Source organism: Podarcis tiliguerta, assembly GCF_965153285.1.
Source record: "Podarcis tiliguerta genome assembly, chromosome: 3".
Classification (NCBI taxonomy): Eukaryota; Metazoa; Chordata; class Lepidosauria; order Squamata; family Lacertidae; genus Podarcis; species Podarcis tiliguerta.
The window spans coordinates 99,549,814-99,693,992 of record NC_139536.1 but is presented as its reverse complement, the minus strand read 5'-3'; the positions used below and the strand labels follow the sequence as shown (position 1 = coordinate 99,693,992).

The following is a 144,179-nucleotide window of genomic DNA, read 5'->3' as shown; positions in this document are numbered from 1 at the left end:
TTTTTAAAAAACTTCATGAGCACATGCAAAACTTACTTGGACTAGAAAGAGGTTGATCCGCCTATCCTTGGCCAAATGTCTTACAGAAAAATATCTACATATGCACACCTCATTTCCCCAATATTAAACTCATTTCCCTGCATTCTTACATCAGTTTTAAGTTTTTAAAATACAAAAAAAATCCTCATTAAAATCCATCATCACTTTAGTGTGACATACTCCTAATATGTGCATGTTTGTGTGCAATTTTGCCTAATATACCCACATTCGCAAGCCACCATTCCCAATTTAGTGAAAGTCCAATTCTATCACTTTAACCAGCTTTAATTTTAATTGTATTGTATTCCTTATTCACAGCTTCGAGACGATTCTAATTAAGCAGTATCTCAATTGCCCAAATAAATGAATGATACATTTTGTATGTTGTTTTCATGATCTTATGTATTTTTATACACAATTTACCTTAGTGTGTGCATTTCTGTACATACTACTCAGCTAGAGAACTGCATTGCAAAATTCAGAGAACTGAAAATTTCAAAGGATGTCTGTGTTTCAGTTCATGTATTTTTATTTTTATTTTGAAAGTGTGAATTAGGTAGATTAATGTTTAAGTGTGCACTGAGTTGACTTTCTTACAATATACTGCAGTATTATGTTCTTTATTACATATACATTGGGGACGCGGGTGGCACAGTGGTCTAAACCACTGAGCCTTGGGCTTGCCGATCAAAAGGTTGGCAGTTCGAATCCCCATGATGGAGCGAGCTCCCATTGCTCGGTCCCAGCTCCTGTCAACCTAGCAGTTCGAAAGCAGGCCAAAAAGTGCAAGTAGATTAATAGGTACCGCTCCGGTGGGAAGGTAAACTGTGTTTCCATGCGCTGCTCTGGTTTCAGTGTTCCGTTGTGCCAGAAGCGGCTTAGTCATGCTGGCCACATGACCCGGAAAAACTGTCTGCAGACAAACGTCAGCTCCCTCAGCCAGTAAAGTGAGATGAGCGCCGCAACACCAGAGTCGTTTGCGACTGGACTTAACTGTCAGGGGTCCCTTTACCTTTAAAAGTAAAGGTACCCCTGCCCGTATGGGCCAGTCTTGCCAGACTCTAGGGTTGTGCGCTCATCTCATTTTATAGGCCAGGAGCCAGCTCTGTCCGCAGACACTTCCGGGTCACGTGGCCAGCATGACAAGCTTCATCTGGCGAGCCAGCGCAGCACACGGAACGCCGTTTACCTTCCCGCTGGTAAGCGGTCCCTATTTATCTACTTGCACCCGAGGGTGCTTTCGAACTGCTAGGTGGGCAGGAACTGGGACAGAATGATGGGAGCACACCCCACCACGGGGATTCGAACCGCCGACCATGCGATCGGCAAGTCCTAGGCGCTGAGGTTCTACCCACAGCGCCACCCGCGTCCCTTTCCCCATTACCTTTACCTATACATTATAAACAATTCCTCTAAAGAATTTACGATCGAGGCAACCCGTGTAGAGTTTGATCCGAGGCAGCTTTGCACTGTAAATGTAGGTTGAATTGTGAACCAGGATGTGTGATGGTTCAGCCGTCACTGCTTCTTCACCCCTAAAAAAATATTTCTGGCAATGGAATATGGTCGTTTTGTTTTTTTGGCTATTTTTAAAGGAAACCTTGGGGTTTAAAAAGCAAAGGCTTAATAAGTCTTCAAGTTTTAGCACTATATAAAAGGAAAGGTTTTACATCTCTATTAAACAGTCACAGTTTAGTTTGGAGGGGGAAAGTCTGTTCCTCCGGGCTGACTTTTCACTCGCAAAGGTGTGGCTGGCTTTTGGTCTCCTGGTTTTAATCTCTTCATCCGTTCCACCTGTTTTGTTTGCAGTGCCACCAAGATACACAAAATGTTGGACCTTTCCGACTTCAATTACAAGAAAGAAAAGAAAAGACAGAAAGAGCAGTTGTTGGCGCTTCTTGAGATTTGATCTTTCTTATGCCTGCAGAGTTTATTTTTTTTCTTCCTCCCAGTGTTGATTCTCAACTTTATTAACTGTGCACCTCCTAGATAATTTGTTTTGGCTTGCGCATCTCTGCGGAAATGGGGCAGCAAACTTATGTCATCTGTAAGCTCAATGTCTCCTCATTAAAGAGGAGATTCCTGTGGGGTCCCACCCCACCCATCTTGCAGTGTTATACAAGTTGCTATCGTAAACCCAAACCATTTCCCCGAGATTTGAAGCTGTAGAGCTTAGTAGTGAATCCCAGTAGAGAAGCCAAGGTTTATCGGAAAATGATGTTATCCTGGAACAAATAGATTTAGAGGTCACTTCCGAGTCCCAAAATAAAAGCTGTTACCTTGATGACAGTCTTCCCTCCCTTGCTTCAAATGTGCTGAGGGTTCCAGTCCAATTCCTATTGGACAGGTGTCCAGCACACGAAGGTCACCAGCTGGAAATGACTACACTTTCCCTATAAAAGTAGGTGGTTATTGCTAGCACAGCATAAAAAAGGCTGCTATAAAGTCCTCCTAGTTACCACAGCAGCTGTTATACAAACTCTGAATTCTGTTTGTTAAAAGAAAATTGTGCCCAGATGCTTGTGGTAAAAGTTTATGGCCTGTATTCTGCCTCCTGCCTCCAACTCCCATAGATTTCAATAGAAATGATGTAGATCCTTTTAAAATCCATTTTTTCAGTCCCTGGAGTGAAACAGGGAAGGCACAACAATATATTCTGAGGAGGCACAAGGTGATAATGGGTATCTGCAATGTGCCAAATCCAAAACAAGATGCTCTTGTGCATTTATTGGGCCATTAAGGGTTACAGTCCTGACAGTAAACTTTTCGGTTATATAGATTTAGGTGCTCGGAATGGAAATAAACATGAATGTTACAGGCTTGTAACAAGAGTTTCTTCAAGGCTTTCGTTTACTGTAAGAGTTCAATGGCAGTGTCAAGGAAGAAGAAGAAGAAGAAGAACTAAAAGACTCCCCTCTGTGCTGCAAATTCTAGGATTATTCATATTTTTCTTAGAGGCGTTCACACATTACGTTTAGTTGAGCTGTATGCTTGCACAGTAATTCACGTGTAATGTTCAGTGAGTGTACAATTTGTATACTATGTACACAGATAGTTGAACTGTACGCTTGTGTAATGTACAATGAGTGTACAGACCACATACCTGTGTACACAAAAGCTGAGCTGTACAAATTGGCAAGTGCATGCTCTGTTACACAAGCACTTGTGGAGGCAGCTTGTGCCTGTGTTCAGTGTTATTCACGAGCAAACCTTTTGTTAATTCCCGTTTTCACAACCCTGGAAATGCTTGTGAAAAAGTGCACCTTCTTGAGTCATCCGATATGTTTTGAGTGAAAGAAAGAGCAAGAGAAGGTCTTCTGATCAACAGGGCATTGGTGTGAAGACCCTGACTCATATGTTCTTTGAAGAACATGGTGGAATGCTGTGGTGACAGCGGCCTGGTCATCCTCTGTACAAGCATTACCTCTAAAAATATATGATCTGGGACTTGCTTGCCTTAAAAACCTCAACAGGAATGTGGGTGGCACTGTGGTCTAAACCATTGAGCCTCTTGGGCTTGCCAATCAGAAGGTCAGCAGTTCGAATCCCTGCAATGGGGTGAGCTCCCGTTGCTGTCCTAGCTGCCAGCCTAGCAGTTTGAAAGCACGCCAGTGCAAGTAGTTAAACAGGTACCTATGCAATGGGAAGGTAAACGGCATTTCTGTGTGCTCTGGTTTCTGTCACGGTGTTCCGTTGCACCAGAAGCGGTTTAGTCATGCTGGCCACATGACCCAGAAAGCTGTCTGTGGACAACGCCGACTCTCTCGGCCTGAAAGCAAGATAAGCGCTGCAACCCCATAGTTGCCTTTGACTGGACTAAACCATCCAGGGGTCCTTTACCTTTTACCTTTTACTCATTGGAACCTATACAGTGGTACCTCGGGTTAAGAACTTAATTCATTCTGGAGGTCTGTTCTTAACCTGAAACTGTTCTTAACCCGAAGCACCACTTTAGCTAATGGGGCCTCCTGCTGCCGCTGCACCGCTGCTGCATGATTTCTGTTATCATCCTGAAGCAAAGTTCTTAACTCGAGGTAATATTTCTGGGTTAGCGGAGTCTGTAACCTGAAGCGTATGTAACCTGAGGTACCACTGTACTGGGATTCCGCCATTGACAATTAATGCCACTGTCGCAAAATCACTCAATACTTGCAGCTGCCAACACTTCTATCCTATCTGAACTGAGTGTAACTATTATCATAGCGGTCCACAAATGGTCCTTTCATGACCCCACACCCTGTGATCTCTTGAAGCTTTTCAGTGAATCCATTTGGATCCCTCTCATTCTGATCCGAGGCTGCTCTCTTGGTGACTTTGTACCATTTGGCTTCCTCTGCAAAACCCGTTCGTGCTGCAGTTGAACCCAGCTCTTCAATAAGCCTCTCTTTCCCTTCTCCCTTTTTGTGTCGTGTGTAAATCTGTGGCCAATGACAGTCTTGGTATATGTAAGCTGCTCTAGGAGTCTTTCGGCTGAAGTGCAGGTTACAAAATGCTACGACTAAATCGGTATCCTATGATTGATCATTTTGAATTATGGTGCTGGAGGAGACTCTTGAGAGTCCCATGGATTGCAAGAAGATCAAACCTATCCATTCTGAAGGAAATCAGCCCTGAGTGCTCACTGGAAAGACAGAAGCTGAGGCTCCAATACTTTGGCCAGCTCATGAGAAGAGAAGACTCCCTGAAAAAGACCCTGATGTTGGGAAAGATGGAAGGCACAAGGAGAAGAGGTTGACAGAGGATGAGATGGTTGGATGGTGTTCTTGAAGCTACAACCATGAGTCTGACCAAACTGCGGGAGGCAGTGGAAGACAGGAGTGCCTGGTGTGCTCTGGTCCATGGGGTCATGAAGAGTCGGACACGACTAAACAACAACAACATGATTGATCAAAAGTTCCAATCCTATTAAAGGAATTGCTGAGCAGCCTTTACATGTTGGCTGCATCCCACCAGCTACTTAATGGGACGTTCTTGTGCTTTAAACAACTTAGGGCTGTGGCTATCAAGGGCTCTAAGATATCTTAAGTGGCTTAGGGCACTTGTGGATTGCCTTGTTGTAAATCACTTATTATTGTATTGCGGCAAAAATGTATTAGGGGATTGCCTGCCTCCGTCCAACTAACTATATATGAGATCTCAGGGGGGAAATGTTGTTACGATTCCAGTACTTCTCCCTGCAAGATCTAGCAGCCTGATTTATATTATTATTATGATTAATTCTTGCTGCGTTAGCTTCTCCCAGTTAGTTTCTCCAAGGAAAGAACGAACAGCAATTCTGAATAATGGCTATTTGTGTAACAGTTCGAAAAGCTGCTTTACATTTGACTTCCATCCAACACATTTCTTGGGATCTTATTTCTCCCATCCCCCCCCCCATTCCATCCCAAAGATCAATGTTTTCCAAGCTATCAAAATCAATTCCAGCTGAAAAGTTGCTAGGTCTCATGTTGTTAGTATTATGAATCAGTGGACCTTCTGTCTCTATTGTCATTGAAGGGGGGGGGGGGAAGATGGATTTTCTCCAGAACGGAGACCGCAAACCAGAAGCGAGTATGTATGAATCACTGTGGTTTACACTCACTTAGGAATTAAATTATTTCTAGTTCTTTCAGTGTTAGCAAATCAGCAGCTTGCTTTTCAGCCTTCCATCCACTAGTAACTGCTTGATTGGAACCAGCTAAGCCTAGTACAAAACCCCACCGGGAGAGCCCTGTGTTGCAGATAAACAACTTTACAGCACTTTTCCCTCTGACCTTTCTGTAGGTTTCACCACAGTTTCAGACTGGGGTAATATCCCTTGGATGATAAGTACTTCCTTCTCTCTCTCTCTCTCTCTCTCTCTCTCTCTCTCTCTCTCTCTCTCTCGGGGTTAGCTGTTTGGAAATACTGTACACTTCAGAACGGAGAGTTAGCAAGGAATATTTAAGAAAGTACACAGCTTCTTTTCGAGTCTCACTGAACATAATACAGTTGAATGGGTAAGAATATTCAGGATTGTACCATAAACAGTGATTGGGTCAAGGTGATATTCATGTCTGAGTAGACACTTGAACCCTGGTCTCTCCCAAGTCCCAGTCTGATGCTCTAGCCACTACAATAGGTAAAGGTAAAGGGACCCCTGACCATTAGGTCCAGTCGTGACTGACTTTGGGGTTGCGGCACTCATCTTGCTTTATTGGCCAAGGGAGTCAGCATACAGCTTCCAGGTCATGTGGTCAGCATGACTAAGCTGCTTCTGGCGAACCAGAGCAGTGCATGGAAACGCCATTTACCTTCCCGCTGGAGTGGTACCTATTCATCTACTTGTGCTTTGACGTGCTTTCAAACTGCTAGGTTGGCAGGAGCAGGGACCGAGCAACGGGAACTCACCCCATCGCGAGGATTCGAACCGCCAACCTTCTGATCGGCAAGTCCTAGGCTCTGTGGTTTAACCCACAGTGCCACCCGCATCCATACAATACAATACAATACAATACAATACAATACAATACAATATAATACAATGACTTAAAAAATAAATATCTAGCTGGCTAGATTGGCTATGGATTTAAAAGATAAATAAATTTATTTAATTTTCAGATTTTGAAATTTACAAACAGTTGTCAAACTACCAAAACAAAAAGAGAATTCCATAAATTCCCATGGACTTCCCTCGTCCTCTTTGTGGGTCCTTATGTTAACTTTTTCCCTCCTGCATCTTCTAGCTTAATCTAGTTCTATTAGATCTCCATTACAGCCATAGTCCAACATTCAACTACAAGTATCATTCCAATCCTACTAATAATTTTAATTGATTACAATGATTTTTAAGATAAATTATATATTATCCCCATTCCTTATTAAAAATTTGGTCTTCCTGATTCCTAATTCTTCCAGTCATTTTTGCCATTTCAGCATAGTCTATCAATTGAATCTGCCATTCTTCTCTGGTAGGGACTGTGTCTTTTTTCCATCTCTGGGCAAGTAACATCCCGGCAACAGTGGTCACATACATAAATAGTCTCTACTGGCCCCTTGGTATTTCAGCACTTAGAATTCCTATGAGAAAAGCTTCAGGGTTTTTTGGGTTTTTTTAAAAAAGAAAATGTTATTTTAAACATTTTTTTCAGTTTATTATATATCATTTCCCAAAGTTCTTTTACTACTTTGCAGGTCCACCACATGTGATAAAAGGTGCCTTCTTTTTCCTTATATTTCCAGCATGCTTTATATATTTTAGCTAATTTACTAGGGGTTAGGTACCAGTGATACATCACTTTCAAATAATTTTCTTTGAGCGTAACATCCTGCAAACTTTAAATCCCAGTTCCGAAACCTCTCCCATGCTGCAAGTTGTATATTATGTCCAAAGTCCCTCGCCCAGTGAACTGTTCGTCTTTCGTATGCCATTCTAATATTAGTTTATGCATTTTTGAAAGCAATTTAGTCTTTTTTTCTAACAGCTCTTTTTCAAATTTAGAGGTTTCATTAGAAAAGCCTTTGGCTATGGATGAATAAGGGCAATGGAAAAGCTTCCATTTCCCCTAGTTGCTCTCTTAAAGCTGTCAAGTTTTGGCAGTTTTGGCATCAACCTCATTCAGTAGGACAAAAAGGTAAAGGACCCCTGGACAGTTATGTTCAGTCAAAGGTAACTATGGGGTGCAGCACTCATCTCGCTTTCAGGCCAAGGGAGCCGGTGTTTGTCCACAGACAGTTTTCTGGGTCATGTGGCCAGCATGACTAAACCGCTTCTGGCGCAACAGGACACCGTGATGGAAACCAGAGCACATGGAAATGCTGTTTACCTTCCCACTGCAGCGGTACCTATTTATCTACTTGCACTGGTGTGCTTTCGAACTGCTAGGTTGGCAGGAGCTGGGACAGAGCAATGGGAGCTCACCCTGTCACAGGGATTCAAACTGCTGACCTTGTGATTGGCAAGCCGAAGAGGCTCAGTGGTTTAGACCACAGTGCCACCCGCAAGTAGGACAAGATGTGGTGGCGACCAGACACGTTTTTTCCGCTATCAAATTGGAAGTTGGCAAACAGGTCACTCATGTCCTATTATACCCTGAATACAGGCAAGGGTGAACCTACTGTGTGAATGAGGTGGGGGATGGGAGTGGATGTGGGACCCAGAAGAAGAAGAGGAGGAGGAGGAGTTTGGATTTGATATCCCGCTTTATCACTACCTGAAGGAGTCTCAAAGCAGCTAACTTTCTCCTTTCTCTTCCTCCCCCACAACAAACACTCTGTGAGGTGAGTGGGGCTGAGAGACTTCAAAGAAGTGTGACTGGCCCAAGGTCACCCAGCAGCTGCATGTGGAGGAGCGGAGACGTGAACCTGGTTCACTAGATCACGAGTTTACCGCTCTTAACCACTACACCACACTGGCTCTCTTCAAGAGCTGTCACACATGCAGTGGCGTAGCGTGGGTTGTCAGCACCCGGGGCAAGGCAAGTAATTTGCGCCCCCTAACCCGGGGCAAGGCAAGTAATTTGCGCCCCCCGCTGCACTGTCCCTCCCCCAGATAGTCCCTCGCTCTCTCTCCGCACCGCACCGCACGCCTGGCACCCTCCCCTCCACAGTGGGCGGCGATCCGGCGGCTCGGATCGGATTCACACAGCCAGCACTGCAGTGAGAGAGAGTGAGTGAGCCAGGTAGGGGCAGAGAGCTGCGAGTGCGAGCGCCCCCCCCCGATGTTGCGCCCGGTGCGGCCGGCCCCCCCTGCACCCCCCACACTACGCCACTGCACACATGGATCCGCCTTTGGGTATGAGTGGATCCTTGAATATTATACTCAGTCACTTGTGGGAGGGAGGGGAGAGAGTGGCTTTGGAATTGGTTCTGTATATTGTGTAAAATTGGATGTGTTGATTGCACACTAGCTGCCATACTCGCTTTTCAGTATGACCTGGAGTAGCTGAGGAGCTCAAGCAGTTGTTGTAAGGAAGTCGAAGATCTTGTCATCTCATTCAGCAAAGTTATTAACTTACTGCCCTTTGGGAGGGAAAGAGGTGGGGGTTACGAACACTAAAGCAGGCCTATTTTTAGAGAGAGATCCCTCCTGACTTCAATAAATCATACTCTAGTTTAATTACAAGTCCATTACCAGGAGGCCACAGCGCTGTGGAAGTTAATTGTTCAGTAATAAATAAAGAGAGCTTGCGTTCCTCTTGCCGCTACATTTGACAGTGTCTGAAGAAAAACAAAATGGTTCTTTGGGACTCCTTCTCTGTTGTCCGTTTTCGGTTTTTAGCCTCCTTTGTTTTAGACCTGGAAGGGGTGGGGTGGGGGTCAGGGGTGTAGGAGAAGAGAAATGGTTAACTCATCAGGCTCCCTCTCAGGTGAACGTCACAGTTGGTGGTGGGATGAATGGACCAGCCAGGCTCCATCTGATGGCAAAGGCAAACAGCTGCAAAATGTACAACCCTTTCATAACAGTGGATGGGCAGCTAACGGCTCCTTCTTGTGAAGTTACAGTGCGATGACACGTCAACCTTGACGTTGCTTGTGCTTTCCTGTCCATCTGGAGTTCCTGATATACTGGGGTGATGGGGAGAGGAGAAAATTGGTGTAGTGTCATAATCAAAGTGCTTCTTTGTGTTTAGATCAGTGTTTCCCAACCTGGGGGCCATACGGCACCCTGGGGGCCCTGGGATATTCCAAGGGGGGCACAGGTGAAAAATCATGTAAATGGGGTGGGGCACAGCCATTTTATGATTGGGGTAATATCAACTGGATTTTGCTTCCAAATTCTCTGTTTAGAACTATAGTGAAGAACTGGTATCCTTTTAGCACTCCCTAAGAATACACCTCCTTTCCCAGGATTTTGGGAGAAATGGGCTTGGTAAGACCATCTGTAATCGATTAGGTCCATCTGTTTTACTGGTATGGTGTGATTTTTAATTATAATTTTAATGATATATTGAATTGTATTGCTTTATTGTATATGTTGTAAACCACCCACGGGTCTTAACTGATAAAGAGTGGCTTAGAGATGGTGTTAATAATAGTAATAATAATAATGCCATTAATAATAAAAAAAGTTGACTGGGTATATATCACGTTTTCATTAGTAGTGTTGCCAACAGGTCATATGTGGGCATAAACCTGGTGTAGTGAGACATGATTCATCCTACGACCTCTAGACTAATCAATTGGAGGGAGGTTTCTAATATCTGACACGATCATGTCTCCCACTGCTCACATATTTATGAATTCATCCTAGGTGGGAAGATATTTTGTTCTCTGCTAAATCTGACAGGGAATTGCCAGGTATACTTACTCTAAAACTAAGGCATCATCTAAAAATCTCTCCCCATCTCACACTTTTCCATGTGAGTCATTGAGTGAGGCAGATAGTTAAGTTGGAGTGGTGCTTCATTTCTGAAAGTACACTTTCTAGACTTGTGGTGATGATGATGATAATGATGACGACAACAACAACAACACCACAACAAAACAGCAAACCTTAAAAACTTCCATAAACAGGGCTGCCTTCAGATGTCTTCTAAAAGTCAGATAGTTGTTTATTTTCTGGACATCTGATGGGAGGGCATTCCACAGGGTGGGTGCCACTACCGAGAAGGCCCTCTGCCTGGTTCCCTGTAACCTTGCTTCTCACAGTGAGGGAACCGCCAGAAGGCTCTCAGAGCTGGACCTCAGTGTCCAGGCAGAATGATGGGGGTGAAGATGCTCCTTCAGGTATACTGGGCCGAGGCCGTTTAGGGCTTTAAAAGTCAGCACCAACACTTTGAATTGTGCTCGGAAACGTACTGGACTTGTACAAGCAAGATGGAACTTGCTTCCGCACAGTCTGGAGTATGAGATCCTAACAGGTTTTGACAAGGCAAAGATAAACAGAATTGTAGATTTCCCAAAAGCCTGAGCTTCAAAACCTGTACCTCAAATATACTGAGTAACATTATTTACCAGCATAAGCCCTCTGGTCAATAAGGGTTGGGTCACAGCTGCAAAGTATCAAGCAGTATGCTGAATATTCATATAAACCCTCTCCAGGCATTCAAGCCCCATACAATGAGGGGGAGAGCAGGGATGAGACTCCTGTCTCTCCTGCCAAGTTCCTGTTGCCAGCTTCATTGCTTTCCACATGTCGGGAATAGAACTTCTGTAGCAGAGATTCTTTTGAACTTCTGTTGGCTTCCCATTCAGTCTAGAACCCAGGAAGATCATGAATCTAAATCTCGCAGGGAGCCTAGATGAGTACATTGGGGTCCCCTGTGGAAGCAGTTCCCTTCTCAACACATGGAAGATGATGGTGACCATGTGTCCAAGAGGAGAACATCCGAAGATGGCTATATTTGAATGATAACCAGGCAGAAAGTGGAGAAGACATATCCAAAAAAGGTCACAAACCAGTTGCCTAGGTCAATGTTATCATTTCTGAATGGTTTGCTGTAGGGGAAATAAGCAGTGCTGCATGGTAGAACCCAGAATCAGGGCACTGTATATCTTAACGGTGGTCATTCAGTGGTTGATTGCGTTCTCCATTGTGAAGTCTTTGATTTTAATCGGATCATTGTGTGCACATATGGATATTCCTGGTGGCCTAACCAATGAATGTAATTAAAAGAAATGATGGGCTTTCACTTTAAGCAAACATCTGGTTTTACTTGAAACAAGATGACTTAGCTGTTTCAGAAACATACTTGTAACCCCGGATTCACATTTTCATCTTAAAATATATATTTTCTCTGTTCGAGCAGCATGCTAATGTAAACACTATATATAACTGACAACCCAAATTTTTAGAAATATTTGGTGCTCTGGGCATTAGTGAGACCACAAGAATTATTACATTTTTGATTTGATCTCTGTAAATCAGTTTCAACAGTCACTCTGATTTAAACAATTATTCTGATTTATATTCCGAGAGCTATAATTTGTAGAGAATGTAACCATGCGAGTATATATATATATATATATATATATATATGTATGTATATAGTCTTGGCAACTTGGGTTTGTTGTGATGTCATTGCTTTAGAGTTAATGGAAATACTGAGGGAATAGAAGGAAAATAAGCCCCTCTCTTTGAAGTGTGTTTTGCAAAATTTCCTTCTATATCCCCATAAAGTATATGCTAGCTCATACATTCTGCTGGGTCTCTGATGTCTGAAATAGCATATGGCAGAAGAGCTTCTCCCGTCCTTCACACAGATAGCCTACGGCAGCCCACCACATTCTGGTTTCCTCCAAATGCTGGGGACCTGCTACTCCCAACAGCTCCAGCAAGCATGACCAATGGCCAGGGTAGTGGGACTTGGGATCCAAAACATATGGAGGGCACCTGCTTGGGGAAAAGCTGGGCTGCAGTGTGAACTGGTCCTTCTCTGTGAGTTCTTGACACATGTTTTGCAGGAGATACTCGGGTTCAATCCTTGCCATGAGGGTCATGGTTCAATCCCAGGCTCTGATCTAAAATCATTGTTTTACTAAGGACTCGAAACCTCTCATAGACTTTTGGTATGAAAAAGGAAATGAAACAGTGATATATGGATTTGGGGATTGAATAATATGTTGGCTTATAGAAAGTGGTTTTGTTGGGTGTTATGTTGGAGTGGATGAAGTGACTACAGTGGTACCTCGGGTTACAGACTCCGCTAACCCAGAAATAGTACCTCGGGTTAAGAACTTTGCTTCAGGATGAGAACAGAAATTGTGCAGCAGCTGCGCAGTGGCAGCAGGAGGCCCCATTAGCTAAAGTGGTGCCTCAAGTTAAGAACAGTTTCGGGTTAAGAACGGACCTCCGGAACGAATTAAGTACTTAACCCGAGGTACCACTGTATTGTTTTCTATTCTCGCTTTTAAGTTGTTTTCTTTCTTCTTATCTTTTTCTCTCTTTTTCTCTCCTTTTCCCCCTCCTCTTTTCCTTTTCCTCAGCTAGTCTGCTGTCAGCAGCCCCCGGCTGGTTGCCCAGGCAAATATAAAGACAGGGGAAAGTTTCTTACAGCCCTTTTTTATTTCAAACATTACACAGAGAAGCTATAGAACCCAGCTTCTTGGATAATGTCATTGTCCCAAGTGAATCTCCAACCCTCATCCACTGGTGGAGGAGGGGGAGTGTGGTGAGGGCGGTACGCCCCAGGTGTCATCCCTGAGAGGGGGTGACATCACCGTGCCACCCCCCCCGGGATGCTTGCCGCTTGCGGTGCTCCCCTGGGACGCTCGCCATGGGCAACGCCCCCACGGGTGGCTAGCCCTGCTCCCAGATGCACATCATGTGTGCCGCTCCGGGTACCAGAGTAACTAGCTCCACCTCTGCCCCTGTCTCTCCCACTTCCTCATTCGTCATCCTCATCATCTCCTCTATGGGTGCCACTAAGTGCCCTCTGCCTTTGAGCTCTTTGCTCTCCTACTTTTAATGCTCACCAGGTTCTGGGAGATGGTGGGTCTGGAATGCTTTCTAATGACAATGTGTCAGCCAGCTGCTGCTCTGACTCTTACACAATTTCCCAGCTTTCCCCCTCATCTGTGACCTCCCGCAATCCCCTGCTGTAAATATATACTCCTCCCTGGAAGGGTCAAGATGGGGAGGCGATCTCCACCCCTCCTCCTCCTCTGCCCAGCCCCTGATATCTGCTGCCCCCAATGTCACAAGTCTTGAAATACATTTCAACTACCATCCTGATTGGCTCTTTACATGGAATGGGGATAGGACGCCATCTTGCCTTCACCACAAGCAGTGAAATGCCTTGAGCTGGCCATGGTGAGGAGAAGAATGACTGGGGCAGATCATAGGAGCCAACTGCTAGGGGCTGAGGTCACTTTTCCACCCCAGTAAAATATCTGAAGGGGCCTGGCCCCCCAAAGTTGATGAGCACTGTGATTCAAATGTTGTGCATGCACCACATCTTGTGATCAATAATGTTGGGCGAGGCTTACCTGCCCCCCACCCAATATTTTATTCAAGTTGGCACCCCAGGGCAGATTTTGAAGTACCATAACATCGTGTGAAGTGCCATTTCTGTTTAATTATCATTTGCTGATGTTTAGAGAGTTAATTTTATTGTGTATTATTATATTCTCATAGATGACTGAATATTTTCTTTATTTGATATAAGTTGTTCTATTTTAAAGTTACCGTATTTTTCGCTCTATAAGACGCACCAGACCACAAGACGCACCTAGTTTTTGGAGGAGGAAAACAAGAAAAAAAATATTCTGAATCTCAGAAGCCAGAACAGCAAGAGGGATCGCTGTGCAGTGAAAGCAGCAATCCCTCTTGCTGTTTTGGCTTCTGGGATAGCTGCGCAGCCTACATTCGCTCCATAAGACGCACACACATTTCCCCTTACTTTTTAGGAGGGAAAAAGTGAGTCTTATAGAGCAAAAAATACGGTATGTTTTATTATGACTTTTTGTATTAGATCGGATTATTATATGGCGTGTGTTCTTTGCTGTGTATTTTCTTGCTGTAAAACACCTTTTCTATAGTAATATAGAAAGGTAGTAAACAAATTAAAGGTGATTTTTTTATTATTATTAAGAGAGAGAGAGAGAGAGAGAGAGAAAGATCTTCACTACCATAGGGGCAAAGGCGATTTGGAGTTCTTGTGTCGTGAGCTGTGTCTGTGTAAGAATGAAAGAAACATTTTAGCACTGATAGAAAGATTTCCTCACTTAGCACTTTTACAGTCTTATCAGTTAAGAACATTTGTTTGTATAACGCTCCTTTTTAAGAGTCAAGAATTCTTTTGTCTTTATCTCTGCAAAGCTAGATTCCCAGCAATGACATATATGCACCGCCCTCAGATATCCCAAGATGGGGAAAATGTCATTTATCAGCGGCAGAAGAAAGAATGGAACTTTCACCATCGGAACGCTATCTAAACTAGTTTACTGTGAGATCCGAGGGAGGACAAGTGTGTTTTATTAAACTGCTAGTTCTCCTGCACTTCATCACATCTGCTTTCTTAAAAAAAAATAAAAGAGAAAGAAACAAAATAAATGCAAAGTTATTAAGAGAAGCCCTTCATTATGAAAAGCATACGCAACTGCTATATACAATAGAATGAAAAACAGTGAAGAAAAATCTATTCATATGGAAGCCATCTATCTGCATACACCTAGATAGGGTACTTGGGGATTTCCAGTGCTATTGAAAAGGTTATCCCTAGTACAATATATTAAAAATATGCCTTATGTGATTTAGGGATTTGAAGCAACGCTTCAAGATTTTCGGAGAGAGAGGGAGGGAGGCAGATTTGAGTCCATGCTGGAAATGTGGAATTTTTTTGCGTACTTTGCCAGACAACTGAAAAGAAGAGAATATAGGTTTTTGTGTGTGTGTGAATTTATTTCCATGTAAAACTACAAATAAGTTTGCTTGCTAAATCCAATTTCTTATAATGCCTCTCCCACATTTACCCTCTGAAGGATAAATTCAAAAGTTGTCCTTATGCCAAAAATGTGCTTGACCTGACAAAGACATCTATGCAGAGTGTTTTATGGCTACCGGGGGATATTTTATTGATGCAGCTTCAGATTTATGGTATTAGGGTGCAACCTTGTGTGATTCATAAGGCACAGAATATCCTAATGTGACCAGTATTCATATATGGGCAGCTGCAACTGTGGTGGCTGGTCTCATTTCTCTCTCTCTCTCTTTCTCCGATCTGTTTATCACATATAACAGATCACCCCAGTCCAGACAACTGGACAAAGTATTTCTTAAAAATATTAGAATTGTTGAGTTGGAAGGGAACATGAGGGTCATCTAGTCCAACCCCCTGCAATGCAGGAATCTTTTGCCAAATGTGGGGCTCGAACCCACGTTCCTAGATTAAGAGTCTCAGGCTCTAACAACGGTGCACAAAGTGATATTCCCCATTTGGAATATCATGGATTATCTGACTGAGACTTCATACACATACCCCGTGTATTGGGTACTACTTATGCTGCCTAATTCCCAGTTTGAGTGTGTGTATGGCAAAGAACGCGGGACGCGGGTGGTGCTGTGTGTTAAACCACAGAGCCTAGGACTTGCCGATCAGAAGGTTGGCAGTTCAAATCCCCGCAACGGGGTGAGCTCCCGTTGCTCAGTCCCAGCTCCTGCCCACCTAGCAGTTTGAAAGCATGTCAAAGTGCAAGTAGAGAAATAGGTACTGCTTTGGCGGGAAGGTAAACAGCGTTTCCGTGCGCTGCTCTGGTTCTCCAGAAGCGGCTTAGTCATGCTGGCCACATGTCCCGGAAGCTGTACGCTGGCTCCCTCAGCCAATAAAGCGAGATGAGTGCCGCAACCCCAGAGTCGGTCACGACTAGACCTAATGGTCAGGGGTCCCTTTACCTTTACCTTTATGGCAAAGAAGGAAAATGGAACTTGAGTCAAAAGCAAGTTCATTTAAATATCCAATGATAACACTGCTCATCTTCATCTAAAATAGCCAACCAGTCTATTGTAGGTACAGCCGTACCTTGGTTTTCAAACAGCTTAGTTCTCAAACGTTTGGCTTCCAAACGCCGCCAACCTGGAAGTGAGTGTTCTGGTTAGCAAACTATTTTTGGAAGCCGAACATCTGATGGGGCTTCTGCGGCTTCTGATTGGCTGTAGCTTCCTGCAGCCAATCAGAAGCCACGCTTTGGTTTCTGAACTTTTTGGAAGTCGAACGGACTTCCGGAACAGATTCCGTTTGACCTCCAAGGTACGACTGTATTTAACAACCACTCAAATTGCACGTACCATTTCGATTAATCCTCCAACTCTCCCCCCCCCATTTGAGAAATAAAACCCCTTAGTTTGTGAACTGGCAACTGTTTCAGTTCCACCTGCAGAAGTAAATGAGCAAAACTTTAATCGGACATGACCTCAGCTTGAGCTATATATCACGCTCTTTCAGCTGTAGTCAATATTTTTACAAATCTCTACAGTTGCATCCATATTTTTGATTCATTCACAAGATTTTCTCCAAAAAGACGCCAGTCACCTTTCTTTCTTGCTACGATAAATAAAATTAATGTTCAGGCATTAGGTAAAGCTACAGTACAGTCGCTGGTTCCTCTTCTGGGATGGTTGCTTTTGCAGTTGGTGAAAGAAATGAGGTTGAAATGAAAGCTGCCTCTGTAGGCATGTTACAAGTGATTTTAACGCTCGCGTTGAAGCTGAATCAGCCCCACTTCCATGTTTGCAGTTCCAAGGTCTTCTGCAGGTGAGCCTTTCAAACAGAAGCTCACAAAAGTCTTTGCAGAAATCAGAACTGAGAAAGGGGAGAAGTGGCAGATAGGTTAACAGAGGACAATAAAGCTTTCATACAAAGACGCGAGTGCTGAAATGATGTAGAGTAGCTTAGAAAAGCATTAGCAAGTATATGGAAGCAGTTTGTCAAAATTATGTCTGATTATAAGAGTAAGAACAGGCCTTCTCTGTTCGCTAATTTATAGAACTCAAGGTCAGAGGTATCTGCTGAACACAGCCATGGCTTGCTTAGTTTCTACATTGCACTGTATGTCAATCTCTGAAAGCAGAGAAGGCTGGAGAGAGAGAAAAGGGTTGATCTATAAGTCCTTAAGAATCATGTGACATTAGGGAGGGAGGAGAAATTTGATTTAGTTTTCATTTTAAGGCAAACCAACCTAATTCACACTTTCTGAAACAATGCCAGAACTGAAAAACAGCCATCCTTCTGAAGCTACACTTCTCTGAATTCTGCAATGAAGTTATTAAGCTCCATAATGTGTACATGAGTTTGACTAAACTGCGGGAGGCAGTGGAAGACAGGAGTGCCTGGCGTGCTCTGGTCCATGGGGTCATGAAGAATCGGACACGACTAAACAACAACAACAATATATATACAGTGGTACCTCGCAAGACGAATGCCTCGCAAGACGAAAAACTCGCAAGACGAAAGAGTTTTTCGTTTTTTGAGTTGCTTCGCAAGACGAATTTCCCTATGGGCTTGCTTCGCAAGACAAAAACGTCTTGCAAGTTTGTTTCCTTTTTCTTAAAACCATTAATACCCAGGGTGCATTGCTTGAAGAGGTGCAGTTGCGACTTGACTTCGAGGAGCAGTACACTTTGTACAGTACACTTTGGTGATTTTTAAATGCTTTTCTGTCATGTTTAGAAACTTAAATTATTGTTCCTTCAATTTTTGAAATGCTCTTTACAGTATGTGTGACTTTAAAGAGCACTTAATAAACTCTTTTTGTACCAAATTTGGCTTTGTTTGGACTTTTTTTGACCATAGGGACGCATTAATTGATTTTCAATGCATTCCTATGGGAAACCGTGCTTCGCAAGACGAAAAATTCGCAAGACGAAAAAACTCGCAGAATGAATTAATTTCGTCTTGGGAGGCACCACTGTATATATATATATTCTTTTCTTTTGCAGCATATCTCCCTGAATGATGGGTGAAGTGAAAATTGGGATAGCTCAGTCAGTAGAGCATGAGATTCTTAATCTCAGGGTCATGAATTTGAGCCCCACGTTGAGCAAAAGATTCCTGCATTGCAGGGGGCTGAATGACCCTCATGGTTCCTTCCAGCTCTACAATTTGGATTCTATGATCAAGAGAATATTCCAATATTGCATGAACTGTGTGCGCGCGTCTCTGTGTGAGATATTTCACTGGTCCATTGAAGCAGGGTCTCCTAGGGGCTAAAATATCTGACCACTCATTAGGTGGACTAAGGCAGCTGCCTTGGACTGTAGAATCCCACTTGCCCACCCCTGCCGCTGCCAGAGAAGCAAGGAAAAGTGGTGATGGCTTCTGGCGAGATCTCATGGAACTCTCATTAAATCTTGCTGTTGCCACTGCTTCTCCGCACTACTGTGGTGGAGAAGCACCCTCTTCATCCCCCCACCCCTCCCCACTGAAGAAGCAAGCAGAAGTGGCTGTGGCTTCCGCATTCTGTTGAGATCTCAGAAGCTTCTCATCAGACGTTGCCAGAACCTAGAGGCTGCAGCTGGGCGACCCTGGTAAGCAAGGCTTAGGTAGAGGGGCAATGGTGGAGGTGAGTTGGATGCCTGAGGAGAAGGAGCATCTTCCTGTTTCACCTCAACTTATTATAGTCAGCATGACCTTGACAGAAAGAGATAACAGAACCAGTTTAAGCCAGCTGTACTCAGCTTCTCTGAAGGAATAATCCAAACATTATGAACCTTCTGCTTGCTTCTAGGCAGAATAGAAACTTGCGTGTCAGCTAGAAACTTCCAGTTTCTTTCACACAGAGAAGCTTCCAGAACCCTCTTGAATTAATTAGAATGGGAAAGAAGAAGACGAAGAAGAGTTTGGATTTGATATCCCGCTTTATCACTACCCTAAGGAGTCTCAAAGCGGCTAACATTCTCCTTTCCCTTCCTCCCCCACAACAAACACTCTGTGAGGTGAGTGAGGCTGAGAGACTTCAGAGAAGTGTGACTAGCCCAAGGTCACCCAGCAGCTGCATGTGGAGGAGCATGGAAGCGAACCCAGTTTCACCAGATTACGAGTCCACCGCTCTTAACCACTACACCACACTGGCTCTTCACACGTCCAATCAATACTTTCTGTACCAAGAAATGCAAACTGACACCTTATGTCTGAAGAAGTGGGAGATAAGTTTTGAGGACAGTAGGTGAGCCTAGCCCAGCCTTGCACAACATGGTGTCCCCCTCTAAAATCCCCAATATATCTGGTGGGTACCACATTAGGGGAGGCTGGCTGATCCTATCACCTCTCCCCACATCACCGATGTGACCATGCAGAAAAGCTAATGGCTGACTGCTCTGTAACATGTTCCAATTCCATTTGCCTACTCTGGAGGGAATGATGTCAAATGCCATGGAACTGTATATTCCTGTTTCTATACTTTGCTTCCTTTGATAATCTGTTTCCCCACTTGTCAGGCTGGGAATCTTACGTATTGGATGTCACCTCTGAAACAGTCCAAACAAACCATTTGGAGCGATGCTGTAAGAGGAAGACTCTTTCAACAAAGCTGCGCCAAACGGCCTGAAGTTCATCTTTCTCTGTAAATAAAGTTGCGAACGAGATGTCTCAGGGAAGTGCTTAGCTCAGAAAGAGAGCACCAAAAATCATACTAATGTAAGCATTTTAGCAAATGTGCTTTTCTTTAAACAAACAAAAAAATGAGATAAAAAATAAGATAACATTCCAGAAATGCTTCTGATCCCTGCCTATACCTCAGTTTCATTCAAATTCCTAGGGAGTACGCCCTCTCTGGTCATAGCAAAGGACATAACTGCTTTACATCTATATAACAGGTATGCTACAGGTGCACACTGTGGTCCAGGTGAAAGATCTGCTCCACATATTTTCTATGTATAGCACCAGAACCTCTGCCAAGAGAACTTTCTTTGATGAGTATCCTAGATTGTCTTACTGTTTATTATGTGCTTGGATAAAAAGCTTTTTCGGAACTTTTTTTTAATATGTGTGTAGATTCCACCTAGGAATGGGATTATATCCTAAGTCAACAGAGGTTATTGTTGCAAGGGAGAAAAAAAGGGGGAAAAGAGAATATTCTTAAGTGCTGCTTGAAGTTTTGGATTACTCTGAAACCAGTATTTAAATCCCTAAATGGAGTGGGTATTTCTCATCCCATAAGCAAGCAAATACTCTGAAGTATCCTTATATTTTACTTAACTCCTGCCGCACAAAATCATGCAGAGTATACAGAATCTGTTACATGCAAAACTTAGAAAAATGTATTCTTTGACAGGCCTAGCTACACTGAAGAAGTAGCCATTGTTCAGTAAAATGCTTTGTGGTCAAGTCTACAAAATATAAGGTAAAGGTAAAGGGACCCCTGACCGTTAGGTCCAGTCGTGGCTGACTCTGGAGTTGCGGCGCTCATCCCGCTTTATTGGCCAAGGGAGCCGGTGTACATCTTCTGGGTCATGTGGCCAGTATGACTAAGCTGCTTCTGGAGAACCAGAGCAGCACACGGAAACGCCGTTTACCTTCCTGCCGGAGAGCTACCTATTTATCTACTTGCACTTGACGTCCTTTTGAACTGCTAGGTGGGCAGGAGCAGGGACCGAGCAACGGGAGCTCACCCCATCATGGGGATTCGAACCGCTGACCTTCTGATCAGCAAGTCCTAGGCTCTGTGGTTTAACCCACAGCGCCACCCGCATCCCATCCGCAAAATATGCAGGTATCTAATAGATTTCTGGTAAATATTTGTTCAATTCAATTCTGCTTGCTGGTTTGGGATACTTTTGTTCTGGCCATTCTTTCTGAAAAGTAGTTTCCACGGTTCTCTCAATATTTTAATTTTGAGTTTGGAATATGTATAATTTGTTTGATCCCATACATTTTAAGGCTTTTTTTTTTTAAAGGAATTTGCTGGCTCAGAATCCCATAAGAATATGAGACAAGGCCTACTGGCTCTTCTATTTCGGCATCCTGTTTTCACAGTGGCCAATAGGATGCCCGTGGGAAGTGCAGAAGCAAATTATTTTGAATGCAGTTTCTTTTCTCATTAATTGACAGGGAAGGGCAGGAAAAATTCAAAAGAAATATTTGGCGCACTATTAATTTCCTTCTCCTTCCTCTGCAGTTAAAGAGGGGATGGCGAGAAGTCGATTACATGAATTCCTGATTTTCTTCCAAGATGCTGGAAGGTGGAAATCTACTTGGTTAGAAACACAGTACAGTTGTACCTTGGATGTCAAATGCCTTGGAATTCAGACGTTTTGGCTCCCAAATGCCGCAAATCCAGAAGTAATTGTTCTGGTTTGAGAACGTACTTTTGGAACCAACCTGAACGTTCGAAGGAGCTTCCACGACTTCTGATTGGCTGCTTCCTGCAGCCAACCAGAAGCCACAATTTGGTTTTTAAATGTTTTGGAAGTTGAACAGACTTCCGGAATGGATTCTGTTCGACTTCTAAGGTACGACTGTACATTTCATTTCTCTCCCTCTGCTCCTTATAATAAAACCCCCAATGAGACAAATGACTTTTTGTATTTTGGTAAGTGAACCCAAGTAAAAGATAGATGATGTGAACCCAGTGTATTGTTATGTTCAACTTGTTGATGTTTAGTCATTTAGTCATGTCCAACTCTTCATGACCCCATGGACCAAAGCACGCCAGGCACTCCTGTCCTCCACTGCCTTCCGGAGTTTTGTCAAATTCATGTTGGTTGCTTCTATAACACTGTCCAACCATCTCGTCCTCTCTCGTCCCCTTCTCCTTGTGCCCTCCATCTTTTCCTGCATCAGGGTCTTTTCCAGGGAGTCTTCTCTTCTCATGAGGTGGCCAAAGTATTGAAGCCTCAGCTTCAGCATCTGTCCTTCCAGTGAGCACTCAGAGCTGATTTCCTTCAGAATGGATAAGTTTGATCTTCTTGCAGTCCATGGGACTCTCAAGAGTCTCCTCCAGCACCATAATTCAGAAGCATCAATTTTTGGGCGATCAGCCTTCTTTATGGTCCAGCTCTCACTTCCATACATCACTACTGGGAAAACCATAGCTTTAACTATACAGACCTTTGTTGGCAAGGTGATGTCTCTGCTTTTTAAGATGCTGTGTAGGTTTGTCATTGCTTTTCTCCCAAGAAGCAGGCGTCTTTTAATTTTGTGGCTGCTGTCACCATCTGCAGTGATCATGGAGCCCAAGAAAGTAAAATATCTCACTGCCTCCATTTCATATGATTATATAAATGACCCCTTGATTTGTTGGGCAAAGTTGACACTGAACGAGTCACATTCTGCTGTTTCCTCTCTCTCTCTCTCTCTCTCTCTCTCTCTCTCGTTTTTCTTTCTTTTTTGTATCACTCTTCCTGCTCAGGCCCTGACAATTTAGCCTCAAATGTTGACACATCAAGAGAATGAGGCTGGGAAAATGCCTTTCCCACCAAAATCAAGCCACAAATTGCAAAATCAACAGTGAGCCATTTCAAAGCTATTAATTCTGCCATGGCAGTATTCAGACTTAACATCCTCTGATCCGAGGTACCGAGATAATATATTCCCCTGTACAACAAGAAAAACCTGCAGTGTCCAAAAGAATTAGCCTTCTCTCCAAGCTGCAACAATTATGTGAAATATTTCCCTTGCCAAGTACAAGGAGAGCAATTCTTTTAATATCACACCGGCTGCCGTACGTCATTTTAAATAGAAATGTCAGGTGGAAGTTCACCTTGCCTGTTTTGTTCACTAAGAATCTGGGGATTGATTACTTAACCCAATCTGTATAACTCTTCCCTCAAGAAGGTATTGAGGTGTAGTGGTAAGAGTGCTGGAGCTGGGAGGACCTGGGAGACCAGGGTCAAATCTTTATTCAGCCTTGTACCCCTCTCCACCAGCTCCCCACGACTCACTCTGGGCCCTCCCCTTCCATTAATAGGAAGCTGCTGTAAACTCTGTCAGACCACTGATCCATCTAATTCAGTCTTGTCTATGTTATCTGGCAGTGCTTCTCCAGGATTTTAGACAAGGGTCTCTCCCAGTCCTCTGGAGTTACCAGGGACTCAACTTGGGGTGTTCCTCATGCAATGCAGATTAGATATCCCTGAGCTATGGTCCATCCCTGTCTCTTAAGTTAGATTAGGCCCAATTCATGAAGAATGTAACATAGACCCTCCACGTGTCCCAAATTTTTCAGGGACAGTCCTGGATTTACAGAAGCCGTCCCAGTTTCTGATTTGATCCCAGAATGTCCCGCTTTCCCCTAGAAAGTCTCTATTTTCATCTGAGAAATGTTGAGGGCTTGGTCGGACGTCCTTATTTTCATTGGAGAAATGTTGGAGGGTATGGTAACATGAATTCATTTTGCTCAGAGTGGGTCCACAGTGGGAATCAATACCAAGCAATAGTGCTATTTTTCTAGAAAAAGAGGTGCCAGAGCTCCCCTTTGTTCTCTTAGAATGGCAATTGTGCCCACCTGAGAGGTGCCAGAGCTGAGCTCTGGTTGAAAAAAAAAAAGCCCTGCCAAGCAAGGGCTTATTTAAATTATTTTTAAAATGACTTAGCTCTTCTTCAAAAGCAAACTTTTCAAATGCCCAGCAAACTGCTAGAATTTACACAACAGAGACGTCAAACGGACTTCATCAGCAAGTAGCACGCCGTTTTGTTGGGCCGATGCCTAATTACTCTTCAAGCTTTGTTCCTTCGCAGGGATTTCTCTCCAAAAGTCTTTAAACAGCAATCTGTTAGTCTTGGCAACCTTCGGTCCGGAGTGTAATATTCATCAGGATCTTTCTTTTTCAGTTTCAAAGGCAATACTTACATATAATGATTTTGCTGAGAAACCAAACAGAAAATGTGTATTGTGGTGCTGAAAACACATTTCGTGGAGTTGTTACAGGCTTCTTGGAAGAAGGCCCTTCGTTTAATGAGTCTTTCTGCATTTGTGTGTGTGTGCTTGTATTTCTTCCCTTCAAGTTTTTATTAAGCTCTGCAGGGCTCGATACCCCAGAGGATGCTCTGAGGAAAGTTAGGCTGGGCTGAAACTGTGGTGCCTTCTTTTTTGTTCTTTCTTTCTTTCATTTTTTTTACACCTGGTGAATTTCCACGATTCCTTCATGCTTAGCAGTGCGGCATGGAAACCTACTGTGAGGGATCAAATGATCTGTTTTCTTTTCCCTTGAGGTGAACCACATTTTGCTTGTGTGAGAAAGCAAACGTTCCTAACTAGACCAGAAAGCTGCCTACTGCTTTGGAGAGGCTTCGAACAGGCATTGATATAAACTGCTGACCTTTCTTGATGGGCCTCCTTGCGGTCATGAATGGCACCCCCACCGCCCGCCTGCCCCCTCAGCCCGTCTGTTTTAGACATGTGTTTATTAGTCATGTCAATGAAGTTTTGCTTTAACTGTGTTAAAACCCTCCTGAGCTGATTATTCTATGAAACCTTATATCCCCCAAAAGTAGAAGATTCCATGCCCAGCCTTGTGAAATGGCAACAGTGGGAACTCTAATCGCATTGGCCTTGAGGGCTATGCTGGTGTCATCACTCCAAAGTCCAGCAAAGCTAAAGGATCAGGCACTGTGGTCAAGTATCATGGAAGACTGTGCAGGAGAAGTTTAATCTTTCGGCAGAGAATATTCTTTTGAACTATATACCTATTGTGTGGAAATTAACAACGGGACAATGGAAATGGATTCTATGCTCCTAACAGTGGCCAAGAGACTTATACCGAAGTATTGGAAGAATAAAGATGTGATACATACCCTTTAATCAATGGACCGACAATACGACAACAATATTCACAACTTATGAACAGACTGCTTACAGGCGTAGACTTTGTTTGGATAAATATGACAATATTTTGAATGGGTTTATACAGAACGTAGTAGGCTATTAACATCTATATATGTATTAGGATAATAACACTATATCAATGTATTTAAGAATGTATGGGAGTACAGTGGTACCTCTGGTTACGAATTTAATTCGTTTCCGAGGTCTGTTCTTAACCTGAAACCATTCTTAACCTGAGGTACCACTTTAGCTAATGGGGTTTCCTGCTGCCGCCGCACCACCGGCGCATGATTTCTGTTCTCATCCTGAGGTAAAGTTCTTAACCCGAGGTACTACTTCCAGGTTAGCGGAGTCTGTAACTCGAAGTGTTTGTAACCCGAGGTGTTTGTAACCCGGGGTTCCACTGTATAGTACATTGATTTTTTCTTTCTTATACACTCCCCTTGTGATTAATATAATTCTAAACACTGGAATTGCTTGAGCAATATGGAACTAAGGGGCATCTGGCCCTTGAGCCATCTATTATTATCTTCTTGTATATTTGAATGTAACATATCACATTAAAAAGCTGCTGCCTCTCTAGTTCCATCATATATGTATTGGATTAATGCATCCTCTGACTCAAGGGTCAGGGACCTTAGTCTAGGGCCATGTGCAGCCCTGCAGACTCTCTAGGACTTTGGCTTGCCCATGCGACTTCCCCAGGCCACACACTGGAGCAGGCTCTGCCCCATAAACTGCTCCAGTTTTTGTCTGGCTAGAATTCATCCTTGAACCGTGAGAATGCTTCCTGCTTTCCTAAATGGACAGGTGTGTATGTAGAAACCTCTGCCTTTTGTGTGATGGGAATACAGCTTACCATACAAAGTTCTGGTGTTGAGCTAAGGAGCTCAAATTGTATATATGACTGACACGCTTCTTTGGAAATTTAACCAATGTCCAGACTTTCAGATTCAAAAACTTACCTTGCAGAAACTTAGAGATGAATTAAAGCTTAATATTTACAGTCACACACTCATCCAATCATGGGCTGACAGCCTCTTCTTCTAACTTCCAAACAACTGTATTTTCCTCTCTTCCCAGAGCTCAGCCCTCAGCCTTCTGTATCTCAATCAGGCAGTGCCTTGCAGCTCCTATGAGAGTTTTCTGCTTTTACCTTCTCCTGTAGCTTTGCTCTCTTTCTTTCAAGAAGCGCAACAACACTCTACTCAACTTAGCAGTGTTCACAGTGGATTCTAAAACAGAGCCCTCTTGCTCCACATAAAATGGAGTCTTTCCTTCACTGGATACCTCCCATGTGATCAACGTTAGCCAATCACATGAAAGGTGTTATGTACTGAAGTTCTCACCCTGGGCCAGCAGGGGGATACTGTAGATAGTTATGCAAATAAGGGATCAAAAGTGACGTTCAGTGATTGGATAGTTTTAGAAAGTTGTTACAGTAACGTTGTACTGGAGTTCTATATAAGCAGGCTGACTGAACCCTTCAGTTCAGTTCTGTCCTGGTCTGTGAATAAACAAGAGCTGTTTTATGAATCGCTGTGTCGTCTGATAGGTTCACCCACAACTTAACAAAAACTACTGTAGAACTCTCTAGAATTCAGTTACCAACCAATCAAATGTAAAGACATAGCAATGCATGCAAGCATTTACAATATCGGTGAATTAAATTACTGTACTTAACAATATCTACCCACCATTTGCTTGGACCTGGGAAGTTTGTCCACATGGAAATGTAGTCCTTGAAATGAAAAATGTCCCCCCCCCTTTTTTTATTATTATTTAGTAACACCTACATTAATTGGACTAAGCTCAAAGAATTATTATTATTTGGCCAGGATACCCTGTTATAATTCGTATGAAAAGGGATACAGAACACCAAAGGGAACATGGATTGTATCCACGATGACACTTTTAGTTGTGAAAGTGTCATGATGTTGCACAAAATATTTAGAGCTTGCTGTGGTAAATATTCTGGCTCGGTATCAGGGAGAATGGCACTCGAATTTAGCTAAATCACCTCCAGAATCATTGAATGGTTTTGTTTGTTTGTTTGTTAATGCCACCAATAAGGGTGCCTCTGCTGTAAAATTATGAGCACATGAGTCATCAAGATTTTCACTCTGCTCTGCTATTTCTCTAACGGCCCATTAAAGAATGGAAAAACAACATGGTTTGTGTAAGCATAAAGCAGCCGAACTCTCAGAGTGGGGACACTGAAAACCAAACTGAAATGAATCATCGGCCTTGTATGGAAGCTTATAAAAACTCAGTTGTTCCCTGGGGTTCAGTAGGCTCATTTGAAAACTACTGACTAGCATTTCTCAACTGATGACAACATATGGTAAAGATGCAGAGGGTATCCACTTTAAAGCCTGGCTGGCTCTCTTGTGTCTTGCCAGGTCTTGTAAAAGCAAGCCCTCTGTCATGAATAAGGGGATTCCTCGACAGATTTCAGAGGACCATAAGCAGTGGGTTGGTTAAAAACTGCCTCAGTCAGCAAGGGACAGCTTCCCTCTGTACTTGAAAGCATGACAGGGTCCCAATGTAGCCCCCCCCTCTTTTGGTTAACAAAACAAAACTCCACTACCTTTCTTCATAATTTACGAGGTATTTTTTGGAACGTATTTTGAAGCTCGAGAATGAGAAGAGGAGAGAGGAAGAACAAATGTATTTACATAACTTTTGGTGGCCACTAATGGTCATTAGTTTGAAGAAATAAAACCAGGGGATTGTGGATGCGCTTGTTTCAAAACAGGGAACTGGGATTTGTGAGATGCAATGCATTCTTTATGGCTAGCTAGAATGTTCTTGTTGTTTAGTCGTTTAGTCGTGTCTGACTCTTCGTGACCCCATGGACCAGAGCACGCCAGACACTCCTGTCTTCCACTGCCTCCCGCAGTTTGGTCAAACTCATGCTGGTAGCTTCAAGAACACTGTCCAACCATCTCGTCCTCTGTCGTCCCCTTCTCCTTGTGCCCTCAATCTTTCCCAACATCAGGGTCTTTTCCAGGGAGTCTTCTCTTCTCATGAGGTGGCCAAAGTATTGGAGCCTCCAGCTTCAAGATCTGTCCTTCCAGTGAGCACTCAGGGCTTCAGAATGGATCAGTTTGATCTTCTTGCAGTCCATGGGACTCTCAAGAGTCTCCTCCAACACCATAATTCAAAAGCATCAATTCTTTGGCAATCAGCTAGAATAGTCATCAATAAACCCCTACTTTCTTTTCATATCCCTCCCCCAAACCGACATCTTCCACAAAGCCTTCTACTTACCTTGTCATTTATCTATTTATTTATGAACAAACATTTATATACAGTCGTACCTTGGAAGTTGAATGGAATCCATTCCGGAAGTCTGCTTGACTTGCAAAACGTTCAGAAACCAAGGCGCAGCTTCTGATTGGCTGCAGGAAGCTCTAGCAGCCAATCGGAAGCCACATCGGATGTTTGGGTTCCAAAGAACGTTCACAAACCAGCTCACTTATGGGGTTTGCGGCATTCGGGAGCCAAAACATTCAACTCACAAGGCATTCGGGATCCAAGGTATGACTGTACCACCTTTCTTTCTCAAAAGAGTCATGCTAGCCAACAGCAGGAGAGATTGGAAGGATTCCAACTCTCATTCATTGGGGCATTCTGGGAATCTACATATGTCCCTCCCCGCCCCCCTCCAGTGCAGCCATGCTAGGGCTGGATTTAAGTTTGATGAGGCCGAAACTACTGAAGGTAATGGGGCCCTTTATATGTCCAGCTGTCCTTTGTCAACAACAAATTGTCACTGGTTTTGGTGTTGAATATATGCTATATGGTAACTTATGGACCTAAGTAGATCTATAGATCTAAAGCCATTTGCACATGTTGCCACGCAACCAGTCCATGCAGAATGTAGGCACCCTATATATAGAAATGAGCAAACCAGTGATATTTTAGGGAGCCAGCTAGCAGGCGGGGCCCATTACTTACATCATAGGAACCCACACAACACAAAACACTATTGCTGTATGTAGGTTTTACAGTGGTGCCCCGCAAGACGAATGCCTCTCAAGATGGAAAACCCGCTAGATGAAAGGGTTTTCCGTTTTCAGAGGTGCTTCGCAGGACGAATTTCTCTATGGGCTTGCTTCGCAAGACGAAAATGTCTTGCGATTCTTGAGATTTTTTTTTGCTCCCCACCACCTTTTTCTAAGCCGCTAATAGCCTTTTAGCAGCTAATCCGCTAATCCCTTAAGCCTTTAATAGCCGCTAATAGCCGCTAAACCGCTAATAGCGCTAATCCGCTAAGCCACTAATAGGGTTGCTTCGCAAGACGAAAAAACCGCTAGACGAAGACACTCGCGGAATGAATTAATTTCGTCTTGCGAGGCACCACTGCATTTTATTTGTTTTTTTATGTTATGTTTTGGAAATGTACATCCAGTTTTTTCCCCTTTAAATTTTTTTGGGGCCCCCAAGAGATTGAGGCCCTAAGCTACAGCTTGTTTAGCTTATATGTAAATCCGGCACTGATTCACAGTGATGCCGCATTCTCGTACAAGTCAGTGGGCTCCCACAAGAGCTGACAAATGCTGCCACGTGAATGAGCTGGCTCTCACGAGAGTGTGGCACCAAAAAGCACATGCTTTGATTTCCATCAGAGGAATGTTGGAGCATATGGGATTGCTGAAAAGCATGTTGAATACCTGCCAAATTCCCTGCGGTTCCTGGCTTCATAAGAAGCTCCTGCATATGGTGGCCATGCAGCCAAATTGTTCGTAGTCCTCAGGAATCAATGGAAGACTACTCAGAAACTATTTATTTATATTTAAATTTGAACTCACGCGATGACAGGTGAGAAGACAACTAAACAGAGGATCTTTGCAAGTGAGACATTCCAGACCCAAATCCAAGTATGGAAAGTATGCTTGCGAGCGCAGGCTATTGGACATAAAGATCGGTTCATTCCTCGCTTCCATATGGCTGGGTTTCTGTTATGGAAGTGTTCAGAAGTGTTGTTTATGGACGTTGCACAACCATTAATGCCAACAAAAATAATGTTAACTAATCTGGCCCAAACAGCATTTAGCAAGATCCAAACCAATACATTATGCACACATACACTAATAACAAAACTCAAATTGTTTTAGAAATGGCATCAGGAGAACATTAGCCAATTTTGATCCTAATAATTATTTGCTTCCTGAGCTCAAATCTATTCAATATGCGTTTTTGCAAGAATAAATATTTGTTCTGCTAATTGTTCTCCAGTTCTCATGGTTATTTTTAAAGGACGGAAAAGCTATGCTGGGCCAGCAGCTATCCCAGAGAGAGAGAGAGAGAGAGAGAGAGAGATCTGGTTGTGTGAGGTTGTTGTTGTTGTTTTTACTTTAATCATCCTAAAGTATTTGAAGAAATTAGTTTATCCAGTACTTCTGTTTTCTATCCAGATTTCAGTTGTCTGTATTTTTGTATACCATTATAAGCTACTTTTCAAGTAAAACTTTGCCAGACTAAACCCAGTTTTTCCTCCTAGGACTTTCCATTCACCCCCCCCCCCCCCCCAATATATTGTAGGCCACCTCAGAAATATTCATAAAACGTGGATTCCGGCAAAGTTAAGCTAGGTAGCTATTTCTAGGACTCTTGTATTATTTGGTATCTTATGAAGAAATTACCATCCCATCATGTCAGTTCTATGGAAATTATCTGCCTCTTTGGGTTACGGGTGAGGGGAAGGATTCAAACAGATAAAGGATATACATGGATTAAGTGCTTAAAAATAGATTTTTTTAAAGCAAACATAGATGATAGATGATAGATAGATAGATAGATAGATAGATAGATGATAGATAGATGATAGATAGATAGATTGATAGAGATAGATAGATAGATGATAGATAGATAGATTGATAGAGATAGATAGATAGATGATAGATAGATAGATGATAGATAGATAGATAGATAGATAGATAGATAGATAGATGATAGATAGATAGATAGATAGATAGATGATGATAGATAGATAGATAGATAGATAGATGATGATAGATAGATAGATAGATAGATAGATAGATAGATAGATGATAGATAGATTGATAGAGATAGATAGATAGATAGATAGATAGATGATAGATAGATAGATAGATGATAGATAGATAGATAGATAGATAGATGATAGATAGATAGATGATAGGATATAAATATATAGATGGGGCGGGGGTTCAGGTTTGGTTTAAGGACTCTTGCTGAAATTATAATTCCATTTGACTACAGTAACTGTCGTTTAAGACAGTTTGAGTTAAGACTTTGAGTACCTAGGAATTCTCCACTTAAAATCCCGATTCAGCTTAATTGTGCTATCTCTTTTCTGCTAAGCCTTTCATGGATTTGCTCTGCAGGGTAGAAGAATATAATACTGTTCCATTGCTATATTATGAAGGGAGCAATCATCTAATTATCCTGAAGGCTCCAAGGAATGCCTGTCAGAACCAAACTAGATAGATGGAAGCGGTCACTCCAGATTTAAGAAAGAAAACCCATTTATCTGGAAGGGTCTATAGTAGAAATCCACTTCTTTTCTGGACGCAAAATTTAGCTTTAATCTGATCCTGCAACGCAGAACCCAATTTTACCTCCTCCCCCTGATATGTATACCTGTATACCAGTATACCTGAAGGAGCGTCTCCACCCCCATCATTGAGCCCAGACACTGAGGTCTAGCTCTGAGGGCCTTCTGGCGGTTCCCTCGCTGCGGGAAGCAAGGTTACAGGGAACTAGTCAGAGGGCCTTCTTGGTAGTGGCGTCTGCCCTGTGGAACGCCCTCCCATCAGATGTCAAGGAAATAAACAACTATCTGACTTTTAGAAGACATCTGAAGGCAGCCCTGTTTAGGGAAGTTTTTAAGGTTTGCTGTTTTATTGTGTTGTTGTTGTTGTTGTTGTTGTTGTTGTTATCATTGCCACAAGTCAAGAAAGTATACTTTCAGAAATGAAAAACCACTCTAGTCCCTGTTTAGGGAAGTTTTCAAAGCTCAATGTTTTACCGTGTTTTTAATATTCTTTTGGGAGCTGCCCATAGTGGCTGGGGAAACCCAACCAGATGGGCAGGGTATAAATAGTAAATTATTGTATTATTATTATACGTTCACCTTTGTCTCTTTGCTTTGTATACTTCTCCTCTTTTCAACAAATAAACCTATTAACAAACAGAAAGCTAGGGTGTTCCTAGCCCAATTCCTGAACTATAGAGCTATGCACTATTTTGTCAACACAATTCTACATATCTGCCAATGTTCAGTACTGTAGAAAAGGCCCCCAAACTCACATAATAAAGAGAGTAGATGTATGGATCCCCATTTTCAGATGACAAATATTGGAAGAACCAAATTATGTTTCAACTTGGGATTTCTCTTGGCTGGGATCCTAGGCGCTTTCATCCTGGTTTTCTGCTGCATGTTTGCCTCCTGTTTTATGTGCTAATTTTCCTCCATGAGATATCTTCTAAGGAGACATTTCCACCCATGACAAAGCTTCACTGACAGTTCTAAAAGGTTTTATTTTTTTGCTTTTGTTTTAGAAAATGTATTATAAAGTTACACATAACTGAATCCATGCAGATCAAGAAAGCAGTGCGTAAGTTCAAAGGGGTTTATTTCTAGACAATTTCCGGGATTTAATTCTACTATAAAACACACACACACACGCAAATCTGTTGTAAGGAAGAGGACAGAGAATCGAAAGATGCATCCAAGTCGCTATCTGGAAAGCGTGACTGTCGTTCTTCCACCCATTTTAACAAATGATGTGTAATTTCTCCCACAGGTCTGTTGCCACAAATCTTGGGTGCTCCCAAACAGCTGGGATTTGAGAATACAATGCAACCTTGACCGCATTCCACTGAAGCAATGCTCAGTTGCTTGGAGAATCCATTGGTGAATTCCTTAAGTCTCATTAATCACTTAAGGAGTGACACGGCAGGGGAGGCCTTTACTTTTCTCTTTCTCATTTGTCCTTAATATTCCCTGTTTATTACAAAATCCCTTCCTTTTACAAAAGTGATAATGTAGCTGTTTTCCAATACAGCTTTATCTCTTTTCACTCCCTTTAGGAGACAGCCCATGTGTGAGAAGTGGGAACAAAATGGATGAACATGGACCGCAGGGTAGATGTGCTCAGGAAACCCTTCAGAGTGCAGAACACCTGATGGACATGCATCACAATAAAATCTTCTTGCAAAACCTGCCCACCTTACATTTAAAAATACATTTAATGTAGTTTTAATCTTTGTTGGAAGCCGCCCAGAGTGGCTGGGGAAACCCAGCCAGATAGGCGTGGTACAAATAAATTATTATTGTTATTGTTGTTATTGTTATTATCCCTTCCCTTGATTTGCCTGAGAGAGGGGTTAAAAACCCTTTCATTTACTATTCAGGGCCTGCAGCAGCTGAGACAGAGCATTTGTGTTGACTGGCAATGGAAACCTTTGTTCCATATGCTAGTTAATGTTGTGTATGTTCTCCTTGCCTTGTCATCATTGGAACACCACATTCTTCATCTTTCACTTTGTCTGCTGTCCTGAAGCAGCAGGAAAACTCCTGTAAGGATCTTCGAATGCACAAATAGTGAACATTCAGGGTTAGCAACTCTGAGGCCACACACTCAGCATTTCTCTGAGGGGAATGGTGTTCTGGTGAGGGAAATGGTGGCCTTCATCGGTGGTCGCCATTTCCCATCCACTGCGTGACATAACATCATGTCAAAACATTGAGGGTTTCCTGAAGAAGAAAAATGGTGACTGACCACTAGTTAGAGCCAACATTTCTTTTATGTACTGAGCTGAATAGGATACAAAATGCAGCAGTCTGATTGGTACTAGAACAATAGGATTCAGAATGCAGCAGTCTGATTGGTCCTAGAACAATAGGATCCAGAATGCAGCAGTCTGATTGGTCCACAGGAGCCACCCAATCCAGCTCCAGGTGGAAGTGAATCCGCAACCTGATTGGCCTACAGGAGAATCCCGGAATTAGCCAATCACTTGGGGGCCCATTGTGTAAATAATGTATATAAAGCAGACATTCTAGGGGAACTTCCATTCCTCCTCACCACTATGAGCTGAATAAAGAGCATGAAATCCACTCTTGACTCCTAGTATACTTCAATTTCCTTACACACACTCACAATTTTGAGCTGCAAAATCCTGCACTATATAGTATTGTTTCTCTAAGGGGAGTTCAGGGGAAAGAAAATGGTGGACATCTCCACTTCATACACCCTGAAAATCCACCAAAAATGTCTTTGCAGGGGATTTAGTACATAGCTTTAGTACATTATTTCTACATAACGATGCTTTCCCAACATGTGAATGGCAGAATGGGAGGAAAAGGGCCAATTGTTGGCTTCATAGCTGTCAACTTTTCCCTTTTCTTGCGAGGAATCCTATTCAGAACAAGGGGGTTTCCCTTAAAAAAAGGGAAACGTTGACAGCTATGGTTGGTTTGCAGCTTATCAAGGAAGGAGCTGTTTCCTGATGTTTGAGCAGCCCCTCCACCCAAAATGGGCCATCTCTAATTTTAAAATAGAGAGAAGAGTTTGCTTACCGCAGGCTGCCTTCTTTCTCTCCAGACCTCCCTTCAGAGAGTTCTCAGGCTCCCTCAATGCCCATAATCGCACAAAGCAGGCAAATGTGAGGCCAGAGGTTTTTTCCTTCAGTGCTTCTCTGCTGGATCCAGCTCATGCCCTTTTGTGGTCTTACAACACAGCAACATTCTTCAAAGTGCAGACATTCCTTTGAGCTTCCTATCCAGCGGTGGCACACCAAGAATGTGGAATTGCATTGGGGCCAAGCATGTGAACGTAAATCTGCACATGCATATTTGTTGATTGCATACTGTGGCGGTATGCCAGCAAATAATCGCCAGGCACACTCTGTTTGGCAAGATGATCAGAAGTGAGTGGGAAAGGCTGGGAAGGAAGTCTGGAGATAAAGGTGTTAGCACCCTATTTCCTTGAGGGAACAGCTGTTACATATTTTTTATCATCTCTCATGTTGTTTCATCTGGTGCAGGTTATTAGAATTATTAAAGCTTTTTTTACTGGGTTTTTTTAATTGGCTCTTGGCTATAAATTTATAAATATTTCTGAATAGTAGAGAGCTGACCTGCATTTCCCCCACAAAATAAAGGCAACTATACTTGTGTAAATACATAAATATAAAAAATTAAGAGGCTTCTGGACCCATAGCTAATCTTACTGTGAAATATGGCGTGCATCAGCAACCTCGATGTGAGAATGGTCAAATAAATGTTAAGCAGAACAAAGCTGTGATAACTGAGGGTCATTTGTTGTTGTTGTTTAGTCTTGTCCGACTCTTCGTGACCTCATGGACCAGAGCATGCCAGGCACTCCTGTCTTCCACTGCCTCCTGCAGTTTGGTCAAACTCATGTTAGTAGCTTCGAGAGCACTGTCCAACCATTAGAAGACATCTGAAGGCAGCTCTGTTTAGGAAAGCTTTTAATGTTTAATAGGTTATTGTATTTTAGTGTTCTGTTGGAAGCCGCCCAGAGTGGCAGGGGAAACCCAGCCAGATGGGCAGGGTATAAATAAGTTGTTGTTGTTGTTGTTGTTGTTGTTTCTTCTCATGAGGTGGCCAAAGTATTGGAGCCTCAGCTTCAGGATCTGTCCTTCCAGTGAGCACTCAGGGCTGATTTCCTTCAGAATGGAGAGGTTTGATCTTCTCAAGTCTCCTCCAGCACCACAATTCAAAAGCATCAATTCTTTGGTGATCAGCCTTCTTTATGGTCCAGCTCTCACTTTCATACATCACTACTGGGAAAACCATAGCTTTAACTATACGGACTTTTGTCGGCAAGGTGAAACAACTGAGGGTCATTACGTAGAGAGAAATTCGGCTGACATGGAAAGTGCTCTTTACCTCACAAAGCTGTCACACAATCAAAGGAAACTTAATATTGTGGATCCTCATTTGGGAGTATGTCCTACTGAAGACAGAGAGTTATTTCCAGGTAAACACCCACTGTTATTGGTAAGAATCACAGAGTTGTAAAGATAGAAGGGACTATGAGGGTCATCTAGTCAAAACCCTTCCATTCAGTGGACAAGACAATCCTGTCACCTGCCCTTTGGAATGTACTTTTGCTAACCAGGCCTTTGGCTTTTTAAGCAATCTATGGCCTTTTAAATGTGTTTGTGGGAGGGGTTATTTTTGTTCTTACTAGGAGATGTATTTTAAGTTTTCATTTTGTATATTTATGCTGTAAACCACACTGTGATCTTCAGGTGAAGGGCAGTATATAAATTATTATTATTATTATTATTATTATTATTATTATTAGTCTCTTCTGTTTTGTTTCTGGCACCTACAATTCCAACAAGTAGAGATCTTTCCCAGTCTGCATCTGTATTGGAATTGTTTTGAAGATGTTTATATAGGTTTATTGGTGTTTGCTGTCCTGGACTCTTTTGGGACGAAGGGAGCGATAGAAATTCAATAAATAAATGTTTTGCAGCCTCTGGTACAGCTCTCACAGGTTGAATTCTCAGGAGGGGGTGGGAGAGAGAATGGGCCTATATTTCTCGCCTTCGGCTCTGCTCCTGAGATTTTGCCATCGAGATGCCAGATGTGAGAATACTTATGCTACATGAACACAAATTCACTTGGGAATTAGGAAATAAGATCACTCAATAATTTAAGCAGAACTCGTCAAGTGGTCAACTGCTGTTTTTAGGTTATGGCAAGAATACAGTTTTTTCAGGGTGTTATTAAATGATACATTGCCTTTATGAATCATGGAGACAAAAACACAGATTCCTTCACGAACAAGAATTTGAAGACTGAGTATTAACAGAATCATGAAACGTCAACAGACGCATTCCTCCAGCAAGAAATGGCTGCAAGTTTGTACCACTGAGCAATGGATCCAACCCTCCTCTCAGTTAGCACTGTGAAACCGATAGATGATAGATAGATAGATAGATAGATAGATAGATAGATAGATAGATAGATAGTTTAACTGAAACATATGTAATTTCTGGGTCACTTATTGGCAGAAGTAGGGACAATCATGCCTCACAACTGGAAGGTTTTCATGGAATGGCATTACAGTGGTACCTCTGGTTACGTACTTAATTAGTTCCGGAGGTCTGTTCTTAACCTGAAACTGTTTTTAACCTGAAGCACCACTTTAACTAATGGGGCCTCCCGCTGCCACCACGTGATTTCTGTTCTCATCCTGAAGCAAAGTTCTTAACCCGAGGTACTATTTCGGGGTTAGCGGAGTCTGTAACCTGAAGCGTATGCAACCTGAAGCGTATGTAACCCGAGGTACCACTGTAGATCTGTGGTATCTGAGAGTGCGGCAGGCTGCTCTTTTGGGAAATTATCGCAAAAAGTGAGGGCAGTAAAAGGACGCTTTTGAATCAGTTTGATTTCTGTTTATTAACTTTGCTAATGCAGTAGAACATGATTGTTTCCACTGTGAGCACAGGCTTGCCTTTGGATAGACTAACTGTTTTTTTGCTGCTCTTTGCCATCTTATGCACCAAAGAAAGAAAGAAAGAAAGAAAGAAAGATGGACTAATCCTTTTTTAAAAAAGCAGTACTGCTGTGTTGATCTGTGAGATAATGCATTTTTACTTCTCTAGGCACTTACTTTCCGTTTACTTACAACTCATCAGAGATGTAAAATGGTGATGCCTGTGCTGCTGTTGCTTCGTGAACCAGGGAAGGGGTTGGGGGGAAGTTTTCTCTTTTTGTTTGTGGTTTTGTTGAAATCATTGACCCCTATGAAATCAGTGGGGCTTAAGTGAGCTGAACTCCAACTAAAAATTCCATGTTTTTCTTTCAATTTTTTTAAAAATGCATGTTTTTGTTTAATGCTTTTGCTTGTTTGTTTCATATTTCTGCTTCCCCCACCTTTTTTAACAAAAAGAGGGCAGGTACAGGGACATAGTGTGGGTAGGCGGGGGGGGGGGCTATAACCCCAGGCACATGATTTTCAGGGGGTGCAAACCAGGCACCCCCATGCAGGGATCCCTGTCCTGTCCTGCCTGCCACCCGGGATCTCTGGACCCTGGAGTCTGTTCTGTCCTTGCTGCCATGTCCTTGGCCCCTTTACTGAATATCTGCCCAGCCGGCTGGCTGGGTTCCCATGCAAAGATGGGCAGGCAACATAGTGTGGCCCCATGAACCCTCCTTGCCCTGTGCCCGCCCAGTGGCATTGATGGTGAGGGCTGGGCTGGTAGAAAATGTTTTTTTTCACCCTCCATGCCCTGGGTGCAGGCAAATGCTGCAACGCCCCTTGGCAGTTGATCTAGAACTTTATATAAAAGATTTTGGACTTAGATTACACTCTAACATGCCTCTGTACACAAGTAACTTGCGACAGATGCTACAGTTGAAACCGGCATCTTGTAGACCCTGAATGAAGCTTAGTTACAGACTGGGTTGCACTGGCAGAGTCACTAGGGGGTTCTAGGAAGCCCACAAATGAATTGTCAAGCCAACGTCTTATTACCCCAATTATGTCAATTGCATCTTCTTTCAGGACCAATTTGAAGAGGTGAAAGCATCATGCAGGTGGATTGGAAGGCATGTCCCAAGTAGCAAGAGAAGAATGGACCAAGTTGTTTGAGGGAGTAGGACACCTTTGGGCAGCTGAATGTACTGGGTCTGGAGGGGCAAAAGTTGTGGGTAGGATATGAGAGCAGAGAGACAGGGCAAGAGTAAAAAGTCATGCAAAGTTTTTGCATTATTGGAAGACATTGAAGGAATGGTTCAAGTTCTGTCCTACTAGAATGCTCTCATGAGCCAATCTATGTATATTGAATTCCCTATTTTAATACCTGATGTCTCGAGGCACTTCTTGGCTGCATGGTGGCAAGGAACAAAAACTAAATTTGTATTTATAATTCTAACATGGTCAGCTCAAATGTATGTGAATCATTTTCATTTGGGGCAGTACCATTGTTATCATGATATTGTTAATAGTTTGTGGCCTGGAACTCTTGAAATCTTGCACCACTTGGGAGATGGGGGGCATACAACTATCTGTCATCTATCATCTATCTATCTATCTATCATCTATCTATCTATCATCTCTAATGATCTATCATCTATCTATCTATCTATCTATCTATCTATCTATCTATCCATCTATCTATCTATCTATCTATCATCTATCTATCATCTATCTATCTATCTATCTATCTATCTATCTATCTATCTATCATCTATCTATCATCTATCTATCTATCTATCTATCATCTATCTATCATCTATCTATCATCTATCTATCATCTATCTATATCTATCTATCTATCTATCATCTATCTATCTATCTATCATCTATCTATCTATATCTATCATCATCTATCTATCATCCATCTATGTTTTGACTCTCTAAGTAGCAATGAATGGGCTTTAAAACACACAGACATTATTATAGATTTTTTCTTGTCATTATTTCTATGGGCTGCACAATGATGTGTGAAATGTGAAGTGAAAATGCTGCCAATATGTGGAGAGAGATTATTAAACTGGTGGAGTGTAAGAGGGATAAGTTAAATTGGGATGATAAGAAGCACAAAATTCTGAGGTTGTCAATCACTAAGTATTAATGCAGCAAGAAGCTGGAGAATAATATTCCTGTGATAAAAGTTTAGTAAAATAATTATGTACAAAGAATTATGATGGGTACGCTGTGTGTAGTGTATTTTTTGTAGGTGTGTGTAAATTATTATCATTGTAAAATAATTTATCAATTCATCATTATTATTTTGATGTGGTTTTTGTTCTGAAAATGATTCATTTAAGTCAATGCCAAAGCCACCAGTAGGGGAAAAGGATTTGCCCTGATAATTTATTAGTAGTAGTTTTGTGGACACCCAGTGGCAGTCATCCCCCCTCAAGCTCTCTTCTCTTCCTTACTGTTTATGCACTAATGTTATTTCTCACACATTTATTGTGTTACTTTCCTTAATTTGATACCATGCTGTTTCCCAGTGGGATGCCATTCAAACGTTATATCAGTGATCTCAGAGCTGAACTCCCAATGGTTTCTTTTACAAATGGCTCCTAACAGATGTGTGGCACACTTTATTAACTTAAGTACCCATTAGTTGAAAATTTCATTAGTTTGGGGGGAAAGGGGATCAGTTTCATCAATAGACCTGGTATGGGTAGATTCTTTGTGTCAACCTGACCCATATCAAAATGGATTATTGTTGTAAGTGAGACAAGTGACCTAATGTTCTGCCTATTATGCACACATGATCTATAACCTTTTAAAATACTAGTGTGGGAAAACCGCACACTTCAGTGAATCCCCAAACCATAGATTCTTAACAGGTGGCAGTTCCTCACTTAGCAACATTTGTTAGAGGTTGTCCGTGTGTGTGTGTGTGTGTGTATGAATTATCAGGGGTACAGTTTCCAACTAGGTAACCAAGGGGAAATCAGAGCAGAGAATGAGAACGAGACAATGAGCAGCATAACACACATTTTAATGAGCTCAGAACGGCCCCCAGTGGAACTTTGTGCATAGTGCCACCATCTGACTGCCTAGAAGCATTTCACCTGAGAGCTTTCGTTCCCATCGAGGAGGGTCCCTTATGTATACCGTTACTTAGAGCAATAGCAGAACATTTGGAAAAGCTGTGTAGGACATGTCACATCACTGGCATTGTCAAGGGTCACAGTTTGTAAGCTTCAGGTAATGCAAACTGCAGTGTGGACCACCTGAAGGGTTGCCAGGATCACATGGCATTGGGACACTGGTATCTGCACCACTTTCTTCCAGGCTTAACTCAGTGCTGATGATGACCAACAGCCTCTAGTCCCACCTCAACTTTTTAAGATCAATGAGGAATGCCCTCTTCAGCTTACTATCTGTGTGCCAAGTCAGAACACCAAGGCTGCAGAGAGGCCTCTCTTGATTCTCTTCTTTTTTAGATTTGCCCGGACCCAGACCTTCTGGAAGCAGTGAAAGCCCATGACTATTGAGCTGCTCATCAAAGTGTAGGCCTCACAATTGGTTTTGTATATGTAAACCGTTTCAAGCGGGTGAGAAGGACGGGCTGCCTCCTACCCAACAGAGTCACAGACTCTTCACTGACCCTAGCCAAAGCATCCTGTGAGCAAAACCCCATAAACAAAATGGAGAAACCATGATGAGATGGAGTTGATAGGGCTATTCTTGAAATTCTTTGGTTCCTCTGCCAAAGGTTTAGCTTCCAATAATGAGAATCGTTTTCCAAAGATGGGAGTCATCTCTGACAGACTTAGAACACACTTGCAAAATCCCTTTGTAACGAGCCCAAAAAGTCTCCCAGGAAAAGAGAATGAAAAGAATATGATTCAAAGAAAACGAAACAGAACAAACCTCCTTTCATAAATTAACAAGGTAAGGGGAAAAGAAATACAAAAGCTAGCAGAGTGAACTGTTTAATTAAAGGATACATATACACAACTTTTCTACTGACATTGCAAAACAAGTTTGTTCTGAGAAAAGCAAGAAGGGAACGGGAAAGGGTGGGAATCCTATTAGCCTGATCTCTGATATGTACAGTGTGTTCTAATGGCTAAATATAAAACCAAATAAATTATTAGGCCCAAATATTTTGCTTTCAGAAATTTCAGAATTTTCAAACTCAGGAATATTCACAGGAGGCCTTCCTGCGGGGTTGCCCAGAGAGGGCTCCTGCACTTTCAACAGCTGAGCAGCAAGAGAGTGCTCATTGTGGAAATACTGCCTCTAATGAATTTTGCCTATTTAAGTAGTACTGGCAGAGTAAAAACAGTGGGACACCAGCCTGCTTCAGAACAAGGAGCTGACAACCTCAGTTTAAGCTGAAGATTGCCTGAAACAATGGTGGGCCTTGGATTGAACCAAAAATAAAATATTCAACAATTAAAATAGAAATATAAAAATAATGGTTCTACAAACCAGAAAATACTAACACGGTTGACGGAAAAAAGGGAAACTGTTGACAAGTACAGTGCTTGACCCTTGACTGGTTAGAGGACTATTTAGGGCACAAAAGAAACTTAATGTTTAACTTTGTAGACAGATCAATTTTATTCACTGATGATGCCTTTGTTTCGTTTTATGGAGAATGCACATTCCAACCCAACACGTAGGCTTCTGCCTACTTTCCTCCTGTTACTTGCCTGATTAAAATTTATTTATAGTTCACATTCTTAAGCTGGGTTCTTAGGCTGACTTTTTCATCACATGCTACTTCTTGTTCCATTGGGTTCTCATCTTCCATTGAAGCAATTTTCAAAACGTTTTGCTCAATGTGGGTTCTGGCCCTGTTCCACCTGAAGCCTCTAAAAAGGCTTCCATTAAAAAATACTGGATTATGACCTATGACCTAAAAGAAAACTGGTTTCAATGAAAGGACACTAAAATGTCACAAAGAATTAATTTATTGGCTTTTGAAAAGCATTAGACTAACCCACAAATTATTCCGTTTTCATTTACAAATGCCAAATTCAAACAAATAGCTTTCTGATGTTCCAAGAGCAATGATTGCCGCTGGCTTTGAATATGGCGTGGTAAAAGCTTGCACTACATTTCTTTTTCTTTGTCCGTTCAAGATTGCAAGCGCTTCTGTACATTTTCCTTGATCTGTTGCATGGTCAGTTGCCCAGCGCTGATCTGCTGATCAATGAAATATTGCAGATCTTCCCATTTCCTGGAGCTTTGTTCGACACCTTGCTGAATCAGTTCCCGCGTTATTTCCAGTTTCTTTCTCATATCTTCCTCACTGAGCTGGCTCATCTGATAAATGGTTGGCAAGTCAAATGGTTTTGGGATGTCTATCCTGAGCTCTCCTTGGCGGACAACGACATAGGGCCTCAGTGTGTCAGCTGTCGCTTGTTCAAACTGATCCAGAAGCTGTTGGAGGTACCGGAGGAATGCAGTATAGTTTTCTATTGTCAGGTCTATCAGGGTCTTAGTGTTAGCGATAAGCCTTGCATAGGAATCAGACAGGTGCTCGTATGCCTCATTTACCTTTGCCTTGACTTTTTGGTTTTGTTCTGCAGCACTCTTCTTAGCAGCTTCCGACCAATATAGAATCTTGTCGTGAGCCGACTTGGAGAATTCAGTTTCATAGTTCTCCAAAAAATCTTTCACTTGATCTGTCAGGTGTGCAACCATGTCAGAAGCCCCACTGATCCATTTGGCATGCCATTCTACCACATCATTGATCAGACCCTTCAGCCAAGCCAACACCTTCTCTTCCACTTCGTAATATTTGACAGACCACCCAACAATGCTTGGGTCAAAATATTCCTCCCGCAGGGCTTTGATGCTTTGCAGCAAACGCTCTATCTCCACGGAACTAACCTGCAAAGTCTGCTGGATAAACTTTCCAACCTGCTGAGCGAAGTATCCTATATTGTTTGCTAACTCATTGAGTCCTTGCCCGATCTTGACCGAGAGTTGTCTTGCCTGGGCTTTTAAATGTTCATAGTTTTGGGCTTTCAAATTTGCAATCAGATCTTCTGCTGCTTTGAAAACTTGCTGAGTGACTTCCTTGAGCTCTCTTAGATATTGTGTGAAGTCAATCTTTTCAAGGGCAAGAAACAGGTTACTGACTCTATTTCTAACATGTGTTAGAAAGACCTTAATTTCATCAAGTATGTCACGAACTTTGAGGGTCTGGCCGGAAATTGGAATTTTAACCTCTAGTTCATTCGCATATGCATTCAGGTCATCAAAATATTCCTGCATTTTTGTGATGCAGAGCTCTATGGTGTTTGCTAACTTCTCAGTGGCCATCACATAAAGTTCTTCACCAGTGTGCTCTCCGTCTACTCCTGGCACCTGGAATTTTGTTACCTTCAAGAATTCTATGGCAGAATCAATAAGACGCTTCACCCTTTTATGGTATTCTGCGATTATATTCATGGTGGCTTCAAAAAACTGGGCTCTGATTTGGTCATAGTCCATCTGGTTGGCTTGATCTGCAGCTTGGTGGTACAGCTTCTTGGCTTTCTTCCTCAAGATTTCATATTCCCCAGTGACCTGGTTACTTATGCCATGCAGCCCCTGTTCCAGTTCGTTGATAGTGCTTAAAGTACCTCTGTAAGCCGTGTCAGCATTATGTTTCAGGTTGTCCTTCAGCTTCAAGGTGGCAGTGTTGATCTCAATACCCATATGCTCATGGTGGTACTTGTTAACACAGTTGTACAAAGCACCGGCTATTTTAGGCACCTTCTCTTTTAAGCCTTCAAGTAGGTCTATGGCAGCATCCTCTTTCCAGTTGGCTTTGACTTGAATCAGTTCAGGATTTCGGAATGATATCTCGCCTTTAAAGACATCGACGACTTCCTGAGGGTTAGACTGCAAATGCAAAACACATTTTTAGGAACTGTCACTCACCCACTACTTTGCTAAGAAAAGCCCAAGACAAGTCTTCCACTAATAGACTTATTTTGCACCAATGTTTATCATATCTGTGGTTATGGCTTGTGTCTGTTTGCTGTGCCCTTCCTAAATTATTAAAAAAAATTTTTTGAAGTTTTTATTAATTTTCCAAAGATTTTTAAAACACCAACACACAAACAAACACACAAACATACATCCTATTTAAATCTTGGTAACATTATTTAGTGACTTCCTCAAATCCCCTTGGTTGAATTTCATTATATATCATTTTAACAGTTTTCCAAACTCAATTTTCTCAGAAAATTTAACTTAGTCACTTGACATCTTTCATTCTTTCAGATTTGTCTTTAAACATCTTAAATTCTTCCCTAACACACTTAAATCCTAAGCCTATTTAAATTATTAAATAATTTTAGTCAACCCAAGGACACTAAAATATGGGAAATAAAAAGTAACATGAAACAAAAATTTGGCAGAATATGACCCGGTGCATAGATATAGCTTCTTTTTGCAGTAATCATTTATAATTTAAAAATCCAATGGCCAATTATCAGGGATGGTGGGAGCTGTAGTCCAACAATTTGGGGGAGGGGCAACAGGTAGAAGAAGCCTGCATTCGGCTAACATCTACAAATAAAAGTGGCCTTAGAAAAACACATCTTAGTCTTCCCCTCATGGTACTGCTAGAAGTCTGGCGACATACTCAAATTCTGAAAAACTCAGTTTACGCTGAGGAGGCGAAAGAGGTAAGCAGAGCAACTATGCTGTGGCAAATGGAAAGATAGACCCCAGAAGTGGCATTTCCCTTTGTCACAGAGCATCCTGTTCTCACCACACCTCTGTTCCTGGTGTGAACCAGTCCAACTCAGTTAACAGGGACCTCACAATACAGGACTGTCACAACAAAACTTGACTTCTGCCTCTTCTGCCTTCAAACCCATCTATCATAAAGATGGGCACTGTGCCAGTAGTAAGTTCATGATCCTTCAAGCAAGAGCACACTGCCTAATTCTGGCCATGCTTACCAGAGTTTGGTAGAAAACCTCGCCCTTGAAAGTATCCGTATCCAGACTGATGAGAGAGCTAAGAGTTCCAGCTGAAGATGAGGATATTGAGGTAGCAACTCTTGCGGTCTGTTCATGGAAACGCACTTGAACATCAGTGAAGGTTGGGCTGGTGACATCCAGAGATATCGTGTAGTCAGTGGTTCTAAAGCAGGCAGAATCAATCAGAGAAAAGGTAATTATTAATTGAGATTAATTTAAAAATACAGTTGATTTTAAATGAATGTCTATCTCAGAAGACTTAGAATCATAGAATTGTAGACTGGGAAGGGAAGCTGAGGATCCCATCCAGGGCTTTTTAAAAGAACAACAACTGGAGCTCAGCTCTGGCACCTCTCAGGTGGGTGTCATTGCCAAGTTCATGGTGACCTCCAGCATCTATTTTCTAGAAAAATAGCACTGGGCTCCTCTAATCCAACTCCCTGCCCGTGGCGTAGCGTGGGGGGTGCAGGGGGGGCCGGCCGCACTGGGTGCAACATCTGGGGATTAGGGTTAGGGGGCGCAAATCCACGGGTTAGGGGGCACAAATTACTTGCCTTGCCCCGGGTGCTGACAATCCACGCTACGCCACTGCTCCCTGCAGGAATATGCAGCTGTCCCATACGGGGATTGAACCTGCAACCTTGTCATGATTCGGGTCATGTTCTTACCAACTGAGCTATCCAGGCACTCATTTGTTTATTATAAATATTTCTCCCCTGCCCTTCACAAAATCTCAAATGCACAGTTAGAAGCACCATATTGGCTTTGCTGCTGGTGTGGTTGCCAACTCCCCACTCTCCCTCCCAGCAAGCAGGAGGAAACCCAGCTGCTAGGAAACTAGTGAAATGATTCTGCCCCACTTTGGAATAAAGTCTCATATCTGGTGATGGAATCCACAAAAAGACCTTGCGTGATAGGCAATTTTGTCAAACACAGAGTAAACCCACCGAATAAGACTGAATACGACTTGGGCTGCATTATCGACAACTATATGAAACACATAAAGAAGACAGCAAGAAAGGATTCAGTTATACAGGATCTAGGTTTCAAACAGAAGTGATCGAAGGGAAAGTGAAATTACTGAAGGCCGCATACAGCATATTATTAGAATGGGAGACGAAAGATGAAAAGGTACAATCAGTTATGATTAAATGGGCACAAGATGTAGGGCACAACATTATGATGGAAGATTGGGAAAAATTATGGAAAACTGATTTAACGTTTACAGATTGTTCCCTATTGAAGGAGAATTACATGATGATGTACAGATGGTACACAACACCAGTGCAGTCAGGGAAAATGTACAAAACTAGTTCAAATATATGTTGGAAGTGTGAGGAAAAGGAGGGGACATTTTATCATATGTGGTGGGATTGTAAGGTAATAAAATTTTGGGATATGATATACAATGAATTGAAGAAAATGTTCCATTTAACATTTGTTTAAAAACCTGAGGCATTTTTGTTGGGGATTGTAGGGAAAGACCTGCCAAAAAAGTTGGAAAACATCTTCATGTATGCGACAACAGCTGTGAGAGCTCTGGCAGCACAAGGATGGAAGACTGAAGAAACCCCACCTAAAGAATCATGGCAAGAAAAATTGACGGACTATGCAGACCTGGCAAAACTGACATATAAGCTACGGGACAAGGATAACTGTGACTTTAAGGATGAATGGGAACTCTTTACAAAGTATCTGAAGATGCAACAAAGCGAACTGGACTCCTTGGCAGAAAACAGCAGTCTCAGAGAAACCAAAGACTGGAACTGAGGGAAGTTGGGGGGTGGGGGCGGGCAGGTTTTATGTGGGAGGAGGGGAGGGAGGAAAAATGGGGGGGGGGACAAGGATGATATGTTTTTGGATAATATGTCATGTTTTAATTTTGAATAAAAAAACTTTAAAAAAAGAAGACTGAATATGACTTAGTTGACTATCACCTCCTGTTTTCAAATCTCAAAGTAGAGCAGATGGCACCTTCAGACATGTTTCTTTGGATGGCCTTCCCTCCCTTCTCCCATTTTGTGGGGAGAGAGGGTTGTTAGGAGCACACTAAGTGAAAGGACAACATTTAGCACACATTTTATAATGGCCATAGCTCATTGAATTGGGATTCCCTATAGAGTGTGCGGTTTAGGTTGACAAAAACAAGTCCTTACCCATTTTCTAGTACAGTGAGACGCTGTTTATATTCTGCACTCAGGTCACGATGCACAAAGTTGCTGTTTCCTTCGATGTTGTTACCTTTGTAGATCCACACACCTATGAAGCAAAGGTTCCCCACAGGTGAAATTATAGCTAATGTAAATGGAGCCTGCATTGAAAGTCTAGGGCTGAGATGATGTGTACTCAACATCTCACTTTTCCATTAGATAATAAACTGCTGCACTGAATGCAGAAGTTTTTTTGTCATTGGTTTCTACATTTTACAGGATCTGCTGCAGCTATTATAAAGAGATGGTCTACTGCACAAACCCATCTGTAAACTAGGGGCTCATCTATTGGTGTTGTTTAATGGGGATAGAAAGCTTCCCATACCTCCACCTGTTGTCCATATGAGGTGCTCCTCAGAATCATGGCATTCCCACACTTTTTCCTCTCCATAGAGGATCCTTTTTGGAGTATCTCCATACCAGAGATACTCCAAAAGGGAGAGGGCATAAGAAAATGTGTTTTGAGGGAGGGGAAAGTGCAAAAGGCAGTGACTCGGAGGAGAACAATAGATATTCCTGGTTCAAAAGTCCCTCTGTGAATCAAAATCTTCCTCTAGCCTTAAACTACCTAGTTGACCTTTCATATTTAGTCCCTGGCCACCTCCATCAGCAATATGTGATTACATAATAATGTTAGCCTGCCTTATGGGACAGTTGAAAAGATTACTGAAAAATATTCGTGAAGCTCTTTTAAAATTGAAGTATAATTCCTATTACTTCAGATACTGCCTTATTTCAGATTCCTAGCACACTCTTTCATTTTCCTTCCACAATGTAGCTCTTTTATTTCATTCTTTTGGTATCGTATGTACCTTTTGACTCAGGTACAGTGGTTTTGATATGAAGATAAGTAAATGGGAAGAAGTTTATGGAAGGAAAGTGGCCTGACTACTAAAAGCTGCCTGTGTTCCCTGAAAAGCATCCTCAAAGGTTCAGGCAGCAACTTCTGAACAGTATGGAAGGAGGGGTGAGGCACCTTCCATTCACAGGTTGTTGTTGTTGTTGTTTTGAGGGAATGCAGGTGGCTGGAGAGGATAGGACACACTTCCCTTGCAAAGAACTTCACTCAGGATCCAAGACACCTAAAACTTATATAAATATATATATATAATATCTTACCTTTTAGATCATAGGCCAGGAACTGCAGTGGTGAATATGCAGTAAAATCAATGGAATGGTTGAAAGAGTCTTTATTGTTCTTGAAATCTGTTTTCCAGGTGGTACTGTACAATGGTGAAGCAGCTTTGAAAGAAACACCTAAAGCTCCAAAAGTGGGGATGTAGATTCCAGCAGGGAAGGAGATTTTAATGGCTGGGATTTCAATCTGCTGTTCAGGAATAGTAATTGTAGGCAACTCAAAGTCAGCTATCTTCTTGGCTGCAGCGCTGAAGTCCACAAAGATTTTACCTAGAGAAAGGGTCTTTGGAAGAGTATATTCAGATACAGTTAATAGCTTCTCAGGTATAGTCACCTCAAAGTAGGGAATTTTATATTCTTTCAAGCTGGTCACTACATCGTACTGAGGAAATTGAATTTTTGGAAGTGATGGAAATCCAATGTGGAATGGCGTGGTGGTCAGTCTTTGGGGGATTTTGATATCCTGTAAGTTAATTTCAGGAATTGTGAATGTAAATCCATCCGTCAGCTGGTTGACATTTATGGGGATAAAGTACCCATCTTCATTTTTTGTGTATACGAAGGATGTTGACAAATTTAAGTATTGCCTTTCTCGAGGACTAGTGGTGTCATCTAATTTCAAGATCTGCCATAAGCTCTTGTCATAAACTGGCAGCACAAGGCCTCTGAGGAAAGCTACATGACCTCCCAAAGAATTGGACAGGTCAAAATGAGCTTCTGTGTTGTCATTTGATAACTGCAAGTGATGTCCAAGGAAGAGGGAGAGGGTTTGGCCTTCGATCTTCCACTCAATCTTCTGATTCTCACTGTTGGTGGCAATGGAAAAGTCTTGATTAACTGAAGTCTCACCGAAGAAATTATTTGGTTGGCTAGCTTGTACCTGAAGATGCACTGACATACTTCCAGGCTCTACTTCTAAAGTCACTTTGCAGTTCTGATGTCCTTCAGTTCTTACAATTGGATAATATTTCCAATGATTTTCTCCATTGTGGTCCCATAGTGCATAAAGACGACGAGTGGATGCTTCAATGGCAACATTTTCTTTTGTGTCAAACTTCCAAATTCCATCAATGTCAGAGCTGGTCTCAAATTTGACTGAGGAACGAGCACCTTTAGCATTTAGGTAGGCATCTGCTTCATGAACCAACTTTCCAGAAAATGGTCTTCTCTTGTGAAGCTCTCCGTTGATGAAAGCATTGGTTGAAGTATCTACAGATATATAAGATACAATGCTTTCCAAGGTGGCCTTGTGGACAATTGCTCCTTCAGCAGTGGCACCACGAGTGTCAAGAGCGTAGTTTAGATTAATAGCTGAGGAAATGACTGGCTTTGATTTAGCATTTCCCTTAAGCTCCTGCCTAAAATTCATGTTCAAGCCTGGCATGCTGCTTTTTGCTGTGGTAATCACTGAAGCTTCTATGTTTCTCCTGGTGAGACTGATGGTGCTGTCGTGGTTTCCCACTATGAATTTGTTGTTCAGGGATAATGCAGTCGCTAGCTTCAACCCTCTTTTCCTTGTGAGGCTGGTTGTTCCGTCCAATTTATATTGCAGGGCATCAATCACAGAAATGGAGGATGAACTCAAGCGAGCAATGATATCAGATTGGTTAAAAAGGCCAGCATTTGTGTTCAGGGTAATCACACTAGATTTGAATGAAAATTCATAGGTAATATTTCCCATGGCTGGAATGTAGATTCTGTTTAAAGGCGAGTGTGCTCGATAGCTGGGAAGCTTAAGAGTCTGCAGACCTTGGGGAACATGAAGGACTGGTAACTCCAACGATGGAAGGACCAATGTATAGGATGGCACTGAAAACCCAACAAGTGGGACAGTGAAACTTGGAGTGCTCATTTCTTTAGGGATCACATAGCCAAAAGCTGGGAGCTCAGCAGTAAAAGGAGATACCTCAATGTTGACCACTGGAACAGTGTACCCTGGAATCCTGAATGTCTGTGGGACTTTGTTAACTGAAGTCTCTATTTTGTACTTGTCAAACCTGGTCTTGGCTTGGTTATAGGACTCGGTCAGGAATGCTAAGGTGTTGTCTCTACCTTTCTCAAAGTGCCTGTTGAAGGTTGCAATGTACTGATTCAGGGCTCGATGTACTCCATCCAAAGGAATTTGAAACGAGTGCATATTTTTGTTCTTCTTGTACTGAGCTTTCAGGTTTAAATCAAATGATTGCTTTGTAGTCTTCAGTAAATTCTTCAGCCCTGAGTCCTCCCACAGAGAGTATCCTTGCATGGGGGGTGTCTTGATGCCCATGATAGATTGTTCAGGAAACGAGAGGGGATTTTTTAGGAACTCCAAGTTAGCATCACCATTCATGGACACAGAAGCTTCAATACTTTCTTCGTTGTTACCAGCAGACATGTTATGGACATATCTGTATTGATTAAATCTGCCCTCAGCTGCCCAGCTGACTTGTTGAGTGGAGGGACTCAGTGCCAGGATATAATTATTTACGAGCTCAATTTTGCCGACTATTTTCATTGGGAAGCTAACTTTTACATTCATGTTATTATTTGTTGATGTGCTCAGTTCAAAGGGCTGCACCAAGAAGTTCACATCATTATTTATAGTCCCAGATATGCGTCCGTTCAACTTAGCATTGTGTGTGCCCCTCAGTTCTGTTTTGAGCTCTGCAAGATTCCCTGTGCCTTGCACATTTAAGTCACTGCGTCCCAGCTGTGGAGATTCTACTACAGATTGAACTTCAAGCCTTGCAGAACTTGGTAGATTATATTCATATGCCAGTCTTTGGTCAACTCTCAAGTACTTATCATTGATCTTGTTTTGTGCTACGAATGAAGCTACAGATCCCCCTAAACCGAAGCTGACACTTGATTCATGGGTTCCTTCACCAGAGTAATCAAAGGCTGTCCATTTCCAGTCTCCTCTGCCAATGGAAGTAGCTGATATGCGTCCTGCTTCTAGTGCTGTTTTTATTTCATTACTTAATTCTGCTTGGCTGCTGAAATTTGGAATATATAGCCTGTGCCTGTAGGTTGTCCTGCTCTCTATGGAAATCTTCTTTTGGAGGCTGCCTGTTAATTGGTTGTACAGATCTATAGAGTTACGCTCAGTATGGAATTTTGCTGTAGTTTCTGCATTTCCCCGAACAGAAGTCCCCAAAAATGTTATTTCACCTGCATGAATAGCATCAATGTACATGTTAGAGAACTTCAGGTTGTCTCTTACGATTAACTGCTGCATCTCAGGAGCTGAGAGACTTGTATCTGCAGTCATTTCAAAAGCAAGGCAGTTGATTTTGGATGTTGCTACTGCTGAAATAGACCCCAAAAATTCTGGGCTGTGGGCAAAAGCTGTTGTGTTCTTAAAAGCACCATTAGTAGTCAACGTGAAGAAGGGAGAGGTTACTTTGAAAGCGCCAGACAATGTTCCAAATGTAGGGACCATCACAGAGTGTGGAATGCGGGGCAGCTGGAATTCTGGAATTTGGATCTCTGGGAACTGGAACTCATTCAAATTTAGTTTTGGGATCAGTAATTCAGGTATTTGGAGTTCAGGGAAATTCATTTCTGGGAAAGAATAGTCAGAAAAATACATATCTTTCATCTTTATATTTTGGAAATACACATCAGCAGTTGGCAGCTGAAAGTCACTCGACATGATCTGGTCAATCGTCTTCACAATCTTCAGCTTGATGTCATTCAAATCAATTGTATAAGATGGCACCTTGAATGTATTTAGAATGGTGAACTCAGGAGTAGTAAATCTGACTGGAATTCTGATTTCTTTCAATTTCTTGAGGTTTACCTGATAAGATGGGACACGCAGGTCAGTTAGTGGAATAAGGAAATCTGGGGTTTGAAAGGTGGCTTCCCGCAAGACCCGGAGACTGACTTCAAAAGCTGGTATGTTGATTATGCCTGCTCTGATCTCAGGAACGTTGAAGCCAGTTTCAACAAAGTGGTTGAAACTGTCAGCCATAGTTTTTACATTGTATTGCTCAGCTAAAAGGGTAATCTTTTTTGAAACAGTTTTCCATTGTTCATCTAGGAAGGTGATTATGGTGCTGTAGAGCTGGCTGACCTTCTCAAGGTATCCCCGGATTTCTAATGGGATATCCATTTGATAAATTCTCTCACGTGCATCTTCCAGGTACTCACAAGCTTTACTTTTCAGTTCACTTAATGCTGTTGAGCTTAGGAGATCACTAAGCCAGTTAACGATGATGGCAAGTCTAGTGTCTTTTAGTTTCTGTATGTTCTGAGCAACCACAGCAGCAACATCTTTGATGTATTGTTTTGTAGCTTCCATTTTCTGAGGTAGCTCCAAGGCTTTGATTTCATCATTGATTTTCTGTGTTGTTTCCCGGATTTTTTTGTTTGTTTCATCTACAAATTTGTTGTAATCAAATGACTTCAGCTTCTTGATAACAAAATCAAGAAAGTTGTTGACTTCATCCACCAGATTTGTGTAATCAAATGATTGGAGCTGCCTAACAGCATCATCAATGAATTTCAGTACTTGGTTGAAGAATGATTTTATGTCAATTTTTTTCAGAGACAGGGTTAATTTCTGGATTGTTTCTCCAATTTTCTGTTGGTTATACAACTCAACTATTTTGTCCATTAGAAATTTGACCTGCTGATCAACTCTATAGTTCACAATAAGTTCATGCATTTTGTTCCGAAGTATATTGATCTTCTCTGTCACTTCATAGTCCTCCATATAATTTAGAAGAAGATCTTTAATTTGCTCCAGAATTTGATTAAGTTTTTGAATGGGAAAGGACACATTCAGTGTCTCTATAAGTGTTCTAATATCAATTGCCTCCACTTGCTGCTTCAAACTCTCTGCAATGCGTTGGGCATCTATATTCTGTATCTGTTTCTTCAGTTGATCTAGTTTTTCTTGCACTCGAGCTTTGATTTTGTACTCAGCATCCATATTTTGAACCCAAGCAGCAGCACTGCTTCCTATCTGGTTAAAGTCATACTGAGAGATGGCAGATTGCAGTTGATGAATAGTGTCAATCATTTTTTTACTGATTTCATATTGCCTGTCTATAACTTTCATTTTTTCAATAATCTGCTCAATAAGTTGCACAACAGCTGCCTTTAAGTCATAATTGCTCCTTATATACTTTTCAGTTTCAACCAGGAAAACCTGCAGTTTAGACAAAGCTGCCTGGAGATTAGTTTTGGCATTTTCCAAAGCAAGTTCAAGGTCATCCACTGTTATGCTGTAATCCTTCACAAATGCATCCAGTGTCTCTTTCAGGTTGTTCACTTTGCTTTCCAGATCAAACGTCTTCACATAGTTATTAACCTGCTGGGGGATTTTATCTAATGCTGCCCTATATTTTCTCACAACCTGATCTATATTTACACCCTTCAGGTTCTTCTGAATAGATTTGAGTACAGCTAAGATGGACTGCCTCATTTGCTCATAGCAAGCTGGTAGCTTTTCCAAGAAGGGCAGATTGATGACATGCATGTTCTCATTCTTATCATACTTCACAGAAAGAGCAAGACCAAACTCTTGAGTCTGGGCTACATTTTCCCTTAAATCCAAAACATCAATTAAATTGACTCTCCCCCGGTTTGTGAATGGTATAGTTATAGGAAAGTCCAGTACAGAAAGGTCTGCTAAGGTTTTTCCATCCAGCTCCACCCCAATAGTTTCTGCATCATTAAAAGCACTAAAATCTTGAGTGTACACATTATTGTTCAGCTGGCTCTTCATCTTCCATGTACTTCTTTGCTCAGATGGCGTAAAAAGAGCAGTGACCTTGTTCTCCAGTAATGTCTTGTATCTTTTCTCAGAATCGAAGTTGTGGCCAGTGGATCCCCGATAATCATGAGAAAGTGAGAAAGCAAGGGGTTCTACTTTTAGCAGGAATTTGCTGTACAGCTGTCCTGACTGCTCTCCCAAGATTGAGAGTCTCCCATCCCCATTTGTATGCATGTCAACGGTGACAGTAAATGGGGCTGCAACGGATCGTATTGCATTGGAAAAGGTTAGGGATTTTGAGTCACAGTTTGTGTTGATGACGACCGACGAAGAGAGACCTGCAACGTCCAAGTTAACTCTGTGGGTGAGAGCTGCACCTCGAATGCTCGCTACTGTGTCGGTCTTAACATGCGCCACCAGATCTGCATAGGTAAAGGTATAGGCATGCTTCACTTCATCGCCGCTGTAGGCACCTTTCACATTGCCATCCAGATTAACCTTCAGGGGCTCAAGTTGTAACCGTGCGTTGTTGTTTAGATCAGCACTGCCGAATTTCAAGTCGTTGTTCACGTTGGCTGTGAGAGAATAGGGTTGCAGCTGGAAGTCCAAGTGGTGTTTGTGCGACTTGCCCAGACTGATGGTGTGGTCTAAATTGGAAGCGTAAGTCAAAGACAAGCCCACAATGTTCAGGTCATGAGTGTTTTCCAGCTTCATTCCTTTGTATGACCCGATCAAGCTGTTTGCAAACCTCAGTCCCCCCTTGTTCACTCTGAAGGTTAAGGTGTTCTTGCTGTCTGCATCCAAAACGCTGCCTTGATATACACTTGTAAGCACGATTTCTGTGGGAGCCACTCTTCCATCCAAATCAAATTTTGCATTGTGTTTCCCAAAGTGTCCTCCTGTGTTGATCTTCACGGAAGCCCCAGAGACACCAATCCGGGCATTCATTTCGTTCTCCAGTTTCAATGGATTAAACTGCAGGTTTGTTGTTGCAGTGCTTGCCAGGCCATCAAGGTTAACACCTAATGTAGACTTGTGCTCAGCTTTGAGTCTTTCCCCTTTCCCAGACACGTGGCTAATCAGCTCGACACCTTGGCTGTTAACAGAGCTCGAAATCAGGGCATAGCATTGGTTTTCTGCGTAATTGGCCTGGTACTCGGAGCGAAGCGCAGCTCCCTTTCTGTCCACAGAGAAGTCAAACTTGTTGGCAACTGCAAAGCTTCTGTGGTTTCCAGCGGTCTCAGAGGAAAACTTCAGCTGGCTGTTTTCATACTTCAAGGAAGCGGTGTTAGTCAGAAAACCGTTCTGTACATTCGAGATGGACTTGACTGTCCATGGGCCACCTGTAAACCTGGCAGTCATCTGGTTAGTAGCCTGAAGCAAGGAAGAGTCAAACTTCAGATTGGATTCTCCTGCCCAAACGAGTTGGTTCACATCAAAGGTGCTTGACAGTGTGCCTGTGGTTTTAGCAAAGGCTGAAGCGACATTCAGTTGTCCTTCCACGTTTATGTTTTGAAGAAGCAAGTTGTTGCTCATTTTGGCATCTTCAGCATAAGACAGGGAAAACTGAGTACCCAGCGGGCTGGATGTTACCAGTGTGAGGGTCCTCCTGGCCACAGGAGTGGGTTCAAAATTGCCTGTTTCGCTATATTTAAAATTTGAATTAAGGAGTTTGTGTTGCAGTGAACTTTCATAATTACAAGCCATGTTGTTCCCATCAAAACTTGCTTCTCCCTGACCTGGGGTGGAGAGAGAAGAGAAAAGTACAATCAACTTTTTTGACTACTACTACAACAACAACAACTAAATAACTTGAGCTACTGTGCCTTGCTGGAATATACTTCACACCCTTCTACATTCATAGGTCCTGCAAGCCAAATTCAAGAAATATACACTACTGCATGTTTACCTAGAAGTTAAGTTCCACTTTGATGGAACTTACTTGGAAAGGTGTGTTGGATTGACTTGAATGGAACTTAAAGCCCACCATAGTTAAAAGCAAACATTTGGATTTTAGCCTGCAATCCTATGAAGACTTACATTAAAAGTAAGGTTTATTGAGCTCAGTTGGGTATAGCTTACTTCTGTACTAACATGTTTTGGATTATTCCATTGAAGCCTTTAAGACACAGATTATATGTGGGGTTTGTCAATTTAGCAACCAGACTGTCATTCAGTTTGCATTTAAGGTTTAACTAGGTTGTGGCTGTAGACACCACCAATGGAAGCAACGGTATAATTTACTGATGGAAGTAACTGTACAATTTACTTTCTCACCAGAGGTTTGTTTGGGGTTTTTTTTTTGCTTGGTTTGGTTTTTAGATAATGGAAGCTGATGATATAGAAATGCTTGTGCCTTTCAAATGGAGTCTCTTTTGCACTTTCATGAAAAGATTTTAATGTAAAGGAAGGGGAAAGGCCACAACTTGCAAACCCTCCCTTCCCCTCCTGTGTCATGGCCTAAGGGTACTGAAAGCTTTTGTTTTCATTTTACCTAATTACACTTTATATTGTATGCAAACTGATTGGTTTAGGAAAGTAAACCAAGTTCAAACTGTGGTTTCTTATCACAGCTTGTGGCCTTAAACCAGTGTTTCCCAAACTTGTGTCTCCAGTTCTTTTTGAACTACAACTCCCACCATCCCTAGCTAGCAACACCAGTGGTCAGCGATGATGGGAATTGTAGTAAAAAAACAAACAGCTGGAGATCCAAGTTTGGATAAACCATAGTTCTAGGTAAAGGTAAAGGGACCCCTGACCATTAGGTCCTGTCGTGGCCGACTCTGGGGTTGCGGTGCTCATCTCGCTTTATTGGCCAAGGGAGCTGGCGTACAGCTTCCGGGTCATGTGGCCAGCATGACTAAGCCACTTCTGACGAAACCAGAGCGGCGCACGGAAACGCCATTTACATTCCCGCTGCAGCGGTACTATTTATCTACTTGCACTTTGAGGTGCTTTCGAACTGCTAGGTTGGCAGGAGCAGGGACCGAGCAACGGGAGCTCACCCTGTCGTGGGGATTCGAACCGCCGACCTTCTGATCGGCAAGCCCTAAGCTCAGTGGTTTAACCCACAGTGCCACTCGCGTCCCTAAACCATAGTTCTAGGTTTGTACATAATAAATCACAGTCAGTTGAAAACAGAAGCAAAAGTTTCTGATCTTTTTGCAGCTGGACAGAAGCTCCTGAGACCAAAACTCATCTATGGAATATTAAGCTGTGGTTTAGTATCAGAACTCAGCCATTAAGTAGCCTTGGGTGTGACATCTCAGCCTCAGTTCCCCAGCTGAATAACATTGACCCGTTTCTCTCAACATTGTTCTAAAGGCTGCGGACAACATTGCAAAACAAAACTGCTATGTGACTTTTGCATAGGATTTTTTCTTCATAGTGTTGCATGTTTAGTATAACACATTAGGTAGATTAATGCACATGGGAGAATATGATCAGGCTGCCATAATTCCTTGCATGAACTGTCACAATATTGAGTACGTCCCTCAATATATTCGTCCCTCAATATATTCACAAGGAGCCTTGTGAGCTTGAGCTTTATCAAACTCAAGAGGAGGCTTGGCCAAATATGAGTTATTAATGTTATCATATTAACTCTTGATGCACAGAGAAATGAGCCTGTGACATATTTCTAGTAAAAAGTATTGAACCGACAAGAAAACACAACACACGATTAATTACGTAATATGCTCATAATCTCCACCACCACCTCCGGAAGAGATTCTTACCTTGTACATTATATGAAAGTAGTTCCAGAACAGAGTCAGCTCTCACAAAGTAATTTGTTCTTAGGCTGTAGACATCCTTTGTGGTGTTCGCCAAGGAGTAGGAACCTGACCAGTTGTAGTAATTGCTGTACATATTGGAAGAGATCTCGAAAGTGCCCAGCAAAGGCACCCGAAGCGTGTATGACTCTGGGATGGTGAAACGAGGAAGCCTGTACTCTTGAGAAGCCATGTTTCCTCCCATTGACTGCATTGCCATTTGAGACATTTCCAGAATCTTAGGCACTCTCATGTCGTAGGATGACCTGCCACCAAACGGCAGCGGAATGGTAATGACAGTACTCTCTTTGTTCCAAATGTATTTGATCTGGCCATCACTGCAATAAAAAGTTACCCATAATTAAGATCCCACAAAGTCCACAAAATAACAAATGGTTGCACTTTGCCTAGGAAGCTGCCCTATTCTATTTTCTTCATCCACCCCTGTATCCCCTGTATTTTTATCCTGTAAACTGTCCTGAAATCTTTGGATGAAAGGTGGTACATAAATTTAACCAGAAGCTTTTTTTTACTATGAATTTTAGGTGCAGAGATATCAAAGAAGCAGAAACGATTATTCATGGATGCAGCAACAGCAGCACGGATACCAGTGGCCTGGTACTGGAAAGGAGATAAAGTCCCAACCACAGATGAATGGCTGATGAAGATGATGGACTACGCTGAAATGGCGAAAATGACCGGGAAAATCAGAAAGCAGGGAGAGAGGAGCTTTAATAAGGAATGGAAGAAACTGACAAATTACCTAAGAGAACACTGTAAACAATCTGAAAACTTTGGCGGGGTTTGAGTAATGCTTGTAATGTACTATAGACTTTGGTAAAAATGGATTATTTTAAGAAAAACAGAGAAAATATATGATGTAGTTGAAAAATATTGAAAATGGAAACCATGGAAGCATGGAGGTAAGTCCAAGGATTCGGGGGATCCTAAATGTTAATGATTATGTTTAATGTTTGAATTCAAATATGTAGTGTAAAACTGATTTTTTTAAAAAAATACAAACAAACAAACAAACAAACAAACAAACCAATACTCTCTGGGATCTCTGGCAGAGAGTCTTTCCTATAATGTCCTATCTGGGATGGAGTGGAGATGCTAGGGCTTGAACACGAGATAAAAAGCATGTTATCTGCCCTGAGCTATCGTCCCTTCCCAAATTCCAGACTGCACTCCCCTTGTATACTCCCCTTATACAAAATGTGCTAATTTTAGCAGAAAGCTGACAAGAGCGATCAAAGTGCAAGACAATGGGTGACCACTGTTTCAATATTTTTTTCTAGAAACATGGTTCTGATCCAGGCATTTGTCGTAAACTGCATATTGCACCAGTGTATCTTGTATAAGAACAATTTGCCCTTAGTAATGAGGCTCGGCTTCAAGGCCACAAAGGGTCCTTGTCAGCACCAAATAAGACATGTCATCTGTCACTTTACCTTTTCAAGAAAAGCTCCTCTGGGATGGCAAAAAGTTCCATGTTCTGAAAATTGAGCTCCTGGAGTCCGCTTAATTTATCCTGTAGATTTTTCGCATAAGGAACGTTCTTGGATGCCTGCTGTAACCAGGTATTGGATGCCTGCAAGATCAGAGTAAAATATCAAGCTACAAAGAGCCTTGTGATCAGAAAAGTTGAAATGAGCAAATAATAATAATAATAATAATAATAATAATAATAATAATAATAACAACTTTTATTTATACCCCTCCCTCCCTGGCCAGAGCCAGGCTCAGGGCAGATAACACCAGTAAAATCACAGTAAAAACATAATAGGTGGGAAAACCCAAATTTAAAATACAGGTTAAAATGCAATTTAAAATACAGCCTCATTTTAAAAGTAGCCCATAGATCAAAACCATAAGGGGAGGGAAACAGGACAACAGGGTCAGACTGAGTCCAAATCAAAGGCCAGGCGGAACAGCTCTGTCTTGCAGGCCCTGCGGAAAGATGTCAAGTCCTGCAGGGCCCTAGTCTCTTGTGACAGAGCGTTCCACCAAGTTGGGGCCAGTACTGAAAATGCCCTGGCCCTAGTTGAGACCAATCTAACCACCGTACGACTTGGGACCTCCAAAATGTTGTCATTTGTGGACCTTAAGGTCCTCTGAGGGGCATACCAGGAGAGGTGGTCCCGTAGGTACCGTAACCCACCCTAACCCACCTGCCTAGTACCCCTAGTGCTAAAACACAATGCAAGCAGTCACATTCTAGCCCATGGGTCGGCAAACTAAGGCCTGGGGGCCAGATCTGGCCCAGTTGCCTTCTGGATCTGGACCGCGGATGGACCAGGAATCACTGCATGGATCAGCGTGGATCTGATCGTTCGGGCTGCGCCAGAGCGCATGCGTTCGGTGGCGCCTCCTCCTGCCTTCTCCCCGCCCTGCCTAGAGCCGAGAGGAAGGGGGCTGGGCTTTGCTGGTGCCAGCAGCAGCAGCATTAGTGCTCAAGCAGCCGCCATTGTAAGCAGGCTCAATTCTGTCTTGGTTGGTGCCAGCCCCTCTCTGGAGCCCTTTTGTGCACCGCTCATCGTCCCGCTGCTGCCAGCCCCTGCCGCTCGCAAGACACGGGTAAGCAGCCACTGGGGCTCATCCAGTCCTGTGGAGAAGGCAGGGAGAGTAGGGGGCATGGCTTATCTGAGTGGAATGTGTCTTTTTATTTAAAATGCCTCTCTGGGTTATTTGTGGGGCCTGCCCGGTGCCCTTGCATAGAATGCTGTGTCCTTTTATTTAAAATACATCTCTGGGTAATTTGTGGGAATTTGTTCATTTTTTCCCTTCAAAATACAGTCCGGCCCCCCACAAGGTCTGAGGGACAGTGGACCGGCCACCTGCTGAAAAAGTTTGCCCACCCCTGTTCTAGCCCCACATCTTGGTGGTGTTAGAGCTGCAGTAGTAGCATCACACACACACACAAACCCCGATTTACACGAGGGTTACGTTCTGAGGCAGCACACGCATCAGTGAAATTGCACGTATTTGAAACACCATTCGGAAAGCCTTCAGGCACCCCATTCCACCCTGCCCCATTCCGCCCCTTTTGGTGATGTTTTTGTGACTTTGGGTGTCGCTTCCAGGTTTAGTGTAACTCGTGTGTGCGTAGCTGCACACATATTGAACACACATAAATGGGGGCTTGCATGTACTGCCTTACATCATGGGAGAACCCTTGAAGCACATGCGAAGGGCTTGTATTGCTGTTCTCCTCACACCAGTGAGAGATGCCCTTGGCATGGGGAAGAGCTGTGGCATGTTCTCCCTGACTTTCTGTAACTTGGAGGCACAGTAAAGAGCTGTGCTGCAGAGATCCCAACGCTACTAGAGTTACATGCCCCTTGGTCTTTGATACGGTTGCTAGAGAACTCTGACAAAATCTCAGTAGTTTGCTGGTCCATCTGTGGTCAAGAATGGAAATCGGTCAAGCCAATATCACTGGCACTTGTTCATATCATTGTTGTTTTTTTAAGTTCTCAAATGATTCCTAATTGATGCCTCTTTTTACATCGTTCTGACATTTCCTTTACACTGAAATGAACTTATGTTGCATAAATAACTTACGTAAAAATACCAGACAGTGAAACAAATAATGTAGTATTTGGTGGAAACCAAACTGCAGCAGAACAGAAACAGCACTGATTGAATGCAGGTTGGAACAGAACTTGGTGCCTTCTTGTTTTCCGAGCATTTGAAATTACTGGATCTTTTTTCTTACCTGCTCTTTGCTTCTCCCAAACCAATTAATCATGTACTCATAGGTAGTTCTCACTGGAATCATCTACATCTCTCATCAGCATGATTCAGAGCCACATGAAAAGTATGTTCTATGACAAATAACTCCACTTACTACTATAAAGTTTGAAAAAATATGCCGGACTGTCATATCTGTATTGGCTACTCGGTGGTCCAAGAGATTGTTGGCATGCTTCTGCAAAGTCTTCGAATAATCTGCAAAGTCTATGGGTAGCGTGGCTGACATTTTCTTCAGGGCTGCACTCTGGCCTGACTTCCACTGCACTTCGATCTTCTCATTATCTAAGGCAGAATGACAAATGTCACCTTATTATTTCCCATGGAATCCAGTTTGCAAAGTTGGAAAAAAACAACACCAAAACCCTCCACTGACATGTGGTGGAGGGACTTGTAGGGAACCCAAACCATAAAGACCCAAACTGCCTTATAGTGAGACTGGTCATTGGTCCATCTAATTCAACATTGTCCATATTGGCAGGAGGCAACTGCCCAGGGTCCCATATAGACGTGTTTCTAAGCCCTAGTTGGATATGCAAGGAAGTGGCGCTTTTTGCTTGGAAAGCAACTGTGCTACCTCTGAGCAAAGCCATTTTATGGCATACAGGATGTGCAATTCAGGCCTGCATGGTTTGGGCTCTTCCAAAGAGAATTCACATAGATGGCTATGCAATTGTGTAGCCTTGTTGATTCAGGGCCGGCTCAAATCATTTTGCTGCCCGAGGCAACAGACAAGATGGCACTTTCTCCCAAGGCACATACAGAGGCCAGTTGGACTGGTAGTTGAATCTTACTCTTGTAAAAGGACAATGTCTTTCATTGCACCTGATGGCAGCAGGCTTGTGTAGTGGGTACAGGGCAGGCCACATGTCACTTGTACCTCTGGCTACTTCCCCTTCCCCTCAACATCTGCCGCCTGAGGCAGCTGTCTCACTCTGCATAAGGCTGGCCCTGCGTGGGTGGATACTGAAGGCTCCCAAGGTTTGGAGTGTGATAAGTGGAATTCTGATCCTTCACCACATATTGGTGGCAGAAAAGGTGTTTCACATTGACACATGATCCTACCGTATCCCAAGACAATTCTCTCCGAAATTGAGGAGCCGTGACTTGTAGCTGAACTGTCAATCTGGAATGTCAGCCCATTCTGCGACTGTGTCAGTAATACATCTGTTTTTGCTTGTGTCCTCAGGCGAGGAATGGAGATGGAAGCTTCCACTGCTGACTCTGTCCCAGCGCTGTATCTGGAAAAACACACAACGAAAAGACTCCTGGCTTAGCAAAAATCTACCCTTAGAAATTCCAGAGGGGCAGAAGCCTAACTATCTCCAACAAACACCACAATATCTGCAAAAATGAGAAAAGCTTACCCTATGCGTCCCGTAAGAGTAACTTCGGGAATTTTCTTGTTGTTGATGTCTAAGATAAAGCTGTAAGCGCTCCTTTCCTGAGTGGAATAGTCAGTAAGTCTGAAGTTGGTACCCAAATCAATGCTGAAACTGGGAACCTGGAGGTCACTGGTAAAAATCTTTTTGCCTCGATTGTACCTGAAGATCAGTGTGGCTTCACATTGTTTTGCACCTGAAACAAGCAGCGACAACAAATAGTTTGCAAACAGAATTAACATAGATTGCTATGTACATTTCTGAGCACAATTCAAAGTGTTGGTGCTGACCTTTAAAGCCCTAAACGGCCTCAGTCCTGTATACCTGAAGGAGCGTTTCCACCCCCATCATCCAGCCTGGACACTGAGGTCCAGCTCCGAGGGCCTTCTGGCAGTTCCCTCGCTGTGAGAAGTGAGGTTACAGGGAACCAGGCAGAGGGCCTTCTCAGTAGTGGCGCCTGCCCTGTGAAACGCCCTCCCAGCAGATGTCAAGGCAATAAACAACTATTTTACTTTTAAAAGACAACTGAAGGCGGCTCTGTTTAGGGAAGTTTTTAATGTCTGATGATGTATTGTTTTTAATATTCAGTTGGAAGCCACCCAGAGTGGCTGGGGAAACCCAGCCAGATGGGCAGGGTATAAATAATAATTTAGTAGTAGTAGTAGTAAAGCAGTTGTGATAACTGAAAATATTAGGCCCCCCAAAACAACTAAGCAACTGAGTGGTTCTCTGGATTGTCGTTTTTAATTATAAAACAACCCTTACCTTCCAACCAATCTCTGGGCTAAATCACTCGTGCATGTACAACCCTCAGTCTCTCTATCCTTGATGACTGACAGCTGGGAACGTAAACTGACACAAACTTTAAAGTCCTGAACGTGGCTTATATCAAAGTTCTATCTGAGGTGTTAAATCTGCCATCACTTGAAGAGATTCACCCTAGAAAGAGCCGTCTAGCTCAAGTTTACCTTGTTTTATACGTATTCATTTCATCAAAACAGGCGAAGATTCATCTCCTGATCTTTCAAATCTTGGTCATTTGATTGCCCTATTTACCCATTGTTGTCTTTTTAATTGTATCTATTGTTTGTTTTATGTTGCTATGGCCATTGGCTAATGCGAATAAAGTTTATCTATCTCCTGATCTTTCAATGTGATTTATTGGCATTGGAGCTAGGACAGAGATTATTTTATTTTATTTTATTTTGACAGTAAAGAGACTTGGACGCTTTTGCAAATCTTTGCAACTTCCACATGCATCACTAATTCCACAGCCTCTTACCTGCCGCTTGAGCCATGAATTTCAAGGTGTCAACCAAGCCCTCCTCCTCTTTGATTACTTCATAATTAGCACTTGCTATATATTCCTTTACTTCCCCTGTCGGCTGTAGTTCAATTTCATACCTAATGATGTCAAAATGGAAATATCATCTGTCATTGTAAATAATGAAAAACAATCATAGTTCACTAGAGGAAAGCACTTCACTAATCAGGTATTGGGGCCAAATAGTTCAGCACTAGGAGTTTTGTTTTGTTCCCCCCCCCAAAAAAAATTAAGATGTATTTGACACTGGCATCAACACAAAAAACACCATGGAATCACCTCCTCACATGCAAACTCCTTAGCATTAGCTCTGGCCATGTTACAAAAATATCCTAGGAGTCAGCAAAATAGTAGCCATATAAGCATAGAGACTAGTTCAGGCATCTTCAACCTCGGCACTCCAGATGTTTTGAGACTACAATTCCCATCATCCCTGACCACTGGTCCTGCTAGCTAGGGATCATGGGAGTTGTAGGCCAAAAACATCTGGAGGGCCGAGTTTGGGGAAGCCTGGACTAGTTAGTTGCATGTATATATTATACTTTCCTCTGGAAAAAAATCAGAAATAAAGAAGATGGTGCATGCGCGTGTGCGCATACACCCACACCTATAAACATAGCTGCAGTCAGGACATTGTATTCTAAAAATTCATCATGCAAATACAGTGCTGCCTCGCAAGACAAAATTAATTCGTTCTGCGAGTTTTTTCGTCTTGTGAATTTTTCGTCTTGCGAAGCACGGTTTCCCATAGGAAATGCATTGACAGTTTCCCATAGGAATGCATTGACGGTTTTAAGAAAAAGGTGCAAGACGTTTTCGTCTTGCGAAGCAAGCCCATAGGGAAATTCGTCTTGCGAAGCAACTAAAAAAACGAAAAACTCTTGCGAGTTTTTCATCTTGCAAGGTACCACTGTATAAGATGTAGAGTTGGACAATGAACTTAATATGCTAAGAATATCCATTTTCTTTCTTTCTAGCCCTCGGGAAGGTAAAGAGGAACCTCAATGTCTCTCTCTCTCTCTCTCTCTCTCTCTCTCTCTCTCTCTCTCTGTGTGTGTGTGTGTGTTTGATGCCTGAAACCTGCACAGCCACAGGGGAGGTGCTGGCTGAAAGACAGAGTTTTCCACAACTCCTGGAAGCAGAATAAACGATGTGAAAGAAACAGATACAGGAACATTTGCACGTTTTATACAGTCACAGAATCTGACTACTCTTGGTGCAGGATCCGGCTGAGACCGAGGCAGCAGAGAAGGCATATGTGTTGCATATGTACAGAGAAGCAACTTACCTGGTTTCCCCAGTGAGTGGATAGTAAGGTGCTGTCTCTGTTGAGCTGGCATTGGAGTATTCAACTCGAGTACAGTAATTAAGGCCAGCAAAGAAAGACGCGCAAGTTGTCCGGGACTCTCTGTTCTCAATCAGAGGAGGAATCACTTCTGTTCGGGTTGGGGTGACCAAGGTCAAGACGTTGCTTCAAAAGAAAATGGAATGTTTATTTCATGGTCTAGGATTAGGCAGTAGGTGAAAAGAAGAGCCTGTGAATATTGCTCATTTGAATTTAACCAGAAATCTGTAGCAATGCACCTGATTATTCTTATTACCATATTTTTTGCTCTATAAGATGCACTTTTCCCTCCTAAAAGGTAAGGGGAAATGTGTGTGCGTCTTATGGAGCGAATGCAGGCTGCGCAGCTATCCCAGAAGCCAGAACAGCAAGAGGGATCGCTGCTTTCGCTGCACAGAGATCCCTCTTACTGTTCTGGCTTTGGGGATTCAGAATAATGTTTTTCTTGTTTTCCTCCTCCAAAAACTAGGTGTGTCTTATGGTCTGGTGCGTCTTATAGAGCGAAAAATTTACAGGAAAAATACAATAACTTCCACAGTGCAAACCTGTATGTGTCTGTGCAGAGGAAAGGGATTTTGGTAGGGCTTACTCCCACCTTAAGTAGGCATAGGATTACAGGCTTATTATGGGATCTCAAAGCACCTTCTCATCTCATCCCTAAACTGCAAACTGCCCCAACTATTTAGCTTTAGCACCAGAGAAATTTAAAACTACTAGAAATGTTCATTACACAGCAGATACCCTAATATTTAAACTGATTCATGTAATGCATTTCGCCTTGGGAATACTCCCATGCAGAGAAACATAATGTCTGAACCAGAGGATAATGCTTACAGCCAGGAGCTGGTTTTGTGAAGGCCTTGCCAACTGTAGCAATGGTTGCTGGGCATTTGCATAACAAGCCTACCCACCAGTTACCTTTCTCGTGAGCATGGAAAAGGCAGCACATATTTTACAGTTTGAGGGCAATAGCAGAGATGCTCACAGAACTCAAATCCCTCCAACAGTACCTGATACTGAGGAGCTTGGTTGGAGTCTTTGGTGCAGGAATGCTGACCTTCAGCTGCCCAGCTTTCAGTCCGACATGGGCTTCAATTCCGGACTCATGGTATATGTTGGTGTTCATCTGCACGCCGTTTCTAGCAAACACAGGGATGTTCACTCCTATGTGAGTCACAAATTCAACTGCCACGGATGGTTTTGCAACCAGTTCTGCTTGTATCTAGAGGGTGGACACAAAATACAAACAATATTTATTTCTATCACAGAAGTTTTCTTTTTGATACGGTAAATAGGAGAACAATCCCTTTCTATTCCTGGTGATGGGCAGATTGGCAGTGCATTCTCCTAACTGGTCGGTTAGAAAATAAACTTTGGCTCCTCAGGCACAATGCCAAACCAGCAATGCACTGGGGGATGGGGACTGGCCATCAAATTGATTTTGCCATGCCATGCTATTTCTGTACATAGGCTTCCCCACAGATGGATGGCTTTTCAGCCAGTTGTGTTGGTAGAGCCCGGAATCACACACCCAGAGGATGTGTGGATATGATCTGTTCATCAACATGTTCGGAACACAGCTTTCTGATGACATTTCAAGAACCAGAGCAAACATGAGACCAAGATACTTTGCTGCACCCATGTGACACACACATACACACACCCCTGCGTATCATTCTCTACTACAGCCTTTCTCAACCTTGGGTCCCCAGATGTTTCTGGCCTACAACTCCCATCATCCCTGACTACTGGTCCTGTGAACTAGGGATCATGGGAGATGTAGGCCAAAAACATCTGGGGAACCAAGTTTGAGAACCACTGCTCTACTAGGTCAGCTCTGCAAGATACAAAAGGATGCTGTGTGGTCCTTTCCAATAGAGTCTTTGAGGGAACTAGAGTGCTATGTACACAATAGAACTCCAATTGCACTCTCCAACCCTGTGGTTTTCTGCAACTGGTATTCAGAAGCATGTGGAGACAGAGCAGAATCATCATGGTTAGTAGGCATTGATAGCCATATCTTCCATAAAATCCTCTTTAAAGGAATCCAAATTGGCAGCCGTCCCTGCTGCCTATGGGAGCCTTAAACGGAACCACACCATTGGCTTCTCCAGCCCAGTATCATCTACCCTGATGGGCAACTCCTGAGTCTCAGGCGGTGTGTGTGTGTGTGGCTTGTCTCACAAACTGTGTTCTGCAGTTTGACTTGCAGCTGTGCATCCTCATATGTGGAATTGCAACTAAGGTAACCACACACACAAAAGGAATTTAGCTTGAGGCTCAAGTGTTGCATAAATTTAAGTCAGAATGCCCACCTGCAGCCTCATTGTCATTCCAGTCTAAAGTAATGTTTTATAACTTTGTAACAGGCCTTGAATTCTTGGCAGGGCAGTGGGGAGATGAGCATATCTGATGAAATCCGCAAGCCCTGACCTCCCTCCCCCAGTTTTATCTAAATCACTACACCATGGGTAGGCAAACTAAGACCCGGGGGGCCAGGGCCCAATCGCCTTCAAAATCTGGCCCACGGACAGTCCACGAATCAGCGTGTTTTTACATGAGTAGAATGTGTGCTTTTATTTAAAATGCATCCCTGGGTTATTTGTGGGGCATAGGAATTCATTCCCCCCCCCAAAAAAAATATAGTCTGGCCCCCCACAAGGTCTGAGGGGCAGTGGACCGGCCCCTTGCTGAAAAAGTTTGCTGACCCCTGCACTACACCCTCACACCCTTCCCGAAACCTTAGCTAAGGGGGCAGTGGGGAAAAATCAGGAAATTGCACCACCTGTAAAGTGGTGCACTGCTGCATATTAGCTTAGCAGCCTCAGGACACCACACGCGCCATTTGCCAGCTTCTACAATAAGTTGTAAGCAAGCTAAGACTCACAGTCCTCTGTAAAATTTTCACTTTAGCCTTGGCTCCGGGAGTGGCTACTCCAGAGAAAGCAACCTTTAATGGCAATCCTGCACCTGTTGGCAGCTCAAATTCATTGTCCATGAAGATGTAGTGAACAAAGAGATCGTTGTCAATCCCCCCTGAGATGGCTTGGGCGATCTATGGGCAAAACGATGAAAGCATTTGTTAAATGATTATCACATACTTTCCCAAAGTAATTCGGAGGATGATGATGATAAAAATGATGATCATCTTTTTCGTTCTTCAAAAAACATACGTTGAAAGAATATTGGAAAATGTTTATTGAATATAGGGGGGGGAATTGTGTACATTTGAAAACATGGGCAGCATTAAGATAAATTCAACAGTTTAAATAAGTTTTGATGGATGAAATACTTGAATACTGAATGGTTTAGTTTATATAAAACATGCAGGGATTTATGTTATGCAAAATGAACCATGGAAAGAGAAGAAGGGACGTCATTGATATTTTAAGGTTGTTTAAATGAATATTCTAAAATGTAAAACAGAAAATTTAATAAAAATTAAATTAAAGATGATCATCATCATTCTTTCTGTGTCCTGTGATATTCATGCAAGTGACACTTTGCTACAGCCTTTGTATAATAACAATAACAATAACAATAATACTGCATCGAAGATGTATGGGAAATTATTTCAAGCATCTGATTTGATGAAGAAGTGGCTGCAGTGCAAGCCACAGGCCTTCATTATATACCTGAACCCACTCCTTGGGAATGGCCCGTCCCCATGCCCACTCACGACTGATTCCCCAATTGAGTGAGCAGGTGGGATCTACTTCTCCAGCAGCAAGCTCAGCCCAGGGACCTCCTTTGTTTCCTGAGAAGCTGCCCAAGGGGCTCCCCCTGTCGGATTATGGAAAACGAGGAAATGCCAGTCCGCAATGGCACCCACCAAGAAGGGTGAGCGGTCTCGTACGAATGTTGTTGTTGTTGTTGTTTTTAAAAAAGTGTGTTGGGGACCACAATTTGGATGACTACATTGGTGAGGGCTTCAACCCTTTGGTGCTCTCCCCACTGCAGACCTAATCCAGATCAGGGTGCGATGCTTTTGGAAGAATTCTCCCATTCAATGGTGGTCTGTGTCCCAATGAAAATAGCAGGCCAGGCCCCCCACTTTGCACCAGGACCTCAGTAGGAGAGGCCAAGAGTTAAGTTCTCTTTTAAGAAGAAGAAGAAGAGTTTGGATTTGATATCCCGCCTTTCACTCCCCTTCAGGAGTCTCAAAGTGGCTAACAATCTCCTTTCCCTTCCTCCCCCACAACAAACACTCTGTGAGGTGAGTGAGGCTGAGAGACTTCAAAGAAGTGTGACTGGCCCAAGGTCACCCAGCAGCTGCATGTGGAAGAGCGGAGATGCGAACCCGGTTCCCCAGATTACGAGACTACCGCTCTTAACCACTACACCACACTGGGAGACAGAAACATGCACAAGGTGGTTTCCAGCATTTTGAAAATATACCTTCTCGGGCACAGTCTGAAGCGTGAGGAGGCTTTTCCGAATTAGATTTCCAAGTAGCTTGAAGTCACTGAGTTTCAAGTAGCCAAGCTCTTCCCCAAACATTCTCAGGTAGGCTCTGGCTTCAGGTGTTTCTTTGGAGGTGATTTCTCTGATCATTTTCTCAAAATTAAGCATGATTCCTTTCATGGGATCCTGAAAAATGTTTCAAAGAAAGCAACAAGTAAAACATCAACCACTGTCGTAACCCTCTAGGATCACACGAGGTACTGATGGCTAGCAAAGCCCGTGTGGAATGTACGATCTCATCTAAAAGAGGGATCTCTGCCCAAAATGGCCGTCAATATGATGGCAACATTTCTTACTCTGAGCAGGAAACAAATTTCCTTAAAAAAATAATAATGGTGTTTTCTGTATGCTTTTGGTGCTTCTTGTCATTTTCATTTTTGAGAGCAGCTCCATGTACAGTAGACCCTTGGGTTATGTTACTCTCAAGTAACGTAAACTTTGGACTGCGAAAGCGGCAAACCCAGAAGTAATTTTCCAGGTTTCACCGCTCATGCATGTGCAGAAGCACTCTGTGCGCCATGCACATGTGCAGAAGCGCTCTATCATGCCATGCGCACACGCAGAAGCGGTGCCTCTGGATACGGATTTTTCAGGGTGCGCACGGACCCCTGGAACGAATTAAGTTCGTATCCAGAGGGTCCACTGTACAGCCTTAGAATACAATGTGGTTTTCAACCACTGCACCCCACAAAACTTATTCAAACATTGCTACGGGGTTGAAGGGTTTGTTTTTAAAAGCCAACAGCACCATTTCATCTAGAAAACTGTGGTGTTATGTACTGAAGTTCTCACCCTGGGCCAGCAGGGGGATACTGTAGATAGTTATGCAAATGAAGGATCGAAAAGTGACGTTTAGTGATTGGATAGTTTTGTATGCAAATGAAGGATCGAAAAGTGACGTTCAGTGATTGGATAGTTTTAGACCGTGGCAACAGTTACAATTGTTCTGTAGCTCTATATAAGCAGGCTGACTGAGCTCCTCAGTTCAGTTCTGTTCCAGCTTACAAAATAAAGAGCTGCTTTGGAGAAATCGCTGTGTCGTCTGCTATGTCAACCCACAACTTAACATGTGGTATACCTGATCTTGTGTTCCATCCTTGGAGTACCCAAAATATTTGAAAAGCACTTGAGAAACTTCATCTGGCACCTTGCCATCTACCCAATACAAAGCTTTTGTGGCACTGTCAGGGAAAAACCCATTCGGTCCGAACATGGCTTCTAGTGTCGGCTCAAAGCTTTTCCCATCCAAGCCGATCTGATGGAAAGGAGAAAAAAATAAAACAAAGCAGAGTGAGTAATAGAAGAGTATTTTTTTTTCCACTTGAGAACTCCAAGTTAATTGGAAGGGGGAAATTCTACAGGCAAGCTGCAAATGCATAAAATAGAGAGCTGAATGAGCAGGCAGGGGTCTAGCTTGAGGCTAATGCTGTCACTTAACTTGACTTCCCCTCAGTTGTGAGTTTTTGGACGTAACACTAATCGTGTGCTGCTGTTATGCCAGGTCATTGCATTCATGAGCCTTGTCTTCTGAGATCAAGATGTTAGCAAGACATAAGGAGAGCCTTGCTGGGTCAGACCAAAGGTAAAAAAGGTAAAGGACCCCTGGATGGTTAAGTCCAGGCAAAGGAGACTATGGGGTGCAGAGCTCATCTCACTTTCAGGCCGAGGGAGCCGGTGTTTGTCTGCAGACAGCTTTCTTAGTCATGTGGCCAACATGACTAAACCGCTACTGGTGCATGGAAGACTATGACAGATGCCAGAGCGCACAGAAATGCCATTTACCTTCCCGCCGCAGCAGTACCTATTTATCTACTTGCACTGGCGTGCTTTCGAACTGCTACGTTGGCAGGAGCTGGGACAGAGCAATGGGAGCCTACCCCGTCGCGGGGATTCGAACTGCCGACCTTCCGATCGGCAAGCCCAAGAGGCTCAGTGGTTTAGACCACAGCGCCACCAGCTCCCTTTCAAGGGTCAGAGCAAAAGTCTATCTAATTCAGCATCTTGCCTTCTACTTGACCAATCTGCTGCATGTGAGAAGCTCAGAAGGCGGTTGTTAGGGTGACAGTCCTCCTTCACTGTTTCGCCCCAGTGATTTGTATTCAGAGACATACTGCCTTTCATACTGCAGGTAAACATATAGGCCATCCTGCATATTGGCCATATTTATTCATTTTTATTCTTGCTCCAATTGACCACTGGCACCCTGCCATTTCTTGCACCTTTAGATAGCTGAGATCTTGCGAGTGTGCACATGATTTCTAATTTCATCAAGTTGCTGTTATTTTGAATTTTTAACCTTTGTACACTGTTTTAAGGCTAAAAAAGCATCGTATAGAAAATAGTAGCACATAATATAATACAGTCATACCCTGGGAGCCGAATGCCTTGGCTCCCGAACAAATCGGCTCCCAAAACACTGAAACCTGGAAGTGAGTGTTCTGGTTTTTGAACGATTTTTGGAAGCCAAACATCCAGTGCGGCTTCCGTGGCTTTCAATTGGCTGCAGGACACTCCTCCAGTCAATCAGAAGCTGCGCTTTGGTTTCTGAATGGTTCCAGGAGTCGAATGAACTCCCAGAACTCATTCCATTAGAAAACCAAGGTACCACTGTACAGATACATTTATACGCTGAAGTCAATAATAGCAAGCAGACTGAAGTAAATGCTAAGAAAACTGTTGTACCTCAAACACATCTATGGGGTTCAGTCCAGTCAACTGCAGTGTAGTTCTTAGCATGGATTCCTTAGGTACATAGCTGCTTGAATCAAACAGCAGGTCTCCTTCCAGTTTTCCTGAAATTGGACCATTGGTCCATGGCAGAGACAGCGTCTTGGAAGCCTGATAATTTTGTGAAAATCTTCGGAAGTCCTTAGCTGGTGGAACCTGGGCTCCTTTGAGGGCCTCATTAATTTTTCCTCTGAGTCTGATGACATTAAAATAGAGTGGCAAAATTATCAATACAATATTTTGTACAATATTCAGGTAGAATTCAGCTATGGTAGGTTTCTGGCATAAAAACTCCATTTAATATATTTTTTATTCACATCTCTTTAGGGAACGTTATACTTAGGGGCTTAGAGTTCTGGTGCCTTACCTCAGCAAAAACCAATGGGACTAACGGGAATCTCACAAAGAGCTTGAAATGTCAGCTTCACAGGACCAAAAATATGAAGCACCCTCACATGTTGCCACATATAAAATGGGGTTTTGGTGCTGGGAGCCAAATTATATTGCAATTCCGGTGATGGTTCAAAAAAGGCTAAAATGGCAGCCCACTAGCCCAATCTGGTCCCCTTACCTGAAATTTAATGACAGTCTTCCTCCTTTCAATGTAGCTGATTCCCTTCTAATTCAGCAGCACCACAGACCACAAAAATTGTGTAGCAATTTGTGCCATTATCCCTTTGATTACAACATGGCTGGAGAGGGGGGCATTCTAGCTCTCATACACACCTTAGAAGTACTATTTTTCTAGGAAAAGAAGTGCCAGAACTCACCACAAACTCCTCCATTGTTCTCTTATAAACCTATAGCTCAGTTGGTAGAGCATGAGTCTCTTAATTTCATGGGTCATGGCAATGGCGCCCACCTGAGAGGTGCCAGAGCTGAGCTCCAGTGAGCTCTGGCTGGAAAAAAAGCCCTGCACCTTAGTCAGGGATAGCCTGGTCCCCCAAAATGAAGAAGCTGGCTCCTACTAGCCTATGTAAATATCTACCTTATGGACTCTTGATTTAATATGATTATTCCATTAATCGTAGGTAAAAAATTTGAAGCTACATCAACAGATTCCAAAACAATTACTTACAATTCAGTGTAAGGGTCTGTCGAGTCTAAGATGTTGGCAATGTGGGAGGCTACAAAGCTTTTCACTTGTTCATTCTTGTCCTTCTGAAGACTTTTAATGACCTTGGAAATGTCAGATGAGGAAGGGTTTCTCATCAGCATGAGATAAGCTGCCAGACGTTTCTCAACTGGTGAAGAAGCCTCCTGGAAGACCTTGACTAGAACCCCTTGGTCCTGTAACAAGATGAACAAAGTAAAGTTAAAGAACAAAAAATGGCAACTAGAAATGGCTTAACTTCTGGTTTAGGAAACATTTGAGTTTCGGTTCTCCTCATTTCCGCACACAACGTTTATTTTAATAATGAGTGACACTGTTTGAGGTCGATCACCGCTGTGAAGGTTATCTTCAATATGATCACCAGTGTGATTCAATGAGATTCCTACTTTTAATTAGGAGTGTACCTCAGGTTAAGAACTTTACCTCTGGATGAGAACAGAAATCACACGGTGGCAGCATGAGGCCCCATTAGCTAAAGTGGTACCTCAGGTTAAGAACGGTTTCAGGTTAAGAACGGACCTCCGGAACAAATTATGTTCATAGCCAGAGGTACCACTGTAATCATCATCATCATCATCATCATCATCATCATCTCTGACATCGCTACATTTAATATATAATTAGATTCCACTGGTGCTAATTTACACAAGGTCTGCCCAGTTACTAAGAAACAAAATGTGGTTTGTTTGATTGCTTAAAGGATAATTTTATGGAAGGGTGGGGAATATGCAGTACATTCTGTTTACCTCAGCAGTGATGCTCATTTTTCTCAGTGCCTGAATGGCTGCTTTCTGGACTGCAGGTGATGCTACATTACTTCTAATACACATTTTCAGAGACTGTTTCACATTGGGATTGGCATCTTCTATCACTTTCCCCATATTGCCAATGGCCTGTGGATCACATAAAAAAAGAGAGTTGAATATAGGGGCTTCCCTCTCCCAGCTAGGGAATATTAGCATGCAAACAAGGGCAAATGATGCATTTTTAAACTAAAATACAAAAAAATACCCTCAGGGTCAGGTAGGTGAGTTCCTCATCTCCGGAGCATTCATTGCTGATCTGTGACACCATAAAATTAGCAACATCATTTATTTCTTCTGTCACTATCCTGTTGCTCTCATAGAATCTGGAAGAAAGGGAAATCGTATCAAAGATTTTTAAAGCTGCATGGAGAACTTAGGTGCTAAGACGTTAATTGCAAACTTTAACAAAATGCATTTTCCCCTCAGAAGAAAAAAGAAACTTCCCACATTTAGATATCTTTTTCTATAATGGACTTGCATTTTGCCTACTTAAGCATAGAGCCTGTTGATGCCATTGGACTCCATTGTGACCAAGAATGATGGGAGGTGTATTTAACAACTTCTGGGGACATAACACTGAGGAAGCCGTCTCTAGAGGGCCTCAGATTTGTCCCTGATTTTGTAGATCATGATTATTTTTCTTCTGCCGTATCTGGTTAAATATGTGCTATTCAATGCAAACTGTATTTATATGGCTAACAGCCTATCAGTAATTCAGTACAATTAATCAATTCAACCTATATACTGAAACTTGCATATGAACAATAGCTTTCATGGGAAAAGCACATATTCTTTATTTTTACACGATGGAGCTGGTGTATTCCATTCCATTGACTGCAAGGGGAGAGGGATGAATACACCCCCCAAAAAAAGAGCAAGGAAAAGCCATTGCACCAAGCTGGTGGGGCTTAGAAAGGGTGGTAGCTCTTTCTTCACTACATTTCTTCACTACAACCATAGCTGTCAGGCTTCAAGGAATTGGCTTCCTCCCCCCCCCCCCCCGCCTTGGCAGTAGATAAGCAGAACAAAGGAAGAGGAGTCTTCTTACCAGTTAGAAACTTTAATGATCACAGCGAGAGAGAAAAGAACCCATTTCCTAGGAATGGCGGTGCTCCCAATTAAGGATCACACCCCCTTACGTCCCTAGTCACCCACATCACTCCTACGTCTTGTAACCTGAGTTTGTACCCTCTGTGCTTTCTGTTCTGCCACTTTCTCAGCTCTTCTTGATTTTGGAGAGAGCAGATGAATGCTTTCCAGAGACAGTGAATCTGTTAACTCTCTCTCTCCCAGTGCTTCTTCTCCTAGCTGTTCTCCATCCAGTATTTCCCAGCTTCTGCCTTCTGAAATATGCCCCGCTGCAAACCACTGTTCCAAATCTATACTGTCCTCCTGCTCCTGGGAAGATTCAGGATCTGGAGCAGGAGCAGGGGGAGGGGGAGGCTCCCACCATTCCTCCTCAGTGCAGCCTTCCTCAGCACGGTCCCTGACAATAGCACTGCTGTCAACCAGCTAGCAGGGATGCAGGTGGCACTGTGGTCTAAACCACAGAGCCTAGGGCTTGCCGATCAGAAGGTTGGCGGTTCGAATCCCCCTGACGGGGTGAGCTCCCATTGCTCGGTCCCTGTTCCTGCCAACCTAGCAGTTCGAAAGCATGTCAAAGTGCAAGTAGATAAATAGGTACCGCTCTGGCGGGACAGTAAATAGCATTTCCGTGCTCTGGTTCACTAGAAGCGGCTTAGTCATGCTGGCCACATGACCTGGAAGCTGTCTGCGGACACATGCCAGCTCCCTCGGCCTATAGAGCCAGATGAGCACGCAACCCCAAAGTCGTCCGCGACTGAATCTAATGGTCAGGGGTACCTTTACATTTACCAACCAGCTAGTTGGCTAAAGATATTTTAGACAATGCTGTAACCACATTATATTCCTTTAAAAAATCAATTTCAGGTAAAAAACGCACCCAGTTACCACATACCTGTTGACGGCGTGACTCAAGGCATAAAAAGAAGCTCGGCTTGGGCGATACTGGGCCGTGTTGAGGATCTCCCGTATCCTTTTCGTGCAGGGTGAAGGCAGCAGCGCCAGGCTGTATGTGACGGCATCCAGTACAAATGAATCGACGTTGCCTGTCCGCAGGACTTGGAGGATCGCACCAAAGCACTCTGGGGTACCGCACTGAGTCAGAGCCTGTATTGTGATCGAACTGAAGGGAAACAAACCAACCAATTTCAAATCTGACGCAAAGGATTTGACACCATCATGGCACCATCGTTACGTCATCCATACACAGCCATTTATTGTTCTCACACTTCTGCTCCTGTTAACTTTTATACGTATCCACCACTCTATAGAAATTTGCCGATAAATGTAAAACAATGACCATGTGTGTACATGCACTAAATTATCAGAACACAGCAGATGCCCACCAATACTTTTGGTGGGTGGAATGGGGAATGCTGCGCCAGTGTTGTGTGGAGGGACACTTTGCCTCCATCCAACCCTCCCCAGCCTGATGGAAATGGGGTTTGGTGGATGAAGGAGTGGGTAGAATTGAAAGATGCAGGAGTTTGGGACTTAGAAGGATACAACCGAGCATTGGGATGGCATAGCTACCTGTACTACGATAAGACTAAAGTGCACAAGGGATTCTTTAACCATGTGATCAGGAAGAGCCTCTATAATGTTTGGGCAAGATATAAAGAACTTTGAGAAAGGAAGACCGCCATGTTGGCTCTGCCCGATGGAGGCAGTTAAAAAATTTAACATGGGGGGGAAATTGGGGAACACCCAAAGATCTCCTTGAATTTGAAGACTTTTAATTTAATTATAAGACTTTTAAAAGGGGAAGAATAGTTACAGATCAGTTTCAGTGTTTTCAAGTGAATGAGATTTTCATGAAGGACAAAGAGAGAAGATGTATCAAGGGGTGGTGGTCAGAATTTGGAGGGGAAAAACCATATTGGGGAATAACAAAAAATTAATATCGAAATTATATAAAATCTTGTTAGAATGGGAAACTAAAGATGAGCTAGCTAAGGCTGTGATTATACACTGGTCATCAGATATTGGACATAATATTTAATTCTCGGCTTGGGAGAAGTTACAGAATAGAATGATAATTTTTTCGGCTTGATGTTTGATTAAGGAGAATATATTAAAGATGTTTTATAAGTGGTATCTGACCCAAATCAGGAAGTCCCTAATTTTATTTTCACCTCTGTCATGAACTCAGTGGCCTCTTGAATTTTGATACCGAGAAGAAAGGTTTCGTTCTGGATCGTGGGTGTATAGCTGCTAACGAATAGATTTTGCCAACGAATAGGACAATGAGTAAATTAGACTATCGGATGGAAGGTAAATGTTTAATTGTTGTCCTTGGGACCTCTGCAAAACCATGTTGGCCAATATTCTTTCTCCCACACTTTTCCATGGTGCATACTCTCGACTTCTCTCTTCCCATTGCAACACCTGAACAGTGGACTATTGCAACAAAGCTTTTGACCAAACAACCAGACTGCTGCTTTCACTGTGACTTCTTCCATATTTACTCAGTTCCTGTTGATAAAATACCTGGAAGTTTCCATCATCTTTGGCACCAGAGGACCCAGAGTAGCATTGTGCAAGCCTCTCAGTCCGGTCACAAATCTGTAGAAGAGGCTGGCTCTTTTCTGGTTCTGCTGGGAGACGGACAGTTTCTGCAGTTCTTGAAGGACTCTCAGAACAGCATCGCCATGCCTGTGGGATTTGGCCTCCACACTCTCTGAGGACAAGCCTCTCTTTACCAGACCATTGACTATAAAGAAATGCATGTTATATATTTTTTTAAAAAATGCTTTTTTATTGAGTTCTCTTTAACACAAACAAAACAAAATTAATACACTAATGTTCTACAATCTTATGTACACTTATTTTTCAACTCACTATCTAGCCCGGACTTCCCTCCCTCCCTTCAGAGGTTTTCATATTAATCTTTCCTTTTTTCACAGATTCTTCACATCCTCCTGTCCATGTGATAAGATTTATTTTAATCCTACTACAGCCTTTAAACTTCTGCAGTTATTACGTATATACTCCACAAATGTACTCCCTTCACTTCTGAACTGTGTTTCCTCTTGGTTATGGATTCTGTGGGTCAGTTTTGCTAATTCCATATATTCAACCATTTTTTGTCTGCCACTCCATTAATGTTGGTATTTCCTGAGTTTTCCATTTTGGGGCTACTAAGATTCTGGCAGCAGTCGTAGCGTACATGAATAATCTCTGATCTGCTTTTCTTATTTCATCTCCTATCAACCCCAGCAAAAAGGCTTCTGGTTTTTTAGGGAAAGTATATTTGAACAGTTTTTTTTCAATTCATTGTAAATCATATCCCAAGAAATGCATGTTACCAGAAGGATGCTGTATGTTTGCATTTCTGGGACACCCTCTACACCCCCCAAAAAATAATGCCTTGCAAAATATGAACATGCTGCCCTAGGCTGTATTCCACAGTGACTTAGTGCCAATGGAAAACACTGGCATGGGATAATCTGCTTTTGTTGACCTACCGTACCTGCTGCAGATCCTTGGGCTCTTCAGAGATCCCTGGGCTCTGCTTTTCAGAGTTGAGAGACCCTCTCAATCACTACAGGCAATGGCATGGAGGGTGGGCGTAGGTAGAGACCACTGGCAAAAATTATGTGTTTTGTCTTGTGCCAGTGGCATTGCTTTCTACTGGAGAAAAGTCACCATTGGATACAACCTTTCATCTTGATCTTACATACACCCCTGGGATAGCTCAGTCAAGAGAACATGAGACTGTTAATCTGAGGGCTGCGGGTTCAAGCCCCATGTTGGGCAAAAGATTCCTGCATTGCTGGGGGTTGGACTAGATGACCCTTGCGATCCCTTTCCAACTCTACAGTTCTATGATTCTATGATCATTTTTGAATAAACAACTCATCCATACATTCTCAGTGTTTCTGTGATGAAATCAGCTCGTATTGGCCATGGGGGTTATTTTTTTATATAACTACCATTTTCAAAGAGTTCAAATTATCAGGTTGTGAAACAGCAAAACCTTCATGCTCCCCAGTAAAAAATAGCCTCATTGTGACATAATGTCAAGTAATTTCTGGCCTTCCGAGCCCTTCAAAACAACCTTACAAAAAATGGAAACTTTGAGTTAGCATGAAGTTCCCTGGTTGTCTTTTCAGAAGCCCTACGTTGTGTGGTGCTCATCTGATGGGTATGGTCTTAGTTCATTCATATTATCACTGTTATGTGAAACCCCTTTGCCTGATAGGTTGGGATTTTAAACACAGACGGATCCAGGAACATGCCTTCGTCACACCCAGCTGTACACACCACAAACATAGCATAGGTTTCTTCTTTTTTCTTTATATTTTGGGAAATTGCATGTAGCCAGTGCTTAGCCTTTCTCTAGATCTGTGAGTTTGAACACTTAAAATTCCTTGCATTACATAAGCCCCATAGGAAACAGATCAATCCGAGAGAGATTTCTTAAGCCTTACCATCTATGTCTCTGTTGTTGGTTTGCACGGTGTTTTCAAGTTTCAGAAACTGTTTGACTTTGGACATCATGCCATACTGTTGTCTAGTGGGCAATAAGGGGGAAAAGAAACATTTTAAAATGCAAAGTTGTATACAACACGCATGTTTCAACCACAGCCTATAACCCTAATCGGGAAGGGGTCAAGAGAGACACGACATGGGACCTACTTGTACGATGAAGGGAGGAATAAGTGCTCTTCCGTGCAGGTTGCCTCAGCTACGTGCTTCTTCGCTGCATCGATGGTGTACTCACAGTGCTGTTTGCTGCTTATCAGGGTGGACATTGGCGTATTCTGCAAAACACAAGGGTGGCAGAGTTAACTTACTGTTTGCCTTAACAAAACAAATTGCACTGTAGCCATTCCCCTCCCCCAGCTATACTGTCACCTATAAAGGTAAAGGCACCCCTGCCCATACGGGCCAGTCTTGACAGACTCTAAGGTTGTGCGCTCATCTCACTCTAGAGGCTGGGAGCCAGCGCTGTCCGCAGACACTTCCGGGTCACGTGGCCAGCGTGACAAGCTGCATCTGGCGAGCCAGAGCAGCACACGGAACGCCGTTTACCTTCCCGCTAGTAAGCGGTCCCTATTTATCTACTTGCACTTTGGAGTGCTTTCGAAGTGCTAGGTTGGCAGGCGCTGGGACCGAGCGATGGGAGCGCACCCCGCCACGGGGATTCGAACCACCGACCTTTCGATCGGCACTGTCACCTATATTGGCCTGCTAAGTGTGGCAAGGGGGACTGGCCACTTGTCTGCTTCCCTGTATTTCTGATCAGGTGCGTCTCTGATCAGGTAAAAATGCTCCTCATTGCATGACAGGATCATGCTAGCCAAGCAGTTAAATGTACAATGTAATAAGTTAACACTTTACAAATGTCCAGGTGTCAATAACACATACACAATCTAATTCCAGAGGCAGAATCACCTAATGGTTGGATTTTCTTTTTCCAAATGGAGGGCCTCTATTTCTTCTCCTCCTTGCCCCCAACCCATCATGCCTCAGTTTAACCTGTGTTTTTCTGCATAAGGCTTAGGCTCGCCTCATTATTTCGGTGAGGGCCATTTCTCCTACCTAAGAATGAAGCAACCTACAGAGAGGATTTAACATCATAAAAATACTTTCCTTCTTTTCTTTTTAATTTAATATCCAGCCTGAGGGAGAGTTATTGGTAACTTACAAACATGCTTTCGCATTGTGAATCTTGGTCATATAATAAAATTGTTTTACCACTCTAGGGTTGGGAAAGACTGGTTTCCAGTATATTGATAAGCTGGAAGTCAAGCTTTGCCTGTGATGATAATAATATCCGGATGCTGGTAGTATCAGAAATACAGGCTAGTCTAATTCTCATTTCATGCTCCTTACCAAGCCTTTAACGAGGGCAAGTGGGCTGACATAATTTCTGATGGGGCTGAAGTTTTCACAGGATTTCAGGTTTCTTCTGACTGCAATGTCGGCCGCGTTGCTGCCTTTCCTGCTTCTTATTTCAATGTCGCTGTCGCATTTCCCATATACAGTATCCTAAGGGGAGGGAAATATACATATTGTTTGCATCTCCAACATCATTTGAAGCCTAACTGAGAGACTTCCCTGATGATCCAAGGTTGGCTTTTCCATTGGGAGAAGGTCCTTTCGTCTTGGCCATTCAGCTAGGTTTCACTACATAGATGAAAGGAAAATAAAGTGATGCATGACTATGAAATTTACCATAGAGAGTGTTTGGGAATTGGCGTCTGTCTCCATGGGCGCCATGAGAGCCGAGATTATTCCTCTCTTGATGTTGAGTATGTGCATAGGTTCATTGTCCTCAGGGTACAGCTGGAAATTCTTCCCATCTTGAACACTGAATTTCAGTGCATACCTGTGCAAAACAAATAAAAACAACTTTAGGGGAAGAAATGTAGATGTTCCAGCTTCTCAATATTCTTTTCAATTGTGGTGGCACTTTAGGACACTCTATTCTACTCCATTCCATTTCCTCCCCCCTCCTGACAGCTCTGTGTTAGTGTCCAAAAATATGATTTCAAAAATCCTAAAGAGACAACTAAGAAGTGAGCATTTAGATTTGCTCCAGTATCTTGTGTTTTAAAATTAACAATTCACTCTCTAGTTGCATCTTGGAGACACCACTGCTCTATGTAGCTGCTATCATTCTCGACAGATGGCAGAAAATAAAAGAACTATGGCCTCTGAATAATACTTGTTAGGCTAACAAGTAGATAGAGGGCTGACATGCTCATGTCTAGCTTGTGGCCTTCCTCCAGGCGTCTTGTTGGCCGCCATGAAAACAGGAAGTTGGAGAAGATAGGCCTTTGGCCATTATCACAAGGACTCTCCTTATGTGTTCTTAAAGGTAAAGGGACCCCTGACCATTAGGTCCAGTCGTGGCCGACTCTGGGGTTGCGGGGCTCATCTCGCTTTATTGGCCAAGGGAGCTGGCATACAGATTCCGTGTCATGTGGCCAGCATCACTAAGCCGCTTCTGGCAAATCAGAGCAGCGCACGGAAATGCCGTTTACCTTCCTGCCGGAGCGGTACCTATTTATCTACTTGCACTTTACGTGCTTTCGAACTGCTAGGTTGGTAGGAGCTGGGACCGAGCAATGGGAGTTCACCCTGTCACGGGGATTCAAACCGCCAGCCTTCTGATTGGCAAGTCCTAGGCTCTGTGGTTTAACCCACAGCGCCACCCGCATCTTAGGGCTCATTAAATATCATTTAATGTGTTCTTAGGGCTCATTAAATATCATTTAAGGCAATTTTTCTTACTGGGACATGTCAGCAGCAAACTTATCCAAGTTCCTTGACTTCTTCAGTAGAGGCCTTCCCTCAGGGTCAATTCCAGACACCTCCCGGAGGGAGCAGTGGCTTGTCCTGAGGATGAAATTGCATAGTTGTGGGACTTCCAGCTCAACCTGAAACAGAAAGAGTGCGATATAATGCGACACAAGAATTTCTGCAACCAAGTAAATTAACTGCAGGTTGAGGGATTCTTATTAACCAGTGATAATGTTCTCTTAGTTTCGGGTGAATGGCTATGCAGTGTCAGCAGATGTGATGCAGGTGGCTTGGGGCAAATAAACTACCATATAAGCAGGAATGGTTTAGAATCCAAACCAAATGGGCAACCTTGTCATTCCCAGATGGTGGAAATGAGAGAGGCTGGTGTTAGGGGCTATATATTCAAGGGCCTGGGGTCAAGAAAATAAATAATAGAGATTGATGTAATAGAGATTCAGAAGTATTCTCAGGCTTCTACCAATAAGTAAAGCTTGTTACCAAAGAACATAACCTGCTTGTTTTTGTCTAAAAACGCAGTTGAGGCCTAGAGTCAATAACTGCAGCCAGCCATCTTCCCAAGCAGATTTTGGGGAGCAACTGTCTTCACCTCCAAATTTTAAATTTCCACTAACCACAGTACTATTTGTATGTACTTTGCCACAGAGACCCTTGTCATTGTTCATGTGTCTTTCTTAAATATTTCTAATTGGCATTGTTCCTTCTTCCTTCTTACCTTACACTGAATTTTGGAGCCAGTGTGTGAATCTGCCGTTCCTGTTACGCCGCTTGCTGTGTCCGCTTCATAGTTATAGACATATTGCCTCAAGTGCTTAAATCTGGTTGTGTCTCCTACAAGGCGTACATGAGGAAGTAGATTTTTATTAATTTTTGCATACATCTACGTAGGTGTAAAAACACTGCGGCATTCTCTTTCACACTCAAAGTTCCTTTGACTGCAGTCAGAAACTTGAATGAGGAAATGGCAATAAACTATCAGTGCTGGATATAGGAAACTATCTATCTATTTGTATCACACTTCGGTATTTGTTAGTTAAATGGCTCTGGGTGGTGTGGTAAAATGCAATCAACTTTTAGGAGTGATGTGAAAGTGTTTTAATTAACTGATGGATTGTCCAGAAACTAAAGTATATGACAGAGAAATGACAAATTTAACAAGCAAGGTATCAACAGTATTAGTATTATAAGAATTTCCATAGAACTGTCACTGTGTGACCTACTTAACCCTTCTTGTCTCCTTTAATCTCACAACAACCTTCTGAGGTGGATTAGACTAAAAGATAGTCAAGTGTAGTGTTGTGGTTGCTGTGCCGGATTAGTACTGGAGAGACACTGGTTTAAATCCTATGCAGCTGTGAAACTCACTGGCTAACTTTGGACCAGTGAACACCCCTTTACCTAAACTACCTCACAGGATCGTTGTGATAAAATGGAAGAAGATCTATGTAAATCATCTCCAATCTCCTTAGAGAAACTACAAGCGATAACAAGTAAGCTTCGTAAATGCAGTCCTTTTTGCTGCTTATGCCAGTTTATAAAGTGAATCATGCTTTGGAATGTTGCAACCAATTCGTGTTCTGTGATTGAAATCTATTCCACATCCCCAATTTTTTTAAATTATTTTTTTTGAACAACTGCATTATATAGATACAGTCGTACCTTGGTTCTCAAACATCTTGGTTCTCAAGTGCCTTGGTTCTCAAACGCTGAAAACCCAGAAGTAAGTGTTCTGGTTTTCGAATGTTTTTGGGAAGCCAAACACCCGATGCGGCTGTCGGCTGTTGTTTCTGGGGCATCTGCACTAATCAGAAGCTGCGCCTTGGTTTTTGAACATTTCAGAAGTCAAATGGACTTCCAGAATGGATTAAGTTTGGTGCTTTTGTTTTTGCTATTTAATTTGCATTTTTGTTTTTGAGGCTTTTTTGGTTAATTTGTTTTTGTGACTATGTAGAACCCAGTTCAGCTGCTGATTCATTGATTGTGTGACTGTGGAAATGGATAAAAGCCCCCCATCCAAACAATGACTTTCATCAGTGCAGGTAAGAAAAAATAATAATTTAAATTTTTATCACCTACAATACTGTCTTATTTACTTTATAGTACAGTACATTGATTATTGCTTTCATTTTATGGATCAATGATCTCGTTAGTTAGTAAAACTCATGTTAAATTGCTGTTTTAGGGGTTGTTGTTTTTAAAGTCTGGAACGGATTAATCTGTTTTGCATTACTTTTGCTGGGAAAGTATGCCTTGGTTTTGGAACAGACTTCTGGAACAGACTAAATTTGAGAACCAAGGTACCACTGCAGTAGGTGGCACAGAACAATCTTTGTGTAACTGGTTTTGGACTGTCTCATCCATCCGCCCTCAACACCACAGACAGCATATACCACATCATCCACAAATAGATTTCAAACCACTGTTCTGGGCTTGGGCTCTTCACAACTTTCAGGGCACCTTTCTTTCCCTATCAGTCGAGAAATGGAAACCAGACAAAATTCAGCACCATTTCACTATGATTATACAGAGACAAGGACAGCAAAGTGAAGGTATCCCTTCAGAGTGAATAAATGTAACAGCTCCCCATTGAACTTTTGGAATTTGCTGGTGTGTTTTTTAAATTCGTTAACATGCTAGCGTAATACAAAACATAACCAGTATTTTCAAGCAAGAGAGATACAAACGTCTGCATGTTAACTGGGGTCCTGAATGTGCTCTCACATGAATAGGGATCATGAGGTGTGGATCCCCAGGGATGGGTCGAAAATAGGATGCCTACTACACCCAGATCTGTGAGCACTGGACTTTTGCTGCAGGAACACAAGATTGAAAAGATGGCCAGCACACTGAGTCCTAAAAGTACAGCCAGTGGCATAGCGTGGGTTGTCAGCACCCGGGGCAAAGCAAGTAATTTGCGCTCCCTAACCCATGGATTTGTGCCCCCTAACCCTAACCCCCAGTTGTTGCGCCCGGTGCGGCCGGCCCCCCCTGCACCCCCCATGCTACACCACTGAGTACAGCTGAATTGTTGGGGGAAACTTGTTCCAGACAATCCCTTTCTCTGCAACAAGCGATCGGTGCTAACAGCTCCAACTGTTTGTTCATCTACACAGATTTTTGCTCATTGCAATTACTCTGCAGCCCACTGCAGTTAAGTAAGAGGATCTCTGGTTCCAGGCCTCCGCCAACAAACCACTTGGTACATATGGATGACTAAGTGAAACCAATCAACTATTAGCGTTTCAGCCACCAAACTGACATTTAACCATATCTAGTCCCATAGAAGTCCACTTGCTCCTATAGGATGAGAATAGATCTTGCTCAACTGGCTCATCCAGACAGCCTTTTGTGCTGAAGTCTGAGCTTCAAATCTCTATGTCTGAGTATTTGTGGGGGGTTTTATCCCAGCACCTTCCCTAGGAAAACCCATGTATTACCACTGAATTGGAGCAAATGGCAATTAGGTTTCTGCAGATTGGAGTTTGCTCCAATTCAGTGGTAATATGCGAGCTTTCCTGGGGGAAAGAACCAAGACAAAAAAACACCAAAACCCACTCAGAAACACTGGGAAGTACAGCACAAAACAAAATCTAAATGAGCTCTACATTTTACACAAGCGCAGCTAAATTTTACTCAGAGTAAACCTATTAAAATCAATGGACCTAACTTAGTCATGTCCATTAATGTCAGTGGGCTTGCTCTGAGTAAAACATAGTTGATTGCCACCCAAGACAACTTTTTCCTATGCTCACTATATCACTGAGCTATCCAGGAGAGAATTAGTATTCACTTTACTAATTCCTATGTACTATTAAATTTAGATACAACACCCGTAAAAACTATTTACGTATATACAGTGGTGCCTCGCAAGACGAAATTAATTCGTTCTGCGAGTTTTTTCATTTTGTGAATTTTTTCGTCTTGCGAAGCACCACTGTGTATTGACGGTTTCCCATAGGAATGCATTGGCGGTTTTTTTAAAAAGGCGCAAGACGTTTTCATCTTGCGAAGCAAGCCCATAGGGAAATCCGTCTTGCGAAGCAACTCAGAAAACGAAAAACTCTTTCGTCTTGCGAGTTTTTCGTCTTGAGAGGCATTCGTCTTGCGAGGTACCACTGTACTCAAAACAAGATAAAACTGAGAAATACTGCAAAATGCATAGCAGTTCTCTAAGGTGGGTTAAAAAAGGAAGTTTGGCAGCAATCCTAACTAGGTCTATCCAGAAGTTTGTCCCGGCACCAGATTTAGGGAGTGCGGACAGCTCTCCTGCATAGGGCACCAAGCCCAGAGGACACAAAATTGCGAAGAGCCATAATTGAGAAGATCCATTTGGGAGCATCAATTTTTGGCCTAGCCAAAAAGATTACCAAAGTTCACCCCGGTAGGGCCTACTGGATTCCATGGGGCCTATTTCCAGGTAAGTGGGGTTATGATTGCAGCCTAAGTCAGGAGTCTCTGCAGACGGCGCTAAAACACCATATTAGGAAAGCAGAGCTTATCAAAGGACAGCGAGAAAAACACCAAGTCATCAGATACTTTGACCCTCAAAATGAACATCAAGTATCTAGCCAAGGAGTTCGGGACAAACAAAGTACTTTACAAAGGTTGCTCATAAACACTTCCTGATCCCTTGACCCTGTCATTTTCAGCCTACCCACTCCAATGTTTTATTTTTCAGCAAACACTATATACTTTTTAAGGAGTGTCTGTGATTTGGGACATTTGCAAGGTAATGATGACAGTCAGAAGAAGGCTACTGACTGCAAACATTCACTGAGTTTTCAAGCATTCAGAAACGTTGTCTGAAATTGATGGAATGTCAAAAACACACACATTGGTACATTCTGATATTTGAGGTAACACAAGCTAAGAAGTAGACAAAGAGTTCCGTCATTTGTATATCTTGGATAATATAGACATAATTTCTCAGATCCACGCCTGTAATCCCCATTCCACCATAAAGAAATGAAAAGTCGGCTGACAAGAAGCAAGGCAAGGCAAAGGGAACCCATGTTTAAAAGTCAGAACCAAAACTGCTGCCTTTCACAACCATGTTGGAAGCTACGCTTATCCTTTAAAGTTTCTAAGTGTAAAGAGTTTTGCACAAGTAAGGATCCCGTAATATAATGGTATCATTTTGGGGTCATGTTTTACAGCAGGGGTCCCATGGGCCCACTTGCAAAGCAGAGAAACTATTGTAGGTATACCACACACTCGCCACAACCAAGAACACAGAACAACCTGTTCTGTAGGCTACGGAAAAGTGCTTCTTTCAAGCTAACTTCAGCAGTGGAAGGAGGCATTGAAGAGCCACAGAAAGCCTTTGAGATCATATGTGTGCATGCAGGCACCATGCTGGTGACCACTGTTTTAGAGGAAGAGATCAGGAAGGCATATAGGCACGCATGTAACCCCCCCCCCCATGCACACAAACCCGCTTCACAACATATTTGGCAGGTATAAGAGCCAGCAAAGAAAAAATATTGATTGATTTTATTGAATTTATATACCCACAGCTCTCAGGAGGGTTCACAGAATAAAATCAGAATATAAAACCACACAATACATAATCAAAATAAAAACAACCACCACTCAATAACCGCCTGATTCGATAGATATTGACCCCCATTTCATTTTTGGATAGGCTGTCGATCTTTACAATTTTTGAAGCACATCACACACATTTATGCATTTTGTCTACATTTGCCATCCTCCCCACTTCCTGACCCCAAAACAGTATCAATTAAAGCTAGAAATATGCTTCGGGGAGGTGAATGGTTAGCAGTCACTGCTATCATCCCTTTCTAGCCAGTTCTAGCCAGTTAGCTGTGCGTGATGATGTCTTCTTGGCTTCGCACTCAGAACTCTGCTACATATATTTGCTTGCATCATATGAAACCCAAACCCAAGAATTCATTGAGCAGAAGCTTTGAAAAACCAGGAAGAGAAGAAAGCATAAAAGACCAGATAAAAATTGCTTACTTGAACAGCCTGGATTTGAATTTTCAGGCCCATCTTCTGTAAAATAAATTAAAACAAAGGACAACTTCAGTTCCAATTATATACCAGAGGAACAAAATACAGTACAGTCGCCTTATAAACATGCCCTTTATTGCTGTTGACCCATTTGAGCAGAAATGTTCACTCAAGCCATTTGTGGATTGAATGATAAAGCTGCGTTGACTCTGATTTTTGTCTTTGCTAACAAGTAGACAATTTATTGTGCTGGTGAGGGATAATGCTTCAGTCTGAAAAATACAGACCTTCAAAAGTGGCATGGCTGGTAAATGAATTTATTGCAAATTGTCCTCGTCAATAACTGTTCTCCATCAAAATATACATTCTGCCTCAGGCTGCTTAGACAACTGTCAGCTTTGAAAGGGTAAGTGCTGCTAAAATATGCTTCCTTTCCAAAGGCTGTTTTGCTATGAGAATGAGTATGTGATTTGCCATATGCTTCTCTGTCTGAAATGTTGAAAAGATCCATTTGTGTAGCGTAACATGCATATCAAATAGCTGATGAATCCACATTGAAGATCCAGAGAAAGCATTGAGTTACACTGAGCATCCAAACCCAGTGGAGAACCTGATCCTGCTAAAAGTGCTATTTTCTTTAGTGAGTGAAGAAGAATGCAAAGGTATTAGATGCAGTCCCACTTTCTGAAGAATGCAGGTCCACCAAGCAGAAAGGGAAACTGAACCCAGAGGCAAGAACATCACTGTTTTTCTCCAAACAATGGGACTACTGAAGCAACTTTACATCCCAGTCTGAAGCATGCTGACAGAGCAATCCTACTCAGAAGTAAGCCCCACTGAGTACATTGTGTGTGTTCGAAATTCCCAGGTGATTGGTCATAGGACCGTAGCCTTACTTTGAGGTCAACTGAAATCCACAGAGGTTTCATCTGGAAAAAAATGTGTTAGGGATCAGGATGCCAGCCTGCGATCCTGAACCCAGTTCCATTTGTTTGAAGCCACTGACTTAAATGGGACTTTAAAAAGCAAAGGTAGCAGTGTTAGTTCATTCAAGGGGAAAGCTCTCCAAAAGCAACGGTTGGGCAATACCTTTGTTAGGACTGATGCCCAAGTTTCTCTGTGTTTATTCTGATCCTAGTGGGCCTTGCACCTTGGTAAATGTGTTTAGGATTGCAACAGCCTGATGGCCCAGTCCCATGCATGTTTAGTTCTGGAACAGGTCCTGAAAGGTCCAAAGGGGGCATACTCTTCTCAGAAAGTGTGCATAGGACTGTTCTTTGGACAAGATTGTAGCTTCATATTTCATCAAATGCTCTACACAATGAGTTACACTGCGGGTTTAATTCTTAAACTGTAGAACTTGGACAGCTCATTCACTATTTGGTGACATTTTGGTTGTTTCAAATAAAGGTATTTTCCAATTAATTACTGGCTTTTTATTATGGTCCAACACATATTCCTTTCCATTTACTTTTTTTGATCAATGGCATAAGCCACATTGGAGACTCTGGTTTAAAAACAACAACAGCAGAATGCACTCTAATGAAGACACGAAGGAGCCTTTCAACAGACATGTATTTCTGTCACCAAATGCCATCTAACTTGTCACACCGCAACTGACAAAACCTCAACCTCCTCCTTAAAGGGGTAAAAAGCTAAGTAAGCAGAAAACACAGAGTGCCTGGTATGTGGAATGAACCAGGCATGTACCAGCAGAGTGAGCATGTCTAGATCAGATTTTCATAGATCCACAGTCTCATCAATAGATAACCATCCCTTATGGGAGCAACGGGCCATTGCAGTCTATTCACCACTTCTCTATCAAATGCAATATCTAGGGACTGTCTTCAAAAGGGAAGACCTTTCCGCTCCACCTCCATGCTAAAAGGCAGAAGCTACTTACGTGCCAAGGCAGCGCTGCTGAGCAGCAGAAGCAGCCAGAGCTGTGGGGGTCCCATGTTGACCCTGTGGCTGCTCTGCCCTCTCCTCTCCTTCTTCTCCCAGTCCAGCGTCAAAAGGGAGTCTGAGCGTCCCCACTTGGACCTGCCTTTAAATAGTCCGTGGGAAAGCAGCTGAGCCAAACGGTTTAGAAGTTCAGAGCAAATTACAAAAGGTCCAAAGGTGAGAGTCCTGGATCCTCTCCGCAAGAGCTGTGGGAGGCTCATCTGGGCTGGTTCAGGCAGCCGAAGTGTGCAAAAGGCATGAAAGGGCAAAACAGTCCCCTGAGCTTCCTGGTTCATTCATATGCCATCTTACAAATCCACCCGTTTACCTGGGTATCCTTTGCATACAATGTTGGGTATCTTTTACAGACAATATGATAGCGTTAGGCATCCCAAAGGACTTTCCTCCATAGCTGTCAACTTTCAGATTTGAAAATAAGGGAACAGCAGCCTCACCTGTCCCGGTGACAGTCTACGGGATATCTAACAATCCGGGATAGCAGCGGGAAACGGCGCTGGAATAAGGGAATTTCCCGCAAAAAAGGGAAGGTTGACAGCTATGCCTTTCCCACTTAACTGAGTGGAGAACTACATTTGAGGAATTAGGATCCTTGACTTTTAGGAAACATCTGAAGGCAGCCATGTATAGGGAAGTTTTTTAATGTTTGATGCTTTAATGTGTTTTTAACATTTGGTTGGGAGCCACCCAGAGTGTCTGGGGGGCATATAAATAATATAATAATGATTAAATTATTATTATCCTCGCCTACTAAAACTCTGAACTGGCTGGGATTAATATTAGAGGGCTAAGCATGTCTATCCCTAACTGGTCTACAAACAATCACAGGTGTAGGAATCCTTAGGCCAGTGTAGATTGTTTGGGCCAAGGCTTTAGAATTGCAATTGAGATCATCAGTGCTCAACAGAATTCAAAGAAGTTCATACCCTCCAACATTTCTCCAACGAAAATAGGGACGTCACATTCCATAATGATAAATTTACTATTTATATCCCACACATCATATTGGGTTGCCCCAGCAGCTTCCAACATATGTAAAAACATAACAAAAACGTTAAACATATTCTCTAAACATTCTCTATACAGAATTGCCTTCAGATGGCTCGGGGGTCGGCTAACTCCATACCCTCCAATAATTCTCCAGTGAAAGTAGGGACAGCCTATGGAAAAGCAGGACATTCTGGGAACAAATTAGAAACTGGGACGGTTTCTTTAAATAAAAGATGTCCCTGGAAAACAGGGAAAACCTTAATGCTGCTACATGAGAATGTTTTCATGTCATTTTAGTTACATTTATTCTGCTTTATTGTATGTTTACCACATACTATAGTGTTGGGCCTTTGTTGTGATTTCATTTTTGCTTTGGTTTATTGTAGATAGCTCAGAGCCTTATTTTTGAAGAAAAGCAGCTTGTGAGCATATATATTATTAATCTTTTTCCTGCTCTCTCCTCTCTATATGAATGCTCCATTATACATTGAGAACATGAAAAAAGCAAAATATAAAATGTGTGTGTGGAAGAGAGATTGATGTACTGTTTGGTACAGTTTCAGTTTTTAAAAGAATTCAGCACATACTTAGAACATTTAAAATACAATACCAGATTTTCAAACTCATTCCTGAAGTCTTAATAAAAACCTATCCACAATTGTGGAGCAGTAAGCTTTGTTTATTTTAAAATTTGATCGTAATGCTTGACTTATAAAGGCAACTTTGTGTTCAGCTAACCTAATTTGCAAGTGGTTGTATTTTCAAAGAAAAGGGAGAATTTTCAGCAGCTAATGACAGTGGTACCTCAAGATGCGAACGGGATCCATTCCGGAGCCCTGTTCGCATCTAGAAGCAAACGTAACCAGCGACGGCACATCTGCGCACATGTGTGTCACTCTTCGCTGCTTCTATGCATGTGCGTGACATCATTTTGAACGTCTGCACATGCGCAAGCGGCGAAACCCGGAAGTAACGCGCTACGTAACTTCCGGGTTGCCATGGAGCACAACTCGAACGCACTCATCCCGAAGTACAGTGGTGCCTCGCAAGACGAAATTAATTCGTTCCGCAAGTCTCTTCGTCTAGCGGTTTTTTCGTCTTGCGAAGCAACCCTATTAGCGGATTAGCGCTATTAGCGGTTTAGCGGCTATTAGCGGCTATTAAAGGCTTAAGGGATTAGCGGATTAGCTGCTAAAAGGCTATTAGCAGTTTAGCGCCTTAGAAAAAGGGGGTGGGGAGCGAAAAAAAATCTCAAGAATCGCAAGACATTTTCGTCTTGTGAAGCAAGCCCATAGAGAAATTCGTCCTGCGAAGCACATTGAAAAACGGAAAACCCTTTCGTCTAGCGGGTTTTTCGTCTTGCGAGGCATTCGTCTTGCGGGGCACCACTGTACATTTAACCCGAGGTATGACTGTTACTTGCAAATGCACACATTAGAACTCAGAGTTGGGTTTCATTTTATACAAGCAGATAGCATGTGTGTGTGTCTTTAATCCTTTGTTCCACTCCAGTTTACCCTTCTTTCTCTAAGTGTTTGTTCATGTTACCACTTACTCCACATCCAGTGCAGTTTCACTTCTGCTTTTTGAAGCCACATTCATACGATGTTAGCCACAATCTGTATTGATCCTACAGTGCCTTGGCAAACCCTGCTGATTTATGCTTTGTTTCTCAAAGCAGCTTCAATCTGACTAGCAAACGTAAGCTGTGTTCATGTTGTACTGAAGAATGGTGTGTACATTTGAGACAGCTGTCACACACATGCAGATGGTTGCGCATACACAGATGGCAGCTTCATGAAAAGGTATGGGGTATTGGTGGCTGCAGGGGCAAAGAAACCACAAAGGCCATGCATATTAGACGAAGATATCTCCGCCTCCTCTGTGATGTGTACTGTGCAAATGTGGCTTGAAATGCAATGGACGGGAGGAAATGAACTTGGCACATATCCCAAGTCTGCAACCCTAAACACACCTACTAGTGCAGGGGTAGGCAAACTTTTCTGCTGGCGGGCTGGATACCTGCACACTTGCAGGAACGTGCGCATCCATGCGCATGAGCACATGCCTGTCGCTCTTTCCCCGCTGGCTTTCAGAGTCATGGCGGTGGGGGGCGGAGGCATCTGTGGCTTCCTATTGGCTGCAGGAGCTTCCTGCAGCCAATAGGAAGCTGTGTCTGAGTTCTGGAAGTCAGGACGCCATTGCTGCCTGCTCGGTCAGTCCCTGCGTGGAGCTAAACCGGCATGCCGTGTTGGTTGCTCTGTGTGGGGACTGACTGCTGGGACGCAGCCACAGCTTCCTATTGGCTGCAGGAAGCTCCTGCAGCAAAATAGGAAGCCGCAGACACCTCCTCCTCCCTCACCATGGCTCCAAAAACCACTCTTGGTCTAAACCACTGAGCCTCTTGGGCTTGCCGATCAGAAGATCGGCAGTTCAAGTCCCCGTGACGGGGTGAGCTCCCGTTGCTCTGTCCCAGCTCCTGCCAACCTAGCAGTTCGAAAGCACACCAGTGCAAGTAGATAAATAGGTACCGCTGAGGTAGGAAAGTAAATGGCGTTTCCATGCGTGTTTCGTTGTGCCAGAAGCGGTTTAGTCATGCTGGCCACATGACCCAGAAAGCTGTCTGTGGACAAACACCGGCTCCCTCGGCCTAAAAGAAAGATGAGTGCCACAACCCCATAGTCGCCTCTGACTGGACTTAACCGCCAGGGCTCTTTTACCTTTAATTACTTTAATTTAGTATTACTAAGCAGTAGTTGTATGATTTGGCTTCAACTGACTATTTTTTTTAAATAAAAAACAACAACTTAGAACACCATCCAAAATTAACCTCTGTCCTCTCTGGCTAATTATTGATTGCTTATTAGTACAGTCGTACCATGGTTATCAAACTTAATCCGTTCTGGGAGTCTGTTCGATTCCCGAAATGTTCGAAAACCAAGGCATGGCTTCTGATTGTCTGAGGAGCTCCTGCACTCAAGCAGAAGCCAAGTTGGAAGTTCAGCTTCTGAAAAAGTTTGCAAACTGGAACACTTACTTCTGGGTTTCAGGAGCCGCTTTGTTCAGCAACTAAGCCGTTCGACAACCAAGGTATGACTGTAATTTGTAAATATTGGATACAACTGAAGTTCAGGGGCCTGAACTGAATGATTCTTAGGACTAATGCACAGACTTTCTACTTGTTGAAGGTAATAAAGCTGTAATTCCCACCCACTTCCAGACTGTTGCTGCCTTCAGGTGGGATTCAAACACATTCAAGTTGCATAAATTAGCTTGGTTTGGCAGGATGAACGCTCAGTGATCAAGTCATCTGGAAACTATCAATGTCTCATGCCTTCATTCCTGGTGGTGGCAGTGGAGCAAAGATGCAGTTAGCCTCTTGGTTTGTGTCCACACAGAGAGACTTGTCGCAATTGTTTTTCTTTGTTAGTCCCAACTCTCTTTTATTATTTAGATAATCCCCAGATTGCAAATTTGGGTTAGAGATTATCTGCTGATAACGGCAGGTGTCAAGGAAGTGAAGGAAACAGATGTTATTAAGTAACAGGAGGAAATCTTCTAGCAGTTCATTCCACCCCCCGTTCTTTTGGAAACAAGTTTAGTGAAGGTAAGCAGAATACCTTCAAGCAAAGCCTGTCTGGAATAGCTTTGGTAGATTATCTTTCAGGGCTCACATTCAGGGGCGTAGGAAAGGGGGGCGGGGGGGGGGGGACGGTCTGACCCAGATGCCATCATGGAGGTGGGTGGCAAATTATCAAGGAACAATTACTGCCCTATTAGGGCGGTTCATAATTTTTTTTGAAAATGCCTTCGCCAAAGGTCTTATCTTACTACACTAGGGATTATATATCTATATATGAAATTTCATGCATATCGGTTAATATTTTGACCCTCCTCCACGAAAATAGCTGTTTACTTGGCCGTTTTCCTATGTCGTGAAGGCTGAAATTTCAATTCAGTGGAGCAGGGTCGAGAAATTAACTGATATGCATGAAATTTCAGATATAGCTATATAATCCCTAGTTTAGTAAGATAAGACCTTTGGAGCAGGCATATTCGTATGTGTGTGTGTGTGTGTATATATATATATATGAATATGAGAACAGGATGCTTGATCCACTTCTTATTTTTGTTTTGAAAGGCTTTTCCTTAAGTCGCCCTCCCCTTACTTGACGCCCGTCAGATGTTTCGGAGCAGAACTCTTCAGCCAAATGAACTTGTTGAAGATCACAAAGGTTTGCCAAAATAAAATTAAAATAGCATTTCCCCCCTCCTCATTCCAGTGACTCCACCCCAAAACCTATGAAAATTGCTGGGCAGAATACTTGGACTCAGCTGTGGATTGGAGCCTAGGGAGGTTTATCTACCTCCTTCAAAGCACAGACAACCAATAATCAATATTATTGATTTCTTAAGATTTCTTATTTCTTAAGATTTCTTATTTCTTAAGATTTCTTAAGATTTATTTCTTAAGATTTATACACCTCTTGGATGTAAAAAAAGTTCACAAAGCGAATAAAACAAAATTACCAGTAAAAAAAGTAAAACATTAAAACATTCAGAAGAAAAAGCCAGCAATTAATGAAAGACAGATTAAAACATACATGTCTGGGTAGGCTGTCTGAAGCAAAAATGTTTTTAGCAGGTGCTGAAAAGAGTTCAGTGATTATTCTGCCTTTGCCTGTGTAGATGCCCTAAACTTCTTGTATTTCATTCTGTACATGCTCACAGAAACGTACACCAGAACAGAGGCCCTCACTGTGTAATAAAGGGTTTATTGATTTTGGTGCTGTGCCCAAAGAATACCCCTCCCCTGAGTCATTCTGCATATTTTCACTTGACTAATGCAAGGGAGTTTCTCAATAAGTAAAAATGAATGTACTTTGAGTTCTCTTATCACATACCCTTCCCCCAGATAACGAACTATTGCAACTAACAAACAAACACATGAATAATGTGAAGGTGTTTTGATTTAACTAGGCCATTGGTCCATTAGGCCCAGAATTGTCTACTTTTCTCCAGCTCTCCAACATATTTCCATATCCCACTTTCTGAAACCTCTTAACAAGAACTGAACTGGAAACTTTTGCCTGCAAAGCATGTACTCAACCACTGAATTTCAGGTAACTTATACATGAATGTATTTTATTTTTATTTTTTTAGGGAAGGATAGGTCATCTCCCCACGCTATCTCAAGCCCAATACAGTAGTACCTCGGGTTAAGAACTTAATTCGTTCTGGAGGTCCGTTCTTAACCTGAAGTACCACTTTAGCTAATGGGGCCTCCTGCTGCCACTTTGCCACCGCTGCACAATTTCTGTTCTCATCCTGAAGCAAAGTTCTTAACCCAAGGTAATATTTCTGGGTTAGCGGACTCTGTAACCTGAAGTGTATGTATCCATTAGCTAAAGTGGTGCTTCATGTTAAGAACAGTTTCAGGTTAAGTACGGACCTCCGGAACGAATTAAGTACTTAACCTGAGGTACCACTGTACCTGGTTCCTGATAGAGCATGCGACTCTTAATCTGAGGGTTGTGGGTTTGAGCCCCACATTGGGCAAAAGATTCCTGCATTGCAGGGGGTTGGACTAGATGACCCTCACAGCCCCTTCCAACTCTGTAAGTCTATTAGTCTATTAGGAAATAAATCTGTTTATATGACCATGTCCCCAAATGGTGCAGGTGAAACCTTGATGTAAAATAATAATAGTATTCCTGCACCTAGAAAACTAGCCTGTCAGCAAGGAGGGTGAGCTAGAACTTTTCTCCTGGGCATTTTGCTTTCTATATGCACGGATTTGAAATCATGTGAGCCCTCAGGTGCAGCCATGGAACAGGTTGACCTCTGCATCTGCTTCTCCAGAGAACTAGACTCAGAGTATGTTTGCTTTGCTGAAATGCATAGTAAGGTCTTTCCAACCTAAACATTTCCGCATAAAATAACAGAGGGAGAATTCATTATGAATGTCAAAAGTCTCAGGGAATTCTGCATCCAATGCAGAAATCTGTTTTGTTCGTCTGATTGACTGAAAATACTGGATACATTTAACAAAATATAAAGTATGGGGTTTGACCCAAGTAAAATGGTTTCATATTCTCTGGAAGATGTGTGTTGCATGTAGACAAAAGCAATAATATTGAATTCCAGATCCTTGCACATGTGTTAGGTTAACTCTGAGAGGCCATTTTAAAAACAGGTTTTTTCCTCCGTGTTAAAAAAACCAACAGCTTTATTCTGGGATGAACTAATCTGGGTAAAATTCACCGCCACACTATTGTAAACCTTCCGTATGTGCAAGCATATCAGCCTTCCAGGTGGAACAATTCTCCCTCTGCCCACATGCTCTTCTGTGGGTTCTTCTGACTATGCTGGAGCCAATTTTCTGACAGCAAGAGCTGTTCGACAGTGGAATGGTCTCCCTTGGGAAGTTGTGGACTCTCCTTCCTTGGAGGTTTTTAAGCAGAGGTTGGATGGCCATCTGTCATGGATGCTTTAGCTGAGATTCCTGCATTGGCATCCCTTCCAACAGTTCAACGATTCTATAATTTATATACAAGGTGAACTTAGTAATGTAAAAGGAGGCTTTGTCTATAGTAGTGGTTTTCAACCATGAGCCATGGCACCCTGGGGTGCCTTGAAAGATGGTTAGGGGTGCCGAGGGCAACATTAGCCTCTGTCCCTCTTTCCATCCTCTGATGCCCTCTTGCATCTCTGCTTCCCAAAGGCTTGCACACCTGCTTATTGCAGAAGCCCTGGCTACAAGCTCCGCAAGCAAATGGTGCCTCTGGGGCTGGCCAGGGGTGCTTCCCAGACTCCTGTAGGGCAGGGGGAGGTGGCACCTCTCTTTGAGACAGGGGGGCAGCTCAGAGAGTGGGGGCAGCAGCATTGGCTGCCCAGAGGACTCTCCTAAGGAGAGGAGGCTGAGGGAACCCTTCACAAGGGTGGGTGTTTGAAAAAGGGTGAGAGGCTGCCAGCTCTGCAGGCAAGGGGTGACCTAACTGGGCTCCTGAGCCCCACAGGGGTGCCGCAGAAAGGATGTAGTTGGTTAAGGGAGCCATGCACTCAGAAAAGTTGAAAACCTCTGGACTATAGGAAGCAGAAGGTGTCTATAGGGAGTCCACAAGCAGAAGAAAACAGCTCTCTCTCCAATTGTGAATTCCAGCAAGACCTTGGTTGATTGCCTTGGTCGTCCACGGAGCCTGGTAGGAATTTTCATCCATTTGGGTAATTGGCTCCAGCCTCTTGGTTTTTCTCCTACCTCGTAGCAAATCGTCACAATTTTTGGGTATTGGCGGTTAGGTATTGGAATATGGGTCGTGTGTTGGAGGGCAGGTTGTGGCCAGCACCTAGCCCTCCACTTTTGGGTATTCCGTTAAAGGGATCCGGCCCTCGTGGATCCTGTCCGATGCCCTGCTGGTGGCTAGGGCCATGGCACGACCCCCGGTGACATCAGGGGAAGCTCCCAGTTGTATTTGCATCAACAAGCTCCTCCCACTGGTTGTTAACCCACTAATGACCCCCACAGAGCGGGGTCGAGTCATGTAGAGATCGTTTCATCCAATGCCTAAGCCAATACCATTCACATGCTGTAACCAATAAAGTTGTGACCTTATTTACCCCATTAACCTAAAATACATGTGCCTTTGTGTCCTATTTATCTCCAAGTGGGTGGCAGGTCCTCGACTCACAACTCTGATATTCAGAGGCATAGCCCAAGGACTGGAATCCTGTCATGAACAGAAACCCAAAATATTATCTGTGTGTCCTTTCCACCCATTATTATTTTATTTTAAATTTACTTCTTGTAATGTACACGCCCTTTCTTTCTGACGGAGTCCCAAGGCTATAATAAAGTCCAGTAACCTGCTTTTCTCCTATTACATAATATAGCATGCAGCGATATCAGTTCTTTATATATTGGCCCATCTTTTATGCCTGGCCCTTGAACTCCTACTGATACCAACCTTAATAAGTTTTCCCTGAAAACACGTAACGCCTTGGTAGGACCTAAGCTACCTTCACCTGTGGGAAAACAAGATAAGGTTGCTACCTGGATATTGTTCTGTAAATGAGGACAAGCAATTAAGAGTTGGCAAAACTTCGTGAAGCCAGAACGAAAGGACCAGCAAGTCCTGTTAAGCTACACGAGCTCTCGGTTCTTCCCAGTGATAGTACTCTTACACTGGGATATCAAAGGCGGGATATCAAATCCTCACTCTTTCAGTCATGCACACATGCTGGAAAATCCTTTCAAAATGAGGCAGAGAGCCAGCCCTGCTGTGAAGCATGGTGAACTGACCTGCTTTAGGTGGCACTGGATGAATGTATTAGCATCCACATGCTATTATAACAAGACTACAAAGTGTTCGCCCCAGCAGACCAGGTTAGGCTCTGCTTCAGGCAGCAAAATGTGTTGGGCTGGCACCGGCTGGGTGTGCCAATGTAAGTGAATGCATCCATTCTTCTTCTTCTTCTTCTTCTTCTTCTTCTTCTTCTTCTTCTTCTTCTTGTATTTCACATAAGGGCAAAAGAAAGCACCTGCCTAGTCCAGCATCCTTTCTTCACAGTGGCTAACCAGCTGTTTCTGGGACACGGGTGGTGCAGTGATCTAAACCACTGAGCCTCTTGGGCTTGGAAGGTCGGCGGTTCGAATCCCCACGACGGGGTGAGTTCCCATTGCTCTGTCCCAGCTCCTGCCAACCTAGCAGTTCAAAAGCATGCCAGCGCAAGTAAATAGGTACCGCTGCAACAGGAAGGTAAACGGCGTTTCCATGTGCTCTGGTTTACATCACGGTGTTGCGTTGCGCCAGAAGCGATTTAATCATGCTGGGAACGACCCGGAAAGCTGTGTGTGGACAAATGCTGGCTCCCTTGGCCCGAAAGCGAGATGAGCACTGCAACCCCATAGTCGCCTTTGACTGGACTTAACTGTCCAGGAGTCCTTTACCCTTTACCTTTGCTTCTGGGAAGTCCACAAAAAAGGCCAACTCTACAATTCTGTGATTTCTATGAAGACACAAGCACAAAATACCATAGGATAGGGCTGAACAGATTATTATTCATTCAATAACAATAATAACTAGTACATGAGGATTTCTCATATGCATAACATTTTGATGCGAGTAGGGTCTTTAAGTAAAATCTCCATTAATTATGTTTATGTCATTTAACTTGTTCTGAATTCTTGGAGGGGCAAATTATTTGCTTCCATCTCAGTTCCATGTGTGAGGAAGCTAAGGGTGCTGATTAACATAGAGTGAAATAAGTAGGCCTTAAGTGCAAGGATTCTGCTTGCTCCTGCTCTGTGCCCCCTATCCTAAATCTGTTCCAATGGTTTTCCCAACCCTCTGGAGATTTGGGGAGGGTGGGGGACACACATGGGGGAAGGAGAGAGGTTGTTGCACTAACAGCATTCCTTGCACTGACAGGAAAGGTTAGTAGAATTCCAACCCAATAGATAATACAGTGGTACCTCGGGTTAAGTACTTAATTCGTTCCGGAGGTTTGTTCTTAACCTGAAACTGTTCTTAACTTGAAGCACCACTTTAGCTAATGGGGCCTCCTGCTGCTGCCACGCCGCCGGAGCCCGATTTCTGTTCTTATCCTGAAGCAAAGTTCTTAACCTGAAGCACTATTTCTGGGTTAGCTGAGTGTGTAACCTGAAGTGTATGTAACCTGAAGTGTATGTAACCCGAGGTACCACTGTATCTGCAAAACATGTTGTCACCTACTCAGCCAAACCCAGGGGATTTTTTTTTGAGCAGGAACCTGGGGGAACTGAGTTCCCTTACGTTTTTAAAATAAAATAATTACTTTTTTTTTTTGTCTGAGGCTGGAGCTACAATGGATATACACCCAACGCCTGAGCCTATATCTGTAATTAATAAAGTTGTGGCCATTTCTAATCCAGCTCCCTGTCTGCTTGAGTTTATTAATCACATTTTACATTTAGCCACTGCCCATGTTTGTGTGTGTGGCACTTCGACTGGGCCCACAACAAACAAACAAACAAACAAACAAACATCCTGGTGAGTTCCCCCACCTTTTTTCCAGAAAAAAAGAGCACTGCCCAGACCAATTCATTATCTCAGGCTAAAAATTAAAGTGCAGTACCTGAAGATATTGTTCTGGTGAAAGCAACTCTGGCTGTGTCCACACTGAGCTTTTGAAGCACATCCAAAGCACATTCTTTCCCTCAATGAATTCTGGGCACCGTAGTTAAGGATTGCAGGGAATTGTAACTCTGTGAGGGGTAAACTATAGTGCCCAGAATTCTTTCAGGGAAAGGAAGGGGTTCTTTAAAGGTATGGTGTGTACACCTTCTTTAACAGGAAACTTCAAAGGGCCTGCATGCGCCCTTATATGGCCTCCCTCCAGAAAAAAACAAAAACTCACCCTACAATGCTGGGCATTTGCCAGCAGTTAAGAAAGCACACTTCACATAAAACAAAAGATCCCAGCGCTAAACCACTTATAGGTTTTATTACAATCAAGCAGTATATACATTTTGCTAAATAAATAAATAATTATGCTGTGCTCCTCCAGCCAACCTCAGTTAAGGTAAGCAGATACACAAGGAGCAGAGATAAAAAATAAGGACAAAGTAAAGCAATTGAAATGATATCTACGGGTATGCAGATAACAGAGACATAAAACTTACCTTGACATTAATTTTAATAAATCCATAAACTCAGATGTGCTAGTCAAGTAAAATTCTCCCGGCGAGTCACTAAACGTGCTTCCCTCCCTCAGCTAAAAGGCAATCAAACTCCCAATTATTACTCAATTGATTTTTTTTAATGACTTGCTAAAATTTGTCAGCTGGAGCCATCAGTGACTGTCAGATATGACTGAGCAATAAACCTTCTCTTTGGTTATAAAACAAATACAAGCTATTCCCTGTATAGTTTAAGTAAGCAGTCTGGAAAAAAATGTGGATTGATGTTGGGAAGGATGTGAAACAAAAAGTAATTTTGTTCATTTTGTTGGAGGTGTGAGTTAAACTGCAGGATTTGAGGACACATTCTTCTTGTACATAATGATGTGCAGAGATACCCTGTTCATAATAGTCGACAACAAATCAACGTATTAATTAAGAACCACACAGTTTCATCAATGGTCTCTGTATGAGCACCGATGCTCTAGTGAGCACCTAGAAATGATATTTATTTATTTGTGGATTTGTGATGCACAGTTAAAAAAAAAATACCGTATTTTTCGCTCTATAAGACGCACTTTTCCCCCTCCAAAAATTAAGGGGAAATGTGTGTGCGTCTTATGGAGCGAATACAGGCTCCATGGCTTCATGGCTCCAGAGGCTTCATGTTGCTTTCGCTGAAGCCTGGAGAGTGAGAGGGGTCGGTGCACACCAATCCCTTTTGCTCTCCTGGCTTCACTTCGCTGGAGAGGCGCTGCGCAGCTTTCCCTCTTTGCGCAGCGCTCCTTCAGCGAAGCGGGAGGAGAAATGGAAGGGGCTCCGTTTCTCCTGCCGCTTCACTGAAGGGGCGCTGCGCAGAGAGGGAGAATTTTTTTTCTTGTTCTCCCCCTCTAAAACTAGGTGCGTCCTATAGAACGAAAAATACGGTAAATAGGGAAAGGTGGAATACAACATATAAGAATAAAACCAACAAAGATATCCATAAAAGCTTCAATAAATACTGGTTGTAGAAAGGCAACGGCCAATTTACATGTGTCCAATTGATGTGTAGCCACACACGCATCGCTGCAACCCAGAAGTGGCCAAAAAAGGGGGCAGGAGAGGTGGGGCAGCCTTATGCATGCTCCAACGTGCACGGGGCTCAGGAACATAACGCCTGCGCAGAACAGCTGTTGCTTGTACAAAGAAAATTCCTGTTGTAAAGACTTGTCTAAGCAAAAATAAAATAAAAAATCCAAGAGGCATCTGAAAGATGGCAGGGAGTGTTTCCGTTGGTAGGAAGCTCCATAGGGCAGGGTGCACCAGACTAAAAGGTTGATCCTTAGTGATGGCCAGCTGAACTTCAGAACCACAGAACCACCCCATCAGAGGAGCTCAGCAGTAGAGTAGAGCATGAAACTCCTAATCTCAGGGTTGTAAATTTGAGCCCCATGTTGGGCAAAAGATTCCTGCATTGCAAGGAGTTGGACTAGATGATCCTTGAGGTCCATTCCAACTCTACACTTCTTTGATTCTATGATTTTCTTTAGCCCTAATCACATGGCATGATAACCATGGTGAGTGAACATATGGTGATGAGCAGAAGGAAGGTTGAGGCTACCAGCCACTCTGGGCGGCTTCCAACAAAAGATTAAACATACATTAAATAAAGGATGGAAACATAAGATGGTGACCTTACTCCTTCACCATGCACATGTGTGCATCATGGCTGTAGAGTGTATACAGACCTTATGCCAAGTACAAGAGTTGTGTCCTCATTCTGAAGTCAATGGAAGAACCGGTTCCTGCAGGAGCTTTGTATGTGTGCTGGACCGTTGAGCCTAAGTAGCAGGATCTACTTTTGTCAGGGCAATCACACCTTGCTGTTCACAACGCCCTACACTGAAATGTCTTCCCCACACAGCAACAAATTTCCTACACTTTGTGCTTCCTGCAGAGATGGCTTAGCAAACCTGATTAAAGGCCAAATTCATTATTTGCTTAAAACAGGGATGTACTCCAGCAGAATCTCCAGCAGTACAGTTTCTCCATCTTTGGTCAGGCATAGAAGAAGGTATCTACTTCTGTTTCAACTCCATGTTTGTTGCTTGCAGTACTGTTTCCATTCTGCTGCTGTCTCACTTCCAACAAAACTTATGTTATTGGTCGCATTGTCTGGGATTGCAGAATGTTATGTAATTAATTATGTAACTATTGGGGCTATTGGGTTGCTGTTTTTATTTTTATTAGGTATTTTGTGGTTTTACATCTTGATTTTATTCTGTGATCCGCCCTGAGACCCCCGGGTATAGGGCGGTATATAAATTCAATAAACAACAACAACAACAAAATTGCATCAGCATTACAATTCCAAACCGTTCGTTGCAGTGCAAAGGAAATGCAATGCAAATTAGCGGGGGGATAGGACATAATCATTTTTGTATCTTTCGTGGACAGAAAACGAAGACAGCAAATGCAGATTGCATTCACAGGATTGATTTCCATTCTGGACATGGGATGCATAAGTAAATATAAGTAATTTCCACTCCTGTTCTCTGGCAACCCTGTCCCTTGTTTAAGGGATCTAACAGGTGGCTGATCACAACTTTTCTAAACCATCTTTCTGCAAAGGTATATCATTAATAAACATTGCGACCTTACTTCCCACAACCACAGCAATACCACAAATCTTATCAAGGAGCTATGGGGTCTTGTGTATAATTATCATGAGTTTCAGTTTAGCATGTCGGGACCACAGAATACTGGGAAGACCTCTGTGCACATTTCATTGTCCTGGAAATTCTGTGAAGGGAACCCAGAACAAATTTATTTTAGTTGAACATTAATTCAGTGGACACTGTTTGCACACTGAGGGATCTGCTGCATTCATCATTAACTACTTGTTTTCCTTAACGTGTACATCTGCAGCTCAATCATTATGTGGGCTTCTGTGCATAAACTCTGTGTTTTGCCATTGTTTCTGGCATGACAAGGATAAACAACACTTTTTGCATTAATAATCTTATGGCCAGCTGACATTGGTGTTCTCTTCTGACTTGTGGCAACTCCCCAACCATGCCAGGAGTGATTTGCTGCCATAATTTGCTCTTTCTTCTCTGACAGCTAACAAAGTAGAGCCACCTTCCTCAACCTGCGGCCTCTACTTATTTTCGGAAAGAAATGGACTGGCAGAAAGTCACGCTTTCATGACATGTTTACTGAAGAGTCTAACAGCACCCCATCAGTCTGTCATATGGATGAAATCTGTGTTGGTAGCAACACCCATCAGATAAAGCCTATCAAATAAAGTACAAATAATGGCGTCAGAAAAGGATACATGGACTTAGCTCCTTAGGTAATAGCTTCATGAAAACTGCTGAAAGACTGCTCCCTTTTCCTACAGACCCTTTTGGGTTAAGATCAGCAGAAGGGGCCCTCTTGAGAAGCTTGGAGCGGTGGTGTCCCAAGAAAGAATGATCTGTGGCAGATGCTAGATAGCAGAATTTCCTCCCCACAGAGGTGTGTCTGGCCCCATTGCTGCAGGTTTTGACAAATGCTGAAGACACACCTCTTTGCCTTGGCTTTCGACACCTGAGATGTATATTTTTAGGACCCACCTTACTTTTCTGATTGTGATTTGTTTTAAACTGCTTTTAATGCTGTGTTGGGACGTGGGTGGCGCTGTGGGTTAAACCACAGAGCCTAGGACTTGCTGATCAGGTCGGCGGTTCAAATCCCCACAACAGGGTGAGCTCCCGTTGCTCAGTCCCTGCTCCTGCCACCCAGCAGTTCGAAAGCACGTCAAAGTGCAAGTAGATAAATAGGTACCGCTCCGGCAAGAAGGTAAATGGTGTTTCTGTGCACTGCTCTGGTTCGCCAGAAGCGGCTTAGTCATGCTGGCCACATGACCCGGAAGCTGTACTCCAGCTCCCTTGGCCAATAAAGCGAGATGAGCGCCACAACCCCAGAGTCGACCATGACTGGACCTAATAGTCAGCGTCCCCTTTACCTTTTTAATGCTGTGTTTAATTTTTTTATTTTATTTTTTTGTAACTTATCCTGGGACCTTATTAATTGTAAAAAATTTTTTTTACTACCATTAATTTGGAATCATTCAGACGTCTGAAGCATTTCTGAAGCTGCAGTGTACAGTGGCAGAGCGTTTATCGCTGGTGCCCAGGACACGCAAGTGCGCTCCAAGCTGTGCACGGTGCGCCACTGGAGCTAAGCACAGTTGCGCTGTGCCACCTGCCCAAGGACCTGGCCACCTGATGTGGTTGACACCGTCCTGCTTTGAGGGGCACACTCATGGCGCCCTGCAATCCCAGCGCTACTTGAAACACTTGCAAAAGTGGCACAGGGCTGGCAGGGTGCATGCCTGTTGCATCCTTCTCAAGTTGCCCTCCAGCTGGAGGGCGAGTTAGAAGGACCCAACAAGGCAGGGCGCAAAGTGGCATGGGGTGTGCAGGGTGGCGTGAGCTGTTACTTTCTTCTCACAGCCTTCTCCAGCTGGAGGGCAGGATGCAGAAGGATGGAACCAGGAAGTGCATAATGAGGACTATTTACCCCCCCCCCCCAAAAAAAAAACTTTGCCTGGGGTGATGGTCCCCCCCGTCCCTCCACTATGCCTCTGATAGTGTGCAAAACATCATATATTCACAGCTGCTCATCAATTTCTAGTCCTATCATCTGATCATTTTACAGTTTAATTTTTAAAATATAATAACAGCCCCTGTTGTTTTTAAGATCAGGCAGTGCTCGTCTGAAATTTATTGGTGCTGCAAGTTAAAAATACATGGGCACAGACATGAAAACGGTGCCCCCTATGAAATCTGCAACAGACTTCTGCTTCATCGTGATAAACACAACCCTGATTTCCTGGGCCCAATTCTTTTTTTCATCAGCCTCTTGCAAAGGATTTGAAGAACTGTCAATGTGGCCTGTCATTTCCAGGTGCCGCAACAATTTGACATTGGCAATTTTGGTTTGTAAGGGGATCAAGGAGACTTTGAAAGAGTGTAACCAGAAAGTCAAACCAAGCCACCCTGCCCTGCCTAACTTACAATAAAACAAGCTTCTACTTGCATCATAGCAGCTGAATTTCCACGTGCAACATTGCTGGGGGCAGGGCAGGTTAAGAAGAAAACATTCTTCATAGAAAGCAGCACTCCAGAGGGTCACCCTAAACCACCTATATAAAGTCTGAAGGCAGCCCTGTATAGGGAAGCCTTTTAACGTAAAATGTTTTATTATGTTTTATATACGTTGGAAGCCGCCCAGAGTGGCTGCGACAACTGAGTCAGGTGGGTGGGGTACAAACAATAAAATTATTAGTAAGTCAATACACTCAATTTTTATTTTTATTTGCATATACTGGATTTTCATTGTGACTAAAACATTAAGGGACATTGGATAAATTCAAAGGAAACAACCAAATCTGAAGCTAAAAGGGAGAACTTGCTGGAAAGATTTAGCACTTCTGGCATAGAGAATGAAAGATACGCCTCTGGAAAGGTGATGGCTTTTCTGGGTTTGCTTCAGTCGGATGAAAGTCCATGCAAACAGCAAACATTTGCCTCCACAAATCTCTTTGTGAGCCGGAAATCCCCAATGAAGATCCCAACTGAAGGAGTTTTGTGAAACTTTAAGGTTGCAGTCTTAAGCATGCTTAACAGGAAGCATTTTCTAAAACCAGTGGGATTTCCTAGCAAGTGTGGTGAGGCTCAACTTCTATAGCTTGCATACTCTTCTGGATCAAAAGGAAGATAGTCAAGTTTTAGATAGACTGTTTCCCAACCACAGACAATTAAAGGTGGAATGAGAACATACAGTAGGAGCCAACTCCTAGGCTTCAGTCCCCGCAATAAAATACTTGAGGTGGCTGGGCCCCCACAAAGTTAATGGGCATTGCCATTCAAATGTTGTGTGTGCACCATGTCATGTGATCGATTATGTGGGGCAGGGCTTACCTGTGCCCCCAACGATATTTTATTCAAGTTGTCACCCCTGCATGAGAGTGGCACCAGTGCCCATGGTTTGCACACTCATCTCACACCTGGTAAACAACTTTGACGAGGTTTTGGATTGTTTCTAAAACCTACAGCGATGTGGCAGTAAGACAACACACACACAGAGTACATCAAATGTAGTAATGCTTCAGTTATGCCGCTTTTGATTTATTTAAAATATATCTGTCTTAAGGCTCACTCTTAACAACCCAGGACAGGGGCATGTTTTGGAGCATAAGAGGCAACCTAAAGAGGGTAAGGTTGGAGGCCTTGGTGGCTAGTAAGACATAATCTTTCATTTTCTTTTTACTTCTCTCTTTCAGAATTGATATAATTCTTGGTATTTTGTCATTCTTGTATGTTTGCTTTACTTTGTTGGTTTTGAATGTGAAATGGTGTTGCAACACAAGAGGTTTGCATTGGCTCTTTCTCATAGGAACAGAATAGATTAACCATTAGCTCTGTCCTAGTGCACATTGCCAGAAAACTAGGATGCTGTGTTTCAACAGAAAAATGCATCATTTCATTCTGTCTTATTGCCCAGCAGGGTTGCCTTCCTTAAAAATAGACTCCTAAGGTAAAAATATGCACTTAGGTAAACTCAAACAGAACAGAAGACTGGGAGCCCTGCTTGCTCCTTGGTCTCCAGGCCCACATTGGGGTCTTCAATCTATTCACCTCCACAGGAAGTTCCCTCTTCAAGTATTTCCTCTTGATACAGGATCTATCTATACATACACCTCCCACTTTTCATTTTCGCTCCTGTATGTTCAACTCCCCCCCCCCCCATATTTTTCAGATTTACAAGTCCATCCACTGTGGTGGCCTAACATCCTGACCACTCATGGTTGGTATGATGGTGATCAAGATTCCAGCTCACCCCTTCTCTGTGGTTCTTCCTCCTTTAGTTTTCTTTGGTCCTTGAATTGTCTGACAGTGAACTTTGCTGTAGCTCAACTTCATGAAACTCTTGGGGATTGTTTCTATAGTATTTTGGCAAAGAGAAACCTATTCCTTCTAAGCCTTTGAGGTGACTACCAAATACATGCTAGGAGTGGAAGCTTTTTCAGCTACTGTCCCCAAAATTATTTTATCACGAACCCAACTACTTCTCGTGGCTCCAGTTTATTATAGAGTTGGACTCCATGGTGGTGATCATAGTTCCTCTTTTGTCTCAGTCTTCTGTGATTTCCCCAGTTAGTCAGTTCCTCCATATTCAGCTGTTGGGGGAGTATTGTTGGGGGGCCATTGGCAACACTGTTCTGATGTGGGAGGCCATAATCTACTCTGTTGGACTGGAAAGGCTCTATATTCCATTAGTGCCTTATATGAATCTACTTTCTTCTTTAGTTGCATCTGTACTACTTTAACTGCTTCTACAACCCATTGCTTTGTTTGTTTTTTAGCAAAAAAATTATTAGTTTTTATAATATCAACAACAAACAAAAACACAAAACAAACAAAACATAACAAACATAAATCAGAACCTTATTGAAAATAACAGTTATTTACTTTGTAAAATGACTTCCTCGTTTCCCCTTAGTTGAATTTCATTGCATATCCTTATAATGGTTTTCCAAATCCCAATTTGAATACCCTTTAAATTAAACATTAACATCTTTAAGTCTTCTCCTTCTTGTATTAGACATATTATTTTATCAATTAACATAAATACAATCCTAAGCTCATTAAGTATCTGGAAGCTATTTCCAATTATTTTAGCTTAACAAATTTAGCTAAGTAATCATTAAATTTCTTCCATTCTTCATGGTGTTCCTCCTCCTTCTGGTCGTGGACTCTTCCGGTTAGATCGGCTAGCTCCATAAAATCCATCATCTTCATCTGCCCTTCTTCTACTGTTGGTATTTCTTGAGTTTTCCACTTTTTAGCTAACAAAATACGAGCCGCAGTTGTGGCATACAAAAATAAATTAACATCTTTCTTGGGCAATTCCGAACCTGTTATTCCAAGAAGAAAGGCCTCTGGTTTCTTTATAAATGTATATTTCAACATTTTTTTCAATTCATTATAAATCTTTTCCCAGAAGTCTTTCACCTTGGGGCAGGTCCACCACATATGAAAGAATGTTCCTTCTTTTTCTTTACATTTCCAACATGTATTATCACAATTATGATACATCTTTGCTAATTTTACAGGAGTCAAATACCATCTATACATCATCTTCATAATATTTTCCTTTAACAAAGTACATGCGGTGAACTTAAAACCTTTCTTCCACAATCTTTCCCAGTCCTCAAACATTATATTATGTCCTAAATCGCTTGCCCAATCTATCATCACCGATTTAACTTGTTCATCTTTCGTATGCCACTCCAGCAAAAGCTTGTACACTTTAGATAAGTTTTTACCGTCAGTATCTAACAACTCCATCTCCAACTTAGATTTTTCCAAGGCAAAACCGTTTTTCTTATCCAATTTATATAATTCGTTAATCTGGTGATAATGTAGCCAGTTTAGCTTATCTTTAATTTGCTCAAATGGTCTTAATTTATAACCTTCCTCTTCCTCTATTAATAAGTCATAATATCTCAACCATTTGGTATCCATATTTAATTTTTTCTGGGCCTTTGCCTCCATTGGTGAAAGCCATCTGGGCGTCTTTCTTTCTAAAAGGTCTTTGTATTTTATCCAAACATTATGCAACAATTTCCTAATTATATGATTTTTAAATGCTTTATGGTACAACCCATTGCTTTGAGGGAACATGGGACTAGAAGTGCTGAGACCCATATTCTTTTGCAAACCTCTGGAATTCTGATGTCATAAGAAGAAGGTCCATTATCACTCCTAACAAAATTTGGATGCTAGGAGCATATTGTGTTTTCAAGCTGTGAACCACATGAGAGCCACAGATGAAGGAAAGAAGAAGAAGAAGAAGAAGAAGAAGAAGAAAAAGAAGAATAATGCTGGGGGGGGGGGAGGCTGAGGATGTATTCCCCACACAGCTCTTCCACGCCCAGCCATTTCTGCAACAACAAAAATTGGGGGGAAAGACATGCAACTGTATGTAATGTGTAGTTTGGCCCAGAATAAAATGCAATCTTGGACTGACTATGCATTAAGTCCAAAGATGTTTGTACTGTTATTTCAGTGATTAATATGATCTCCTTGCCTCCTTCCATATTTACTTAAATCATGTGCTGTTTTGACAGGTGAATGAGGCCATTCACTTGTCAATCACCTGGCATCACCAAGACGTCAGTTGACCCAACTTCAAAGGAAAGAAACTGGGTGTGTGTGATTCTTTCCTTTCTTCCTTGGCAGACCAGCTTGAAGTGAAGCCAGACTGCAAAGAAAGATCCTTAATATTAATTAGCATATGCAATCCTTTCATTCTTAAGTCATTGCATATATCAATTAATATTAATAATTCACAAAGAAATTAGTTGGCTGGCAGGGAGCTCCAGGGAGATAGTTGCACTTCTAAAAGAAAGCTATTTTAAATGACAAGTTAAACTTTAACTAAATGATCCCTATTCAAAACTAGGTGAGCCCTAACTACCATTATTAATATACATTCCAATTTTTTTTCCACCTGGCACCTTAGCCCATTGCCCAATGTTTGGGTAGTTGTGAAACTACTCATCTTTCCAGTTCAAGACAGCCTAACCTAGAATAAAATAAGATTATCAGGACACCCAGCTGTTTTAATAAAGAAATCCACATTTCAAAGTCTACTGGGACAATGTTTGTAGTTCTTTTTCAAACAAACCCATAAATTATGATTTCTTAAATAATTAGCTATTCTTTATTTTTATTTATAGTGCTTAAAGATATGTAGCATCAATTCAATTTAGGCTGAACTCCTATGCCCATTTACTTGGATGTAAGCTTCACTGAACACAGTGGGACTTCTTGATTGCCCTGTTAGCCTATATTGGGATGTAGTAAATGGGCAGCAAGAACCTAGTTGTTACAGATGTGAATCAGAGTGGGTTGTGTCACTGATAGGCTGCCATGTTGAACTTCTCTGCAGCTCATATGTTAATGATCAGATTGTCCAGGTATTACCATGCTCAATAAAACATCAAAGCCTAGAATCGCAGAGGTCCACGCACCAGAACCTGAGTGTTAGTTAACTATGAAGCTTTCATAAATTTGGCATGTTCACTGTTCTTCCCAGTACCACCAGGGTAGGGCGCATGTCCACAGCCTCACAGCAATAGGTCTAGGAACTCATCTGCACTATACATTTAAAGCAGTACCATTGCACTTTAAACAGTAGTGGTTCCCCAAAGAATCATGGGAACTGTAGTTTGTTAAGGGTGCTGAGAGCTGTTAGGAAAACCCTATTCCCTTCATAGAGCTACAATTTTCAAGGTGGTTTTAAGTGGAACTCATTGCTAAATAGCACTACCAAGCCCTCCCAGTTACCTTATCTACTGAACAACTTCAAGCCATTAGACTGTCTCCTTGACTTTTCATGCAAACTGAAATAGGCCTCTAATAATGAAAATGATTGTTTTCTTTCCTGTTGGAGAAGTTTCCTTTCCTTTTTTTCCTCCTTTTTTCGCATGACTAGCTACAAAATGGTCTTTGTTCTGTTACTGACTTGATGAGCTCACTGCCACGCAGCAAACATATTTATTACACCGTGCAAAGGTTGCAGCCAACAAATATGCTGGTGCAAAGTCTGGGATCCCGAATCTTTATAATAAACTAAGGCAAGGCATTTCTTGCTGCTTTGCTACAATCTTCAGACTTCAGATAAAGCAGCTTCTTTATAACTTTCTTGATAAGGACTGAGAAAAACAGGCAGAGCAGGCGGACGCTGGTTTCAATCTCAGTTTGGTTCAGTACTGACACCAGGTCTAACTCACATCCACAATGCTGATAAATAATGGCAGAGTCAGCACAGCTAAGGCCTTTATAGATCTTGGGCTCTTCCACAGGGCATGCTTCTTCCAGATGGATTTGTATCAGAAATCTCCCTTGAAGCCTGTTATCTGTGCACAATCTGGTTTCCTTAAAAAAAGAAATCTATAAAATGCTCAAAAGGCTCCTCTTGGGACCATTTTTTCACTGCTATATTTGACAGCACATCTTACTGAACTCAATGGCAAACTCTCTTGTGATTTTAGTAGTTCAGAATTCCAGCTTCAGATTCAATCCTGCACCCAAACTGCTTACGCCCTTCCCAGGGGAATTCAAGCACTGTGTTTAATGCTGGTGCACATGTTGAATTGATACACATGTTGCTAATTCCCCAAGTATCAAAATGATGTATTTTAATCTATTTTTGGATTTTTAAGCAGGGACTTTTAACATCTCTGTTAACAATTTCTCCATACCATATATTTACCTAACATTTATGGGAAGAGAGATACCTCAGTGGTAGAGTTGCATACAATGGGTACCAGATTGATTAGGTTCATTCTCTGGCATCTGCAGGTAGAACTGCGAAAGAGTGCTTCTCTCATAAATCCTAGAAGACTACTGGTAGGTTTCCTGGTAAATCAGTAGGTCTTTAATAATAGTTGTCCTGTTGAAGACCTCAGTTTGCGTGTTCTGAGCAGCAGTAAAGAGCGGGTGCCTTCTGCTTTTGGGTTTTTTTCTCCAATTTTGGGTAACGTGATGGGTAGGAATGGCAAGATGGATGCATTTGGAATATGCTAGAAATATGCATAAAAACACTGTTTTCAGCATGCTAGTAATATGCATAAAAACATTGTTTTCAGCAGCAAATGGTGCTAATATGTATGGCTCTGAACCACTTCAACAAGTATTTAATGCAGCACAATAATTAATAAATGATTCCCCATGGGGTCTTGCTGTTGTTTAACAAAACAGTACATCCAGTTCCCATGTGATCTGGAAGTTCACGACAGAATTTCCCTGACTTGCGTTTCAATTTGCAAGTTAACTCACGTTGTCTCGATTTACTGATTTGCAGTAAAATCAGTACTGATGTTTTACAGCTATGTGTGATAATACTGCATACATTAAAATGATCATATATCTTTCATCATTCCTTAACAGAAGCAGGTAAGTAGACTTGTTCAGAATGAACATTTTTAGATAGCTGTCCAGCAGGTGATCAGCAAAAAAGATCAGCCTGACAAGGTCATGTTCAAAACAAAACAACACAAGATGTACTATTTGACCCCGCTGGTAATCTCTTAAAGGACACAGATATGTCAGATGAGCTGCCAACAGTTAATGAAGTTTAAAAGACTTTGCCTTTGTGAGGGCTGGGAACGATTAATATTTTAATGTAGGGAACCTGTAGCCCTTCTGATTAATTGTTGGATGCCAACTTACATCAGCCCCAGTAGAGTCAATGGTCAAAGGAAAAAAAGTGTGGTTAATACTTTCACTTAAACAAATAGGATTTAATTTTTGACTATGGATCTGTATGTATCTATGTTTCGCTGCTTCATTAGGATTATAAATCTACCTCTGTGCCAAGGTTTAATTGCATTGCAGGTCTTCAACTGAGCATCTCATTTGGTGATACAATCTGTGCCCTACAAAAACTGAGATCCAACCAAAGGAAGGTACTGAAAAAACACCAGTCCCATCAACCAAGGAAGCTTCCTTACAGTGACAGGGTAAAAGAACGATGGAAGTAGTTTGACCCTTGAATGCACATTTGTTGGGTCCTGAACAATTTGCTTCACTCTTATTTCTCTGTAGGAAATCCCATCTAGGTTTTATGTGTTCTAGTTTATCAGAGCTTAGTGCATTTCAGTCTAGGTTTTTACACAAAGCTCAGGAGCTCCAGAGACTAGACCCAGGGGCGGTTAAAAAGAAAGATTCTGGTCAACTTTTTTCATGCCTAATGCACATGTGACTTTGATTTGAATACAGTGGTACCTCAGGTTAAGTACTTAATTCGTTCCGGAGGTCCGTACTTAACCTGAAACTGTTCTTAACCTGAAGCACCACTTTAGCCAATGGGGCCTCCTGCTGCTGCCATGCCACCTGAGCATGATTTCTGTTCTCATCCTGAAGCAAATTTCTTAACCCGAGGTAATATTTCTGGGTTAGCGGAGTCTGTAACCTGAAGTGTATGTAACCTGAAGCGTATGTAACCCGAGGTACCACTGTAATATGTTTTGGACCCCATGTAAATATTGTATCTTACAATGGTGACAAGAAAATTATGAAGTCATGCTGAACAGTGCATGGATTTCTCTCTTCTCTTTTCTTTCCTAACTTTATTTTTCAGTTTCTGAAAATACATATAACAAACAATCCTCATATGGACTTCTTGACACAGGCTGAGGCCTGCCTCATAGGCCGAAGTCTCTTCATGCTGGCTGATCAAGAATAAGGGTGTGTTCTTTTACTGTGTTTTCCTGCTTAGAATAATAGAGGTACTATGGCTGTTATTTGCACAGCTGATACTCATGAGACCCCATACAACCATACACCAGGCAGGAAGCTAGACAAGAACAGAATGGCAACAGAAAACTCCTGACTCCACCCAGGTAGACGGAAGTCTAGTGCCACTGATGATGGGTCTGCCACTTATCTTGCATCGGATGTTGCAGCCCTGAACAGTGGTTACAATGCACTGTTCTTCTAATGGTTGTTCAGGGCTGCAACATCCGATGCAAGGTAAGTGTGGCAGACCCATCACCACTGTGGTTTGCTTGCAGCCACTGCTGCCATTACCTGATGCACATTTTCAGGAACATGGTTATTGAGCTCTGAGGTTTATTTTGGATGGTGATAGCATACTGCCAGAACATTCATATTAATATATATTTAACCAAAAGAACAAACAATGTCTTAGTGTAAAACGGGCTATTGCCGAGTACATGAATATACTAGACAGAATACAGCCTGTGACAGCTCAGTTGGAAAAACATGGGACTTTTAATCTCCAGGTCATGGGTTCGAGCTCCATGTTGGGCAAAAAGATTCAGGCATTCCAGGGGGTGGGACTAGATGGCCCTTGTGGTACCTTCCAACTCTACAATTCTTAGGGTTGCCATGTGGCTTCTTTTCCCAGGAAATGTCCTCTTTTTCAGGGGTAAAATTTCTGTCCTGGACAATTTTTTGTATTTGCCAAAATGTCCTCGTTTTTTTATTTGGTATTGGCGTTCCAGGAGTGTTAAAATTGGACAAGGGCTAATTCAGACCTGAGTGCTTGGTTATTCCTTTACTTATTTTCAACAGCTGTCTCCTTCTTTCCCATAAAATAAAAATAAATCAAGGCATCAAACAATATGATAGGAAATTAAAACAATATCAAACAATAAAATGCATGCAATTGGGCTAAAACAACAATAAAACTCAATGTCAATATGCTGAAGGGGGAACCTGTCCATCAAAAGGAATATTGTGATGAGGCTGAACTTCCTTTCTTGTCTCTACATCAGAAAGCACCCATCCTGTGACTCACCTACTGTGCTTAAGATAGAGGGTGACAGGGAGGGCCTTAGAGGATTATCTAAGTAATTAAACTGAGAGCCAGCATTGATACAGTGGTTAGAGTTTCTGGGTTGAGCCTATAGGGCCATAAAAAGGATCCTGCAGGATCAAACCATAGGGCTATCTAGGCCAGCATCTTCTCTCCCACACCTCCTCCCTCCCCCTGCCCCAGGCACTGGCAAATGTGTCCTCTTTTTTGCTCTTCAAAATATGGCAACCCTAACAATTCTGATTCTATGATTCAACAATGCATTGTTGTAGGGGGGTGAGGCTTGTATTTGCTAGAGGTGTTACCATTTTAGGTGATTCAGTCTGTGATCCTGCAACCACTTACCTGTGAGTGAACCCCACCAAAGTGAATGAGCCTTCCTTTTGAGCAGACATGTACAGGATCACACTGTCAGTCCAACAATGTCATCCCGAGGCAGGCCAGTGCAATGCAGTTCATAAAATAGCTGCCCAAATAGCTCTGCCATGCACTGCCTTCAATTTTCACTGCAAAACTGTAAGCCTTATTTCAAGAGTTATGTTGCCTATCAGCATGTCTAAAATCCACTGGGTATAAATGAAAAATGATTGCTAGCTTTAAGAAGAATTGCACAACCTATTCCATGATTAAACATTCATCCCTACACCCGCAGCACAGACTCAAAATCCCATAGATGCATGGAGTTCTGTGCAAAAAGGCTGTCCCTTTTACTTTCATATCTGAAAAAGTCCATGCACCTGTTTTTGGATAGTTAAGTGAGTTATTAGTCAAAACTTTGGTCACAAGCAGCATCCAAATCAGTAAAACGATCATAAAACAATCAATGCCTCTAGGAAACTGCCTGCCTCTAAAATAAGGCAAAACTCCAACTGTCCAACAGAAAAGTAGCCATTGAACGCATGACTGGCTAACAAAAAGGCCCTTTAAAAACTTAGGCAGGAATAACCAGATGAACAAATATAAGATGGGGTACACCTAGCTTCCTAGTAGTGCATATGAAAAGGATCTAGGGGTCTTAGACCATTAAGCTTAACATGAGTCAACAGTGTGATGCAACAGCAAAAAAAAGCTAATGCTATTCCAGGCTGTATCAACAGATGTATAGTATCCTGATCAAGGGAAGTAAAAATACTGCTCTATTCTGTCTTGGTCAGACCATACCTGGAGTACTGTGCCTAGTTCTGGGCACCACATTTTAAGAATATTAACAAGCTAGAATGTGTGTAGTGACCAAGATGATCAAAGGTCTGGAAACCATGCCTTATGAGGAATGTTTGAGGGAGTTGGGTATGCTTAGCATTGAAAAGAGGAGACTTGAGATATGAGATCCATCTTCAAATATCTAATGGATACTAAGCTAAATAGACAATTTGAGCGACTTTGTTGATTATGCCTATTCTATACAAATGAGCTCTAAAATTATAAAAATGCTACCTGCACATCTGAAGATTTCCAGTGGAAGTCTATTGGTTTCAAAGAAACCAGGAAAACCAGGCAAATGTCACATAATCACTGCACAGGTAATTTGTTATTGACAAAATGGGAAATGTCAGAAAAGAGGCAGTTCTAGGTCATCAACTCTGTTTATAAACAGAGGGGGAAATGTAAAATGTTTAACAAGACATATATAATGATTAACACACTGTCCTTCATTGCTGGACTTAATTTGAAATTGTATGGGGTTTTTTGAAAAGTAAATGTTCTTACAATGGTAGCAGTTTCTTTAGGTATTTTGACAGATAAGAGCTATTCTGTTTCAAGGCATTCCAAAAAAAAATAAAAAATGGATTTGATAAGTGGCAATTATCAGGCAATGTGCTGTTTTCAGTTCTGATATATTTTGTATTTGTGATTTCAAATCATTTCCTTGATTCTTTCTTTTGCCACATTCTAGCATAACCAAGAGCTAGAACCTAGGGTGGAGCTTAGCAGATGAAGCACATGTGATTACAACAATGAAGGGATTAGTTACTGCGGTTCTCAGTGGCTCCTCCCTTGAGTTCTGAGGGACAAAGTACATAAATGAGTTGCAGCCTAGGGCTATGGTTTTGAATTCTGCTCTGCAGTGGGGAAAACTGGTCTGGAAACCACAACCAAAGATGGAAAAGGTAGCCTTCTTAGCAAGCATCTTTAAAAGCCATAGCAAGTTTGAGGAGCCATACATGTTTTCCCTAATAGCAGGCGGCAGATATATATCCAAATGATTACATTTAAAAGACTAACAAAGGTTTAGCAAGAACTGCAATACGCATGCCCAGATGATTTGGGATTCTTTCAGAATATTTAAATCTTCAGGTGGGGGCTAAATATAAGGAATAAATAAAAAGTGGCTCCATGCTCTTCACATTTACCATCCTATTGATTCTTGTAGGTTGAATTATGATTCCTTCATCAGAGATAAGAACTGAGGCTTAGAGAAATAATGTTATCTAAGGCCACCATTGAATTCATGGCTGAGCTAAAATTTGAACCTAGGACTTCCAGGCTTGTAGCCTGTGCTTTATACTTCTGCATGCACAACCACTCTACCATATTCAATCAAACTGTCATTTTAAAATCCACAATGACAAAAGTTCAGTTGTGTGTATCAGTTCACTGATAGCGCTGTCATGTAGCTCAAGGGAGCACACAGAAATATAATGACTGTTATTAAATTGCAAATCTTCTAGTGCCACTGACTCCCAGGGATAAGTCACTTAACTTCTCTGGATTTAATGGAATGGGAATGCAAGTAATTCCTTACTTCATAGGGCTGATATAAGGTGGTAATTGACATTTACAATGTGGCACACAGTTGTAAAAGCTTTTCCTTGCTTTCATTGCACAGCAGTAGTTCTCAATACTCTGTAATGTGAAAGCATCATGCAGATTTCTGAACGTGTTGCCGACATTCAGGCTAAACGCTTCCCAGCTGAGATGCGAGAAGGCACGGTACTTCAGAAGCACTTCATATCGGGATGCAACCAACTAAGTGTTACTCAGAGGAGACCCATTGAGATGAATGAACCTCAGTTAGTGATGCCAATGAGCTTCATCTACTCTGAGTAGGACTAGAATTGGCTGCAACCCATTTTATCAGAATCCATCAGTGTTGGGTGGGACCTAAGCATTTATCTAGTCCAAACTCCTGCTCAGTGTAGGAATGGCAATGTAGGAGGATGCATCCCTGACAGATGGCTGTCCACCTTCTGCTTTAACAGCTCAGGAGAAGGAGCACCCACCACCTCTCAATAATCTCTTACTTTTTGGAAGCTTCTCTTAGTGTTGAGGTGAAATCTGCTTCCTTATTTTCACCCATTGGCTCTGATAATGGTTGGCTGATTCTGTGTGATGATGAGTATGGAATGTTCCATCAAAATGCAACACACGAAAAAACCGCTCTCTAATTCTCTTAGCAGATGTTTTTTCTAAATATTTGCCTGCCATCTAGTGGCTCAAAAAAGTAGTTTCGATTAACACTTTTGTCGCTGAAGAAACACACATTTATTTCAATGTGATTGTTCCTTCGGTAAGCCGTCCTAAAGGGGAAATGTTTTTTTTAATTCTTTGAAAATGTTGTGGCAACAATCTTGGTTTCATAAAATGTTCTCCGAATAGAGGTTTGTGCGGTGAATTGCCATTAGATGTGCTGATTGTTTGCAACTAATACAGTATTCCATCTTTGTATTTTCCCTTTTATTCCCACAGCAGCTCTGTTTAATGGGTATGTTATGTCAGCTATACGTCGCATCCACTCTGGGCAATTAAAGTGCATGGCTTCAAAGATGCTGGGAGCTGTCGTTTGTTAAGGGTGCTGGGAATTGTAGCTCTGTGAGCGGCAAACTACAGTTCCCAGGATTCTTGGGGGGTAAAGCCATTGCTTTGCATTTATGGTGTTTGGAAGCCATGGCACATGTGCAACATGTGACAGGCAGTATGAGATTCTGGCATTCTTGGATTGAAGAGACCTTCTGTGCACCTTTCCTCCAAGCAGCCACATTTTGGCACTCTACCCAAATAGACTGGCTCAGTTTTAACATAATAGGTAAAGGTAAAGGGACCCCTGACCATTAGGTCCAGTCATGGCCGACTCTGGGGTTGAAGCGCTCATCTCGCTTTATTGGCCGAGGGAGCCGGCGTACAGCTTCCGGGACATGTGGCCAGCATGACTAAGCCGCTTCTGGCGAACCAGAGCAGCGCACGGAAACGCTGTTTACCTTCTCGCCAGAGCGGTACCTATTTATCTACTGGCACTTTGACGTGCTTTCGAACTGCTAGGTTGGCAGGAGTAGGGACCGAGCAACAGGAGCTCACCCCATTGCGGGGATTCAAACTGTCGACCTTCTGATCAGCAAGCCCTAGGCTCTGTGGTTTAACCCACAGCACTACCCACGTCCCATTTTAGCATAATAAGACATTTTTATCATTGCCATTCCGAATGAGGCTAAACTGATGCAGGATTGGAAAAAAAAACATTTTGAAAATAGCAAATTTAGTACATGAAAGAAAAACAGTGCAAGTAAAACACAAACAGAGCCCGTTTATTTTACAAACAAGAGGCTCACTTTGTGCACAGTGCTTCTCACTTACACAAAAAGGCAGTGGGGGGGGGGGGGGGAGAAGCAAACAGCAAGGCTCTCCAGGGAACAAGCACAATCCTAAAGCCTGGCTGGCTAGGTGTGGCTATCAGCTCAGAGAATGCTCAAAACCAATATGATTCTGATACAGGCTAACACTGGGCTAGCATATGGGGCTGTTCTTGAAGCAGTACATGCCTCCTCCTTGGTGCTTTTGTTCTGGGGGTACGCGGGCGTAGGCATACCCCTAAACATTTTGTGAATCTAAGTTTGGCCTCACTGAAGGGTAGTATTTCAATATGAGTAGGAAAACTCCTAAACTTTTTTTAAAAAAGGGAAAAAGCACTGCTCGTCCCCTGCTTCTCCCCTATCTGCTATAGTGGTTGTGCTGGATAGGCTTCAAAACATGGTATGGAGTGTAGCAGGGCTAAATTTCAGGCAGTACAACCAGTCTCACGGTTTTCCAGTTTAGAGATACATGGGAAGGAACTCTTTGCCATAGGTATACTTTTCAGTTGGAAGGTATGGTAGGCCGTCAGTTGGATGGTATGGTATTTTTATTGGGGAAATGTTGGAGGCTATAGTAGGAGGCTATCCTTATTTCCATTGGGTACATGTTAGAGTCCATAGTAAGATGCCCATATATTCATTGGGGAAATGTTGGAGGCTATAGTAAGACATCCCTATTTTCATTGGATAAAGGTTGGAAGTTATAGTAGGATGGCCCTATTTTCATTGGGGAAATGTTGGTGGCTATAGTAGGATGTCCTTATTTTCAGTGGGGAAATGTTGGAGGCTATAGTAGGACATCCCTTTTTTCAAAGGATAAAGGTTAGAAGGTATAGCAGAGCGTCCCTATTTTCAGTGGATAAAAGTTGGAAGGTATAGTAGGGCGTCCCTATTTTTAATGGGGGGGAATTGGAGGGTATCATAGGACGTCCATTTTTTCATCGGAATATAGGACGCTCTCCGACCCCGGAGCCATCTGAAGGCAATCCTGCATTTTAAAAAATGTTTCACGTTTTACTATGTTTCAATATATGTCGGGGGCCGCTCAGACTGACCCACCAGTCAGACGGGTGGGAATATAAATCGTAAAAAAACCAACACCCCATGACGGAAGGGGACGTCCCTATTTCCACGGGAGAAAACGTGGAAACGCTCCCACTTCAGCAGCAGGTGAAAACATTGAAGCCGCCCACCCCACCCCCCAAACAAAGGTGCCAACCCTGGGGGCGCCCACCTTAACCCGCCCTCCCCCGAAGCCAACCGTTCCGGAAAGAGCAGAGCCAACGGTTCCCTCGGGCCTAACCTCCCCTTCCTTTGCAGTTGACGCGCCTCTTAACCTTCCTTCGGAGTCAAGGCGGCGGCGGCGGCGGCGCTTGGTCCCTCAGGCCCGCTTCCTCCGGCGCCGTTTAACGACTCCCCGCCTCGCGCCCGGCTGCCTCCTCGCGAGGCGCACGCGGCCCTTGGGCGGCCTGGCGCGCTTTCCCCTCAGGCCTCCTCGCGGGGGCCCTTCTCTTCCCACTCAGTGTGAGGCGCTTCTGGTTTCTTCTCCCCGACGGCCGCGTTTCCCCCTCGAAAAACGCCTCCGAGCCGCTTCCTCCTCCCTCAGGGCCGCTTTCGCCTGGGCTGTTGCTGCCCTCGCCTCGAAGCCGGCGGCTGTAGTTGGAAAGGCCGCCGCTTCTTCGTGCCTCACCTCAAAGGGGGAAGACCACTCCCCTCCTCGGATTCAGTCCCAGGTAAACGGGATTGTGGGGTTGCGCCCCGAAACCTGTGGGGAGGGGAGGGGGAGAACTTGCGAAATTAAAAAAAAGGGCGAAAGGAAAGGGTTTCGTCCCGTTTCCCATCCTGCTTTCGAAGAGCTTCGGGGAGTCGAGGCTTGAAATTAGCTTTTTCTCGCTCTCCGCCCCCCCCTAAAAAAATACACGGTATTTTCTTGCTTCCTCGTCTTTTATTATGTCCCTTTTGACTTTCCAAGAAAGTCGGTATTTTAGCTACCCGGAAGTGAAAGGAGCTTTTCTGCAGCCCTCCGAATATGTTCTGCAGCCGCGCCAATAAAAACCATCGTGTGTGTGTGTGTGTGTGTATGTGTGTATATATATATATATATATATATGTGTGTGTGTGTGTGTGTGTGTGTGTGTGTGTGTGTATATATATATATATATATGCACACACACATACTATATATAAAATATTTGAGAAGGCCAGGCCTCCCCACAGTTGATGGGCATTTTAAAGAAGGTTGGAAAACGTTTATGGACTGTATGGGAAATAATTGTGTATAGCTGAAAACGCAGGCAGCATTAAGAGAAATTCAGCAGTGTAAATAGATTTTGGTGGATGCAATAATCATGGAATACTGAATGGTATAGTTTTTGTAAAATATGCAGGGATTTATGACATGTAAAATGAACCATGGAAAGAGAAAAAGGGAAGTCATTGATATCTTAAGGATATAAAATTAGTATTTTAAATGGTAAGACAGAAAATTTAATAAAAAATTAAATACACACACACACACATAAACAAAGTTGATAGGCATTGCCATTCAAATGGTGCGTGTTGCACACCACATCATGTGACTGATTATGCAGAGTGGGGATTACCCCCCCCCCCATATTTTATTCCAAGTTGACACAACTGTATCTATCTATCTATGGAATACCAGAATGGTAGCCCCATTTGTCTGTTGCAGCAAAATAACCTCCACGCGGCAACTTAAAGAGAAAACAGATAAGCTTTCTCTGGTCTACCCAGTACATGTGTACATATATGCGGTTTAGTATTCATAAGCAGGGTAGATGGGTTTAAAATGTGGCCATTTGTATCCTGATTTAGGCTCGGCTGATCTCAGTCCGGTTTCCCAGTGGTGCTGCTTTAAGGCACATTTCCTGGAAGCAGTCATGCGAATGTGATCCCAGAATCACAACATAGTAGGGTTGGAAGGGACCACAAGGCTCATCTAGTCCAACAATGCAGGAATCTTTTGCCTAACGTGGTATTTGAACCCGCGACCCTGAGGTTAAGAGTCTCAGGCTTTGCCGCATGTTAGTATGATTGCTGTTTACATTTCCTCATTTTTACAAGCAAGCTTTGTATCTCTACAAGGAAGCTTTGTATCTCTATGTTTTGCTTGCTATCCTTTCATCTATAGATGGAATGTATTTAAAAGAGCCTTTCTTAGGACCAGCATATTTACCGTTTGTGAGGCTAATAGTCCAGTCCTGCACAGGTCTACTCAGAAGTAAGCACCATTGAATTCAAGTGGGACTTTGGCAAGTGAGTGGAGGACTTTAGCAGAAACAAGGAACATAGGAATATTCACACTGGACAGTTCTCCTCTTCCTTCCTGTGTTGTTCATTTCTGCTTCACTCCACCTTCGCCCAGCTGCACCCTCACAAAAACAAAATATTAAACAGAATTGCTATGCCCATTATTATTTTTAATTTTTTTTATTAAATACAAATTAGAAAACATACATATTCACAACAAAAGAAAACACAAAAGAAAAAGAAAAATAACTGTAAATATGCAAAGAGACAAAATATTCTCTAATTCTTTTTCCTTGCTATGCCCATTATTGTCCAGGTTGGTCAAATTTAAAAAAGAAAAGAGGATAGTGTTCCTGCATCCTTAATAATTGTTCAGTAGGGGGGCTCTCATGGTCCCTACCAACTATTCTATGATTCTGTTAAATATACGGAAGCACTGTCCTCTTTTTCAAAAACCTGGCCACTTTACAAGAGGTTGAAACAAGGTTTGATAGTTCCTGGGTAGACTATAGCACAGGCATAGGCAAACTCGACCCTCCAGTTAGCTGGGGATGATGGGAGTTGTAGTCGCAAAACATCTGGAGGGCCGAGTTTGCCTATGCCTGCTATAGCAGTTTTATTTTTATAAAGTGAAAATGAAAAACCTGCTTTCAGTGCAAGTATTCATATCTGAGACTTATTAAAATGTTTTTCAATTACACAGAAAAACCTTTTACTTGATGTATCTGGTAAAAGCATTGATTCAGTTTAGAGATGCACTGTAGGGATATCTAGATTATTTAATATTTGCCTAGATGTTGTTTAGTCATCATTTAAAAGAAACTTTGTGTTTGAATTTAAAACAATAGAAACAATACAGTTTCTATTTTTAATTGTTTTTCTCCACCCTGATAAATGAGTGCAGGGGAAGAGAGGGAAAAGACGGTTTGGTCAAGTGTTAATGGGATGCAAAAAATAAAAATTGATTAAAGCACAAAAACACACACACTTAAGATTTTAAACTACATGACTTTCCCATGTTTTCTTCAATTCTTTACAGATTTTTTGACTCCTCCCCCCCAGCTGTTTCTGGACAGATGAAAACCTGTGAATATTTTGAGATATGGCAGGTGAGATAAGGTTTTTGCAAAATGTTTTGGAGAGAAGATGAAGCAAGAACAGCAGTCTACTGGTCTTTCTGCATCTTGTCCCTTTAGTTTGTTTACATATAAGTCTACTTTTGGGTGACTAATAATAAAACCCGCCATTATACAGCACTGTCTTGTGGTTTGCATGCAACTGAGATCTTCCTTTTTAATGCTAACTGTAAAATATAGAGATGACTTTGCAAAACATTGTGAACATCTCTCATTTCTTATTACTTCTTGTTAATTTCATAAATTGCACCTCTCATCTCAGTCCATTCTTTCCCCTAAATTGTTTAACTTTTTAGTCTCCTTCCAGTTTTCTCTAGTTTCCTTACATGTATTATTGCCAATTGTACTAGAACTGAAGAATGCATTTCCCCACTATGTGATAAAAGAAATCATTTGATTATTTAGATGACTCAGAATATTGGACTGTTAGTTATGTGTAGAAATAGGCACTGTCTGACTGATCTTTTGAGGCTCAGTAATTTAGGCTTAGGGTATCACTTAAACTTACAGTATAGATTTGGTTATATTTATATATTAGAAAGATTTAGGTAAAGGTAAAGGGACCCCTAACCATTAGGTCCAGTCGCAGATGACTCTGGGGTTGCGGCGCTCATCTCACTTTATTGGCCGAGGGAGCAGCAATACAGCTTCCGGGTCATGTGGCCAGCATGACAAAGCTGCTTCTGGCGAACCAGAGCAGCACACGGAGCAGTTTACCTTCTCGACGGAGTGGTGCCTATTTATCTACTTGCACTTTGACGTGCTTTCAAACTGCTAGGTTGGCAGGAGCAGGGACCGAGCAATGGGAGCTCACCCCGTCGCGGGGTTTTGAGCCGCTGACTTTCTGATCGGCAAGCCCTAGGCTCTGTGTACATAAAAATAAACGGTTACATAATTTCCAGTAATATATAAAGAGAAGCATGGTATTCAAATATGATATTTCATTTGATGTATTAGAAGAGAAATATAATATACTTGAGACTTTGAGTTGGTGTGCCCTATTGGCAGGGAAATCTGAAAACTGGAATGGTATCAAACCTGGTGACAGAACTGTCAGTTAAAGCCATATATTACCTGATTATGTCAAACTTTATTTTGGTTTTCCAGGTAGGAGAGTTTCATCTTTGTCAACAAAATTTCTAGATGTAGACCTGAAGATTACTGACGTAAAGTACCATCCAAAAGAAGTTCTTGTGAAATTTCAAGGCAGATATAACACAGATTGTGAGTTTGATTACCATATATTGCAAAATGAAATACAGCAGGTATCCAAAGTGAAAGACAGTGTCGGGATTGGTGAGTTTTGTTTAGTAGAAGACTCTGCTTGTGGAGAATGGTACAGAGGAAGAGTAGTACAAAAGAAGAACTACAGCTATGAAGTATTTCTTATGGATAGTGGGAAAATCCTGGCAGTTGATGAGACACATATTGCTTCTGCTATTGATGAGTTGTTTCAACTTCCTCCCAAGATGGTTTGTGGGATTTTTGGAAATATACTTCCAATTGAAGAAAAATGGACTCCAAAAGCTCTGAATTACTTTTCGTCATTAATAGATTTGCAGATTAAAGGCCAAATACAAGCCATTCTACCACACCAAACATTTCTGCTTGACGTGCCAAAAATCACTAGCGATGTGGTTGAATTAAAATTAGGCAAACTTGTTGATGGAGATACATTCTGTCTTATTGTAGAAATGTTAACTGAATTGCCACAAGAGCTGCTTTGTAAACAGATGCCAGATTTACTGCAACAAAAATATACAAGGCCGGATTCTGTATTATGTAATGATCGAATTCAATCAGAAGTTCAACCAATTATGAATAACCTTCAGCCGCTTTTATCTGTTGGTGGGATAGAGAAAGTAAAAATATCAGTGGCAGTCAGTCCAAGTAAATTTTATTGTCAGCTGCTGCAATACCAGGTGGAGATGGATGAGTTGTCAGCAAACATGTCTTCCTGTTACGAAACTAGTACAGAAAATGTTCCATCCTGTGAGAATCTAGGAGTCCTCTGTGCAGCAAGACGGAGAAATGGCCAGTGGCATAGAGGAGTGATACAACAGCTGCTTTCTGATAACAAAGTGAATATTTGGTTTATGGATTTTGGCAGCTATGAAGCTGTGCCTTCCAGTTGTGTTTTAAAGCTTCAACCAGAATTCATGTCAGTACCTAGGTTTTCAGTTCCTTGTGCACTTTCCTGTCTTAGTTCTCAGGATGAAACTGTAAGAAACGATCAACTAAAAGAATTCAAGGAGGCCTTGCTAAGACAAAGTGTTGTTCATGCCCGCATTGATTTATTCAATGCTGATGAACATTTGTATTACGTTACACTTCTTAAACAAGAGTCTGCAATGCATTATGAACATCTACCACAGGGGAGTGAAGTGATTCCAAAACTTGACCCATCCTTTAAGACCAAAAAATCCTGTACAGGTGAGGATATAAAAATCTCTGATACAGATCCTGTTTATGCCGACTCTGTTCATAGGAATACTGTACAATCAGGAGATGATTCAGATTCAAAAGGCACTCATTTAATGTGTTCTCCTTTAAGAATTCCTTGCAAGAGAGCAGAAATGCAAATCGGTTCTGTCTGTGTTGCTTTTGTAGTATATGTCTTGAATCCATCAAATTTTTGGGTTCAAACTATTGATTGTCGAGATGAGTTTGAAGCCTTGATGAAGAAAATTGCAGCTGTGTATGATACAAGTGAAACTGTTGATAAGATTCTAGAAAATCCAGAACCTGGAAAACTATGCTGTGCCCGGTATAGTAAGGATATGCATTACTACAGAGCTGTTATCAGGGAAGTGATGGACAAGAGTATTGATGTTTGTTTTTTAGATTTTGGCAATACTGAAACTGTACCACTCTTCAATGTGAGAGTTTTGCTTCCAGAGTTTCTAGAATTACCAGCTTTGGCCGTTTGTTGTTCACTTGCTAATGCATTTCCAATTGAGGACATATGGATTAAAAAAGAAACTGACTTCTTTAAAAGCATTGTGTTCGACAAACCGCTCACACTGCATGTAATTGCACAAAAAAACAATAAGTATATGGTCAGTGTGCAGTATATGAATGACTCAGAACAAACTGATGTTGTTTTGTCCATGGTTCAGGCCGGATATGCGGAATATTGGGAAGTAAAGCAAGATCCCTTTCAGAACGTTGTGGGAGATTCTAAAATGCAATGCTTAAAACAAAAGCTACATAAAAAGAGTTGGCAGAAGAAGAATAAATTGCGGAGTCCTCTGACAAAAGGGCATGCTGTTACCTTCCCGCGGTGGGAAAACACACTTTCAGATAAATTGGGAAACACATCTGGGAAAGGTGATACCCCGAAGCCTTATAAGGAGTATCGGTTTAAACCAGGAACTGTATTTGATGTCGTATGTTGTCGTAGTACTTCACCAGGTAACTTTTTCTGTCAGATGCGATCTAAACTGCCAGAGCTATTTAACTTGATGCAACAAATTCAGTATTATTACAACACTCAAAAAAGCCCATATGAACTTGGACAACATGCCTGTGTTGTGAAACATTCTAAGGATGGGAAGTGGTATAGAGCTGCTGTACAGCAACATGTGTCTGAGACAGAAGTTGATGTAGTATTTGTAGACTATGGTAACCAGGAAAGAGTTTTGTCAAAAGACCTCCAAGCTATTCTTCCAGAATACCTGGTCTTGGAATGCCAAACATTCAGATGTTGTCTCAATACGGTCACTGAATCCTTAACGTTTGACCCGTACAACTGGACTGCAGAGGCATGTAGAGATTTTGAGCACTTTGTTTCCTCTTCTAATGATCTGCTGACCTGTACGATTTCTGCCCTAATTCTTCGGAGCCCCAACTATTTATATAATATTGTTGACTTACAGACTCCATTCACTACTTCGCAGCAGTTTCTCTTAGAATGTGGTCATTCCCAGTCTCGCTCTTTTGAATTCGCAAGGTCCCTTGTGCCGCCATTCTCTCTGTACACATTTTATTATTCATCTTTTAACATGAAAATTGGAAATGAAGAAGGGGTGTGTATAACACATATACACAGCCCTACAAAATTCTATTGCCAACTAAATAGAAATGTAGGTGCTATAGACAAACTGTTTGAAAAGATTGCAGAGGTTAGTCAAATGACAGGCTACACAGACCAGCTAAACACTTGCAATTTATACTTAGCAAAATATTTTGAAGATGGCCTCTTCTACAGAGCTTTAGCATCTCCTATGGGCTCATCAGATTACTTGCAAGTATACTTTGTAGACTTTGGGAATAAACAATCAGTAGCAAAAAGAGAAATGATTCCTATTCCAAATCATGCTTCAGAATTATTATTTACTCCTATGCAAGCTATCAAGTGTTACCTTTCAGATCTAAAAGATGTTGAAATTACAACTGAAATAAATACATGGTTTGAGAAGAATTACTTGGGGAAAGAAATGAAGGCGGTAATCGTATCTAAGGAATCTGATGGGCAGCTTGGTGTGGAGTTGTATGATGGAGATCTACAGATAAATAGGAAGATTAAAGAATTATTGAAGCACACACAAAAATATGGTGTTGACCCAAAAATTATAAACACACCTGCAGAAAAGACTGTTGGAGACAAAAACCTGTTGCATAAAGTCAAGTCAGAAGCAGTTAAAAGAAAAATTAAAAATGAAGTAGTTGGTTGGAAGAGAGAAGCAGAAAATGAAGCAAATCCTGGCAATCAGAGTGCTGGAAAAGAAATTGCAATTGATCTGCAGAAACAGAGTACAAGGTCTGTAAAGCTCCCAGCAGCCTCAGATAATACAGAATTGGCCTTGCAAAGCAATCCGAGACAGAGATGCAGAGATACATATTGCGAATCTTGGACTGAGTGTGATAGCCCTCCTCAGGGTTTGAAGAAGATGCCTCCAGATAAAGAGTTGCAGATCTTGAAACAAAAATATTTTGGAGAAGAAAGGTGTAGTGGTACCAGGAAAAAGTACACAACCCTTCCACAGCATCATATCCAGGCAAATTCCAAAATGTTAGTTTATATTTCTTCTATAACTAGCATGTCAAGTTTCTATATTCATCGTGCTAAGGATGAGAATGAAATTGTGCAGCTTGCTGAGAAGCTGAATGGAGACTCACTGGTTCTAGAGCCAGAAACGCATGCTGAACTCGAAGAAGGTGACATGGTTTTAGCAGAGTATGAAGCTGATTGCTGCACATATAGAGCTGTCATTAGAGGTATTAAATCAGAAAAATCTTTTGAAGTGGAGTTCATTGACTATGGTAACTCATCAACTGTGAATGCATCAAAAATATACAAGATGGAAAAGGTTTTCTTAAATTTTCCAAGATTCAGCATACACTGTTTTCTTAGCAAAGCAAGATATGCATTTCCAGATAAAAGTTGCAGTAGCGATATGGCTGCCTGCATTGCCAGTAAAGTAAACAATCAACTATTAGCGTTAGAGTTTTTACAACAGCATGGTGAACAGTGGGAGGTTGATGTATTCTGCCATGAAATGTCTATGATCAATGAGTTAGGTTTACAGAATATGAGTCTGTTACATCTTGATGAAGTCGTAAAACATCTTCCAATAACAGATGTAGATACTGATGGTAATGACCAAAGTAAAAAATCAGAAAGCCGAAATGTGTCTGAAGTATTAATAAAAGCTGGACATCCTTGGGAGAGCCACCCTAAGATTCCCTGCCAAAAAATAAAGCCTGGACAGCTAGAATTGGCTGAAATAGGTCACATTTCAAGAGATGGACGTTTCTATATAAAATTGAAGAAGGATGCACAAATATTTTTTGATTTAAATGTGATGATTACCCAAGAAGCTGAGAAGAACTCATTGCTTGCAGTGGAAAATATTCAAGAAGGGTTAGAATGTTTGACAAAATCAAAAGAGACCTTGAAATGGTATCGATCTGAAGTTATTAAAAAGTATGTGAATGAGGGTGACATGTTAGTTTTTTTCATGGACTTGGGAGAATATGAAATGGTGTCATTTCATGACACACAGATACTTAGTGACAAGTTCAGGAGTATTCCCCGGAATGCAATGCCTTGTAAATGGGCTTGGGCTGAAAACCTAGTGGACATGTCTCTTGAGAGCGTGTTGAAGATTATAAAATGCCATGAGATCAAGATCTTGTTTCTGAGATACCTAGAATCTACTTTTATGTGGGAAGTGGATATTTTAATAGATGGGATTTTGCTTTTGGAATACTGGAATCAAAGATCTTGCCAAAGGGTGCTGGAGAAATGTAACTTACCAGAAAATATAAAAATGGGCAAAACAATGCCTAAATTGTTATTCAGACCAAATTCTGTTTCCTGGGCACCATTCCAGAATGATCGGTATTATACTGGGTTTGTGACGTCTGTCACTGATCCTTCAAATTTCTGTATCCAGTTAGAAGACTCATTTAAGTCTCTAAACACTTTGTTCAAGTTACTCTCTGACCTTCCAGAAAACCTGCCTACAATTCCACAGGAGCTTGTCGTTCCTGGTACCAGTTGCTTGATAAAGATTGGATCTAATGAAAAGTGGAACAGAGTTGAAGTTTCTGAAGTTTCCAAACTCTCTAATCTCTTAATAGTTACTTTTATTGATGATGGGTTATCAGTTCCCATCCCCATTTCTGATAGTCACAAGCTGAAAGTTATCCCAGAAGAGCTTGCTAAATTACCTCGATTAACTTATCCTTGCTCTTTGTTTGGAGTGTCACCTGCTGATGGGGAACACTGGAGTGATGAGGCAAAGCTTAAAATTCAAGAATTTCTTAGTAGACAAGGTCTCACATTTAAGCTGAAACAGTGCCACAGTGGGCAGAAGCTAGAGGCTGTTGTGTTATGTGATAAGAACAATGCAGCAGATATATTGGTTGCTTCCAGATGTGCTGTGTATTCAAAAACTCCATATTCTTTTGGTTCAATTAATAGTGCAGAGCTTCATCCATTGAATTCACAGAAATTATGTGATTCATCACAAATATGTGGTCAGAAGAATTTGGATGCACAGATTGCTTTGCTGTCAGTTGAGGGGGGAAAGCCACAAAATTCAAGTTTGCAACTCAGTTGTGCTTGTGTTAATGTTTCGAGAGGGAACAGCTCAAAAGGACTGTGTTCAAAGAGAAAAGAGTGGCACAAAGCTTGCTTACACATTAATGGAAGAATGACTGAAACTCGGCTTAAGTATGACAAGAGATTTTGTGAGAGAGAAAGGCGACTCTATAGTACAGGCATACTGTCAGAATCAATCCACGAAATGCATGATCTTATGGGGCTGAGCACCAAGATTGATGGGATGCAAATTTATGAAGAGAGCCAATCACATGAATGCTTCACTAGAAAGGTCAGTTTCAAATATCTTTTAAAACTACCCTTGTTCTTTCCTATGTATTTAAGAAGAAAAATATTAAACCCAGATGTACATGCAATGAAGCCTGGGATCCAAAGAATCATGTACTTAATTTTCCATGCCCAAGTAGGGGGCACTGTGAGCTTCCATGAACACTGGGATCAGTTGCCCTATGTTGTAGTAGTAGTAGTAGCAATAATACTAATGTTTATTATTTATACCTTTGCTATCTGCCACTGCCACTAGCCACTCTGGGTGGCTTCCAGCACATAGAAAAATAAGATAAAATGTCAAACATTAAAAACTTCCCAATCGAAGCTGCCTTCAGATGTCTTCTAGTCTTCTAAAAGTTGTGTAGTTCTTTATATCGACATCTGATGGGAGAGCGTTCCACAGGGAGGGCACCACTGCTAAGAAGCCCTCTGCCTGGTTCCCTGTAACATTTCAGTGAGGAACCACCAAAAGACCCTCAAAGGTGGACCTCAGTGTCCAGGCTGAACAATGAGGGTGGAGACACTCCTTCACATATATTGGACTGATGCTGTTTAATCCAATGTGGTTTTCACCAAACCTCTTTAAGGTGTTTGTGTGTAAATTTAAAGCAGAACATGGATTTAGGAGGGGACATGAATCCTTCCTCCACAGTTGCTTTTCTTCGAATTTCCTTTTAAAGCTGTTTCCCCCCCTATAGGGCTTACTTGCAATCTAATAGGTCCACTAGAAGGAAAAATGTTTTTTTGTTTTTTTAGGGAAGGAAATAGGGGCATGTTTGTTCCGGAAAAGTCTTAGTCATTATCATATTCATAATAAATCCTTCTCTTTCACACTCGCAAATTCCTCTTCGTAGGAATTTAAAAGTGATCTAGTCTTGACACTTAAGTTTGGTTTGGCCCCAATATTCTATCCACATGAATGTGACTCTGTACAGTTCCAGTTTGGCAACAGTGGAAACTTCATGTATTTCTGGAAGTGATTATGCGAAGTCCCCACTTATGTAAGGCATGTCTTTGAAGTCATGCACAAAGAATTTCAGGTCAGTTGTTGTTTTTGAAAACGTTTCATTTGCTGTCTACATAGAGCATCACTTTACATTAAACCTAGGCAGTTTATTGTGTTTGTTTTGTCCCTAATCATGTATTGAAAATTACTTGCTTTCCAGGTTAAAATCTGATAAGAAGAATTTCAACAGTTGGAAACAAGTAATGGATCTGGATGCCAGTCAGCGCATCAACTTTCACGAGAGAAATTTTAAAAGGAATTATTTATAAGGAATTACACTTCCGTAATCACAAAAATAACAACAGTCCATGAACCCGAAACGTTTGTAACAGGTCTACAAGGTTGACCTTAAGCTTGCAGCTTTTTGTTAATTTTCTCTTGATTTAATATTTGCTCTTGTAATGATCAAAAGGGAGTGGTATCCTTGCCAACATGTGCACAATGGTCCTTTTACATAGTATAACGTTTCACCACCATTTTATTTTATTATTGAAATTTATACTAATACATAACAGTCACTTGCAAGTTTTGTCTGGTTATCAAAAATAACCAGCGTCAACCAACCAGATTCTGAGACATTGTAATAAATGTTCTACATGGTTTGATTGATGTACTCAAGGTGGAATTGCTCATATATTGGTTTTCATAAGGGAAAGTAGTGTGAGAAGCAACAGCTTTTTGTTCTGACATTTGCTGAGTTTTGTGGGTGTTTTCTTTAAACACACTGTTATGGGAACTGCGCCTACCAAGGACTGCCAGTCTAATGTTTACCAACCAAAAAAGCTTGATCTGACCTAAACTTCATAGGAAGTTGGTCTTTTGATTTCAGTGGAACTTATTTCCAAGTAAGTGCATTTGCTGAATGCAAATATAGTTGCGAACTACCACACGTTTTGGCATTTTAAGTGTTTCTTTTTACAATCCTCTGCTTAACTCACACATTAATTAGGACCCAACACACACACACAAGTTTACATGCACAACAATGTGAGCAAACTCTGCAATACATTTTATTGTATGTGTGTCATGTTGTAATAGGAAAAGCTGTAATACATGAATATTTAGTTATTAGGTCATAAGGAAAAGTAGTGCTGAATATTGATTTGTGTTTTAGCTGTCTTTCCTATTTTAATTTCCTTTGTGTATGTTATCTGATTAGTCATAATGCTGATGCTTACATCACACAAGTATAAATGTATGTGTATCAGGTGTCCAGGGAGCCTCATACGTGTACCAGGGCACGCTGAATCTCACATTTCTACTGCTGAAAGTCATGCTGCACTGGATCCCAATTGTGAAGGTTCCCCAACTTAGTGGAGTTCCACTGAGAAGTGGAAGTTCTGCCTGTAGCTCAGTTTATTCTGAGACACATGTACACCTCTCCAGTCTGCTAATATACCTGATCTGCAGCATGTCTTATAATCTGCTGGTTAATTTCCACAAATGGCTGGTATAATTGAACCAATGAATCCGTCTTGTTTGTGCCTATGTGATTTGTTTAACACAATTGGCTTTAAAAGTGTTCCCACATTAGTCTTTTGACGGGACAAACAGGAGATTGGTTGCTTCTGCATCTTCATCTATAGGAACTAGAATTGTGTGTTGATGTACTATCGTATGCGTCAGAATTTTCAAAGTAATCCAGTTGCTAGATTTTATTCAGCTACCAATTTAGCTTGTATGCTAAGGAAATATGCATGTAGCATAAAAATTATGCACATTCTTATTGAAACTACTAGAAAAAAGCAGGCCTTTAAAATTTGTATTTTAAGTTTTGCAGGATATATGTAAGCTCTGTACATACTTTGTTTACTGAAGTGAGAGTGCTCTTTTATTTAAACTGATGGTAACAGCAATAAATCTGTGGTAAAGGTTTAGGTTGTCTATTGCTTTCTAGTACAACACTGTCCTAGCACTTGCTGAAAGCTTACTTAGTAGAAACAAATATAAAATTAAGTCCTGCTGCAATCAAATAAATGCTACTTTTACATAAGGTATCAGGGACAGGGGTGTTTTCATTCTAAGCAAAACATAATATACAGTAAATCATATAGCTGCTGCTGCTGCTGTTTGGAATCTTTTGGTTCTGTTTCAGTATTAAAAGCAGGAAGCAGTTGGCATTGGGTTTTTTCCAGGGTTTGTTGTGAAGACATTGTTGGTATTTAAGTACGCCTGTACCTTTTTCTGGGGAAGTATAAGGACCAGCAACCAGTATAAATCTGCAGTAAACAAGAAACACTGCAAGGTACGCTTAGATTTTAAATACACATTTTCTCTTTATTAATGAGAAGCCTAGAATGACTCTCACAATTGAATGTCAAGTACAGCAGTATATCATTATACAAAATTGACTGCAAAAAAAGCATCCCCAAAAGGAGGAAATTGCTTTACAAAAAGTTGTTGAAAAGCCAAGTCAGGAGGGTCGTATTTCTCCCAAACGCTTGGGAAATGTTGAAGACCACAGCATTAGAAGCTCAACCCGAGTGTATACCAGAGATTGCGAAAGGTACTGCCAGGGCCAAGAGGATGCCAGCAAACAAAGAGTCAAAGAAGCTGTTGGCTTTCGCCTTGGGTGGCTTTAAAAGAAGGTAAGATAAATTCATGGTGGATAAGTTTATCATTGGCTATTGAACCTGAGGATGTAGTCTTTCTACAGTCAGAGATGACTCTGAATACCAGTTGCTGGAAACCTCAGTGGTGAAGAGTGGGCTTGCCAGAGGCATCTGATTGGCCTTTATCGACTAACTGACCACCTAATGGGTTCTGAGCATCCTCAGATTTTGAGCATAAAGCCTGATACCTCCCCAAACATAGCCATCCACTAAGCTACAGCGGCCACTTGGCAGCCTGCTATTCTCCCTTTGATACAATATATCCCTCTAGCTCTTGGCAAGAAAACAAGTCCCTTTTGAGTATGCCCTCTTGTTTGAAATGATAAAACATTCTTAGAATAACCTTTGCCACATAAGGGACGTGCTTTCTCTGCAAGCAGTAAGCAACAGTCTAAATATTTTCTTTAAAAATCCACAGCAACGCAGTGGGTTTAGCTAAAGTTTTTCTGAGAGTCATTTTGTGGCCTGGCCCAAGAAACTTCTTGGAGGACGTTCCATATGTGCATCCTCTGCTCAACACCTGCTGCTGAATGAAATTCCAGAGGACCTCTTGATGTGGCAGTCGCAGGATGTGTGCCCCACCCCTAGCAGCGGTGGAAATCAGTCTAAACACATTTTGGGGTGAAAATGGGCTGCAGCTTTCTAGGAGTACAACAAGGAAGCAGGGTTGGCACGGCAGCTGGGCAGGGATCTGGTTTCCTATTCTGACAACCCTTGCCCATTGGAATGCATGTCCTAACTTGCCACCTGGGCAACTGCCTTGAGAGCTGGACAGTGTTGGACACCAGTTTTGCACAGGCAATGCTTGGGGGAGGTGGAGCTTTGCTTTGGAAACTGCTGCTGTACATTGTAGAAACCAGTCCAGCTGTTGCCCATAGAAGCACACTCCACTACCCGACTTGCTTAACTCCACTCACTGTTGAGTTGTTCTTTCACAAGAGCTTCCTCCCAGCTTGCTTTTCTAGAAATTGAGACTTTAAATGGGAAGCAAGGTAGCGGCAGCCATAGAGGAACTAATTTGAACTGCCCAGTGCTAATGTAACCTTTTCTTCTACTTGGCAAGTAATTTTTTTAACTCCTGTGATATTTCCCTCTCTACTATTGAGGGCACAGCAAGAGCTTTTGCATTTGAGGGTATAGTGTGACTGATTCAACTTATTCCCCACAGCAGCAGCCTTTATCGTTCTGGGCTGGAGGAAGCATATCTGAAGGAAGACACGAAGGATGTTCACTCTTTGACAGAACATTTTGGTCCTAAAACAGCACAGAAAATCTCTTGCTTAGTGCTAAATTTGTTTTAGCGATCATAGTGATTGATAGGGTAATGCTTTTCAGTAGGTTATTCCTCTAACATCATCATTATTTATCAACCCAATTAATGTTAATAATATTACTGTATTTTCCGCCCTATAGGGCGCACTGGCCCATAGGACGCACCTCCTTTTTTGGGGGCAAATGAATAAAAAAAAATTATTCCCCACCCCAGCCCCCAGAACAGACTGCTATCCGCAAGCCTTGCGAGCCCAGCGGCAACTCCCGCCGGGCTTGCAAGGCTTGTGGATAGCTTCCTGAAGCCTGCATTTGCCCCGTAGGACACACACACATTTCCCCTTCATTTTTGGAGGGGAAAAAGTGCGTCCTATAGGGCGAAAAATACGGTAGTTATGTCATAGAATGATACATATAATGAGAATATCATTTGAGCATAACCAAAGCCCTGCTCAGGGATACTTCCTACTACATGATTTCCATTGTATTTGTGATGTGTGTGTGTGTGGGGGGGGTGTTACAGCCCTTGTAAAATATGTGCTTAATGTTCATTATACACTGTGTTTAAAATATTATATGGAGGTGTGCATTTGTAGAATGTTTGCAGAGAACTAGCAAGCACAGAAGGTACTTGTGCAGCTGTAGCTGCAAAATGAGGCTGGAGTCTTTGTTTTAGTGTTTATGACAAATCTCTGGGAATCTGAGTCTCTCTCAGAAGCTGACAGCATACTGAGGAAGCAACTTGCTGATCTGAATCTCTGTCTAGGACCAGAGAAACAAGTAAGAACTAAGAGAAAGCTGGACTACATTGCTAATTGTTTAAGAGCAATGCAATGTGTTGATTTGTATTTACAATGACTTTTTTTGGTAACAAGCTTAAAGACAGTTTGCTGTAAAAATTGCTAGTTGTTTAAGAGCAATGTGTTGTTTTGTATTTACAATGGATTTATTTTGTAACAAGTTTAAAGACAGTTTGCCATAAAACTTCGGAACACTTCTCTTGATGTACAGAGCTTATTGATTCATACTCAGCACAAGGTCCAGGTCAGGGAATTCGGCTCACATCTTTTTTTTTATATATATAAATATTTTATTCGATTTTACATAAAAGACGTCAAAGCAAAACAAAAGCAACAAACAATACACCAAAAACATACAGAATTACACAAACATAACATACTACAAACAACAAAAATAAAAACAATCTTATCTTCATATTGATCTTGCATTAACTTGTTTCTCTGACTTCCCCGAGTCTCCCTTCCCTGTATTCCAATTCATACAATTAAACAACAAATCCCTTCCCTCTGTCATATTTAACCTCCTTTCTGAGTTGAATGTCTTAATATAGCTTATTCAATGCTTAGAACTTAAGATGTTGGGTCTTCTAATCCTTAAAATTTTACTCCAATAACCTTATACATTCAATCTGATGTTATTTTAACATTCATTAATCTTGTAGTGTTTCTGTAAATAGTCTTTAAATTTCTTCCAATCTTCCTCCACCGTCTCTTCTCCCTGGTCTCTGATTCTGCCAGTCATTTCTGCGGATTCCATATAGTCCATGACTTTCATCTGCCATTCCTCCAGCGTGGGTAATTCTTGTGTCTTCCAATACTTTGCAATAAGTACCAATACTTTGCAATAAGTATTGGTATAACATCACTAATAGACCTTGCTCCCCACTCCACTATTTTTCGTGCCTGCAGCCCTAAGCATTGGGGTTGAGCTTATGCAGCAGGGAACCTGATCTGATCATTTAGACTCCCTGTACAATTAGGTCCCAGCATTCCAAGTTGCATGGGGAAACTGCATAAGCAGAGCAGGCTCAGGAGGTAACTGTCCCTGGAAAATAGGGACAGTTGGAGAGTCTGGGGTTCAAGAGATGGATATGATTCCTATAGCTCAGCAGAGCATGAGACTTAATCTCAAGGTCATGGGTTCGAGCCCCACGTTGGCCAAAAGAGTCCTGCATTGAAGGAAGTTGGACTGGATAAACTTTGTGGCCCTTGCGATCCTTTCCAACTCAACAATTCTGTGATTCCATGTGAGCCTGGTTTTCTAGTCTGTGCATAAAATGCTAACAGCTGCATTACAGATGGAGCGAGAGGCCTTTAATATTTGTTCCTTTACTTGTGGAGTGGACATATTTGGCAGTGGCTTCTTAAAATGTAGCAACATTGCCATTCTGACAGTAGTGTCACTACTACAGGTGAAACTCGGAAAATTAGAATATCGTGGAAAAGTTCATTTGTTTCAGTAATTCAACTTAAAAGGTGAAACTAATATATGAGATAGACTCATGACATGCAAAGCGAGATATGTCAAGCCTTTATTTGTTATACAGTGGTACCTCAGGTTAAGTACTTAATTCATTCTGGAGGTCAGTTCTTAACCTGAAACTCTTCTTAACCTGAAGCACCACTTTAGCTAATGGGGCCTCCTGCTGCTGCCACGCTGCCGGAGCCAGATTTCTGTTCTTATCCTGAAGCAAAGTTCTTAACCTGAAGCACTATTTCTGGGTTAGTGGAGTGTGTAACCTGAAGCGTATGTAACCCGAAGCGTATGTAACTCGAGGTACCACTGTAATTGTGATGATCATGGCGTACAGCTGATGAAAACCCCAAATTAACAATCTCAGAAAATTAGAATATTAAATGAAATCAGCAAAACAAGGATTGCAAATAGAGCAATATTGGAGTTCTGAGAAGTAGAAGCATGCATATGTACTCAGTACTTGGTGTGGGCCCCTTTTGCATCAATTACTGCCTCAGTGCGGCGTGGCATGGATGCTATCAGTCTGTGGCACTGCTGAGGTGTTATGGAAGACCAGGATGCTTCAATAGCAGCCTTCAGCTCTTCTGCATTGCTCGGTCTCATGTCTCACATCTTTCTCTTGGCAATGCCCCATAGATTCTCTATGGGGTTCAGGTCAGGCGAGTTTGCTGGTCAATCAAGCACAGTAATCCCATGGGCACTGAACCAGCTTTTGGTACTTTTGGCAGTGTGCGCAGGTGCCAAAGTCCTGCTGGAAAATGAAGTCAGTATCCCCATAAAGCTCATCTGTAGAAGGAAGCATGAAGTGCTCCAAAATCTCCTGGTAGACGGCTGTGTTGACCCTGCACTTAATGAAGCACACTGGACCAACACCAGCTGATGACATGGCTCCCCAAATCAACACAGACTGTGGAAACTTCACACTGGACTTCAAGCATCTGGCATTGTGTGCCTCCCCATTCTTCCTCCAGACTCTGGGTCCTTGGTTTCCAAATGAGATGCAAAAGCTGCTCTCATCAGAAAAGAGATTTGTGGTTTTCATCAGCTATACGCCATGATCATCACAATTATAACAAATAAAGGCTTGGCGTATCTCTCTTTGCATGTCATGAGTCTATCTCATATATTAGTTTCACCTTTTAAGTTGAATTACTGAAATAAATGAACTTCCACGATATCCTAATTTTCCAAGTTTCACCTGTATATCAAGAGAAGGAGCCTGTTGATTCTGGTCGCTCTTACCTCCTGCCTCCCCCTTCGAGCCAGCAGAGGTCCCTGCTTCTCAATGTAAGCTCCTTGTCACGCTCCTACGAGTCTTCAGATGCACCTTGGCATGTTAAAATGACAACTGTGGCATCAAATATCATGGTTGGCTATAGCTGTGGTAGGCTAATGTTGACCTAGTCCTACAGAACTGCCTCTGTGATGTAATGGGTAGAGTGTTGGACTTGGACCTGAGAGACCAGGGTTTGAGTTCTCACTCAGCTATAAAATTCATTGGGTGACCTTGGGCCACTCACTGACTCTCAGCCTATCCTACCTCACAGGGCTGTTGTGAGGGTGAAATTTGGGAGAACCATGTACACCACCACAAGGATCTTGGCGGGAGAAGTGGTATATTAATGCAATAAAATAAATGAAAATATTTACACTGTCCTTCAGCACCCAAGACTAGATTTTGCCTGATGAATTTGATATCGCCCAATTCCCACACGAAATGTCCTGATGCTTGTGCCTTGATGCCTAGGCTGAACTGTATACATCCTCTGTATTTCATACTTTTCTGAACGTTGCAGGGAAGTTCTTTTGACAGCTTAAAGGTATCAAACTTTCCTTTAAAACGTTCGCAGAGGCATTCAGCGGCTGGAAGATACTGTTCCTGGCAACCCTGGAATTGTTAGGTGTCAAAGTATGTGGCTGATTTACACTTTAAGATACTCTTTTATTTTATGTTAATAGTCTTGCTTTCTTACTATGTCTGGAATCCTTTGGAAGTTTGAGCAGGATAGAAAATAAATAATAAATAAATGCCTATTTTAAGAGAAAATGAGGTTTTATTATGGAAGACTTGAGAACAGTGGATGTGAAAAAGCCACATCGACATTCAGAAGCTGGTGAAATGTATACATGGCCACTAGGTGGAGACTTTGTATTAGTTTTCATAAACTGAGTGAACTAGGTGGGGAAAAGGCAAGCTTAAAAATATTTGACAGTCCCTGTAAGAGAGAATTATGCAGAATACTTAATTTCTTTGTGTTACTTGTATATGTGTGCTGCTTTATACAAATGTGAGCACTAAACACAGGACAACTTGTTTTGGGGTGTGTGTTTTTTTAAAAATGCAGCCAAATTTTCCCTTCTAGGTGGTTACAGTAAATTCAGTAAATGAGAAGTTTTTACATTTCTGTTGCATAAAGATCTAGGCCTCCTCCCTCAATATATTTCTCCTATATGGGGATATCGTGTAGTCTCAGCAGATAAATGTCAGCTTGTTTTCAGTCAAGTGATAACTCACTCCTGAGATTCTACCTAGCTGTGGATAGATCAGGGTTGCCTTCACAGGGTTAATTCATTCATTGTGGCAAATCCAGGAGACATAAAAAATCTCTTGCAATACAGTGTAATCTGTAATCCTATTATTTTTTTAAATTTTTAATTTATGGTGTGTTTTGTTGTTGCAGCCTTAGTCTGCCCTGTACGGACAGGCAAAGCACAGCTGAAACTTTTTAGTACTGCCATCCCTTTAATTACCTATTTTTTCTTGCCCTTATTTGTTATACAGATAGTAGATTTATTCTTGTTCAGTCATCATGGTCCAGCATTCCTAAATCATCTTTAGTCAGTTGCGGAGGCAAGTATGTGTGCTAATTGCTGATTTTCTCTTTGCCACTAGAACAATTATTCATAATAATAATAATAATAATAATAATAATAATAATAATAATAATTATTAATAAGCTCAAGTTCACAACTGGGAGAAGATTGATCTGCTTGTTGAGTT

The 144,179-nt window shown here is 42.2% G+C and overlaps 2 protein-coding genes across 3 annotated transcripts; one reads left to right on the top strand and one right to left on the bottom strand.

Annotated features, from left to right (window-relative positions):
• Positions 1-41,619: 41,619 nt before the first annotated feature.
• Positions 41,620-91,736, bottom strand: APOB (apolipoprotein B). Its single transcript, XM_083431287.1, has 29 exons — positions 91,617-91,736; positions 89,720-89,755; positions 84,453-84,568; positions 83,708-83,853; positions 82,646-82,799; positions 82,304-82,459; positions 81,104-81,228; positions 80,896-80,978; positions 78,953-79,175; positions 77,358-77,585; positions 75,585-75,702; positions 75,320-75,466; positions 74,538-74,749; positions 73,415-73,655; positions 71,811-71,987; positions 70,667-70,858; positions 69,156-69,323; positions 67,279-67,490; positions 66,212-66,394; positions 64,882-65,003; positions 63,585-63,795; positions 63,283-63,458; positions 62,315-62,502; positions 59,916-60,055; positions 58,426-58,799; positions 48,967-56,427; positions 47,794-47,896; positions 45,617-45,800; positions 41,620-44,546 (listed from the first exon to the last, which is right to left on the bottom strand). Exons 1-29 carry the CDS (start codon positions 91,669-91,671, stop codon positions 42,789-42,791), a joined length of 13,689 nt encoding a protein of 4,562 aa, XP_083287413.1. The 5' UTR covers positions 91,672-91,736; the 3' UTR covers positions 41,620-42,788.
• A 31,674-nt stretch (positions 91,737-123,410) lies between these two features.
• TDRD15 (tudor domain containing 15) lies at positions 123,411-136,895 on the top strand. 2 transcript variants are annotated; one of them, XM_083431302.1, is made up of 4 exons: positions 123,411-123,436; positions 126,576-126,645; positions 127,780-134,015; positions 135,181-136,895. In XM_083431302.1, the coding sequence occupies exons 2-4, from the start codon at positions 126,639-126,641 to the stop codon at positions 135,190-135,192; spliced, it is 6,255 nt and encodes a 2,084-aa protein (XP_083287428.1). In that variant the 5' UTR covers positions 123,411-123,436; positions 126,576-126,638; the 3' UTR covers positions 135,193-136,895. The 2 variants fall into 2 exon arrangements, with proteins under 2 accessions (XP_083287428.1, XP_083287427.1); XM_083431301.1 differs by lacking the exon at positions 123,411-123,436 and adding an exon at positions 123,691-123,999.
• Positions 136,896-144,179: the final 7,284 nt, after the last annotated feature.

Excerpts from the sequence above, each read along its gene's own strand:
- APOB (XM_083431287.1), bottom strand. The coding sequence starts at position 91,671 with ATGGGACCCCCACAGCTCTGGCTGCTTCTGCTGCTCAGCAGCGCTGCC. Across the intron at positions 89,756-91,616 it reads CAGCAGCGCTGCCTTGGCAC|AAGATGGGCCTGAAAATTCA; the intron begins GTAAGTAGCTTC and ends TTTATTTTACAG. Across the intron at positions 66,395-67,278 it reads ACCAAGCTCCTCAGTATCAG|CAACGTCTTGACCTTGGTCA; the intron begins GTACTGTTGGAG and ends TTTCTTTTGAAG.